The 133,156-nt window shown below is 42.5% G+C and overlaps 1 protein-coding gene across 1 annotated transcript; it reads left to right on the plus strand.

The window, feature by feature from the left end:
- The first annotated feature begins 9,056 nt into the window (after nucleotides 1–9,056).
- LOC124803290 (hemicentin-1-like) lies at nucleotides 9,057–121,686 on the plus strand. Its single transcript, XM_047264473.1, has 6 exons — nucleotides 9,057–9,228; nucleotides 22,661–22,785; nucleotides 41,653–41,814; nucleotides 75,468–75,602; nucleotides 118,502–118,721; nucleotides 121,661–121,686. The coding sequence occupies exons 1-6, from the start codon at nucleotides 9,057–9,059 to the stop codon at nucleotides 121,684–121,686; spliced, it is 840 nt and encodes a 279-aa protein (XP_047120429.1).
- The last annotated feature ends 11,470 nt before the right edge of the window (nucleotides 121,687–133,156 follow it).

A 133,156-nucleotide genomic window follows, 5' to 3' on the forward strand; every position in this document is an offset into this window, starting at 1 on the left:
AAAAGAAGTGTACGAGTGAGGTCGGATAATAATGTAGAATGCAGCAGTCACGCTGAAATGAAAGCGCAACTAACAAGCGTCAGGGATGGAGAGCTACACAAACGAAACTTGGAACTGATGACCGAAATGACACCAAACGATTAAAAAATCACATCATTAGCCTGTTTGTTGATAGCAGAGCTTCAGGGAGACTTCTGATTTTCCCGCTGTTGATACAGTAGTTTTGTTCAGCAATAGTATCGTATAGCCATGATTCACCATCCCTCAACATCTGCCAAAAATTCCCTTTGAACGTCTTGACGTGCCTCAAGGGTCCCACATAGCGTTCTATTGCGTGTCGCTTCCCTAAAGTTCTGTTAAACAGAGTTGTCTATTTTCTCGTGAACCTAGTGTTTGCTCTAATATTATGATTTGTTGGAAAGTTCAGATTTATCGATTAAGTATGTCGCACGTGTTTACAAATGCTGAGTATGCCAGTATGGTACTTGTGTACACGTTTTGTAATGGAGGCTTTTCTGTTGTTTGTAGATAATATGGTAGAGGATTTGCTAAACGCCGAGTACCAGATTCGAGAGAGTTTACTACTATATTGACCAAACTGCGTGAGGATAGTGCAGAGCAAGCACTGGTATGTCACCTGAAGTGCAAATGAACGGAGTGTAGATGAAACGGAAGACATTATTCAGTTGATAAAAAGCACTCCCTCAACAACTAAACTCAGAATTTCTACACACATCGGTGTTTCACTTACAAGCAGTCGTCAGGTGATACTTCATGTAAACCTAACATTTGTCGGGAAATGTATCGGCATAAATGATGACATGTTTTGGCCACCAGTGTTCCTAGAAGTAAGCTTTTCATTTTTATGCTTGTGAGGATGACTGAGATCGGAAGTCCAAAATACAAGTACACACAAGATACTAACTGCTCGAGCTGCGAATAGTGCTGCTTCCATCAAAGGACGCCCAGACGATCTCAGAAGAGTTGCACGTGGCGTTCAGTTCGAAAGTCCATTGAGGTCTGAGCGGAATTGATAAAAATCAGCATTGAACTCAATCGTTTACCTCTGCTTATCTCCTTTTGTGAGATCTGTATGTGTTACGTGCTAACAGCTGTGTCTGAGTAAACAGTAAAAATTGTACGAGCATTATTTGAGATCTTTTATTCAAATTAATCTGTATAGCAGCCCCAAAAATATTTATAATTTGGCCTGGAACAATCTGTATATCATAACATGCACAAAAAATACTTTAATCGTCACAATACGAATAGATTGCAAACCCACTGAGCGAGAGCAAAGGGAAGAGAATAGCTTCAATTCAATAAGCTGAATATTTTTCACATTTTACCAGAGAATAATAAACTCAGTAACTCAGCGTAGCGCTACAATATATTTTATATGAATGGTTGTGAGTGCAATGAGAGTACACAAAGTGAAGCAAGCAAGACAGGTCACCTCAAACACATCTCGAACGAATAAAAGTGTCGAGGTGTACAGCAGACGATGTGGTGAATTTTCTTACGTACAGTACACATTTAATTTTTAACGTTTGTAGCAACCAAATTATGATACCCACAAATTAATAAAAGTATGTACTTCCCTGTGTGGCAATGGAAAAAGCCCTCGAAGACGTCAAAGACATAAAGTGTGGAACTTGATCATATATGCGGTAAATACGTAAATAAACGTCCCCATAAACCCTTGTCATCGGAAGACGATATTTCACAAATGTCTGGCCCTCTGTACCGTGGCGTCCCGTTTATTTAATTACTTAATTTTCGCAAATAAATTCGGGGCTCAGACGGACCGTGTTTGGTAACGCACATAAAGCAAAACATACGTCAGCAAAGCAGTTCAATAACCTATTTGTATATAGCCTGTCTGCTTTCATCCTGACTCGTTTCTCTTAACTGTTTTATAAATTGACTTTAAAACACTGCTACAGTTTGCTCTATTTAACCAACGAAAGACAGAACAGTCGGCAGGACAAAAGCATGACTGATGACAATGATTAACTTCTTCATCTTGGGTTGCCACCAACTAACTCGAATATACACTTCAGAATCGACGAAGAAATCTCCGAGGAGAGATTCAGCTGCCCCTACCGATGACGTTTTATGCAATCCGCAATACGTCTGTGTTAGGAACGGTATCCAGACAGGCGACAGTCACATAATGGATATAAGTTCCATCTCAGAGCTTTGGGGGACTGTCAGCAAACGCAGTCATTGGTAAAAACACAAGTGAGGACTGGCCATCACGGCCCCTCGCGCTGGAGGTTCGAGTCCTCCCTCGGGCATGGTTGTGTCTGCTGTTCTTAGCATAAGTTGGATTAAGTTAGTTTAAGAAGTGTGTAAGTCTAGGGAACGATGACCTCAGCAGTTTGGTCCCTTAGGAATTCACACACATTTGAACATTGAACTGACCATCAGCTACAAAATATTTTTGTACCAAGATATACCTTGCTTCTCCCATACTTATCCAAGTGTCTCCCATCTTTCTTTGTGTTATTATTGTCTAATTAGCGGCGTAGTCATACAAGCTTTGGATGTCTCTGTAGATTTATCCCGTTTATAGTATTTAGTCTATCATAAATAATTCATAAACGTTGCCTTATACAGTATGTTTCTCCATGGGAAACAACGAAATTAACACGGGATATCAAAATGAGAAGTGCAGAAGTAGCAGCTTTCCCGTATATAATCCAATGAAAATATTAATATACAGGGTGATTCACCTGCCCCTACCGACGTCATTTTATGCAACCCCTCCTGACAAAACAAAGTTGTTGGGCAGTTCACTCTGGAGATGTGAAACACATTGTCAAAATGTCGCAGAATAACTGGTAAAGTATACGAAGGCATCATAGAGTTGTTGTAAAAATTTCGCCTGTAGACCCACTTAAGCACATTAACGCAGCGAGTCGTGTATTAAGTCTTTACACTGTTATATACCAGAAAGTTTACGAAAAATTAAATACTATAAAATATGTAAACAGAGACATCCAAAGTATACGAGAGCGCAGTCGGAACTCGACTGCCGGTTTGTGTGTGTGTGTGTGTGTGTGTGTGTGTGTGTGTGTGTGTGTGTGTGTGTGTGGTAGGCTGCTGTGGTATAGCACTGGTGGATAGCAGTCTTACTGAGCTTACTGAGCAAGCCCCGGGTCCCTCTGCTGCGGCAGCAGCGTTCGCGAATTTTAGGAGCACCGCCTAGCGGCTGTCGCCTAGGTCAGTGCGTTCTGGCGAGCTTTCAAGCTCATCAAGCTGGTATACTAGAATGACCAATCCTCACTTCTATTTTTTATAGTATGATTTCGGTTGTTAACAGTTGCTCAAATCTCTAGGAGTGAACCTATATCGATTACATGGTTGATGGCTATCTGGATACCATTCCTGATACAAAGATATCGCCGAGTTGCACAGAACAACATCGGTAGGGGCAGCTGAGTCAACCTGTATATATAAAAGTAAATGACCAGACTGATGCACTGACTCATCATAGCCGACTCCAAACCACTAAGACAAAAAACTCGAGGAGGTTGATGAGCTTATACTGTAGGCATCATTCAGAACAAATCTTTTAGAAATTCTACGTCTAAGGGAGTGAAATAGAGGATGGATTTCTTTTTTTTTTAATATGTCGCTATTAAGGCAGATTTTCCCTTGGAACTGCAAAATCTGGTATTTAGTTTCTCAATCAGATATTAAAGAAATACTTGTTCAGCATTTTTGTAAATTCAACGTCTAAGTGGGTGAAATAGAGGACGAAAATTTTTATGAAATATTTCGTTACGTTAAAACGTTTTTAAAGCTAAATGTATGAAAATTGGTATTTGGCTTCTCGGTTATAAATAAAGAAACATCTGTCCAGAATGAAATTTTCACTCTGCAGCGGAGTGTTCGCTGATATGAAACTTCCTGGCTGAATAAAAGTGTGTGCCGGACCGAGACTCGAATTCGGGAATATTGCCTTTCGGGGACAAGTGCTCTACCATCTGAGCTACCTTAGGGCGAGTCAGGCCGCGTCCTCCCAGCTTTACTTCTGCAGTACCTCGTCTCCTACCTTCCAAACTTCACAGAAGCTCTCCTAGCTAACCTTGCAAAGCTGGCTCTACTGGAAGAAAGGATATTGCGGAGACATTGGTAGAGCACTTGCCCGCGAAAGGTCCCGAGTTCAAGTCTCCGTCCGGCACACAGTTTTAATCTGCCAGACAGTTTCAAAGAAATATGTGTTTGGGGTTGAAATTTTCTTCGGAAATATCACCACAAAAACTCTACGCGGGTTTAACAAATTCCTCCCACTCCAGCTACCAAAATCGGTTTTCTGTGAGAAGTACATTCAGAAAATATCGTGCTTCTAAGCCCCTAATTAGCGTGAAAAGTTTCGAAGGTGTTGCATTTCGCCGGCAGTTGTGGCCGAGCGGCTCTAGGCGCTTCAGTCCGCGACTGCTACGGTCGCAGGTTCGAATCCTACCTCGCGCATGGATGTGTGTGATGTCCTGAGGTTAGTTAGGTTTAAGTAGTTCTAAGTTCTAGGGGACTGATGACCTCAGATGTTAAGTCCCATAGTGCTCAGAGCCATTTGAACTGTTTGTTGCATTTTGTACTAGATCGAAGAAAGTTATTTAACGGTCACCACAACAAATCATCTTTGTCACAATTGCAAAGAAAAATAAACTGATCGTAAATACATTAATTGTTTTGTAGTCCTAAGATATATTTATTTTTTGTTGTAATTAATTGTTGTCATTACTAATGACAAATAGATACCACGGTTACATGCGATTCCAAGTAAGGAATATCCGTTTGAGGTGAAGGAATACATTACCGGGTGTAAGACTGGCGCAAATAGCTATAGAACCACTTAATCGATTTATCTCTTTGTTTTTTAAACTAGCTGTAGTGAAATTAAACCAAACCAATTGAAACACTTTAATTATGCAATGACTAGCATCCATGTAAAAGGTCACTCACTCTTTTATTAAATTTTAGTTTTCTGTCTGGCAGCTTAGTTTGCGCAGACTAGAAACATTGCTATTTGCACTGTATTTACATTTACACATGAGTAATGGGCGAACAACATACAAATTCAGGTAAAGAAAAACAAAAAATCCGTGCTGACTACACAGTCTACACAACCGAAGTGGCGGGCGCTATGCTAGTTGTGTATAAAACTTCAAAAACAACAGTAATTAAAGTTCTTTCCTCGAGTGAAACATATTCAAATTGGTCAAAAAAAAATCACTTTCTGTTTAAAATAATTTGTAGAGACTTCCTTTTCGCAGGTCGTAAAACTATAAATAAATACATCGGAATACTAGTAAAGCTGAGATAATATTTAGCTACATGTAAATGAAATATGCAATTTCCGTCCAACGTTAATTTTTAATGACACCGACGTAAATCCGATTGTAATTCAACGTAACAGTAATAACAGAATAGCTGTCATACATCAAAGAACAATGATAACATAATTATGTATTCGCTGTTAGAAATAATAGATCTCAAGTAGTGCAACGAACAATACACGAGTGCTACTCCGAGGAGAGAGGGCTATTGACGCATCTGCAACTGATTGCCAGGCGCTCGGTACAGCTCGGTCTTCGGAGGCGTCACGTATTCTCCCGTTAATCTCCAATTGTACTAAAAAGAAACAGAAGAAAGTTATTTGTAGTTACAGAAGAAACAGATATCTACTTTAAAGCGCAATAAATCTTATTAAAATGCGTAGTAAATGTATTTGGTCGGGAGCTGCGGAAGAAGTATCACCAATGAGTTTGTGACACTGCAGTGGTCTACCAAATGTAAGAACACATGTATGGCTCGTGTGTCTTCCTATACGCTTGAAGACAATCAGCCTGTACTCTGCTGTTGCAGCCATCAGACAACTGGCCCGCAAAGCTACCCAGACTTTCACTATTAGTATGAGATCCAAAAAGTGGATGACGGGTCCGTATACGGGTAATGTTGCCAAACTGTTAGAACAGTGGTTCGGTTGGATGCTGAAACTGTTTTGGAAACTTGTGGTAAGATCTTATGGGACCAAACTGCTCGGGTCATCAGTCCGTAAGCTTACACACTACTTAATCTAACTTAAACTTACGCTAAGGACAACACACACACCCATGCCCGAGGGAGGACTCGAACCTCCGACGGGGGGAGCCGCGTGGACCGTGACAAGGCGCCTCAGATCGCGCGCCTACACCGCTTGTGATAAGATCTCTGAGACTACGGTTGAACTTTAAGGTTACTCTTGTGATGCAACAAGGGGCGTTCAATAGGTAATGCAACTCATTTTTTTCTCGGCTAGTTTCAGTTAAAAAATGCATAATTTGATGTGGGACGTCGTGTATGGTAATACTTCTGCTTCAGCCCCTACAGTTTCATGAAGTTTCGATAGATGGCGGCGACATACACAGCCTTCAAAATGGCGTCTCTAACGGATATGCTTTCCAACTACAGAACTGTCATCCAGTTTCTCTTAGCGTGAAAGCAGAGCATCGCAGAAATTCATAGACGCTTGCAGAATGTCTACGGAGACCTGGCTGTGAACAAAAGCACGGTAAGTCGTTGCGCGAGAGTCTTTTCATCATTGCAACAAGGTCGTGCAAACCTTTTAACACTATTCGCTAATAACTGAACCTTTAGTTCTGTCACGGGAAAAGCTACGTATAACACTAACGTGACGTAACATGCTAATGTTGCCCTCTGAGAGGATTTCAAAGTTCGACCTGCGTGTGTCTAATGGAAAAGGGTATCGGACTACAATTTCGAATTTTATGAAGTTTACTGTAAAACCAAACGGGCCTTAATCTTGGGAGTTAACAGAAGTGGCAAAATTATAAGTGAATGAAAAAATAAGAATGAATGGTCGCCAGCCTAATTAGGGGCATTGATTTGGAAATATATATTTGATAAAATTGGATATTAGTTATTGAAGTTACTTTTGATGAGATTTCCCTTTTAATAGCAAATAGGAAACAAACTGACACAGTGTACTCTGTGCTGTGTGTAGCAGCAGTCAATAACGCACACACCAGTCAATTATGGGGAGCAAAATTGCACCGAGCTCGTACTAATGACGACCATAATCATTAGCGTTACTTAATCAAAATACTGAAACATCGCTGCATGAAGTGCATAACTAATTTTGGACATGAGGGGCTTCTCTTTTGACTGACATGAAGAATACAGATAAAGATTAATAACATCTTCAATACACTTTTTAAGCTCCTCTGCATATGGCAGTTTTCCTTAGCAACAGTAATAGTTCATTTTTTTCTTAATAGGAGAACAATATGACGGGGACCCATAAACTGGTATAGTTTCACTAGCCAAGGTTCTTTGATTATTGCAAAAGTGAAAACTATGTCTAAAAGTGCTATCTCTAAAGTAAAAACTATCTCTAAAATTACTTTGCAAGGTAATAAAATGCGACACTGGGTTTAATTAACTTCAAAAGGAACCATTCATGATGGGTACCAAAACTACACTATCTTTGAAAATGTGCATAACTTTTCATCTAATAGTATTACCGCAAATCGGTTCATTAAAGATTTATATGTGCTTGTACTTTAACCACCTGTGAAGCAGGTATTCTTGGCAATAATACTGTATTTACATAATCTTGCACTGTAATCCTACAAAACTATATTTTATAATAAACTAAGGATACTTTAGCAATAGCCTACCCAACTTTACTTTATGGTTTTAGCTTTTAAATAATTAAGGTTTTCACTCTCCTGTTGATTGATCTTTAAATTTTTGTACTTAAACTTCCTACTTTAACCATCTCACTTGGAGTAGTCCATAAACAAAGCAATCAAATTTTACTCTTACTTTTACTTTTGCTACTCCTTTTACTTCAAACATGAAATCACTTTCAAACACGTGAATGCCAGAATTGTTCATTTAAATCAGGATACTCGGGTTTAGTAGCACTTAGGTGAGGAACCTGCGTAGGTTCGTGGTTAGGTTTGAAGTTACAGTTTCGAACACGAATTGACGTTTTATGTGATTATTATTGAAACAACACACAAAAAACTGGTGCATGCCAATACACATTACGTAACTGAATGTATGAAGTCTATGAAGCAGTGGCGAAGATTAGTGGAAGGCGAAATGGCGTCTAACTGTACCCACGGCTCTTGATGTGCGAACGCTCTATAAATTCTCTTCTTGGCGTCGGATTTTCAACGTATTAGAGCCATTCCATTATTCCGTGAATACCCAATAATAGTCAGATCCACTGCCGCGGTAAATCCCTTCTAATACAGCTTCCAATGCCTGTCTTAGCACCGTCGAGGTGTACCGTGCTAGGGCTAGTCACACACTACGTGCCGTTCACACAAAGGAGCCGCTCAGTTCGACCGCCAACCCAACCTTTTACATCGCGCCACGCCACTTCCGTTGCGGAAGGACTTCCCTAAAGCGTTTACATGTTACAAATACACGTGTCCTAAGCATGAACCAGCTTTAAACAAACATACTTCTTTCATAAATGTCTTCATATTATAACAACTTAAAATTACAACATATTCTTTTGCTTTTTTTGTGTATACGTTACAAAACTCCAATTTTCTTGCCATAGAGTAAGTAGTTCAAACAACACAGAATACACACTTCATAAATTGCAGATGCACAATTACTCAAAATAATCTTACTCTTGATCGATATAAGTGTTACAAGCTAGCCAAGTCTGCCAGGTCGCGGAGTCACTGTTTGCACAGGCAGTTGCATCACAAGCCACTGGCCGACCAACGCTCTGCTCTGCCAGCATTGTAGGGCGACAATATACCGGAGGCAGTGGATGCCTCAGCCTCGCTGCCGCTTCCCGTGTTGAGCCACAGCATGGAGCCCTAATAAAGCAATTTGGAATTTCTGGCTGTTTCATTGGTGCTGCACGGCATCGCCCTGTACCTCAAATCCACCAGCTATTACTGTGTGTAGCTCTGATGTTCTGTCATTGCTGCTGTATTTCTTGAAATCAAAAATTGTAGATACTACGGTTTTTGGTGACAAGGTTGCTTCATTTCTGCTTGTAGCCTGTCAGCACAATGGAGTTGTGGTTGGTTCAGTTGTTACAACAGCAACAGCAGCTAGACTTGCTTTGTCAGTTGGTTACAGTTTCACAGGATGCCATGGTTCTTCTGCAACTACCCTTGACTCATCCATCTGCACCCCTAGCTTTTCCACCGTTCGAAGAGGCGGAGGAGGACTGGAACACATGTGAGCAGCATTTGCAGTAGTAGTTCGCATCGTTTCAGATAGAGGACCCGACTTTCCAAAAATCGTTCATCCTGTTGGTCAAAACCAAAACGTTTCATTTGCTTTGGAAACTTGCATGATGAGCGGACGCAGCAGTGTTGTGAGATGCTCAATCGTTATTATCTTAAGTAAACCCTCGTAGTGGCTTCCAGTATGGAGTTTCATCAGCAGCGAAAGAAATCAGGTCAGTCCTATCAAATGTGACAGCTGACCTTCGATGTCTAGTCAGAAGTTCAGATTTATTTGTGCTCATTGCTGACTTTCTGATAAGCATCGTTGTTATCCATTCTGCTTCAGACCGTTGCATTTAGAAGACCCAACAGTCGGGGACGTCCTGGCTACTGCTCAGGCATTCGAAGTGTTGCACACTGCAACTGAACAGTTTGACAATATAATGGACATAAATCTGCAATGCGTTTTGTTCCACAACAAAGGCATCGTTCACTCATACTCTCATCGTTCTCTTCTTGTTTGCACCGTTTCCCGTCGAACTGTAGCTCTTGCCGACGTAGTTTCCCCTCATGTCGTGATAGCTTCTGAGGAAACAACCATAGTTGCTGTCCACACCAGTGACAGCTGTTTGTCGTAGCTACCAGCACTGCCGATCCTCAGACGCAGATGTGGACTTTCTAGAGATCCATAGCGTCAAGCTGGTGCACGGCCAGGAACTCAATGTTCCCAGCAAGACCTACATCATGCTGCAAATTCAGTGATAATCGTATTGTTTCCTGGTCGATACTGGCTCCTGCGTGTCCCATGTGAATCTTGAAACATAGCATCACTTAGGTCGCTCATCTCTTTCCTGCACCAGTCGGCATTTGGTAGGTTAAGATTCCAAAATAACGCCGAAACCGCCGCCGCTACAAAATACCGTGAATGACCTGATTAGTAAACAATGCAGTATTTACAAAAGAAATTTACTAAAAGCAAGCGGTTTAGTAGAATCACCTGAATCATTTCTAGCAATATATGTAATTTTGAAATTAATAAAAAGTTTGCCACAGCTTCCAGGAGAGGGCAAGTCCCCCCAATCGCCTCTCCTGACGGACGCTTATGAAAGGAAGTAAGATTACGCAGGATAGTCGTAGCAAGCAAAGTATCAGTACACTGGCACATCTTCCTTCAACAAAAGAACTCTACTGGTATCAAGTGTTGGTTCATGTGGTGGTGAGTCAGAAAGTGTATGGCTGGTGCACAGAAGTGCGTGGAAAGGAAACGTGATTCATCACTAATCCGGAAAGCAGGATGGAAGCATTTTAAATTCGGTTTTATCGAAAAATCATAAGTTTTGTGGACATATGGACTACCAAATGAAGAAGTGCCCATTGTAAACAGAATAGGCGATAAAGTAAAACCAGGAAAGAACCCTATCCATGACGGCACTGGTTAGAGTGATATGTGTTATAGCATCATGGAGTGGCTGACTTGGCACTATATGGTACAGCAGAGATGAAAAACAGTAGGTTCAGACGCAGACTAGAAAATACAGAACAGACTACGCAGGTTATTGGCAGTAGTAGTTAGCTACAGATAAGAATATTGGCACAGTATATCGAGCACACTGTACAAGCGGTGGAGTGACTAATAGTTAAAAAAAATGGAAGTTTCGAAACCTGCTCCAGAATGGTGCCATTTGCTTTCTGAAGGAGGAGAAAATGAAAACGGCTCTCTTGCTGCGGAGAAACGCGTTATCCGATACTCAACGAGCGGAAGTGTCTGTTTCAGTGACACCGAGTCTCCACGGGCCCAATTAAGTCACCCATTAATATTCACCGTTAATTCTCAGTATCCTTTTTCCGCACTTATCACACAGTGAAACTGTTTTGGGAATCAAGTATTCCCTAAACTGAAAGAAGAATGTGGTTCATAGAACTTGCGTGTAACATGTTAACGTTTATCTCGCGACCCCTGTCTCTCTATCCCAATTAGATACTACTAGCTACCACGTTGGCTATGTGGTTTATGTATAAGTGCACGTATCTGGAAGGCACATCGGAAATGAGTCTGTGTAGAGTACAAAGCGTGAGTCTGTGACTCCGAAACAACTTACTACACTAATGTGTTTCCACCATGCGCTTCTGTGCTCGGATCTCCCTCACGATTTTGTGGTACCCACTGTTGATTGAACACTGTCACGTTCTCTTATGAAGGGGAGTTTTCCCGCGCTTGTGCTGGAAAAGTTGTAGGAAGAACCAAGAAACAACAGCGCAAGACATAAAAACTACTTGCTGAGTATCCAGCATTGCTTGGGTATTTATTTATTCCCATCTTCTATTAGCTCATCTGCTCCTTTCCCTTTCTCTGTCCATCTGCTCCTTCCCACTTTGTCAATCCCTCCCCCAAGTAAATTTACCCCTCCCCCTTTTCTCTGTCCATCCCCCACACCCACATCTATGTCCATCACCTCCTCCCATCTCCCTCCCACCTCTACCTGTCATCTCCTCCTCTTCTCTTCTTCACTCTTCACGTTGACACCCTCACACGAATAGAGAATTTGTAGTCCTTTCCCCCACAATATTTCTTTCCAGGTTGTAAGTAGAACGTGTAACAAATTTGGTTGAAATCGATCCAAGGGTTTAGGTGGAGTTATTTGCCTGTGGCATTGCTCGCTTATGCACATCTCACACTTATTTCAAATATATGTAACATGAAATTAAAATCTTCTGGATTCTTAGGCCACTTCACATTTCTTCTAAACGATCGACGTTTCGACCCTTCTGTTCGGATCTCCTTCAGGATCTTGTAGTATCCACTGTTGACTGAACACTGTCAAAGAAGTGTCCAGCTTGTGCTGGAAAAGTGAGATTATTGGGAAACATTTTTGTGGCTACTATTGGTATGCCATCGTCATTGAATAATAAGTGAGGTATTCCCACGCCATTTCCGTAGAAGGGGTTATTGACCAAATCTCTTGTGGTTGCTATTGGGGAACCATGATGAGCCGTTAGAAACGCAGTAGTGCTAGAGAAGAGTTATTGATTAAAATTGCTCCTGCTGATATTGGTGAGTCATCATTGGTTAGAAGCGAAATTCGCAGAGAAAGATAAGGGGAATATTTCTCCAAAATATTATTGTCCGTAGAGGTGGCTTCCAGGGCGTTGTTCGTATTGCTCACACGCCGCGGCCGCGTATTCAGTTCTTTGATAGCTAGAAGCCACGATGCAGGAAACATAGCAGTCTTCTCTACCGAAGTTACCCGCATTCTTCAAAATTTCAATCACTTCTCGGACTTTTCTTCTTTAAATCTTGGCTTCCTTAGCCAGCACATGTACGTTATTGAAATCAATCTCAACACCACAATTCTCCTGATTTTTCACTACCCGATTTCACACTTTTTTTTAGCCGCCGGTACCGGATACCAAGGACCAGTTACAACGGTTATGCACCAGCGTTCCCCAGAAAAGATACAATGGACTTCATGTCACCCTTCCCATCCGAATCAGTGCAGGCCACAGGTGGAACAACGTTATACTAATAAGTGGACTCATACTCGATTTTATAATCACTGAAATAACATCACGTGTCCTCTCAACCCCTTGTAACACAACAGCCTATTGTAAAAGGAAGAGACACTTTATTCAATCACAAACACGCGACCAGGGACGCACAGACGGCGGCAAAGAGCTGATCATATTCATGTTGACAACTGAAATCAGCTTCACAGAAGCACGTGGAGGGTCAGTTTCACACTATGCTCCACAGATGGGGTTGTCTCTGGACTTCCACAAGCCGTTACGGTGACCGGGGAAACCCTTCCGTTGGGCACCACAAAGGCGGTTCGTTTCTCATGGCCGCTTTTCGGGTCCAGTGCAGAATTAAAGCTCAGTTCAAAATTAATAAACATTGGACCATGTGTCTAGCAGAAGAACCAGTGGGCTGATTTTAAGAGGAGAAGATGGACGTTTTCGAATGTGAAGACGCGCCTTCAATATCCGCATTAGTTTATAAGTTATTGTAAGCTAAAGTTTATAAGCAATTCTTGAACCATGAAAGAGAAAATCTCGGCAACGCATTATGCGATTGCAACAAAAGAGGTATCTACGGATATATTTCGTAGAACTGTATCGGTCTGTGATAGCATCTTTATGATAGCATCTTTACTGAAATTATTCACATATTTAAATGAGAGGCCGAAAAGTGGATTTCGCACAATTAAAAGAGCTTTTCTCACTAAATAAACAGAAATATAAAAGTAGCGGCAGTACTGTAACTTTAGCTATAAAGGAAATTCTTTAACGTATAATTTAAATTGTCTGTTAATATTTAGACTTGTGAATCCGAAAACGGAGGAAAACCAAAGAAACTATTGTTTACAAATAAACTATGGCGATAAAAGAAAGCCGATAACAGCCCAATATTTCTCGGAAAATTGCCGTGTAATTTAATACATCATAAGTGTATTAAAGGTTAAAGTTAAAAATTTCAGCAATTTTAGTGATACCTGATCGAGGTTTCCTGGGTGAACAGCGGCAATCTGGAGGGGAGCCTAGGCTCGGGCTCCATTGGAGGCGGTCAGGCTGTGTAAGGAGAAAGTTTTATCGGATGAGCGGTGAAATAGCCACTAGTTCGCGTGTGTGAATTATTCAGAGTTACTACTTCCAGAAACAGATATTTTTCGGCATCTCACGAACTTGTTACTTTTCGGGTGGCGTGTGTTACAAGCCGCACTTATAAGGCTTCAGTGTGTAGCCGTTGTGGAATTTATAGTTCGATATACTATGGAACTTAAACGGCTTACTAAATATTATTCGCGCAATTAATAGTAATTTATTCAACGGCTTCCAAGATCTTAAGAAACTCGGTCATGCTCTGAAATTAATTTATTGTCAACTGTGATTTTCGATGTTTCTGTATTCTTATTGGAAATGAACTCGAATTTGTGAAACTTTGAAAAATACGTGAGTGTGTACGTGATTTTTGCATAGTAAATCCTCCATAAATTTGCGAGTATATTAAATACTTCCGTGAAAGCCACGCGCGGTACCCGGGCGGTCGAGGGCACCTTGTCACGGTTCGCGCGGCTCCCCCCGTTAGAGGTTCGGTCCTCCCTCGGGCATTGGTCCACAAATTTCCAAATTTACTTCTGTGGAACATTGGGTACATTGTGAGTTGGAGCCCCATAGACGAAACGTAGCCAAATTTGTAAGTCAAACTATATTTATGTGAGCCGAGTGAACTGTTTGTGTTGTGTAATGTGAGGGTAAATCTTTTCGTCCAGTAACACGTTGGGGCTCAGAGCTGATAAAGAACTCGTTAACAGTTTAGAACATTGATTTTCGGCGAGCTGAGAGAGGGATTGTATTTTGTTTCGTAATCCACAACACATGCTCATTCCCATACAACCCATAATGTCGCACACTGAAGTATCCTTTCGTTTTCGCCTCGTCTTTGGGTGCTTTGCTTTTTTGTCATGCGGTGTATATAGACACACAGGGTGTTTTAAAGGAAGCGTCATGTTCCTACAGGAAGGGTGCTGATCAAAACTAGAAGCGTAGTATCTATAATAATATGTGGGAAACCAATACCTGTTAAGATACGGGCAAATTTTCCTCCCTTCCGTCTTGTTACGTAGAAGTAGACACTGTAAGCAGTGCTGTATGTTGTTACCATGTATCCTAACATATCCTTCAGCCATTCTACGCAGTGAATCGCTCACTCTTTCAAATGCACCTGGCTCTATTGTGATTGCGCCCCATTCGTTGGTTACACGCTCCTGTACCGTCTGCACGTTGTCGGTAGGCTGGGCGTTCCCTTTAAATGTCCTCATAGCTACAAACCCAACGGCTTCAGATCCAGTGAACGGTGACGCCGTACTACCAGACCTCCTCGACCAATCCATGGCACATGGACCCGTAAAAAATGGAGTGGTACTCAGTTGTGCATAAACTACAATCGTTGTTTACAAATCTTTAACATCATGCAGCGCGTCAGCAACAATCGTTGTCTTTCTGTAAAAGTGACTCAACAGTAGCGTTGATAATTCGTTGCGGAGAAATCAGTGATACACAGCACCTCGTTAATATCAATTTCGTTCATTGCATTAGATGCTTTGGGGAAGCCTGCAACTGTGTCACTCGTGGTTTAAATAATGAAAACTGCACCAGTTACTTATTATTTGCTGCTTAGCACAACGCGTTTCGAGAATTTATTCTCATTTTAAAGTGCATTTGTGCATTTCTTTACATGAATATGTTTGGTGAAGTTTGCAAGTGAGCTTTTCTTCCCCTCTTGCGTCTTTACGTAGTTAGACTGCAAATGGAAAATTATACAAAATGAATTTTTGAGTTTTTTTTTTTTATTCAGAATATAACACACACGTAAATCGTCAACTGTTTGTTTACAAAATATGCTGCAGAGGTATTATGACACTGTGGTTCAAAAAATGGTTCAAATGGCTCTGAGCACTATGGGACTTAACTTCTGAGGTCATCAGTCCCCGAGAACTTAGAACTACTTAAACCTAACTAACCTAAGGACATCACACACAGCCATGCCCGAGGCAGGATTCGAACCTGCGACCGTAGCGGTCGCACGGTTCCAGACTGTAGCGCCTAGAACCGCTCGGCCAGCGCGGCCGGCAACACTGTGGCTTCACCAAGAGTTTGTACACAGAGTTGTTGCAATGTTTTGGATGATATATGTTGTAAATAATAATATGTATTTTTTCACCTTGATTACTAAATTATCGATTACATTTTTTTCTTTTCCCTTTTTCTCTAATGAGGAAATGTATATCTTTATGAAAATTGTCGCATTATGTATATTTATGAGGCACGTACATTTTATCATTAGAACAAAAAATGCAATCAACAAGTTAGTAGTCAGTAGTGGTAAAAAATATATTTTATTATTTACATCCTCATACATATAATGTAATCCAAAATCCTGTAACAACTCTTACTGTGTACAAACTCTTTGTGAAGCCATAGTGTCGTAATATCTTTGCCGCGTGTTTTGGAAACAGTGTAAGTGATGATTTGCGTGTGTGTGATATTCTGCATAATGGAGGAGGCACAATACCTGTAGGTAAACAAACATAAATACCATTTCTAACATTAGCATTTTAAAAAAAAATCAAAAATTCATTTTGTCCGATTTTCCGATAGCAATCTAACTTAGAAAATGCAAGATGGGCAGAAAATCACACTTCCATCCAAACATCACCAAACATTCTCTTGTAAACAAGTGCACAAATTCACTTTAAAGTGAGAGTAAATTCTCGAAACGCGTCGTGCTAAGCAGCAAAAGATAAGTAGCTGGTGCAGTTTTCATTGTTGAAACCATGTTAATTGTTTGGTAAAGTGTATGGCCCTATGAATCTGTCACAATTCCTAGCCCATACATTGATCCTTAAGCCTCACCTCCACGATTTCTCGAGGATGTGCATCTGCTCACTTATGTATGTTGTGGTAACTTACTATGCCGTCTCTCGTGAATCATGCGTATAGCATAAAATACTACACATTACTCGTCACTAGTAAAACTATCATATCTCAACCGGTATTGGTTTCCGATCACATAATAGTAGTAATAGGAATAGCAGTATTGGTAGTAACAGCAGCAATAGTTTTATCCATACATAGGTCTTTTTTCACTAAGATATTGAACATGTCTTGGTATTACATTTTAAGAACAACAACAAAACCTTCTGGGTTGTTAGGCCGCATTATGTTTATTCTATACGATCGACATTTCGACCCGTCTACTTCTTCGTGGATGTCCACGGTCGACTGAACACTGTCGAAGATCAGTGTCACGTTATCTTATAAAAAGTCTGCAGAATTACATAAACACTAATTCATATATACATGCATTTACATACAGGTCTATTTCGACAAGGATGGGAGAGTCGGCCGTGGTCTTATAGTAGGATTCCATCCAGACATTTTCTTGAAGTTACTATCTGCATTTAATCTGACAAGGTCATTTTTTCTCTGCAAACTGAAATTCGCTGCATTTGTTCTCTTAGTGCCCAATGCCACTTAATTACATATTGACCGATTGTTAACTTCTCTGAGGGTTTATTCCTAATGAGTTCTCTTGTTTTCGCAGTGAAAATAATATTACTGTTATCAGCAAAAAGAGCTTTTCTCCCGTCATTAACACTGTTGTAAAAGTCATTGATGTGTATAAGGAAAGGTATTGGTGAAAACTGGTTTCTCAGGATGGGGCAGGATAAGGTTACGGTTGTGGACAGGGCCATAATCAGTTACTCTCGCCGGCCTCCGTGGCCGAGCGGTTCTAGGCGCTTCAGTCTGTAACCGCGCGACCGCTACGGTTGCAGGTTTGAATCCTGCCTCAGGCATGGATGTGTTTGATGTCATTAGGTTAGTTAGGTTTAAGTAGTTCTAAGCTCTAGGGGACTGATGACCTCAGATGTTAAGTCCCATAGTGCTCGGAGCGATAAAAAAAATATAGTTACTCTCGGTTGCACAACAAATACGTAAACTTTATTTAAGGAAATTAAAATTTGAAAATAATCTCTTAAAAAAAAAGCACAGTTGACTGTATGACGGCTGAAGGCCTTATCGCAGGAAAAAAAATTCCACATGTTTAGAGCCGAAGGCCACCAACAATAACCTCAAATAACCAACGGCTGAAGGCCTGAATTAGAAGTGAGAAGAACAATTCCAAATAGCACCTTTAAAATAAATACCTTGCTTTCGAAACAAGTTTGCTTTAAAAAAGACTTATTGTAACACGGCTGAAGGCCTTATTATGAAAGAAGTGAAATTATTGCTCTGCTGAAGGCCACACACAACTTCAAATAACACATGGCTAATGGCCTGAATTAGAAGTCAGAAGAAAAATTCCAAATAGCACTCATTAAGATAAATACTTCGTTTTAAAACAAACTGTAACACGGCTGAAGGCCTTATCACGAAAGACGTGAAATTATTGATTGGCTGAAGGCCACAGCAACAATAATTAGAAAATTACAAATATCTTTGAAACGAACATCACAATCTAAGGAATCAGGACAAGCTGTTCTCAGCAAGTGGTCCAACGGTCGGCCTGGGAAGGTAACTCAAACATAAGGTAAGGTGAGACAGGCAGCCAAGATTTGTACTCACATAACAGGATGGCAACTCAAACTAGGGGCAGCTTAAGCGCCGACCTACCGACTAACCAATCGGCCTAACATCCGATCACCGGTACAACGATGGAATATACTCGGGCAAGGGCGGACAGACAGACAGCACTACATCTTCAGAAAACACCCAAGGCCGAATGAAACACTAGAACCAAGGTAGCCCTCCCAAAAAATATGCAAAGTACAATACAAGAGGCTATCGAACTACACGCCATGTCGGACAGCGTCAATACGACGAGGAAAGGTACACTGCTGGAAAAGTACGCTAACCTCTGTGGCAGGTAACTGGCGTGTTAGCGGCCACAAGGCAGAAAATACCGCTGGTTGCACTTCACTAATAAGAATAATACTAAATTCAATGATGAATAACAAATAAAGACGGCTGCAATATTTCACCGCCTCGATACACTTCACTCGTTGCCACCAGGCTCAGCGGCCCTGGGAGCAACAACCTGCCGACCAAAGGCGAGATCTCAGAATAGGCGGGGTTGCATTAGCAGTTAACTCTTCACTCAACTTAATCGTCCAGGGTTCGGTGTGCAACGAAGTCGTCGCTCCCGCAGCTACCCCTCCTCGATCCGGCAGCGGCAGCGCGCCGCCAGCGGCCCCCGCTTGCTCTCGCGCTGCACGGACCTGCTCGCTGCTTCGCCCCGACTGAACTGATGTCCGTTCGCAACTCCTCACCAAATCCAGTACGCAGGCAGCATTAAAATAACTGCTCATTCAAAGCCACAAGATACACACGGATCCGGGAAAACAATTCTACCGACAACTCACAATACTGAAACCAGTCACTGTGAAACAACACGGACGAATTATAAGTCGGCACAACCACAGAGAAACCAGAAGCCGTCGGAAGACCAAATGCACGTCGTCGCTACGACGACCGACCAAACGGCCAACCAACGGTCATCCCCACTCAAGTCAGGCAGGAGAAAGATCACAGTATAAATCGTCGACTGACAACTTATTGCCATGAGGGCACTTCGACGGACACACACACACACACACACACACACACACACACACAAGTGAAAGTTGCGAATATCACGGTCCATTCAGCTAAAACTCGCTGAATCCGGTCCTTGTAGTGGTCGTACACTCTCGTGACCACATTCTTCCGTCGGACAGTGCATGTGTGTCGCCAGCGGTCGAGCGAGTACTGGCTGCCCGGTCCTCACTGCTGCTCCGTCCCAACTCAGCTCACTCGACACACGACGACTCGGAAATACTAGAGGTCGCTCCAAAGATGGTACCACAGTACGCGCTATCGAAAAGCGCTGCTGCTGCCACTCACGGACAGACAAGGCGACCAAACGTAGTGGCGCCAGTGAACGCACTAAGAAAACGAGACGCCACTATCGCTATAACAAGATGCCAAGCTATGAACGGCATCAACGCGAGCCGCACACGGCTCAATTGGTCCAAATATACTATCCTGAGAAACTCCTACATTAATGTATTTTGCCTCTGATAAGTGCTTTACCAAAAGTTTAGATTTATTTGAGATACATGTCATCTCTGCTGTTTGTATCTTGTCTGCTAAGTATGAGCGGTATCAGCCATTAGCTGTGCCTTCTATGCCAAGAACATCTTGCTTATTTAGAATAATCTTATACCCAGCAGTACCGAAGGCTTCAAAAGGTCTAAAAATATGTCTGCGACACAATCTTTGTCAAGAGCATCAAGTGCCACTGTTGAGAATTCTAATATGGCAGATGCTTTACCTCAGCCGCTTTAGAAACCAAAATGCTACTCATTTAAAAGGTTCTATTTATTCAAGTAAATCGTTAATTTGTCTATTATAATTGAGTCTATTATTTCTAAAAATGGTGAAAACAAGGAAATAGGCCAGTAGTTTTCTCTGTCGTTTGCTTTACCTTCCTTTAGCAGAAGTACGGAACTTCCCTGATGTGAATGATTTATTTATAATGTTTGTTAAGGAAGATTGTATACTCTGTGTGCATTGTTTCAGCACACATGGGTACTTCATCTAAGCATAATGACTTCTTGTTTTTTAGGTATTGGACAGCTTTGCTGGCTTCACCGTCTGTGGTTGGTAGTAACGTCATTGTGCTCAGTGCATAACAGAAATTTTGACCGATACTACCTCCTATAGGAATATATATTCAAATAGTGTCCGTCTTATATCTAGCGCTAGCGCTAGTGATGCATATCTACTGTTGGTCACAATCACACAAGAAAGCTAAAGCCTCTACAACTCGCTTGCTGAAAACCGCCTGAAGAATTACATGCCTGCTTTGAGGGGCATGGCTGAGTTTTTGAAGGTGTTATATGTACTATATCTGGAGTGAATCATCCTCCGTGATCAATAAATTTTCTCTTCTGTTATGGAAAACTGAAAGAGTTGGTAAATGCGTTTCCCTTGCACGGGCGTGATGGGCTCAGTGGTTTTGGCTTTTGTGAGCAAGTGCGTGACTTAGAAAGCGTGCAACATATCCTCGTGTGGAACGCCGACTGATACCTGGTTTTGTGAGCTCTAAAACAGCCCCACGAAATAATATTAAAATTAGGCCAGTCAGGCTCCAGAGCAGATTGTAAGCACATCAAACGGTTAATTCTTGTCCACATCCATAGTCGGCCCAGACCAAAACTCATGTAGCCTGATTAAGGGAAGAGTGGCCCATTGTATCCAGGCTGTGGAGTAGTCCTATCCCCTGCAAACCCGACGCCGGTGGTAGCGCCCAGAATAGTGACCAGCACTAGATGTGAGGTGCGCCCAGGAAGTGGTATATCACTAACAAGAGAAACTCCCGATCGCACCTACCTCAGATTTACTTGTAAGGTGGCCCAGTAGATAGCCCGTGAAAAACTGAGCACAGTTCAAGCATACAGACAGGAAAAAAGTGGACTGAACTGTCAAAACAAAGCAAAATAGAAACAGAAAAGCTAACAAGTGTAACAATGGGTGCGTCTGCATAGCGGTAGCGCTGTGGTGAGGTAGTTATGGCGATAGACCGTCAAGCAGACGACCTGTGTTCGAATCCCCCTTCTGCCATTAATTTAATATAATTTTTTTCACCGCATTATGAACTGTCCATCCAGTCACTGAAATGTTTGTACTTTTTCTGTAGTCTTGACAGTTGTCATACTATACATTGTTCATAGAACATGCGTTATGTGGAAAGAATACGTTACCGTTGCAAGTAAACGTGATGAATAGTGCGAGCAGGCGAGATACAGCAAACAAATCAAGAAAATGGTTCAAATGGCTCTGAGCTCTGTGGGGCTTAACATCTGAGGCCATCAGTCCCCTAGACTTAGAACTACTTGAACCTAACTAACCTAAGGACATCACGCACATCCATGCCCGAGGCAGGATTCGAATCTGCGACCGTAGCAGCAGCGCGGTTCCGGACTGAAGCGCCTAGAACCGCTCGATCACAGCGGTCGGCAACAAATTCAAACATTAAAAACATATGTTTTGATAGAGCACAGAAAAACTTTGTGACTTTTGAATTGTTGTGTTCGTATGTTGCAGCTTATGTGACAGACTACTACGTTTTCGTCATTTCCTTGGGATTGATCGTATTGACATTCATTCGAACACCTCAATCGGGGATGGAGGCATATCTCACTCACTTACCAGGAGCACAAATTAGATGTTTCGGTAAAAGATTGCTTTCATACGACATACGCTTTGTCACTAATGCCATGTATGACACACCAGACATGTTTTCCAGTGGAGGATTCGGCTGGACGTATCGCCTTGTCATGAAACATTTGGGTCCCCATTCGAAAGACATCCTTTCGGCTACTAATAGAGTAGCTGTGCAGAATCAACTTTAATTGCAATCAGCTTTCTTACACCCCTCTGTTGCAAACGGACGTTACACCATGACACACAGAAATTTGAATACAGTGAACAGCGAAAACAAGAAGAAGAACAACAACAATTTGGCACAAGTGGGGTTTGAACACGACTTGTCTGCAAGGTACTCCAACACCGTGACCACTCACTTAATCACCACGCCCTTGCTATTTCGAGCTGTCCTATACTGCACTTCTTGTCCTTTGACCGTTGACTGTTTCTATTTTGCTTTGTTTATAGTCCAGTACACCTTCTTTCTGTTTTCCTACTCTAACTGTGTCAGTTTTTGACGGGCTGCCCACTGGGTGCTCTTACCACTAAATCTGATGGGAGTGTGATGGGTGGGGTGTTTCCCTGGTAGGACTGGCACTTTAGTTTTCATTTTTCTTATTTTTATGTAATAGTATTATTGCCATAAATTCGAGAGCATGAGCTGAACTCGCTGTTGGACGTCACTGTTCGCACAGACAGCGTGGAGAGCGGCTGGGGCCTGGAGCCATCGTTCGACGTGAGCGCCATGACGGAGGTCCGCGTCCCGCTGGGGGGCACGGCGCTGCTGCCCTGCAGGGTGCGACACCTGGCTGGCCGCCCGGTGAGTACTCGAGAGCGCCCGCCGAGCTAACGACCACCTCGCCAGAGGGCTAGCTATGTGTGTGTGTACCAAACTTGGTACATGTAAGTTTCACTAGCTAGGAAACAATATCGTTGATATAAGACATTCCAGAGCTGGATTTCAGTAAAGCATTTGGGACTATGCCCATTGCAGACTGTTCACTAATGGACAAGAATACGAAATAGGTTCCCAGACGTGTGACTGGCTCGAGGACTTCTTAAGTAACAGCACCCAGTAGGTTGTCATAGACGGCGAGTGTTCATCAGGGACAAGGCTATCGTCAGGAATGCCCCAGAGAAGTGTGATAGGACTGTTTTTATTTTCTATGTGCATCAGTTATTTGGCGGACAGGATGAGCAGCAGTCTGCTGCTGTTTGCTGATGACATTGTGGTTTGCTGGAAGTTGTCGTCGTTGAGTGACTGTAGGAGGATACAAGATGACTTAGACAAAATGTCTAGTTGGTGTGGTGAATGGCAGCTAGCTCTAAATACAGAAAAATCTAATTTAATGCAGATGAGTAGGAAAAACAAACCCGTAATATTCTAATAGAGCTTTAGTAGCGTACTGTTTGACAGACTAACGTCCATTAAATATCTAGCCTTACCGTTGCGAAGCGACATGAAATTTAAAGAGCTTGTAAGAATTGTAGTAGGGAAGACGAATGGTCGACTCCAGTTCACTAGAAAATTTTAGGAAAGTGTGGTTCATCTGTAAAGGAGAAGCCGGCCGGTGTGGCCGTGCGGTTTTAGGCGCTTCAGTATGGAACCGCGTGACCGCTACAGTCGCAGGTTCGAATGATGCCTCGGGCATGGATGTGTGTGATGTCCTTATGTTAGTTAGGTTTAAGTAGTTCTAAGTTCTAGTGGACTGATGTTAAGTCCCATAGTGCTCAGAGCCAATTGAACCATTTTTGTAAAGGAGACAGCAGTTAGGGCACTAGTGTGACCCATTCTTGAGTACTGCTCGAGTGTTTAGGTCCGCACGAGGTCGGATTAAAGAAAGACTTTGAAGCAATTCAGAGGCGGGCTGCTAGATTTATTACCAGTGGGTACAAACAACACACAAATATTACCGAGATGGTTCGGGAACTGAAATGGGAACCCCTGGAGGGAAGCTGACGTTCTTCTCGAGAAACAATATTGAGAAAATTTAAAGAACCATCATATGAATCTGGCTGCAGAACAATTCTACTGCCGCAAACGTACATTTCGCATAGGCGCTACGAAGACAAGGGAAATTAGGAGTCGTACAGAAGCATATAGATAGTCTTTTTTCCCTCACTCTAATTGCGAGTAGAACAGGAAAGGAAATGACTAGTAATGGTACAATGTACCCTCCACCACGCACGGTAAGGTGGTGTGTGGAATGTTCATCTAGATATAGCTGTAGACGGCAACATTTGTATCTGTGAGAATGGGGTTAAGATAGTGGCAACATTTAATTATAACTCCGAAACTATAATTGTGCGGCGCATGGTGCAATTTAACGGGATTTCGTACACATAGGTTGGGAAAAATTATGGGAACACGAGGCGTCTTCAGAAAAAAATGGAATATTTGTTTCTGGAAAAAAAAAAATTTTATTCGTCTATATCAATGTTTTCCCCTGTAAAAGACCCGTGTAGATATTACCCTTTTGCCAGCGCTTTTCCCAGTCCCTGAAACACTTGTGCAACCTGATATTTGGGACAGTATTTAGCTCATCTCTGCTTGTAATACAGATATCCGTGCATACATACATTAATCCTTGTTCCATAGATCATGAATACGACATTTCGTAATGATGTGGAACGTGTCACTTTAACATAAGTCTTCTTTACACAAATTAATTATTTAATTAATTAATTTTTTTACAGTTACTACTCCATATCTGAGAATTCATCTATTGAGTAGAAGGAGTTGTCATTCAGAAATTCTTTTAATTTGCTTTTAAATGTTGGTTGGCTATCTGTCAGACTTTTAATACGATTTGGCAAATGACCAAAGATTTCTGTGGCGGCATAATTCACCCCTTTCTGTGCCAAAGTGAGATTTAATCCAGAATAGTGAATATCATCCTTTCTTCTAGTGTTTTAGCTATGCACTTCGCTGTTATTTTTGAACTGGAATGTGTTATTAATGACAAATTTCATAAGTGAATATAATATATATATTGCGAAGGTACTGTGAGTACCCGAGTTCCTTAAATAAATGTCTGCAAGGTGCTCTTGGTTGGGTTCCAGCTATTATTCTGATTACACGCTTTTGTGCAATGAATACTTTCTCTCTTAATGACGAATTGCCCCAAAATATGATGCCATATGAAAGCAGTGAATGAAAATAGGCATAGTAGACTAATTTACTGATATGTTTATCACCAAAATTTGCAATAACACTAATAGCATAAGTAGCTGAACCTAAACGTTTCAGCAGATCATCGATGTGTTTCTTCCAGTTCAATTTCTCATCAGTGCACACACCCAGAAATTTTGAGTATTCTACCTTAGCAACAAACTTCCGTTCATAGTCTATATTTATCACTGGTGTTATGCCATTTACTGTACAGAATTGTATAAACTGCGTTTTCTCAAAATTTAGTGAGAGTCCATTTGCAGAGAACCACTTAATAATTTTCTGAAAGATATTATTTGCAATTTCCTCAGCTGATTCTTGCTTCTTGGGTGTGGTTACCATACTTCTATCATCAGCAAAAAGAACTAACTTTGCATCTTCATGAATATAGAGCAGCAAGCCGCAAGTTGTTAACATATATTAAGAACAATAAGGGACCCAAGACTGAACCCTGTGGAACACCATTCTTGATACCTCCCCAGTTAGAGGACTCTGCTGGTTTTTGTAGACTATCTGTACTGTTAATTTCAACCTACTGCATTCTTCCATTTAAGAATGAATTAAACCTCTTGTGCACTGTCCCACTCATACCACAATACTTAAGCTTATCTGGAAGAATTTCATGATTCACACAATCAAAAGCCTTTGAGAGATCACAAAATATCCCAATGGGTGATGTTCGGTTATTCATTCCATTGAATATTTGATGAGTAAAAGCATATATAGCACTTTCTGCTGAAAAGCCTTTCTGAAAACCAAATTGACATTTTGTTACTACTTCATTTTTACAAATATGTGATGCTACTCTTGAATACATTACTTTTTCAAGAATTTTGGATAAAGCTGTCAGAAGTGAGATTGGCTGGTAATTGTTAGCATCAGATCTGTCCCCTTTTTTATGCAATGGTTTAACAATAGCATATTTCTGTCTATCTGGAAAAATTCCCTGTTTCAGTGAGCTACTACATATGTGACTGAGAATCCTACTTATTTGTTGGGAGCAAGCTTCTGGTACTGTGTTGGAAATGCCATCAATTCCATGTGAGCTTTTACTTTTGAGTGAATTTTCCTAATTTCACTAGGAGAAGTGGGTTGAATTTCAATTTTATCAAATTGCGTAGGTACTGCCTCTTCCGTATACTGCCTTGCATTTTCTAAGGAATAGCTACAACCTATTTTCTCTACAGCACTAAAAAATTATTATTAAAAATGTTTTCTACTTCTGACTTCTTGTTAACAAAGTTTTCATTGTGTTTGATAGAAATATAGTTTTCCTGTGCTCTCAGTTGCCCTGTTTCCCTTTTCACAATATTCCAAATTGTTTTAATTTTATTATCAGATGTGCTTATCTCAGACATAATGCACATACTTCTGGACTTTTTAATAACTTTTCTTAATAGAGTGAAGTAGCTTTTATAATATATCATTGTTTCAGGATCATTGCTTCTCCTAGCTATTAGATACATTTCTCTTTTCTGTTTACAAGATATTTTTATCCCTTTAGTAAGCCATGGCTTTTTTACATGGTTTCTTACAATTATATTTCACTGTTTTCTTAGGGAAACTTTTCAGATATACTCACAAAGATATCATGAAATAGGTTAAAATTTAAATTAGTATCATGTTCCCTGTACACCTCATCCCAGTCTAACTATTGCAAGCTTTCCCTAAAATATTGAAGTGTTAAATCGTTAATGGAACGCACTATTTCGGAGGACTGTTTTGCATTACTGTATCCAGCTATATCATATACTGTAACTAGCTGTACATGATGATCAGACAGACCATTCTTAACAGGAATAGTTTTTATTTGATTAAATTTGTCTTGGTCTATGAAAACGTTATCTATCAGTGTGCTGCTTTCCTGTACCACTCGAGTAGGAAAATCAATAACTGATGTCAAATTGAAAGAACCAGGTGATACTTCAAGGTCAAGCTTTCTATCTGACTCTTTCAGAAAATCTATGTTGAAATCCCCACAAACAATAATTTGCTTTCCTTTGTCTGACAGATAGCACAACAAAGTATCCAAGTTTTTCAAAAATAGTTGAAAGTTTCCCAGTGGGGACCTACACATGGCTACAGTTATAAGCATTTATTTAGTTTAAGCCCACATGCACATACTTCTGTGTGTTGCTCTGCACAAATTTTTTTAGTTTCCAAATTTTTCACACTATGACTGATTTTAACATATATGGCAACTCCTCCTCTCTCCATAGTGTCTCTACTTACATGTGCTGGAAGCTTATATCCACCTACATTTACCATTTCCATACCTGTGACTATATGATGTTCAGACAGGCATAGTACATCTACTCCATCCTCAGTTTCTAAATCTTCTATACGAACAAGAAGCTCATCTACTTTGTTTTTTAATCTGCTGATATTCTGGGGCAATATGTTAACATTGTTTTTTACTGTGCTTTTATGTGAATCTTGTGACATACTAACATTATTTTTCACTGCACTGCTATGAGAATCTTGTGGTATTTTCACATCTCTAGTACCTGGCTGTCTGAACATTTCATTAAGCTCAATTTCAATCAATGTAGGATGGTTGGATACTTATCTTAGCCTAAAAAAGTACTCCCATGGTACCCCCCACCTTAAAGATTTTGCTATCATCCCAGCCAGTTTACCCTTCCCTTTCCTATTGAGACGCAGGCCATTTGTTGTGAAGTCCCACCTACCAATACCATCAACAGGAACCAAACCTATGCTTGACAAAGTAGCTGCCCAAAGCAGCTGATCTAGCCCCATATCGACCCTCCTGACAGAGCTGTTCAATTGGGGCCGGTCATACTGCATGAAAGCAGGAACCAAGCCAACATTTGTATGGTTCGTTGCAGATGCTATTTTTACCAGGTCACACTCAATATTGTAGCCCTGTTAAAGTTCTTTAGTTTTGGGAACACAAAAACTCTGAAGAATTTGATGGCTGTGACATTATTACCGTATTACTGTGTGAGCAAATGAATTACCATGATGCAATGATTGTGTTGTCGCAACAAAGGACAATTTTCTTTTGATTGCTTCAGATAAACGGGGCTGAACTTGTAAATTAGGTACCTCAGCACTCGAAGAACGCAGAGAGCATAACCTTCAGATCTGACCACACTTTTCGACCATTTATCGGTCTTGGCGATCCAAAACGCGTCCACTGAGACACGTGAGCCTTAATTTCGGTGTTATACCCTTAAACCCATGTTTTATCACCTGTTATAGCAATTTTCACTAACTCCGCATTGTTGGTAACTTCATCTAGTGACTCCGAGCAAATTGTATTCAACAGTTTTGGAAAGAATTTTGCCGTCACATTTTTCATTCCCAAACATATGAAAAAATTTAATGACATGAACTAGCCGATACGCCAACGTCATCAGTGATTTCACTGACTGTTATTCAGCTATCGGTCATAACCAAATTCTTCAATTTTCTGCGATTTCATCAGTTGATGATGTGCTGGGATGTCCAGGGCTCTTCTCCTGTACGTCTACACAGCCTCCTTCGAAACAAGCATATCACTCGTAAACCTGTCTTTTACTCATAGCTGACTCATTAAAAGCAATATTTAACAATCATTCCGTTCTTACAGCAAAATACAATACAAGGCGCGATTAAAAAGTTTCCTTTCCAAAGCCGTACAGTCCAGAATCGGTATGCCAATCGGGCAGAGTAGTGACGACGGAGCCGGCCGCTGTGATCGAGCGGTTCTAGGCGCTTCAGTCTGGAACTGCGCGACCGCTATTGTCGCAGGTTCGGATCCTGCCTCGGGCATGGGTGTGTGTGATGTCTTTAGGTAAGTTAGGTTTAAGTAGTTCTAAGTTCTAGGGGACTGATGACCGCAGATGTTAGAGCCCATAGTGCTCACAAGGGAACCTCCCCATCGCACCCCCCTCAGATTTAGTTATAAGTTGGCAGAGTGGATAGGCCTTGAAAAACTGAACACAAATCAATCGAGAAAACAGGAAGAAGTTATATGGAACTATGAAAAAAATTAGCAAAATATACGAACTGAGTAGTCCACGTGCAACATATGTAACTTCAAGGGTATTGTGCCATCAGGAGCGCCGTGGTCCTGTGGTTAGCGTGAGCAGCTATGGAGTGAGAGGTCTTTGGTTCAAGTCTTCCCCCGACTGAAAATTTTAATTTTTTTGTTTTCAGGCAATTATTATCTGTCCGTCTGTCCGTCCGATGCGATCACTTTTTTTGGGAGTGATAATCACATCCACAAGAAAACCTAAATCGGGCAAGGTAGAAGAATCTTTTTACCCATTCGCCAAGTGTACAAGTTAGGTGGGTCGACAACATATTCCTGTCATGTGACGCACATGGCGTCACCAGTGTCGTATAGAATATATCAGACGTGTTTTCCTGTGGAGGAATCGGTTGACCTATGACCTTTCGATGAAATGTTTTCAGTTCCCATTGGAGAGGCACGTCCTTTCGCCTACTAATCGCACGGTTTTGCGGTGCGGTCGCAAAACACAGACACTAAACTTATCACAGTGAACAGAGACGTCAATGAACGAACGGGCAGATCATAACTTGGCGAAAATAAAGAATGTAAATTTTTCACTCGGTGGAGGACTTGAACCATGGACCTCTCATTCCGTAGCTGCTCACGCTAACCACAGGACCACGGCGCTCCTGACTGCACATTACCCTTGAAGTTGCGTATGTTGCACGTGGACTACTGAGTTCGTATATTTTGCTTATTTTTTCATAGTTCCATACAACTTCTTCCTGTTTTCTCGATTGATCTGTGTTCAGTTTTTCAAGGCCTATCCACTGTTCCAACTTATAGCTAAATCTGAGGGGGGTGCGATGGGGAGGTTCCCTTGTCAGAAACATTTGAGCCAGTCACGACGGACCAGGTTGAAGATAACCGTTTGATAAAACACTGTGTCCTGCTGCGCAAAGAAATTCGTAATTGCTTGCTGCATATCCTCTTCCGACAGGAATCGTCGACCCTTCAAGGCCCTTTTTAAGGGACCGAAGGGGTGGTAATCGCTTGAGGAGAAATCAGGACAAAGCAGAAACTCGAGCGTCTCCCACTTGAGTTGGCGTAACCTCTGCTTTACGACATTTGCGATATGGTGACATTTGTTGTTATGAAGCAGCAGCTCCTATTGTCACACCAGCTTTCGTTATCTGCAACATTACACTCAAGCAACGTATTGCCTTCAACACTGATACGCATCAGGTGCTTCAGGCAAATAGCCACGAATGAGGTTGGCCTCCCAGATTGACCGCCGTCTTGTGTCGACTCGCGACCAGCACGGAACTTGGCGCATCGTTCCACGATGATAGTTTTCGACAGGCATGCTGCCCCATAAGAAATGTTCATTCTCCGATGAATGTCTGCCAATGTTCGTCATTCGTCAGAGAAGAAAAGAATAACAGCACGTTGGTCCTACCTGCCGATACTTATTTACCAGGATGGGAGTCGTGCAACACTGCATATACGTCGCAGCAACGCCCTCAAACGGAAACTTTTTGATCGCTATTCTACGAATTCTCTGGTCCATTTTTATACAAAGTAAATAATCGTCTTTACTGTAAAAATATATGTAATATTTTTGAGATCTGATAGCAGATTAGATATCCGATATGGCTAATACTACACAGATACTTTTCGGTGCACGGGAGATAATGGTGACGAGATTAGGATAAAATGTGAACTGGCAAATGCTAGGTGACACTACTAAAACAGGGGTTGTGTAAATTTTCTTTCCATTAGTTTCCAGTATTTGAGCATTAATGAAAAATGAGAGTGTATATTATAATCTGGGTACCGGAAAGCTTACTGAACAAGATAAAACTTGATTATTTAGTGACTGCGTACAACGGTGTTCATAATAAGTAACTAGATAATGGCAGAAATAGAAGATAAATATTTAAGAAAAAGTAAAAAAATCTCTTCCGCACACTGCGAATGATTTAATAGGAGACATGATTAGCCCTAGACGTCCTACCTGTTTAGCAGCGACGTGGAGCGCTCTCTTTGAGGTTGCTCAAAAACTACAGGCCGCCGATCACATTCCGAAGAAGAAACTTCTGTGAGAAAGTGATTAGACATCCATAGGTAATCAATTGCCTATATTCGCTGAAATATCGTTTATTGGGTCGTCCGTGATGAGACAGCGAAAGCTAGAAGAACTGTCTGTAGCGAAAACTGACACGTGTTATTAACAAACAAATAGTAGTAAGGAGAGTTTAGCCGGCCGGTGTGGCCGAGCGGTTCTAGGCGCTTAAGTCTGGAACCGCGCGACCGCTACGGTCGCAGGTTCGAATCCTGCCTCGGGCATGGTTGTGCGTGAAGTCCTTAGGTTAATTAGTAGTTCTGTTCTAGGGGACTGGACCTCGGATGCTAAGTCCCATAGTGCTCAGAGCCATTTGAACCATTTTTGAAGGTGAGTTTATATATCACCATATGACGATCAGCAAGACAGTTGCTGGAATAAACTAGATTAATTTAGCATACGAACTCACTACGAATACCTAAAATTAGAAGACTCATTCGATCAATGCGAAATTAAAACGTTACCTGACTGAAATTCTCCCTGAAGCAGCGGAAAGGTTAGAATTCTTGGAACGAGGGATTCTTAGGAGGATACTTTGACCTGGAAGAACAGGAGATCGTCAATAAAGAACAGGAACGAACCAAGAATCGTATGCAGCGATAGAGTATTTCGGGCATAATCACGAAACGGGCTATGCTACACTGGTTTGAAAAGCTTGATAGTGAACTCACGTTGATGTCTTGACCACCAAATTCGTCTGATATGAATGTGATGGAACACATCTGGGCCGTTTATAAGGCACCGCCTTCACACCGCATCCTCAAACCACCGGCCCGTAATTTATGTAAATTGCGAGACCTGTATGTAGACAATACGAAAGGCCACGGTGGTATGGTAATGCAGGAATTACCTGTGATTAATTTCTGCACCGAAATGACTCCTGACGCAGAAACAGCCTTACGATACACCACTGTAATCTGTTCACAAGACACTATCTAAACCGGTATTAATAACGTCTGTCCCTAGTAGTGTACTCTAATAAAGTCCGCAACCGGGGCAAATATAAAGGATGGGGCCCCTCCACGTCCACACAGACGTGGTGACCAAACCAAAAGTTCTACTGCCACCTCCGTACAAGCCGGCCGATGTGGCCGAGCGGTTCTAGGCGCTTCAGTCTGGAACTGCGCGACCGCTACCGTCGCAGGTTCGAATCCTGCCTCGTGCTCAGAGCCATTTGAACCTCCGTATAACATGTTAGGTTTTGAGTCAGGAGTCACAGGATGCGGGCTGTGATATTATCCATGCGTCTGGGTAAGATTACTCATTTACTTGGTCCATCAGGAGATAGAAAGTGGACGAAAGCGATCGAAGGGTAGCGGTTGTAAGAGCAGATAAAAAAAAATGCCAAGGCAAGCGTCAAGGGAAAACAACCTCTGTGACAGTAGAACGGGTAGTAAGGGCAGTAGCGGCTTGCTAGCTGCGACAGTGCATGAAAGGTGTGGTTATGTTAGTGCGAAGTATCGTGCATCGTTACCTCTGTCGTTACGGAAGCTCGCTGTAGGGCTTGCTGCAGTTGCTGCGTCCCTGTAACAGTTCAAGTTCGTCATGCATTAGAGGGCAATCGGTCATAGATCAGCTCACAGTGCAGGGTGTGTGTGTGGCTGGTTTGCGTGCTGTGTACAATACGGTTGCCCTGCGGTTGCCTGTTTTTCGGCGGGTCGAACATATGGGGTTACCAGTAGTAGCTGTGTTGCAGGGGCTCGCCAATACTGTCGTGTTAGCATGCTATGGACCATAGATGTAGTGTACTCCGGAACCCAACCAAAGACTTGTCGAATCCATGCCGTGCAGGCTCGTTCCAGTATTGTGTTCCAAAAGGGGACCAACATGCTGTTGAGTAGGTCTACATGTTTTGGGTCATCTGTGTACATACTCCCCAAGCCACTACGCATTCCATCATTGAGCCTAATTCGTACATCACTATCAATTTTCTTTTCTATTCCATTCTCTTATTGAGCGAAGGAAATATGACTGTCTAAATGCCTCTGTAAGCGCCCTAGTCTCTCATCTATGTCTCATGATGCCTACGCAAGATTTACATTGGTGACAGCATGGTGGTCGCAAGGTCACCTTACACCACAGGTTCTGTAAGGTTTCGTGCCAACCATGTCGTCTTTCAAGGATTCCCACTTACGTTCCCATAGTATTTGTGTTACAGTCCGAATTTTCACCTTGCACCGTCGTGTGAACTGATTAGAAACATCCTGGAACCTTAAAACTGTGTGCAGGAACAGGACTAGAACTTCGGACCTTTGCCTTTCGGAGGCAAGCGCTCTACCGACTGAGACCGAGACTCGAAGCTGAGACTTTTTTTCGTGTTAGTGCTGTACCGACTGAGCTTATTTGGTAGAGTACTTGATCGCTAAAGTCAGATGACCCAGGTTCGAACCCCAGTCCGGTACACAGTTTTAATCTGTCAGGAAGTTACAGTTTTGTTACATTTTCGTGTGGGCTATATGGACGTGTTACGATCCTACAAGCACGTCTTTCATCATGTCTCTGTATCTTGCATTCGGCTCCCCTAATACTGATTCTAGGGGATCGTTCTATTTCAAATGGCTTCTTTGTTCTGTATTGCCCCGATGTGATGTACTAAAGATGGTCACCACCCACCAGTAGTGTGATCAGACTCTCGCCATATACAGAACCTCACCGATGGAACAAGCGGTCTTAGGCCTAAAAGAAATTTCTTTGATTTAGTCCTGGTCTTCATAACTTTCAACGAGGAGTGCTGTCAGGATAAGAAGGAACGGGAGTTGTCGTGGTGGATCTAAAATCAGCATACTATATGAGATGCAGGAATGACCTACTGTACACACAAATAGAAAAAAACTCATACAACCAGATTTATAAACAGATGACAAACATTTTACCTCTAAGAAAAATTAGATTAACGCTTAACAGCATGACTAGCAGATGCATAGCGCTCAACAATGGACTCCCGCAGTGTTCTGTAGTGGCCCTCTTATTATTTAACTTGTACACTGTGGATGTTCCAGATAGGACGTCCCGTAATTTTATATAGACAGGAGATATGGCAGTAACTTATCAATCTAAATCTTTCGAAAATATGGGTGGAAATATGCACATGTACAGAAGGCGCGTACAAGGTATAAAGGGGCATCGCATTGGCAGAGCTGGCTTTTGTACACGGATGATTCACGTGAAAACGTTTCCGACGTGATTATGGCCGCTCGATGGGAATTATCAGACTTTGAACGCGGATTGATAGTTGGTGCTGGACGCATGGGACATGCTATTTTGGAAATCGTTAGGCAGTTCAGTATTCCAAGATCCATAGTGTGAAGAGTTTGCGTAGAACACCAAATTTGAGGCATTACCTGGCACCATGGACAACGCAGCGGCGTTTTCGTAGAGTTGTCATTGCTAACAGACAAGCAACACTGCGTGTAATGAACGCAGAAATCAATGTAGGACGTACGACGAAGGTATCCATTAGTACAGTTCAGCAATATTTCGTGTTAATGGACCTATGGCAGCAGGCGACCGACGCGAGTGGATTTGCTAATAACACGACATCGCCTGTAGAGCAACTCGGGATGGTTAGTTGATTAGTTTGGAGAGAAAGGGACTCAACTACAGGGTCATCAGTACCTCTTTCCCCATTAAACAGGTCGCGCAGTAAAACCAGTCCCCAAAAGAGTCTGGTAAGTAAAAACGGCGGAAAACGAACTGGAAAACACACTGAAAGAGAATATGAAAGTGGCATGGCAATAGGAGTGAACGTGCACAAAAAGGGGAAAAAAGCGGCAGATGGACGGAGCTCGCTAGTCGCAAGAAGAAAAAAGTATGAGCCAGCCGCTCTGCAACACATTAAAATCACACACCAAAACACAAGGCTAGAGGAATACTAAGGCGAGCAAACAACAAAGAAAGGGTGAGGAAGAGCTAAAATAGAGGGAGGGTGATGGCCTGGGAGAGAAGGCCAGAGGCCAACTCTTAGATTGTCTGATAAAAACTACCCTCACGAATAAAACGTAAAACTGTATCAGCTGTTGAGGCATTCTCTCCCAGCAGCGTTGGCAGTGCGCCGAGAAGGTTAAAAGTCCGACATAGAGCGGCAAAAATTGGGCAGTCCAACAAGATGTGGACGACAGTCAAGTGGGAACCACAACGACACTTAGGTGGGTCCTCACGACGGAGGAGGTGACCATGAGTTAGCCAAGTATTGCCAATGCAGAGCCAACAAAGGACAACGAAGTCCCTGCGAGTTGTTTGCGTGGCTGACTGCCAAACTTTCATTGTGTCTTTGATAACACGTAGTTTATTTTGTGTACTAAGGGTGTGCCATTCAGTGTCTCAGATCCTGAAGACTAACCGGCGTAAGAACAATCAGAGATCAGTCTCTAGCGGGCCGATCTCCAGAGGTGGTTTACCGGTAGCCTGATCGGCCAACCTGTCACCAAGTTCATTTCCTGGGATCCCAACATGTCCTGGCGTCCAAATGAAGGACACTGAATGTCCACTGTTTCTGAGGGCATAGAGAGACTATTAGATAGTCATTACCAAACGATGGCGAGGGAAGCACCGATCGAGAGCTTGTAGGTAGCTTAAGGAGTCACTACAGATGATGGACTCACCTGCACAGGAGCGGATATGCTCAAGAGAGCAGGAGATGGCTACCAATTCTGCAGTGAAACCACTGGTGACATCCAGCAAGGAGCACTGTACAGTTCATCCAGCATAAGGGTAAGCAAAGCCAATGTGGCCATTGACCATCAAACCATCAGTGTAGATTATTTCTTGGAAACACTGCAGCCATCCAACAAGGAACACTGTTCAGTGCGTCCAGCGTAATCGTAAGTGAAGCCAACGTGACCATCGACCATCAAGCCATCGGTGTAGACTATTTCTGAGATTGGGATCTTGCCGAGAATAGAGAAAAATTTCCAGCAGAGGGCCTCAGGTGGAACTAACTATTTTGGGCCATGTTATAGGTCCAGACAAAGCTGTGGCCGAAGCATGGACCATGAAGGTGTATGTGAGTGGACCTGCAGGAAAGATAGTAGAGGGAAAGTGCCTAGTGCAATAAGAAGTGACCGGACATGGTCTCAAATTGGAATACCCAATCTGGGCTGCCATTGTGAGAGATGGATCGCTGTGTTAGGGAAAAGGAGATGGTAACTGGGATGGTGAGGTGAACTAAGAACGTGGGCAGTATAATTTGCAAGCAGCTGTTGTCGCCTGATTCTCAATGGAGGAATGCCACTGTTCACTGGGCTCATTTGGAAAGCTCCTGTCACAAGCCAGCTACAACACTGGGGACGATACTGAACCATACACCAGGCTCCCATAATCAATGTGGGACTGCACAAGGGCTTTTTACAGCTGTAACAATGTAGGGGGATCAACAACTATGTCAGTGTGGCTCAGGCATTGAATAATATTAAGATGCCACCAGCACTTTTCCTTAAGTTGACGAAGATGGGGAAGTCAAGTGGGCATTGAAGATAAGTTCCAAAAAGCAGTAAATCTCTACTACAGTAAGTAGTTAGTCATTGAGGTAAAGTTTCAGATGTGTGTGGACAGTGTGACAACGACAGAAGTGCATGACAAGTCTTGGCAGCTGAGAATTGAAAGCCATGAGTGAGGGCCCAGGACTGCACCTGTGGTATGGCTCCTTGCGGTCGATGTTCAGCCACATCAATAGAAGAGGAGCAGAAGGAAATAAAAAAATCCTCACCATGTAAGAAGGATGAGACTAAGGACACCACTGCTGCTGTGAGACCATTAATAGCAATTAAAAATAGTGGTACATTCAGTACAGAGCCCTGCAGAACCCCATTCTTCTGGCTGTGGGATGAAATGTGTGAAGCACCAACTCAAACTCTGAAAGTGCAGAGTGACAAAAAGTTGCATATAAAAATCGGGAGCAGGCCACAGAGACCCCACTCATGCAGAGTAGCGGGAATCTGGTGTCAACAAATGGTATCGTAGGCTTTTGTCAGGTCCAAGATGATGCAATTAGATGTTGCCGGGAAAAGGCTGTTTGGATGGCAGACTCCAGATATACCAGGTTGTCAGTACTGGAGCGCCCTTGGCGAAAACCGCCCTGGGATGAAGCCAGAAGACTCTGATACTCAAGGAGCCAACATAGCCGCCGATTCGCCATATGTTCGAGCAGCTTGCACAGAACGTTGGTGAGACAGATAATACGATAGCTATCCACATTTAGCGGATTCTTACCAGGCTTTAGCACTGGAGCGATGATACTTTACCGCCATTTCGACAGGAATTAGCCATCTCTACACATGCAGTTGAGTTCAGCAAGGAGGAGGCGCTAGTAATCCGCTGACATATGCATAATCATCAGGGAATGGAGGCAGTCTGGTCCAGGGACGTGTCAGGAAATCGACAAGGACACTGAGAAATTCCCACTCACTGAAGGGAGCATTATACGGCACAGGGTGGCCCATCCACTGTTTTAGAAGACAAAAGGCAGCGTAGTAATTCTCAGATGCAGAGGTACAAGCATAATGCTCAGCAAGACACTCTGCATTACGTCGGGATCGACAGACATAGCTGCAGGTATACTGTACCTGCAGGGTCCTGATACCTGTAAAGGCATCTGAACTTGGTCCAAACCTTGGAAGGAGAGGTTTGCGTTCCAGTGATCGAGACATATCATTCCTAACATTCATACTTCAATTGTTTAATGAAATGGCGGACCTGGGCTCAAAGCTGTTTCAAGGCAATGATGTGCTCCAGGGACAGGTGGCACTTATGACATTGGAAGGCCCGTCTATGGTCTCTAGTGGTCGCAGCGATTTCCAGCGACCACCAGGGCACTGACTTTCGCTGGGGACAACCTGAGGAACAAGTGATTGCTGATTCACCTGCGGCAACAATGGTAGTAGTGATGGTGTGGGTCACCTCATCGATGTTGCCAAGCAACAGAGATTCAGCAGTGGTGGCGGAGGTGAAAGCATCCTGTCAGTCTTCGTAAGAGGCCATCTGGCCAAGCATCCAGAGGAGTGATGCTGGGTAAGGAACAGGAAAAGCGGAAAGTGGTCACTACCATACAAGTCGTCATGAGCTCTATAGTGGATAGATGGGAAAAGACCAGGACTGCAAACCGAGAGATCAGTGGCCGAGTATGTGACCTGTGCTACACTGAAATGGATGGGGGCACATGTATTTAGGAGGCAAAGGTCTAGTTGAGTTAGTGTATCCTCAACACCTTCACCACAGCAAGTGACCTAGGTTCTTCCCCGCAAAGGGCTATAGGCGTTAAAATCACCTAAGAGCAGAAAAGGTGGGGGAATTTGGGAAATTAGTGCAGCCAAGACATGGTGCAGCAGTTCGCCATCTGAAGGAAGGTAGATGTTGCAGGTGGTAATTTCCTGCATTGTCCTCATCCTGACAGCCACAGCTTTGAAAAGTGTTTGAAGGGATACAGTTTCGGTACAGACAGGGGTAAGGACATAGATACAGACTACAACTAACAGTCACTACAGTTTTTGTAGCACCCCCAATATCATGAAGGGTGAGGTTTCCTGAAGGGCAACGCAAAAGCCCAGTGTAACACTTAAAAGTCGTTGTAACTCAGCCAGGTGGGAGAAAAAACCACCACAGTTCCACTGAAGGATAATGATGTCAGTTGTCTGGGAAGGCATGAAGGGACCAATGATGCAGGATGTGCCTCAGGGTCACCTGCCATCATTGGTTGAGTGCTGGTATCCTGGACCATAGCGTCTGAGGCATTGGCAAGGTCTAGATCCTCTGGGGAAACTACAACCTCTACCTCGTCCTCCGATGCACAACTATTAGGGTGTGGTGGTGTGGGGGCCATCAGAGGCTCATGGTTCTTAACCGATTTCTTCTTCATCAGTTTGCCTTCTCGTTGCTCTTCAGGGGCTTGCTGGTAGTGCTTCCCTGAAGTAGCATCAGGGACAGAGAAAAAGTGTGAAGCCCTTTGACCAGCAGCAAGTGGCTCCTTCAGCCACTGGCTAGTGCCCACTTTGCAGAGATCTGGGAAGGGAGAGTCCAATAGACCCCATCGATGTGAGAGGAGCCTGACGAGGTATTTGCTTCTCCAGCTTGGTCGTGGGAACCTATGTCACCAGCGTTTGATAGGGTATTTTCCCAAAGTAGGTGCTTTGGGACTAATGGAAGAAGAGGTGCCCCAACCACCATAGGTGCAGAAGTATTCGGGTGGCCCTGAGGGCCTACTATATGATGGAGGGACTTGGGGTCTACCATAGCCAGTGAAGGTGATGGCGATGCAGCTGCAGCATATGAAGACGTCAAGTGAATTAGGTGCAGCTGTTCATACTTCTGTTTTGCCTCTTGGTAAGTCAGCCGGTCCAGGGTATTCTTCTCCATAATTTTCCACTCCTTTTGGAGTACCGTGTAGCTTGGCAAGCAGAGGGAATGGTGATCTCTGCTGTTGACAGAGGTGGGAGGAGGGGCACATGGAGTACTTGGATGCAGTTGGCGTCTGCAATCTCTAAATGTGGCACTGGAAGTGCACCGGGAAGACATGTGCCTGAACTTCCAGCACTTACAGCATCGCATAGGGGAAGGGACGTATGGTTTGACACACAATGGTATACCATCACCTTGACCTTTTCAGGTAACGAATCACCCTCAGAGGCCAAGATGAAGGCACCAGTGATAACCCTATTGTCTTTAGGGCCCCTCTAGATACACTGGATGAAGTGAATTCCCCATCATTCTAAATTGGCACGTAGCTCTTCGTCGAAGTTCGGCAGAAGATCGCGATGGGAAACAATTCCCTGGACCATGGTTCAAATGGCTCTGAGCACTATGGGACTTAACTGCTGAGGTCATCAATCCCCTAGAACTTAGAATTACTTAAACCTAACGAACCTAAGGACATCACACAAATCAGTTTGACCCAAGACGACTGTAAAATCGTGGCCTGGTCAGATGAGTGCCGATTTCAGTTGGTAAGAGCTGATGGTACAGTTCGAGCGTGATGCTGACCCCACGAAATCATGACCCAAGGTGTCAGCAAGGCATTGGCGAGCTGGTGGTGGCCCTGTAATGGTGTAGGCTGTGCTTACGTGGATCATTAACAGGAAATTGTTATGTTAGGCTACTCGGAGACCATTTGCAGCCGTTCATGGACTTCATGGTGCCAAACAACGATGGAGTTTTTACGGAAGACACTGTTCCATGTCATCGGACCTCAAAACACACCATTGGTTTGAAGACCACTCTGGACAATTCGAGCGAATTTTACCACCCAGATCGTCCGACATGAATCCCATCGAACATTTAAGGGACATAATCAGGAGGTCAGTTGGTGCACAAAATCCTACACTGGCAATGTTTTCTCAATTATGGGCGGCTATAGAGGCAGCAGGGCTCAGGATTTCTACAGGGACTTCCATCGAATTGCTGAGGCCATGCCACATCGAGTTGTTACACTACACCGTCAAAATGGGATCCGACACGATAGTAGGAGATGTCCCATGATGTTTTGAAAGTTTCCTTTAATAATTTATTTTCGTTTGATTTGTTACTTCACACTGGCTTGGTTGGTTGGTTGGTTGTAACTTTGCTATTGTTTAACTTTGAGTGACTTTGTCCATTTCCAACTGCGGGAATACAACATGAATTTGGCCCTGTTTTATAATCTTTCTAATAAAATGTTCAAACTGATTAAATCCTGAACTTTACTATTAATCCCTTTAATTAAACAAAGTGGTCCCTATGCTTTAATGATCTGTGTAATAATGCTGTTCATGAAATGGATCCTGTGCGTTGACAATTTTCGTAGCAAACTGATCCTAAAAGTAAAATATCTTACCTCACAATGTAATTGCTTGGAAACGCGGTGCTTGCTGCTCTCTCTGCGCCAGTTGCAAGTTTCTAACTGCAGTTGCTGAGTGCTGAGTTGCTGAGGCTGCCCTTTGGCTACACTGACTAAAGGATCCTTCTAAGAAATACCAAATTAAGATTACCTGAAGATGCCTAAATAAGGCGAAACGCATAGTTGAAAAATAAAAACTAAAATTTCAACCAAGACTGTTTTTAACCAATATGTGCTCATCTTCCAGTGACACAGCTACTCTGACCAAAGGCTCTGCGCGAATAATAAGCGATTCAAAATTGTCGCTTAGCGTCTGAGACATCCATAATCCGTACAAATTCCAGAAATGCAAATAACAAACTCCCAATAGACCTGTTTTAGTTTCTCATCGCAGTGTAAGTTTTGCACATCAGCATATTTTTCATAAACGCTTCAAGTTAAATAAACAAAAAATTTGCAATATAGTAGTTTTATGAAGAGGGAGGGGGGGGTGGAGGGTCAGGCGCACCTTCGATAGTTCTCCAGGGGCTCAAGGTCACCTCAGTACGATTCTGTTCTGGAGTAGTGCTCATTGTGTACGCGGTGGTGCGTCCTCCTGAGACATGCTGTGTGTATTTCACGTTGCAGGTGGCGTGGGTGCGGCGACGCGACTGGCACATCCTGACGTGGGGCGCCGCCAGCTTCACCAGCGACGGCCGCTTCCGCGTGCTCAGCTCGCATTCCGGCCGCGACTGGAGCCTGCGCATCCGGCACGTCCAGCGGCACGACAACGGTACCTACGAGTGTCAGGTGAGCCGAGGACCCTCCCCCACCCACACAGCTCGAGGTGCTCACAAGCAGAGCTGCTGCATGTAGTACGTATTTGTTACTGAGAAGCGAGTATTCCACGAGACTGTAGTTACTGTTTCGTTACTGCCTGAAATGTTTCATTCTCATGTGTTTTCTCCCCCACTCGATCCGTTTCGGCAATCGTTCTCTCCCATTTGTTAATCACAGCCGACTGAGCAACGGAAGCGTTTCAGTACTCGCCTGTCCTCTTTCCCGCAGTTCGTGCCTCTGCGATAGTTCTCGTGTTCCTTCACTTTCTTATTCTCTCAAGCGAGGTGCGTGAGTAGTGGATCACTGCCAGTTCTATGGCGAGAAGTGCTCCCTTGAGCTGTTCCGACTCGCTCCTGACGTCAACTACGGGCTTTCTACGCCGAAATTCATAAATGGATAAGAACTTTTTATTCCTTATACAGTTGTGAGCATAGTCGCCACACCTTAGGTACACGAACATAGTCTAACCAGGAACAAAACAAACCCACATTAATCTTCATGCATTTAGTTCTTCTTCTTTTATGTCCAGTTTTTCAATATCAAAACCTTTTTTGCTAGAAAGAACTACAACCAGGAATATTTTGGACAGTATGCTGAATTCTGTGAGAGAAAACAATTTGCAATTTCGTGAAACAAGTAAAGTCTCAGTAAATCGATGTTCAAATAGTCCGTTAATCTGTGGTTGGCATTTATTTTTCCATGTTGTTGTTGTTGTGGTCTTCAGTCCTGAGACTGGTTTGATGCAGCTCTCCATGCTACTCTATCCTGTGCAAGCTTTTTCATCTCCCAGTACCTACTGCAACCTACATCCTTCTGAATCTGCTTAGTGTATTCATCTCTTGGTCTCCCTCTACGATTTTTACCCTCCACGCTGCCCTCCAATACTAAATTGGTGATCCCTTGATGCCTCAGAACATGTCCTACCAACCGATCCCTTCTTCTGGTCAAGTTGTGCCACAAACTTCTCTTCTCCTCAATTCTATTCAATACTTCCTCATTAGTTATGTGATCTACCCATCTAATCTTCAGCATTCTTCTGTAGCACCACATTTCAAAAGCTTCTATTCTCTTCTTGTCCAAACTATTTATCGTCCATGTTTCACTTCCATACATGGCTACACTCCATACGAATACTTTCAGAAATGACTTCCTGACACTTAAATCTATACTCGATGTTAACAAATTTCTCTTCTTCAGAAACGCTTTCCTTGCCATTGCCAGCCTACATTTTATATCCTCTCTACTTCGACCATCATCAGTTATTTTGCTCCCCAAATAGCAAAACTCCTTTACTACTTTAAGTGCCTCATTTCCTAATCTAATTCCCTCAGCATCACCCGACTTAATTAGACTACATTCCATTATCCTTGTTTTGCTTTTGTTGATGTTCATCTTATATCCTCCTTCCAAGACACTGTCCATTCCATTCAACTGCTCTTCCAAGTCCTTTGCTGTCTCTGACAGAATTACAATGTCATCGGCGGACCTCAAAGTTTTTATTTCTTCTCCATGAATTCTAATACCTACTCCGAATTTTTCTTTTGTTTCCTTTACTGCTTGCTCAATATACAGATTGAACAACATCGGGGAGAGGCTACAACCCTGTCTTACTCCCTTCCCAACCACTGCTTCCCTTTCATGTCCCTCGACTCTTATAACTGCCATCTGGTTTCTGTACAAATTGTAAATAGTCTTTCGCTCCCTGTATTTTACCCCTGCCACCTTTAGAATTTGAAAGAGAGTATTCCAGTCAACATTGTCAAAAGCTTTCTCTAAGTCTACAAATGCTAGAAACGTAGGTTTGCCTTTCCTTAATCTTTCTTCTAAGATAAGTCGTAAGGTCAGTATTGCCTCACGTGTTCCAGTGTTTCTACGGAATCCAAACTGATCTTCCCCGAGGTTGGCTTCTACTAGTTTTTCCATTCGTCTGTAAAGAATTCGTGTTAGTATTTTGCAGCTGTGACTTATTAAGCTGATAGTTCGGTAATTTTCACATCTGTCAACACCTGCTTTCTTTGGGATTGGAATTATTATATTCTTCTTGAAGTCTGAGGGTATTTCGCCTGTTTCATACGTCTTGCTCACCAGATGGTAGAGTTTTGTCAGGACTGGCTCTCCCACGGCCGTCAGTAGTTCCAATGGAATATTGTCTACTCCGGGGGCCTTGTTTCGACTCAGGTCTTTCAGTGCTCTGTCAAACTCTTCACGCAGTATCATATCTCCCATTTCATCTTCATCTACATCCTCTTCCATTTCCATAATATTGTCCTCAAGTACATCGCCCTTGTATAGACCCTCTATATACTCCTTCCACCTTTCTGCTTTCCCTTCTTTGCTTAGAACTGGGTTTCCATCTGAGCTCTTGATATTCATACAAGTCGTTCTCTTATCTCCAAAGGCCTCTTTAATTTTCCTGTAGGCGGTATCTATCTTACCCCTAGTGAGATAGGCCTCTACATCCTTACATTTGTCCTCTAGCCATCCCTGCTTAGCCATTTTGCACTTCCTGTCGATCTCATTTTTGAGACGTTTGTATTCCTTTTTGCCTGCTTCATTTACTGCATTTTTATATTTTCTCCTTTCATCAATTAAATTCAGTATTTCTTCTGTTACCCAAGGATTTCTACTAGCCCTCGTCTTTTTACCTACTTGATCCTCTGCTGCCTTCACTACTTCATCCCTCAAAGCTACCCATTCTTCTTCTACTGTATTTATTTCCCCCATTCCTGTCAATTGCTCCCTTATGCTCTCCCTGAATCTCTGTACAACCTCTGGTTCTTTTAGTTTATCCAGGTCCCATCTCCTTAAATTCCCACCTTTTTGCAGTTTCTTCAGTTTTAATCTACAGGTCATAACCAATAGATTGTGGTCAGAGTCCACATCTGCCCCTGGAAATGTCTTACAATTTAAAACCTGGTTCCTAAATCTCTGTCTTACCATTATATAATCTATCTGATACCTTTTAGTATCTCCAGGGTTCTTCCATGTATACAACCTTCTTTCATGATTCTTAAACCAAGTGTTAGTTATGATTATGTTGTGCTCTGTGCAAAATTCTACAAGGCGGCTTCCTCTTTCATTTCTGTCCCCCAATCCATATTCACCTACTATGTTTCCTTCTCTCCCTTTTCCTACACTCGAATTCCAGTCACCCATGACTATTAAATTTTCGTCTCCCTTCACAATCTGAATAATTTCTTTTATTTCATCATACATTTCTTCAATTTCTTCGTCATCTGCAGAGCTAGTTGGCATATAAACTTGTACTACTGTAGTAGGTGTGGGCTTCGTATCTATCTTGGCCACAATAATGCGTTCACTATGCTGTTTGTAGTAGCTTACCCGCATTCCTATTTTCCTATTCATTATTAAACCTACTCCTGCATTACCCCTATTTGATTTTGTGTTTATAACCCTGTAGTCACCTGACCAGAAGTCTTGTTCCTCCTGCCACCGAACTTCACTAATTCCCACTATATCTAACTTCAACCTATCCATTTCCCTTTTTAAATTTTCTAACCTACCTGCCCGATTAAGGGATCTGACATTCCACGCTCCGATCCGTAGAACGCCAGTTTTCTTTCTCCTGATAACGACATCCTCTTGAGTAGTCCCCGCCCGGAGATCCGAATGGGGGACTATTTTACCTCCGGAATATTTTACCCAAGAGGACGCCATCATCATGTAATCATACAGTAAAGCTGCATGCCCTCGGGAAAAATTACGGCTGTAGTTTCCCCTTGCTTTCAGCCGTTCGCAGTACCAGCACAGCAAGGCCGTTTTGGTTATTGTTACAAGGCCAGATCAGTCAATCATCCAGACTGTTGCCCTTGCAACTACTGAAAAGGCTGCTGCCCCTCTTCAGGAACCACACGTTTGTCTGGCCTCTCAACAGATACCCCTCCGTTGTGGTTGCACCTACGGTACGGCTATCTGTATCGCTGAGGCACGCAAGCCTCCCCACCAACGGCAAGGTCCATGGTTCATGGGGGGGTATTTTTCCATGTACATTTATAATGATAATTTCTTCTGATAAGCCTTTTCAGAGTACAGAAGAATTTAAATAACATTCTTTTTAGAGCACAGAGACACTTACAGAACTGCCTTCTTTAACTTTCAGGCTACAAGCTCCGTTAATATAGGTTAATAACCAATGTTTAAACCAAATATAAAGTGCAGTCAGAGATAATGTGCCCACCAAGAATTGTAAGCATTGGTACACAAATTCCATTTCAGTATTTGCCACAGAGATTAAACTGACTCAATAAACCTATAGCATTCAAAGTTAGTTTCGGTAACCCTTATCCAAGTTAAATGTTAACAGTTCAAGTTCTCTCCGCCCATAATTCTCGCAAACTGAATTGTAAACTTTTCGTCGTTGTTCTGCATATAGCAAATGACTATTAATTGAGTCAGACAGTACCTAACATTCCATTAGAAGTCAAACATGCGATGTAACAGTGATGTACCAATTAATCATCCAAGTTCATTCCATATTCACTCTCAGGGGTATTGCTGCCACTTCATAAAACATCTTATCATTCATTTACAACTTTCCCACACTTCGTCTGAGCTCTAATAAATTCCATTACAGTTGGATAATAAATCGTCCTTTGGCTGTATGTTCTGATACATTATGTAGCTCCAAACTAAATTATCATTTACGTTTGAGGTATTTCCATACTCCTTCGTACTGTATCTTGAATAACAAGAATCACCATTACACACGTATCTGACAGAATACAAATGTAGATGTTCATAGCTTGATATCAAATACAACAGTGAGTACAAATTCATCATCACATTTATTAGCAAACCATTTAAATAATCACTGTCTTCCACGTCAGCTGCCACCCACTGGCTATTGGTTGAACTCCTGCAGAATCCAATATACCCACTGCTCCATCGCCAGCACAACATTACAACACCATGTATGGACTCAATCGTAGAATGTGAAACAAATAATAACAAAAGTTGGATTTTAAATAAAACAGTTTATTTAATATTTACAATGTAAAATTATGAGATATATTTATACTTGCCTGGCATCACTCATCGGATTATATCAATTGTGTTAACAATTATCATAAACACTATGTCAGCATCACCACTTTCTTATCAGAATCAGACTTTCTTATGGTCAAGGCCATGACATCATCATGTCATTGCCCTGCTACGCCCACCCCGCACGCTCCACCCCCATGCTGTGACATCCCTGCTTATGGAATCTTCATGCTGTCAACCAATCGCATGCTAGATCAGCTTCCCAGCAGCTTTCACATCTTTGTATTGTAGAGAAGCTGTGAACTGGTGAAGCATGTGATTGTGAGTCACGAGAATAATTTAATATGCACGATATTTGTAAAATTAATGACGCTGATGGGACTGCCATCATTTATTCGCTCTCCATACATACGTTTAGGTCTCATGCGTTCAAATGATGCGACGCTAACATTGAACAAAGAAGAATTTAGTAAGTCTGTTTCTTGTAACATCTATAAAAGGTTTTCTGCATCATGCCTGTACGAAAAGGGAGTTGCAATGCTTTCATGCTTTCAGTTACCTACATAACTTTGGCTACTTTTCAAGGTCCCAACTATCTATCTAAAAAGATGCATGTCCATCAATGTGAATAAGGGGCTTTGTAGGACTTTTGATAAGACAGTTAACGTGTGATTATATATATATATATATATATATATATATATATATATATATATATATATATATATATATGGTGTCTCATTTATCTTGACCACCCTAAATAACTGTTTGTCCAGATGCAAATTACAAAATGCTTCAAGCAAATGTTCTTTAGCCGTCAGGGGGACATCAATCAGCATGATTGCCTTCGTTGTAGCTTTGTTTTTTACAAATATATGAATAGCGGTATGGCTTTTTTAAATGGCATCCTGTATTTTTCATTCGGTAATTCATTTCCTCTCCTAAAGACCTATTCAAGAAAGTATCACAGTGTACCATTCACTGAAGCACAACGTTATTAATTACATAACACAACACTGACTGAGTTCAGGATCATAAACTCTTCCACTTGCTGCAGTTGTCAGAAAACAAATGAAAAATAAGTAAAAACATAACACAAAATGGACTTTGATTCTCTTATACCATTGCCCAGGAGTAGAGTATTCAAATGTGCTCGAAGTGGTAATCCTGGACACCGAGACATTGGTGCACTCGTTAAATGAAATAATTACTTACTGCTTCTAGTGTTGCCTGCTGAAGAGAATTACAAGCAAGCACGATGCCTTCGTGCATGTCCTCTGGAGTAGTTGGAGTTTCGCAATAGACAACGTCTTTAATACATCATCAACGAAAAAAATCCAGAGGATTTAAATCAGGAGACCTGGCAGGCCAAGTAACTGTTCCTCCTCGACCAATCCATCTGGCAGGATACCTTCGGTTCGGAAAACGACGTGCACGCAAGGCATTATGTGCTGGACAACCATCGTGTTGATAGCACATAAGCATTCTGGTTCTTAGTGGCACTTCATCTAGAAGAGGGGGAAGAATTCTTCTGAGGAAGTTGGCATACGCTGTGCCGTTTAGACTACCATTGATGAAATAAGGGCCAATATTTGTATTTGTAGTACTAAGCATCCCACACCAGACGTTAATTCTCCATTGACGCTGATATTCCACCTGTCTAAGCCATCGTGGGTTGTCGCTGGATCAGTAATGCTTGTTCCTTGTATTTACCTATCCTTTGTTTAAGAAGGAACATTCATCGGTAAATAGAACATTGGACAAGAAGTTCGCGTCGGAGGGATTTGCTCCTGTGCCCACTGACAGAACTGTACACGATTCTGGAAAACATTCCCATGCAATTCGTGATGTAGGTGTACATTGGAAGGATGGAACCACTGACGTGTAAGAATACGATGTGCACTGATTTTAGGAATACCAATCTCGTGTTCAAGCTGTCGTGTGCTCACATGTGGATTCATAGCAACGAAAGTGAGAACAGTAACTTCGGCAGTATCGTCTGTGCAAGTCCTTCGACGATTACGTTGGCGTAATCGTCGCAGCAAGATGAGAAAACATTCGTCGGGAAATTGGGTTCTTGTCAGGATATCGCTCTCTGTACAGTTTCGCTGCCCGAGTAGCATTTCGCCTACCTTCAACAACAAAAACAACAACAACAACAACAATACAAGAAACGTTATGTCGATGCAGTGTGACGGAAGGACAGCCTTTACTGTACGCGTACACTACACAACAGGATTTACAAGCACTAAACTACTGTACTAAATGTACCCGTACGTAAGAAAACAGTATTGCAATTATTTTCTGCTAACTTACATTCCCCATAAATGAGCAGCATTTCTACCTTCTCTTCGTTGGTGTACATTCTACTCACAGAACTCTTCAACTGACGAGGGTTGACGGAATGACGGGTGTGCATTCTACTTATGTTTACATTTGTCCTCTGTCAATGTCAGTACGTGGATGTGTTCCATTACTCCGAGTACCTGCACCATGCTCTAGGAGCCTCAACGTCAATGTTGTCTCATGTAATTAATAACGTTGTGTTACAGTGAATGGTACACTGTAATACGTTTTTGAATAGGTCTTTAGGAGAGGAAATGAATTACCGAATGAAAAATACAGGATGCCATTTAAAAAAGTCATATCGCTATTCATATCTTTGTAAAAAAAACAAAGCTACAACGAAGGCAATCATGCTGATTGGTGTCCCCCTGACGGCTAAAGAACATTTGCTTGAAGCATTTTGTAATTTGCATCTGGACAAGCAGTTATTTAGGGTGGTCAAGACAAATGGGACACCTTGTATATATAGCCACAACATCTCGGTAGATGATATTACATTGTCTGTATGGTTATGAGCTACATTTTTCATATGGCTTAGCAAGCCAATGGCAGCACAGCTTCTCTTGCCACATTTGTCACAAGTATATCTAGCTGCTGAGGCAGGAGCAGTGGTAGCAATGCGGAGCCTTTAGTGCCATAATCTGTCTAACAAGCCTTCATCATGCTTAGACATTTCAGATGATATATCATGACACCGCACTGGTCTCATGCTAGCCCTTGGCTCCCACCTGTTCGTATTGATGCCAAAGCTGTCAATATCTCGTTTACAGACGTCCTTCAACCTAAAAAATGGTTCAAATGTCTCTAAGCTCTATGGGACTTAACAGCCGAGGTCATCAGTCCCCTAGACGTAGAACTAACCTAAAGACATCACACAAATCCATCCCCGAGGCAGGATTCGAACCTGCGACAGCAGCAGCAGCGCGGTTCCGGACTAAAGCGGCTAGAACCGCTCTTCCACAGCGGCCGGCCCTCCTTGAACCTCGATACAGGGCGTTCTACAGGTATTTTCGCTGTAGAAATCCCTCTAAGGGCCACCTCACGTGGCAATCTCTCAGAATCCATACAGTAGACGTGTCCCAGCCAGTGGAGTCATCTCTGTTTCGCTGTAGCTGAAATGCTGTTGCAGTTAATTTTAGATAGTACTGCTTTGTTGTCACTCAGTCCTTCCATCATGTCACTCTGAGGATGGATCTCAGGCATCACTTGTAGAAAGCATTAAGGTGATGTTCTTGTTTGGCATAATTAGTCGACGCTTCCGATGTCTACAAAAGGATGCTGAGGACACAAGTTTGATGTACAAGAATTTTATTGGTCAAAGAGAGTTTTTGTTTTTCCAAACGCATGTAGAGAGCTTGACAAAAGTTTTAGCAGCTCTTCCAATGCGAACATCAATCTCTTTGTCACCAAACATGTTTGATTCTGTACTGGATCCAAGATAGCAGAAGTTACCCACGACTTGCAGAGTAGTTCCATTTAATGTCATATTCGGCTGAGTATTAGCACCCTGAACTATAATTACGGTCTTTCTGCTATTTACACTCATCGGAAGTAGGTGGCATACATGACTAAATCTTGATACTAGCTCTTACAGCTCTCCTGCAGAGTTCGCAACAACTGCAGCGTCATCAGCGTATAGGAGTTCACTAGCGATTATCTCATAGCGCTTTGTCTTACTCTTCAAAAGACTGACGTTGAAAAGCCTTCCATCTTTCCTAGTATGCAGGTGTACACCAACATTTCAATTCTCAAAAGCCACATGGAGTAGAGCGAGAAGAAAATGCCGAAATGTGTAGGTGTCAACACATAGCCTTCTCTTACGCCAAAGTTCACACTGAACGTTGGAGACGTACTGCCATAGAAGATTACAGATCCATGCACAGTCCCATGAAAAGGTCGTATTAAGGACAACAAAGTTGGTGGGCATCCTATTTTTTCCAGTATGCTGTAGAGTCCCTCCCTACTGACGCTGTCGGAGGCACTGTTGAGATCGATAAAAGCCACATATAATGGCACTCTTTGTTCGCGGCACTTTTCTTATAGTTGCCACAAAGTGAATACAATGTCATTGTAGATCGACAGCTCGAAATCTGTCTGTGACTCACCGTAGATCCGAGCACTCAAAAGTTTCCAGTCTTTTCAGGATTATCCTCGTATACACCTTTCCAGCAATGCTCAGGAGAGGTACTCCTCTATACTTCTTACAATCACCTCTGTCACCTTTTCCCTTATAGACTGTTACTGTATTTGCATCTCGCAGCCGGCCGGTGCGGTCGAGCGGTTCTGGGCGCTTCAATCTGGAACCGCGCGACCGCTACGGTCGCAGGTTCGAATCCTGCCTCGGGCATGGATTTGTGTGACGTCCTTAGGTTAGTTAGGTTTAAGTAGTTCTAAGTTCTAGGGGACTGATGACCTCAGATGTTCAGTCCCACAGTGCTAAGAGCCATTTGAACCATTTGCATCTCGCGTATCTTGAGGTATCAGGCCTTCATTGGGAAGAAGGGTAGGACTCAAAGCGACTGGTCTGCTGAATGTGAAAGTGAGTTGCGCCCAAGTATCGACAAGGAACGTAATGTTCAAATACAGTTTATGAATAATCCTAAAGAACAACGAACAATATCCGATAACCAGGCCTCAAATCAGATCTGCAACGATTTTCGCGCTATTTGAATGAATTTTGTTATTTCATGGACAGGAACTCAAAAAAAAAATTTTTTTGTCATGCCTTTTCATAGATGCTCAATATGCCCCCCTTGAGATGCACGGCTTATGTTAATGCGGTATTCAAATTGTTCCCACACTGCAGCGAGTATGTCTTGAGTTACAGCTGCTTTATGCGATGTCTCAGTTCACACATTGTTGTTGGTAACGGAGGCACATAAACAGAGTCTTTTATAAACCTCCACAAGAAATAATCACACACAGTAAGGTACGGTGGCCTTGGAGGCCAGTAATGTAAGGCTGAATCATTTGGTCCAGTGCGACCAATCCATCGTTGAGTAATCATTTTATTTCAAAATTCCCGCACTTCCAAATGCCAGTGTGGCGGCGTCCCATCCTTTTGGTAAATGAAGTCGTTCGAGTCAGTCTCCAACTGTGAAAAAAGAAAATTCTCAAGCATATCGAGATATGTGGCTCCTGTAACAGCGTTCTCGGCAAAGAAAAATGGACCATACACCTTTTCCCACGAAACTGCACAAAACATTCAATTTCGGAAAGTCCCTCTCGTGTTGTACAACTTCATGTGGTTGATCCGTATCCCGTATTCTCTCTTATGAGGGTTCACCCTCCCATTCAAATAGAATGTTGCCTCGTCACCAAACACTAAGCCTGGAAGAAAATTGTCATCCTCCATCTTACCAAGAACGAAATTACAGAACTCCACGCATTGTTGTTTGTCACTTCAGAGAAGAGGTTGCAGTAGCTGAATTTTGTATGGTTTCATGTGCACACGTCACGCAACACGCGTCAGACGGACATCAGGGGCATGTTGAGATGTCGTGCTACACGGCGCGCGGATTTCTGCGTTCTTCTCGTGAAACTATGGCTGATGCGTTCGACGTCTGTCTCTAACACTCAACACTCAGGAACGGCTCGGCGATTTGCCTTTACACAAACAACCAGTTTCTCGGACTTGCTGATGCCACCGCCCAATGCTCTGTGCTGTAAGAGAATCCACACCATGTCTAGTACGAAAGTCACGCTGAACGGTTATTACTGTCCCGCACAACGCAAAACGTAGAACACAAAACGCTTTCTGTCGTCCCGAATTTTACTAGAACCGAAGTGGGCGTCCACTGCTGTTATCTAGCGGGAACCATGCAACAGTCAAGAGTTTGCTCTATCCAACAGTACGTTGTTCACGCAACTATATCAGACAACATTATAGTTATGATTTTTTTTTAAATCAGATGTTTATTTTTGATACACCCTATGTTTTATAAGGAAACAAAGTTGTTATTTTTAAAAAAATGTAGCTTTTCCTACTTCACTATGGAGTGCGTCAATGCACCTTTCCAAGAGGACACTGTCTTCGTGTCAGCCGCGTGTAAATATTCCACACGTATAATAAGACAGTTCTTTTTTACTTTCTTAAAATATTGTTTGAGTCCTCCACGAAAGGGCAGCCTGGGAGGGAATAAAACCGCTCATCAGCCGTAGGTGTTATATATTTAATACTAATCTCAAAATACACAAAAACAGATCAAAGCAAATTACGTTTTTTAAATACTGTTTGGTGAGAAATTTTTATGATTTTTTAAAACAGTTTAAACGATTTTTATATCACATTTAAAATATAATCACTGGTGATAATAAATCTGCTATACTATCATGATGATGCTGTGGGAATTCCATTGTTAAACGCAGCGAATAGAACAGATCTGCGGAAAGACTCTACGAAGGGAAGGGATGACGTACAAGAAGAAGCAATGGGAGGCGACGTGGAACACACAGCGGATCTTGTATTAGAGCGTAATAGTGCTTTGGGTCACTTCTGATCAAATAAGGCCATACTGATGGATCATACGGACGACTCTATTCAAGTTGGAATGTGGAATCTTTGGTACTAGAAACATACCACCATAATTTCGGAAAAATATCGTACACGTAATCCCGAACTGAGCAACGGCAGGTAAGTGCTAGAACTAACGCAGAATCAGCTTAGCCTCCCATGCTTCCAAGTGACTGACAAAAATAATATAAAGAAGAATGGAAAACAGAATTTAGGATGTGTTAGATGACTATCATTTTGGCTTTCGAAAAGGTAACGGCACAAGGAAGACAGTTCTGACGTTGCGATTGCTAGTGGAAACAAGACTTAAGAAAAATAAAGACATATTCTTTGGATCTGTCGACCTGGAAAAAGCGTTCGGCAATTTAAATAGTGCAAGGTGTTCGGAATTCTGAGAAAAATTGCGCGTGTGCACTGATGCAAACTCCAAGGGTGTGGTACTTCGCCGAGTCACCATGCATATATGCTTTCTCAGGCAAGACGAGACACGTGCAATCTCCAGACATGTTTTGCTGAGTCGATAAAAATGCATGTGAGCTTTCTCAAGTGGTGACTAGACTATCGTTTCGTAACTGCCACTAAGCGACCCATGTGTGTTTTGTACAGTTAAAGAACTAATACTTACATACAAGGTGTTTCAAAAAGAATGACCTGATAATTACGAAACATGGGATGTGCCAGCAAGGAATGTGTGTTGTTTAAATGGCGCTGGCCTAGAGTTTCAGAAAATCCACGGAAGTCTACTCGCCGTATAACCACGCAAGTGGCAGTGCCTCATACGACTGTCTGTCGACTGTTAAGGCGTCGTTTCGTCTATAAACCATACAGACTACAATTAGTGCAACTTTACAGGTTAATAACAAAAGCAAACAGGTTGATTTCAGCAATGTTCTGCTAGAGCACATGGAAGAGATACATTTTTACCACTGTTAATTTTCAATGATGATCAACCGACATAGCGCGCGCATAATGGATTCCAGGACCTTCATGACAGTATTGAACACGAAAGAGACACCTGAACTGAACGTTTATAGTGCCCTTCCTTGCGAAAAAGTGGACGACCCCTTCTTTTTTTCAGGAAAGCAGAGTGACGTTGCAGACTTAGCTTTGTCCACAATTTCAGGAGGACCCCCACGGCTTCATTTTCCCACAAGATGGAGCCCCACCACACTGGCACAATAACGTACGTCAGATTCTTAATGACACTCTAACTCAACGCTGGGTAGAGTGCACGGGACCCTGAGAGACTGCCCAGTATTCTTGGCCTCCAAGATTGCCAGACATGCCTTCTGGGATTTTTTCCTGTGGGGATACGTGAGGGAAATGTGTTATCTCCCCTTTACCTCGTGACATAGAAGAAGTGAAGAACAGAATAACAGCCGCCATAACTTCCATAAAAGCAGATACATTGTGTAAAGTTAATGAATAACTTATCCGTCGTCTACATGTTGTTCGTGCTGTTGCTGATCGACACGTAAAGCATTTGTAATAGAACAGCTAAAACTTTAAAGTTTTGTATTTTGCAATTCATCTCAAGTTTATACTATGTTTTTATCAATAAATTTGGAGTTTTGAGATCAGGTAATTTTTTGAAACGCTTCGTATTTCAGTGAATAATCCAGAGAATTTTACATGTTATTTTGTTTTAGTACAAAGATCTAATGTTAGCTCGTTATCAAAAGTTTAACTTTCGGTTGTCTTTGACAGAAGCAAAACCAAACAGCCACAATGTTTAGGATTTTCGAAGTTATACTCGAGTGAAACGAAAATATGTGGTATAAGTGATATGCCACAATGTTTAGGATTTTCGAAGTTATACTCGAGTGAAACGAAAATATGTGGTATAAGTGATATGCCACGTTAAAGACCTCTCCAAAACACCTTAATTTTAGTGGTCTTTGTTGTGCTAAAGTGTCAGCAGATGTGACGCTGGTAGATAACCGTGCTATACATCTTGATATTATTTAGAAAGAGTCTGTAAACTTTTTTAGGGAGCCTTGGCACCATACTTCCAATAAGTAAGTGGTGCAGCCTTCCTAGAAAGTTCGTTTCAGTACCACCAGTGGAAGCGTCAAGTTCATCGTAGCCTGTAAGTTACACCAGTAGTGTCAATATCTCTACATGTTGTTAATACATAATACAGAGATGTATAGAAGTGATAATACTATGACACGTAATTTGAGAGTCTACAGAATTCTGACTATCTGCCGCTGCCAGGTATGACCGCAGCTTTCGTATTGTTTGGTACGTTATGCTGTACCATTTAGTTTTAATTTTGTCCGAAGAAGGTGTCCCTTGACACCAAAACCTACGTTACAAACTAATTGTGTTCGCGACTGAGGGCTGTGTTTTTCAAAATCTTGTATCATCACCTTCCCTGCTTAACGTATTATATTAGCCACATATATTATCAGAAGAAAGAAAACTGGCGTTTTACGGGTCGGAGTATGGAATGTATAGATTAAAGTTAGATATAGTGGGAATTAGTGAAGTTCGGTGGCAGGAGAAAAAAGCCTTTGGTCAGGCGAATACAGGATTATAAATACAAAATCAAATAGGGGTAATGCAGGAGTAGGTTTAATAATGAATAAAAAAATTGAAGGGCGGGTAAGCTACTACAAACAGCATAGTGAACGCATTATTGTGGCCAAGAGAGACACGAATCCCACGCGTGCTACAGTAGTACAAGTTTATATGCCAACTAGCTCTGTAGATGACGAAGAAATTGATGAAAAGTATGGTGAGATAAAAGAAGTTATTCAGGAAGTGAAGGGAGACGAAAATTTAATAGTCATTGGTGACTGGAATTCGATAGTAGGAAAAGGGAGAGAAGGAAACGTAGTTGGTGAATTAAAGAGGAAGCCGCCAGGTAGAATTTTGCACAGAACATAACTTAATCATAGCTGACACTTGGTTCAAGAATCATAACAGAAGGTTATATACATGGAAGAGACCTAGAGATACTCGAAGATTTCCGATAGATTATATAACAGTAAGACAGAGATTTAGGAACCAGGTTTTAAATTGTAAGACATTTCCAGAGGCAGATGTGGACTCTAACCACAATCTATTGGTTATGAACTGTAGATTAAAACTGAAGAAAATGCAAAAATGCTGGAATTTAGGAGATGGGGCCTGGATAAATTGAAAGAACCAGAGGTTGCAGAGAGTTTCAGGGAGAGCATTGGGGAACGATTGACAAGAATGGGGGGAAAGAAATACAGTAGAAGACGAATGGGTAGCTTTGAGGGATGAAGTAGTGAAGGCAGCCGAGGATCAAGTAGGTAAAAAGACCAGGGCTAGTAGAAATCCTTAGGTAACAGAAGAGATATTGAATTTAATTCATGCAAGGAGAAAATATAAAAATGCAGAAAATGAAGCAGGAAAAAAGGAATACAAACGTCTCAAAAATGAGATCGGCGGAAAGTGCAAAATTGCTAAGCAGGGATGGCTAGAGGACAAATGTGAGGATGTAGAGGCGTATATCACTAGGGATAAGATAGATACTGCCAACAGGAAAATTGAAGAGACCTTTGGAGAAAAGAGAACCACTTGCATGAATATCAAGAGCTCAGATGGAAACCCAGTTCTAAGCAAGGAAGGGCAAGCAGAAAGGTGGAAGGAGCATATAGAGGGTCTATACAAGGGTGATGTTCTTGAAGACAATATTATGCAAATGGAAGAGGAGATAGATGAAGATGAAATTGGAGATATGATACTGCGTGAAGAGTTTGACTGGGCACTGAAAGACCTAAGTCGATACAAGCCCCCGGGAGTAGACAACATTCCATTAGAACTACTGATAGCCTTGGGAGAGCCAGCCCTGACAAAACTCTAACATCTGGTGAGCAAGAAGTATGAGACAGGCGAAATACCCTCAGACTTCAAGAAGAATATAATAATTCCAATCCCAAAGAAAGCAGGTCATGACAGATGTGAAAATTGCCGAACAATCAATTTAATAAGCCACAGCTGCAAAATACTAACACGAATTCTTTACAGACGAATGGAAAAACTAGTAGAAGCCGACCTTGGGGAACATCAGTTGTGATTCCGTAGAAATATTGGAGCACGTGAGGCAATACTGACCCTACGACTTATCTTAGAAGCTAGATTAAGGAAAGGCAAACTACGTTTCTAGCATTTGTAGACTTAGAGAAAGCTTTTGACAATGTTGACTGGAGTACTCTCTTTCAAATTCTGAAGGTGGCAGGGGTAAAATACAGGGAGCGAAAGGCTATTTACAATTTGTACAGAAACCATATAGCAGTTATAAGAGTCGAGGGACATGAAAGGGAAGCAGTGGTTGGGAAGGGAGTAAGACAGGGTTGTAGCCTCTCCCCGATGTTGTTCAATCTGTATATTGAGCAAACAGTAAAGGAAACAAAAGAAAAATTCGGAGTAGGTGTTAAAATTCATGGAGAAGAAATAAAAACTTTGAGGTTCGCCGATGACATTGTAATTCTGTCAGAGACAGCAAAGGACTTGGAAGAGCAGTTGAATGGAATGGACAGTGTCTTGAAAGGAGGATATAAGATGAACATCAACAAAAGCAAAACAAGGATAGTGGAATGTAGTCTAATTAAGTCGGGTGATGCTGAGGGAATTAGATTAGGAAATGAGGCACTTAAAGTAGTAAAGGAGTTTTGCTATTTGGGGAGCAAAATAACTGATGATGGTCAAAGTAGAGAGGATATAAAATGCAGACTGGCAATGGCAAGGAAAGCGTTTCTGAAGAAGGGAAATTTGTAAACATCGAGTATAGATTTAGGTGTCAGGAAGTTGTTTCTGAAAGTATTTGTATGGAGTGTAGCCATGTATGGAAGTAAAACGTGGACGATAAATAGTTTAGACAAGAAGAGAATAGAAGCTTTCGAAATGTGGTGCTACAGAAGAATGCTGAAGATTAGATGGGTAGAGCACATAACTAATGAGGAGGTACTGAATAGAATTGGGGAGAAGAGAAATTTGTATCACAACTTAACTAGAAGAAGGGATCGGTTGGTAGGACATATTCTGAGGCATCAAGGGATCGCCAATTTAGTATTGGAGGACAGCGTGGAGAGTAAAAATCGTAGAGGAGACCAAGAGATGAATACACTAAACACATTCAGAAGGATTTAGGTTGCAGTTGGCTCTGGGAGATGAAGAAGCTTGCACAGGATAGAGTAGCATGGAGAGCTGCATCAAACCAGTCTCTGGACTGAAGTCCACAACAACAACATGTTCTGTTCTGTTGTAAAACAATAATTCAGACAATTTAGACACGGAAATATTTTATGTGGAGGTCCATTGTGCCTTGCACCAAACTGGGTATAAAGACTGATGCTAGGCACATTTCTTTACCCAACTTGTGTTTTGTACAGTTGTAGAACAATAATACAGAAAATTAAGATGTGGAAATTTAATTTGAAGGTCCATTGTTCCTTGCACTTTTCTCATTGCCAAGTGCAGTTTAAGCTGCAAGTTAGATCAGTAGTGCCAATAGCTTTACGTATCTGGCAAATAATACAGGCAATTTAGATGTGAAAATATGTAAGTTAAGGGCCCATTATGCTTTGCACCACGCGGGATACAAATATCGATCTTTACTCGTTGCAAAGGGGGAGGGATTGGCTGTGTCACATTAATGGTTGTTAAAATTGTAGGCTGCAATTAGCTGTTTCACTTTAATGGCTGGTAAAATGCTGGCAATTGCAGCGGAAGATTCCCAGCATAAGAAGTCAGCCGACGGGATTGTCAAATGTGGTGGAGGAGTGAAGAGTTTTCAGGGCAACCTCTTGCTTTTGGGATGCAGCGGGAATGGAAAACACTGTATTAAGGACACACAGCGTGTATCCAGAGGACATGTGGCCTGTAACTGAAAAAATACCGTGGTTATACCTCCACTGGCAAAAGCTTCTGTGTTAGTGCCCTAATGGGGTCTCTAGGAGGGGACTACAAGGAGGTGGTAACCGTGAGAAAGAGACTGAATAACCAACGAAAGGTTAGCATTCTGTGAGTTTGAGTGTGCAATGTCAGAACTTTTAACTTAGTAGGGAAGCCAGAAAATCTGAAAAGTGAAACGCAAAGACTCAGTCTAAATATAGTGGGGGTCAGTGAAGGTTAATGGAATAAAGATAAGGTTTTATGATCAGACGCACATATAGTAATATCAACAACGGCAGAAAACAGTGTGAAGGGAGTAGTTTCCGTTATAAATACGAAGGCACGTCAGTGAGTTACTGCAACTCGTAGGGTTTCTAGCATCAGAACCAAGAGCAAACCAGTATCAACATCGATAATTCAGGTACACATGTCGATGTCTCGAACACAAGATGAGAAGGTAGAGAAAATGTATGACCATACTGAACGGGTAATTCAGTGTGTAAAAGGAGTTGATAATCTAATAATCATGGAGGACTGGAATGTAATAGTAGGGGAAGAAGCGGTATGGGAGAATATGGCCTCGGTAGTAGGAATGAAAAAGGATAAAGATTGAGTTCTGCAATAAATTTCAGCTATAAATAGCGAATACACTGTTCAAAAGTCACAAGAGGAGAAGATATACTTGTACAAAGCCTGGGGATACGACAAGAGTCCTGCTGGGTACATCATGGTCGGACAGAGATTCTGAAATCAGATATTATATGGTAAGTCGTATCCCGGAGCAGATACTGACTTGGATGACAATTTAGTAATGATGAAGAGTAGGCTGAAGTTTCAGACTAGTACGGAAGAACCAATGTGGAAAGAAGTGGAACACTGACGTACTGAGGCATGAAGAGATGCGTTTGTAGTTCTCTGAGGCAATAGCTACAACGATAATGAGTACCGAAGTAGGCACTTCAGTTGAGCAAGAATGGGTGTCTCTAAAAACGATAAACATAGAAGTTGAACAGACAAACAAAGGCACCAGGAAGGTAACTACAAAGAGACATTGTGTAACAGAAGAAATACTTTTAATGATCGAGGATTGGTGGGAGTACAAAACTGCTCAGGAAAACCCAAGATCATAAAAATACATAACTTCGTAATGAAATAAGTAGGAAGTGCAAGGAAGCCAAGGAAAAATGGGAACAGGAAAAATGTGAAGAAATAGAAAAAGGAACAGTCGTTGCAAGGACTGATTCAGCGTTTAGAAAAGTCAAAACAGCTTTCGGTGGAAGTGACATTAAGAGTGCAATGGGAATTCCAAACAAGGAAGAAGGGATGGATAAAATTCCCTCGGATTTTCTGAAATCGCTTGAGGAACCGGCAAGCAAGCGACTATTCAAGTTGGTCTTTAGCGTCTATGAGTCTGGAGACATAACATCAGATTTTCGGAAAAATATAATCCATACAATTCAGAAGATAGCAATGGTAGATAAGTGCGACAACTATCGCAAATCAGTTTAAAGTCTCATGCATCCAAGTTGCTGACAAGAATAATATACAGAAGAAGGGAAAAGAAAAGGAGGATCTATTATATGACGATCAGTTTGGTTTATGAAAGGGTAAGAGCACCAGAGAGGCACCTCTGACGTTGTGATTGATAATAGAAGGAAGACCTAAGAAAAATCAAGACACTTTCATAGGGTTTGTGGACCTGGAAAAAGTTTTCGGTAGTGTAGAATGGTGCAAGATGCACTAAAATTTGAAACGAATAGGAACAAGCTATAGGGAAAAACGTATAATCTATAGTATGTATAAGAATCGAGAGGGAACGATAAGAAAGGGAAACAGAGAATGACGTGTAAATAATAGAGTATTCAATGAACTGTGGATGAAGCCCGACCAACAGGCATTACTTGCATTGATCAAAAATGAGAGTGCATTGAGAATGGCTAGTTTCTAGCTGAAATCTAGATCTGCCAATAAAATTTAAAAAGGGCGACTGATAGCTGAAATCTATTATTTACAAGTCAATATAACAGTCACTAAGTGCAACAGCTTTCTGAATGGAAGGTAACCTGATAAAGAATGAAGTACTTGGATTAAAAAGTGTGTAAAACAGGGATGCACGCTTTCGTCTCTAATATTCGATCTATGCGGGTACTCAGAAAGAGTCTGAGAAGCTTGTAAAGGTGCCACAGAGGAAGCTGTGCTGAGAAATAATTCTTAAGAAAAAAGTTCGATGCGTTGGCCGTTTCGAGTTATTTAGCATTTAAATTAGCCAATCAGATCGTCGTGCATGCAAATTCAAGCAGTCTGCCAGAGACTGTGCCGCCAAACTTGCTCTTCGTTTGTTTTCGTCAAACCGAACAAACGTAACTTTTTCTCACATAGCTCAAATTTATCACTTCCGAAAAAATCACATTTTAGCTCGTAATGAGCATTTGAACAAATGGTAACTCATAGACCCACAGATGTCTATGTATTGCCGCATTTCAGCGCGTGCAAGTGCTTGAATCAACACGTGCAATGACCTGATTGGCTCAGTTCAGTGATAAATAGTTCGGAAACAGTGCAACATATCGAATTATTTCTCAGCACTACCATCCCTGCAACATCCTCACGAGCTTTTCGTACTGTCTCTGACCACCCTTTATATTTAAATAGTAATGACGGAAATAAAAGAAAGGTTGAAGAGTGAGATTGAAACTCAGGGCGAAAGTATATCAATGGTAAAATTCGGTGGTGGTGAAGATGAAGATGAATTGAGCACAGAATGTGGACTGAGAGTAAACCGAAAAATGACGAAAGTAATGAGGAGTAGCAGAAATGAGATTTAGCCATAATCTTAATATCACAATTGAAAACAAAATAACACAAGGCAGTCGAAGCAAGGGCATAAAAAGGAGACTATCACAGGCAAAGAAAGCATTTATGGCCAATAGAAGTCTGTTGGTATCAAACATCGGCCTTAATCTGAGGAAGGAATTTCTGGAAACATTTTTTTATTGCACAGTATTGAATAGCAATTAATCACAAACTGTGGGAAAACCGTAAGAGACAGGAACCGAAGCGTCTGAGATATGGCACTACAGAACGACATTGAAAATTAAGTGGTCTCAAAAGATAAGGAATGAGGAGGTTGTCCGCAGAATCGGCATAGAAAAGAACTTGTGCAAAATGCTGACAAGAAGAAAGGAAGGATGATAGGATACATTTCGTATCAACAAGAAGTAAATAACATTTGTTGACTCCTAAGATGATGCTAAGACAATTTGAACCAACAACAACCGAAATATTGTATTGAAATTTACGTAAACGATATGAATGAACCATGTGAAACGTAAAATTGATATCTGACACTATCGCATACTAATTCAAGAACTTTTTTCCAATAATGTTATACGACTTTAGCTCCGCATTCGCGTGACAGAACCGATATATTGCAGCAGCCTCGCCTGCTTCTGTATATCGCTTATCGATGGGAACGACCCTTGGGAAGTAATATTCTCCAAGTTCGTAACATCTATGTCAATTTAGCTACGCCACTCGACGAGAGTAATCGAAGACACGCTGTTATTGAATTCCTGACAAAAGCCCTAGCGCTTTGAAGAAGCTATAGAACTCTTACGGCTGTATATGACGGTAGTATTACAGTGTAAGAAATAAGCTGTCAAGTCGGGCATATGTGGAGTTAGGTCAAGGTCAGGTCTGGAAACTTCACCGTGCATGCAATTCCTAAACAATTTACCGGCTGTTTCAACACAGCAGTTACAAACTCTCAGGAGAGAAAGAGTACAGGTAGACGATGGAAACGTCACAAACGCTTCCCTTGCGTGGTAGTGACACAGGACACAAAACACACGAAAGGAAGCACACTATCAGGTTGAAACAACATGTTTATAGTGGTTAGCACACCTAAAATGCTGGGACGGCTTTGGCTGGAGTACCCTGTGTATGTGTGAGTGTTGGCTGCTCTGTCGGACATGTCTTACAGAACAGACACCAAAATTCAAATAGCTCTGAGCACTATGGGACTTAACATTTATGGTCATCAGTCCCCTAGAACATAGAACTATTTAAACCTAACTAACCTAAAGACAGCACACAACACCCAGGAACAGACACCAGTCGTGATGAGACGGTTGGTGAACACAGGAGGTACCTAGAGAACAGGGAGAGAAAGGAAGGGATGGGCGAAAATTCGTGACTTCCATCAAAGCATTGTGGCAATGCAATGGCGTAAGTTGACAGTTCGACAAAGTGAACACCATATGTACGTGGGGCGTTTGAAAAGTCCGTGCAAAAATAAAAGCTACTTACGTGTTTTGGGTAAACCTTTTTTGTTTTTCGACACAGTCTCCTTTTAGACTTATCAGCTATTAATTGCTGCAATCACCTCCTCGTTTGAATAAAATCTTTGTCCCGGCAGCCATTTCTTCAAATTGGGAAACAAATAGTAGTCCGAGGGAGCAAAGTCTGGAGAATAGGGGGGATGTGAAACGAGTTGGAACCCTATTTCCAATAACTGTGCGACCACAACTGCTGAGGTGTGTGCTTGCAGCTCGGTTTTCAGACGGGCTAATAACGATGCATAATATGCACCTGTAATAATTTTACCCTTTTCCAGATAGTCGATGAGGATTGCCTCTTGCGAATTCCAAACGACAGTCGCCATGACCTTTCGGACCGAAGGAATGGTCTTCGCTTTTTTTGGTGCAGATTCTTCCTTGGTAACACATTGTTTAGACTGTTGTTTGGTCTCAGGAGTATAGTTATGCATCCATGTTTCATCCACAGAGACGAAACGACGCTTAAAGTCCTGCGGATTCTTCCTGAATAGCTGCAAACCATCCTTGGAACACTTCACACGATTCCATTTTTGGTCAAGCGCGAGCAATCGCGGAACCTATCTTGCGGGTAGCTTTCTCATGTCAAAATGTTTATGAAAAATATTTTGTACCCGGTTATTCGAGATGCCCACAGCACTAGCAATCTCATGCACCTTAATTCTTCTGTCATCCATTACCATTTCATCGATTTCATCAATGATTCCTCGAGTCGTAACATCCACAGGGCGTCCAGAACGTTCACCATCACTTGTGTCCATACGGCCACACCGAAAATTTTGAAACCACTTATAAATTGTTCTAATCGAAGGTGCAGAATCACCGTAATGTTTATCAAGCTCCTCTTTAGTCTCCTGAGGCGTTTTGTCTTTCATAAAGTAATATTTGATCACCACACGAAATTCTTTTTCGTCCATTTTTTGACAATCACTCGACTTCCTTGATTCACATGAATGTCAAACACAAATAAATAGACCAATATGGCTGAAACTTGGTGTGCGTTCTTTCGAAAGATGTTACTAACTAAACATGGCCTCGATACGCACGGGTGATGCCATCTCTCGGACTTTGCACGGACTTTTCAAACGCCCCTCATGTGTGTGTGTGTGTGTGTGTGTGTGTGTGTGTGTGTGTACTCTGTATGAGCACAACAGCTCCTTGACGTCTGTTTCAGTACAGGTGCATTAATTTCGTCAGAACTCCTACGGGAAACAATAATTTGCGGGTTAATGGATAGGAACGCTGCAATTCAGCGTGCGGTAAGTTGGAAATCTGAGTCGGTCAGGGATTGTGACCAGATGGCCGTCGCGGCTAAGGTGAGTCCTGGTCCGGCACAAATTTTCAACTTTCGCATTGCATTACCCTGTGTGAATGGAAGTCAAGAATTCCTCCCTTGCCAGCCGGGGTGGCCGAGCGGTTCTAGGCGCTACAGTCTGGAACCGCGCGACGGCTACGGTCGCAGGTTCGAATCCTGCGTCGGGCATGGATGTGTGTGATGTTCTTAGGTTAGTTAGGTTTAAGTAGTTCGAAGTCCTAGGGGACTGATGACCTCAGAAGTTAAGTCCCATAGTGCTCAGAACCATTTGAACCATTTAAATTTATCCCTTCCCTTTCTTTCGATTTGAACCATTTGAATTCATCCCTTCCCTTTCTTTCGACATTCTCTATTTCATATAAAAACTACGCACATCGCAACGTCAGGTCATGCAGCATGTGCTCTGTCTTTGCGGTCGCCCTCCGCGCTCGCTATGAAGCTTTATTTCGCCTGCCGCCAGACGACAGAGTAGGTGGGATATGCCGACAGAGTAGGAGTGGGATTGCACGTACCTTCTTTGCACGCTTGCACAAGACGTTCTCCGAAAGCGTATCCTTCTGCGAGAATACACAACAAAGTGAGCGAACAGTAGCAACGGTAGCCAATGAGGAAAGAGACTGTGGAGGGGCTGGTACAGGACAGTGGGTGCCAGCACGCGAGCTATCGCTAGTCATGTCGGGAATTTCCACGGCAGCCTCTGGCCAGCACATGGAGTTACTCGACGAAGATGATTTCCTCCACGAGTGGCCTTCGCACGGTGTTGTTCACAGATGCGCACAACAGATCCCCGTTTCCCAGCCACTATTTTGTTCACCAGTGAGGCGACCTTCACATAACACCCCTGTGTGGTCGGAGGAGAACCCACACACAACAAGAACCCGTGCAACCCAGAGACGGTTTTCAGTTATGGGCCGGCATCATCGGGCACCAACTCGAGCCATACTTGTTGCCTCTACGTTTGACAGGTGGAAGCTATCTATCTTTCTTCAGCAAGTATTGCTAGAGCTACTGGACAAGGCACACCTACCCACTACAATGAGTTCTGACATATGGTTTCACCATGAAGGGCCCCCTCACATTACAGCAGTGATGTGCGTCGCCAACTGGATGCATCGTATCGTTAACACTGGATCGGCTGTGGTGGTCCGGTGGATTGGTCAATAAGATCGCCAGACCACACTTGGCGCAGGATTAGCCGAGCGGTCTTAGGCGCTGCAGTCATGGACTGTGCAGATGGTCCCACCGGAGGTTCGAGTCCTCCCTTGGGCATGGGTGTGTGTGTTTGTACTTAAGATAATTTAGGTTAAGTAGTGTGTAAGCTTAGGGACTGATGACCTTAGCAGTTAAGTCCCATAAGATTTCACACACATTTGAACATTTTGAACCACACTTGCCTTGCCTACTTCCTCTGTGGATAAGTCAAGACACTGGGGTACGAAACACACGTTAAGAGTGCTGAGGAACTCGTTGTACCCATCATGGCAGATGCTGGAGAAGTCTGGGACGTGCCAAGTATCTTCCAGAATATCAGAACTCCCATGCGCAGTCCAGGGTCGTAACCTCAAACACCTTCCTTTACGATGTTTGTTGTCTGTTTTTGTTCTTATTTCTTGTTTTCTGCTGTACTAGGTGCAACAAACAGGTGTTCTCAGTCTGTTCGTGTTCTTGCTTTCTCGTACTTTGCCTCGTCACTGCCGCGCCAGGAAAGCGTTCCGACTATGCATTGCCATGTGATTTTCCATCATCTAGATGTGCTCTCTCCTGAAAGTTTGTAACCGCCGTACTGAAGCAACCTGTATTTTTACTAACTCACCACGACAGCCGTTTAAACATACAGAATCTGCATACAGAACGCAACATACAGTTAATGCAAACTTTATCAGTATTGTCGTGCTTAGAACTGTGATGTTATACAAACCGTTCTGCCAGTTTTGTAATTTTGCCTAACCTCTTTCCTTTATTTTTAAACTCTGAACTAGACCATGGTATATTTCAGTCAGATAAACGTGTCTCTTTCAAAGTCACTTAATACATTTTTCTGCCTTAGCTACGCACCTTGCCTCAGTCAATTTATTATTTTACTCATGTCTTAAAATTAGCTTGTTATCTACAATTTTTTTATACTCATCACACTTAGACTGAGCCTATAGACACTGTATACTATTGTCTCTATATTGACAGTAATGACGTATGTTCCCAAAATAAATTTTTGAACCATTGCAAAAATGAGAGTCCTTGAGAAACAGCTGAAGCGACTAAAACTAGAAGACATCACGGCTGATTTAATCTGTCAGAAAGCATACAGAATCTTCAGCTGAGCTAACCTCTCTCTTAACAATAGTAAACTGTAGATCTGTTGTTGTTGTGGTCTTCAGTCCTGAGACTGGTTTGATGCAGCTCTCCATGCTACTCTATCCTGTGCAAGCTTCTTCATCTCCCAGTACTTAGTGCTACCTACATCCTTCTGAATCTGCTTAGTGTATTCATCTCTTGGTCTTCCTCTTCGATTTTTACCCTCCACGCTTTCCTCCAGTACTAAATTGGTGATCCCTTGATGCCTTAGAACATGTCCTACCAACCGATCCCTCCTTCTAGTCGTGCCACAAACTCCTCTTCTCCCCAATTCTATTCAATAGCTCCTCATTAGTTATGTGATCTACCCATCTAATCTTCAGCATTCTTCTGTAGCACCACATTTCGAAAGCTTCTATTCTCTTCTTGTCCAAACTGGTTATCGTCCACGTTTTACTTCCATACATGGCTACACTCCATACAAATACTTTCAGAAACGACTTCCTGACGCTTAAATCTATACTCGATGTTAACAAATTTCTCTTCTTCAGAAACGCTTTCCTTGCCATTCCCAGTCTACATTTTATATCCTCTCTACTTCGACCATCATCAGTTATTTTCCTCCCCAAATAGAAAACCTCCTTTACTATTTTAAGTGCCTCATTTCTTAATCTAATTCCCTCAGCATCGCCCGACTAAGAACAATGTTAGCAAGAAGAAAGCACAGGTCACAAACAACCAAAAGAAGAGTAACGGAAGTGAACCACAAAACTACTGTCAATACCATTTATGTCTGTCTGTTGTAGAATGTTGATACATATTCTCAACTCACACGTAATGAGATATCTGGAGCAGACCATGCTCCCCGATGTAGTATTTCTTGATTTCCCAAAAGCATTTGACTCAGTATCACGGCAACTCTTACTAACGAATGTACGGTAATATGAATTACATAACGAAACATAACTAGTTTGAGGATTTCTTGGCAGGATGGACGCACTGTTGTCTTGGATGGAGAGTCAAGGTCAGATGAAGTAACTTCAGAAATGCTTTAAGAAAGTATTTTTGGGACCACAGATGTTCACGCTGTATATGAATGACCTGGTAGACGCTGTTAATAATAGCTTCAGACTTCTTGCGGATGATATTGGTGCTCTAAAGAGAGGTATTATTTTGAAAGAAACTGTTCGTATGTTCAGTGAGAACATAATAAGATATCTGAGTAGTGCAATGTTGGCAACTCGCTATGAGTGTTGAGAGATGTAGAACTGTGCTCACAACGCAACTGCATATTGTCATATGACGACAATATCGGTGAGTCGCAGCTAGTTTCATCAACTCGTACAAATTCCTGGGTACAACAATATGTAGAGATACTGCAGCGACTCTCGCAAGCATTATTAAATACTTCTAGCTGCCCTACTCTCCTCACGCTCAAGACTAACACGGTTGTTAGTTTTAATGCGTTAATCTCTGTATCCTGTGATGCTGGCGCCCCCAGTAATAATCGGCGCGCAAAGAAGTGGGATAAAAAAAATTAATAAAGTGGCTCTGAGCACTATGGGACTTAACTTCTGAGGTCATTAGTCCCCTAGAACTTAGAACTACTTAAACCTAACTAACCTAAGAACATCACACACATCCATACTCGAGGCAGGATTCGAACCTGCGACCGTAGCGGTCGCACGGTTCCCGACTGCAGCGCCTAGAACCGCTTGGCCACTCCGGCCGGCCGGGATACAAAAGTACTAAGGAATGAAGAGGTACGCTTGATGTTCTCCGAGACTATGGATAATACAGCATGGAACAGCTCAGTAGGTAGTTCAGTTGAAGCGATATGTACATCTCTAAAAAGGGCACTCACAGAAGTTGGAAAGAAAAACTTGGGTATCAAGAAGTAAAAAACCATGTACAACACAAGAAATACTTCAGGGAAATTGAGGAATACAGTAATACAAGTCACTTATGAATAAAACATATAGGAAGTGCAGGGAAGCTAAGACGAAATGGCTGCATGAAAAATGTGAAAAAACTGAAAAAGAAATGACTGTCGGAAGGACTGACTCAGCATACAGGGAAGTCAAAACAATCTTCGATGACATAAAAAAAAGGGTTACAGGAGTTACACTGTTAAATCCAGAGGAGAGAGCGGATAGGTGGAACGAGTACATTAAAGGCCTCTATGAGAGTGACACTTGTCTGATCACGTGATAGAAGAAAAAACACGATGGAGCAGAGATAGGAGAGGTCGAATAAGGCAGAAGGGGCAGATCACATTCCATCAGAATTCTTGGGAGAAGGGAAAACAAAACAACTAATCACGTTGGTGTATAGAATGTATGAGACTGGTGATATACCACCTGACTTTCGGAAAAACATCCTCCAGACAATTTCGAAGATTGCAAGAGCCGACAAGTGCTAGAATCACCGCACAATCAGCTTAACACTTCATGCATCCAAGTTGCTGACGAGAGTAATATACAGAAGAACGGAAAAGGAAACTAAGGACGTGTTAGATGACCATCAGTTTGGCTTTAGGAAAGGTAAAGGCATCAGAGAGGCAGTTCTGACGTTGCAATTGATAATGGAAACAAGACTAAAGAAAAATCAGGACACTTTCATACAATTTGTCGGCCTGTAAAAAGCGTTCGACAGTGTCAAATGGTGCAAGACGTTATAAAGTCGGAGAAAAACGGGAGAAAGCTACAGGGAAAGATGGGTAATATACAATATGTACAAGAGCCAAGAGGGAACAATAAGAATCAAGGCCAAGAAGGAAGTGGTTGGATTAAAAAGGGTCTAAGATAGTGATGTAGTCTTTCGCTCCTTCAATCTATGCATCGAAGAAGCAATGGTGGAATTAAAAGAAAGGTTCAAAAGTGGAGTTAAAATTCGAGGTGAAAGGATATCAACGATAAGATTCACTGATGAAATTGCTATCCTCAAAGAAAATGAAGAAGAATTACAGGATCTGCTGAATGGAATGAACAGTCTAATGAGTACAGAATATGGTTTGATAGTACGTCGAAAAAAGACGGAAGTAATAAGAAGTAGAAGAAATGAGAACAGCGAGAAATTTAACATCAGGAATGGTGATCGCGAAGTAGATGAATTTAGGAAATTGTGCTACCTAGGAGCAAAAAACCCATGACAGACTGAGCAAAGAGGACATAAAAGGCAGTCTAGCACTGGCAAGAAGGGTATTCCTGACCAAGACAGGTCTACTTGTATTAAACATAGGCGTTAATTCCAGGAAGAAATTTCTGATAATGTGCGTTTGGAGCACAGCAATGTATGGTAGTGAAACACGGACTGTGAGAAAAAGGTGGACTGGTATGGTAAGGAATGAGAAGGCTCTCCGGAAAATCGACGATGATAAGCAATATATACGGGAAATATTGATGTGTAGAAGGGACAGGATGACAGGACATCTATTAAGCCACCACGGAATAATTTCCGTGGTGTTACTGGAAGCTGTAGTTGGTAAAAAAATTAAGAGGAAAACTGAGACTGGAATACATCCAGCAAATAATTGAGGATTTAGGTTGCAAGTGCTACTGTGAGATAAAGAGGTTGGCAGTGGAGAGGATTTCGTGGCGCACCACATGAAAATAGTTCAAATGGCTCTGAGCACTATGGGACTTAGCTTCTAAGGTCATCAGTCCCCTAGAACTTAGAACTACTTAAACCTAACTAACCTAAGGACATCACACACATCCATGCCCGAGGTAGGATTCGAACCTGCGACCGTAGCAGCGGCGCGGTTCCAGACTGTAGCGCCTAGAACCGCTCGGCCACCCCGGCCGGCTGGACCACATCAAACTAATCGGAAGACTGATGACTAACAAAAAAAACTATGCACAACGAAGTAGAGTTTCGAACTGACTATATTTATTTTGGTCTTTATCTTGTATATATGTATATCATAGTAAAGTTATGTTTGATTCTTAAGACTTCCTACTTCATTCACTACGTTTGAGTGCAAAACTCTTTTGAGCAGTTTAAAAAAATACCATTCTGTTCTTCAGTCACAAATGTCCGTCTTGATCATATATTCTAAACAATAGACAATGACTGGTTTCGGCTTACTGTTATCATAGATCCGCTACAAAATGGAAAAAAAACTCTTAAGTAAAGAGAGCAGACGACCCGATGTGGTCGGGAGAGTTCCGATTTTTGGAGTCCAGTCCGCACGTCACTACAACTTCTTAAACAGAAGCAAACATCTGCTGAATCAGATTTACTCATCACAGAAGTATGGGGCCATGAACTGCCATTTGTTGTTACGTGAGCAAGTGTTGTGTCCTGTTTGCTAACTCTTACGGTTTAAGGTATGATGATTATACAGTTATGATGAATGTGCCTATGTTTTAAATTATGTTTGTTGCATTATCATTTGATGCCTACTTTTCATTTCGTTGTAAACTTTAACAAATGTGCAATGATTACAGAGCATTGTTGCACTCCGGGCAGTGAGCAGTTACAAAATTGTCCCAGTTTCGACTCACAAAATTATGGGCACCTAGTGTGATGAAAGTGAGTTAAATTACCTGAGGGCTTAATACAGAGAAAATTTATGAATATATAAAAAAGATAACATGACTGACAGCCGTATGTACCATTAAAATATTCTGATGTAGGTATCAACATCAAACAATTTGTACTCTTAGGCAATAGTAAGTGCTGGTGTCGACATGGGAACGCGCTATACTCACACAAACATAGCTGAAGCGAGTAGAAGGCACTAGTGCTGAGGAACACGTGTGGATAGCATCGTAAATTTAGTAGCTTAAAATAAAATACGCACAATCATTAATTAAGATAATTTCACAAGGGAACATGTCTGTCAAACGACAGCGCGCGACCGTGTACACTCGCTACAGGCAGGCGCAGCGGCATCAAGTGTGCACCTCGCTGCTTCCGCAAACACCACCACAGAACAAACACAGTCCGCAGAGGGCCGCGAGGAGCGCCAACTGGGCTGTTCTCTGAGTGCGTTATCGAAATCGAGGTTACTAATTTAATCACATTGTCTTATTAACCATCTTTCATATATTCTCCTGTTCTATTTACTCTGTCATGCTAACAGGTTTTTCCTCTTAAGAGACTCTTATTTACATTTTACACGTTGTATTCGGACTTTAAGTGTGTGTTTTATATCTACATGTTGTGTTTCATTTTAGGCCCTGATGTTAGACACACGTATTGCTGCTTCACGTCGTTTTACATAATGACTATGCATATTCCATTTTGGCCTGTTGATTTTATAACGCTAATCACTCACATACCTCATTAACAGTGCCTTCAGCTGGCTATAGCTATGTTTTTTTATATGTATATTTAATTGTAAGGCACCCCCAGCCCAGCACTTGTTATGCATTTAGTTGGCTCTGGCTCTGAGCACTATGGGACTTAACTTCTGAGGTCATCAGTCCCCTAGAACGTAGAACAACTTAAACCTACCTAACCTAAGGACATCACACACATCCATGCCCGAGGCAGGATTCGAACCTGCGACCGTAGCGGTCGCGCAGTTCCAGACTGTAGCGCCTAGAACCGCTCGCCCACCCCGGCCGGCCTATGCATTTAGTGTGTACAGACTGTTTCACGTTGATATTTGTATTAGAATATTTTTAATGCTGTAAGTGGGATTATCTTCTCTATGTATTCAGGGATTTTCAGTATATTTATCCCTCAGCTAGTTGAACTTATTTTTCTCACATTAGTGATTTTTTCTACTTTGTAACAGATCTGATGATAGTAGTAAGGCGAAATCGAGTGTTTTGAATTGTATTGTTCAAATGGCTCTGAGCACTATGGGACTTAACATCTGAGGTCATCAGTCCCCTAGACTTAGAACTACTTAAACATACCTAACCTAAGGACATCACACACATCCGTGCCCAAGGCAGAATACGAACCTGCGACCGTTGCAGCAGCGCGATTCCATACTGAAGCGTCCAGAAGCTCTCGGCCACAGCGGCCGGCAATTATATAGTAGGAGAGACTTGAACCTGGAGGATAGATTCCTAGGAACACACAAAACGAAAAAACTTAGTAACCTACGACTATAAAACATCAATACCCCAACCAGCAAACTTATACGAATACCTAGGTGTAATACGTTGTACGAATATTAAATGGCCGGAGTGGCCGAGCAGTTCTAGGCGCTTCAGTCAGGACTCGCGCGACCGCTACGGTCGCAGGTTCGAATCCTGCCTCGGGCATGGATGTGTGTGGTGTCCTTAAGTAGTTCTAAGTTCTAGGGGACTGATGACCTCATAAGTTAAGTCCCATAGTGCTCAGATCCATCTGAACCATTTGAATATTAAATGGAATAATCACATAGGCTCAGTCGTCGGTAGAGCAGGTGGTAGGCTTCGGTTTACTGGTAAAACTAGGGAAATGCAATCAATCTACAAAGGAAACTGCCTTACAAATATCGACCTATTCTAGAATATTGTTCAAGTATGAGGGACCAGCACCAAATACAATGATAATGAACGTACACAGAGAAGGTCAGCACGAGTGCTCACAGGTCTGTGTCACCATTGGGAGTGTGTCACAGAGGTGAGGAAGACACTGAACTGGCACTCTCGAAGATAGACTTGAACTATCCCGAGAAAGCCTACCTACAAAGTTTCAAGATCAGGCTTTAAATGATAATTCTGGGAATATGCAACCCTCCAACCCCGTCCCCCGCCCCTCTCACGTATCGCTCACACAAGGGTCCAGTGATCTTGAGCAGGTTAAATTAATTACAGCATGCACAGAGGAATTTAAACAATCATTCTTCCCGCGCTCCATACGTGAATGGAACGGGAAAAACCCCTAATAACGAGGACAATGGGACGTACCCTCTGCTATGCACCTCACAGCGGTTTGCAGATTATAGATGTAGTTGTAGATGTTCCCTAATCGGTGTTTCAATCTAGTGACTGATCTTAGAATCACTTGAAGGATTGCGCACTAGACACCACCACTAGCAGTTTTCCGGTATTTTCTACTGTTTTTGTTGTTGCCTGACATGAGGTTGTGTTTTGTGCAGCGTTTGGAACCATTACGAGTTAAGTGCTGAATAATATATTAAAGCTATTAGCAGGATATTATTAATTCTTCAGTTCCAGAGTTTTATGGTGAGTAAAATTCTGTATTCTCCTGTTTTTAAAACTTGTCATGTAACATGTCGGCGATTAAGCCAAACTTGGTCGGTTGTGCATCATTTTGTACCTACAGATGCAACACGTAATATTTGCAGATGAACTGATTTTTTTAATGATTTAGCAGTTTTCTCTGTCTTGAAAACGACAATTTGTGCTAATTGCCAGTAGCTCGTAAGTCAAAATGTTTTTAATTTTTAACCGAGTTTCGACACTACTTCTTCGTAATTTAATTTCACTTGGTGGCTATTGGTATGTAGCAGAGTAATAACGTAAGATATAGATTATTAAATGCACTACTGACAAGATCTTCTCGGCGGCAACTCTTTTAAATTTGAGTAGTATATTTGTTCCTAGGTACACGACCATGTTGTACCTTGAAATAATTTTTCAAATTTCGAAAAAACTTAATTTCCTGGAGTAATTTTTGTAATTTTAGAAAAAGACTGCAGGATGCACAAAATGACTGCTATAATTTAAATATGGAATAAGAAAGCATTTTACATTTCTGTTACAAGGTTGCCTAGAGGTGTAACTATTAGAAATATTGCAAGGAACAACACTCTCCCCAATATGTGATCATGATTAAAGTGTCAAACATATGTCTTCAGTTGACTTATTGTTCTGTATGGATCGTTTTGTCGCTACGTGAAGAACATAAGTGACACAACAGCTGATTATTCGATAAACGTAAACAATTGTCCCACACAATAATCACAGGTAAATAAACTGTTCAGCTCCCCTTTTTGCGAATAGACAATATTTGGAATCTAACTATGACCTCTTTACAGGTGCCGACAGGCAGCGGCACAAAGTCTCACTTGTTCAACCTCCACGTGGTGGTACCGAGAGCTGTCATCCTTGGCCGACGCGAGTACCATGTTGGCGAGGGCAGCACCGTCTCGCTGGTCTGCATCATCGATAACGTGAGTACCACTCATATACTTTCCGCACCAAGTCGGAACGTACACTCTTTGACATAAAACTCGACCGGCGGCCGGCCGCTTCAGAGGCTAAGTCCGCGCCGATCGCGACATGGGACAATAAAACTGGCCAACTCGCTAATTCTGTAAGTCCGGTTATCTGCACAATCTGGCAACACTGCAGACTGCGGCACTTCCTGGAGGAAAACTTGTCCCATAATAGAGGAACACTAGGCTGATTACGCCTGTGGTCTAGCGGTAGCGTGCGTTGTTTCTGTTCGTAATGTCAATGGATCGAGAGCAGCTGGCATAAAATATTTTTATAGCCTCTTCTGTCTGAATGCTGAAGACGTGAATGTAATGGTAGCGCAGATGCAATCTATTTCGCTATCTGACACACCGATATCAAAATTTTATCCAGTAACGATTTTGCGGCAGATTTCCTGCAGACTGTCCTCCTCTGGATGCCGTATGCGGCAGAGCTCCGGGATCCATTTGCTGGCTACCGGCAGCGGCCGTGGCGACAACACAGCGACGCTGCACTCCCCCGTTCTTTATCGAAAGCGCCTGCTCCCGCTCATCGCTTTTGATGATTTAAAACGCTTTATTATTAAATGTTGCTCCACACAAAATTTCTACGATTTCCATTCACGCTCAAAAGCAACGGAGACAGACGCCCTGATTAGTAGGCGGGTATTATATTACATTAATCGGCAAGAGCTGAGTATGGCCTGAAATTAATTTTATGGACTGGGACGAAATTAAACCACGTCGCTACATTCGATGAATTTATAAATGCTTCATACCTCGTTTCTTTTCCTTTCAAACTCAATTATTTGTGCAACTTTTGATCAATGTTCGGATGTTTTAGTCAAGCCGAGGTGAGCGTCTGTGGTGTAAAGTGTATTACGGTTCTTGTTTCATTCCTTATGGTAACTCTATGCGATAAACTGTGTGAATACCTTGCAATGCATGCTCTGTAGCAGTGCAGGAACACTGCACATTTGGAGTTCCATGTATGGGTTCATGAAGTATTTAATGTTGATCGGAAGTGATAGTTAAGGTCATCAGATTTAGACCAGAAAAATTTGTCGTTTTGGAGGTTTCAGAGAACGGAAAGGAATTGCTAACACCGGTGTTAGAAAACGTCTACAGTTAAATGCTATTGCAAAAATTTAGAAGAGGGGAACTATATTAATCAACATGTGCACTTCATAAACAACCTTCTGACATGTTAGACCTATATGATGAACAAAACTCAAATTTATATCGTTGACATTCGCTTTGAATCTTTTCAGGATCTATTCTACAGTGAAGCACCTTGGCATTTGCAAAGCAGACATCCATGATATTAACTTAATTTACTAAGTCGAATCGGACGAAGATTGATGTTTAAAGGCATTCTTCAGATTTCGTATAAACAATTTTTACTAGCCGTTTGCAACTCCATTAATTAAAATGGAGAATAAAAGGTTGTAGTCAGCGGCTTCCACCGAGATTGGAACTGCTATGTCATACAGTACAACCACCGCAACGCACAAGGGAACCTCTTTTTTAATTTTGCTTTTTTTCTTTTACTTTTTTTGACGATTACCCCTTTTTTTCTCTCTCATTTTAAAGCCCCTTAGGAAAATGGCAATAAAAAAAGAAACTAAATGCCACCGCCACTTTTCATCCTATAACAAAAAAAAAAAAAAATATCTGGTCCACTTCACTTCAGGCGTTGGCTCCTGACTAAACCTACCCCAAGAGCTGCCTATATACCAGGGGAAATATGGGAATTCAAGGTTAGGGCTATCATTACAAACAAAACAAAATCTTCCTTTTTCTGAATTTTATTTTTATTTTGATTTTTGTTTTGTTTATTTTTGTTGTGTAATTGATCAGACTCCTTCTGCGCCCCGCTGGTAATATGTTGAGTCACGTCTTCTCGAAATTGATGTGTTCCGTTCAGTAGTTCAGAAATGTTCATTGGTTCAAACTGGAAACCTTCTTCACTCTTGGCTTAACACATTCCAGCTGCGAGGCGGGTCGTGGAAAGAACTCCCAAGGAAGTTCCAGAAAAATTGTCTGTATTTTGGGTGGCGGACAACGACATAATGACGGTCGTTGAGGTATGTCCAAAAATCGAGTACAGAGTCTACAGTTTGTCCAACTAGGTAGTGAATGGCATGTCCGCGAATCCAATTCACAGCATTGGTCTTTGTCCGAGGAAAATAGTCACGTCCCGGAACTAATAATGAAAGGGGAGTATTCCGATTCAGAATGTCCCGCGTTAGAAAAGCCACAATATGACGAATAACCTCTGAGCTAACGACACACTGGCGACCACAGACGGACTATAGTCACTGCGATGTTGCCTGAGCCTCAAAACGCAACCTTAAAACACACAAACAGGTGTTACTTATGTGAAGAACGCCGTTCTTGGAGTCCAGAAATTAATTATACTTTCTAAGTGTCTCATCTTACAGTGGATTCTATCGTACGAGTCTTCGATGTGGAAAACGAATGTCAAGTGAATTTAGCGAGGTAACGCCGGCCTACACCCGGAAGTAAATGCACTATCAGAGTGTTGACAAATACTTGCTACGACGCTGCCATTTCTCGGTTCTCTTACGAGGCAGCTCTTCAGCGAAATGCTTGCCGTGATTCTCCGATACGGTCCTTCAGAGTGGAGACGCGCGCGCACGTTTGGTTTTTATGCGGCGTTCTCCCCTGATGGTTTCTGACGTCGCCTTGTGGGATATGTCTACATTTGCGACATTCAATTATCATTAATCCAGAATGATACAAGTTTCAGCTTCCGGCGTGGAAAAAGGCTGTTGACGCCGACATTATATCATTTCAACGTAGGGAAAGCAAAACGGGTCATTCAATGTTTCTCATTCAACATAAAGCATGTGAGATAATTTTCCGTAACGTTCATAATCATCTACAAATACAAACGAAGTAAAAATACATCTGAAGCTTATTCGAATTGAATATAATGTAAGATTTCAAACGCTTTGCACCTCGATGTCGAATTTGTCCACGTGCAATCTTTTGCAGCATACAAAAAGAATGTCATGATTACCACGAGAATGAAGAAATATGTTGGTACGGATGGAAGGAAGGAGAGACGCAGTCAACAAATATTCGATTCCTCATGGCATTCATTTCATTTGAGACGTAAGAAGAGTTAAAGCGGGATATTACTTTCGTTAACACGAAAGATATGCCGCACATATTGATAACGAGGAAGTCTGCGTCTTCATACGTTTCCTCCTTGAAATCTGTATGCTCTCTTATATACTAAGTAGCCTGATCATTGTTTCAGTAATGTTACCCTCTTGTTTGACCCCGTAACGATCAACAGATTCCAAATGCATGTCTCTGCATGAAAGTAGCTGTTCGAACCCTTCCTGGGTTGCTTTTTGTGTTTTATTGCTTGGAAATCCTGAAGCAGACCACTGTGCCTTCTCCCCTTGTGGGTTATGTCTCAAAACTAAACCGCTTTTTATCCAATGGCATAATTTATTCAGACAGCATCAGCACAAGACTGTCAAACAAAGCCTTCCATTTACAGGTGCAACACTCTAACCAGCACTGACCGAAGTGTAATCCACGGTCATGGTCCGAAATTAGCAGCTGTCTGCTACTGTGGCAAAGTCCGTACTACACTTTCGATTCCGCAGCACCATTTTATCTGGTAACACTGTGTAGTTGCAGAGTTGTGCTAGCATGTCTGTCCTCACACTGTCAACTTTATGTATCTCACTTCTCCTGTAGCGTTGATCACAAGGAGCAGAAGTAAATGAGTGTATTCTGCATGACGTAACAATCAGTATTCCCTTCTTTCAAAGCCACTCTTCATGTGCATCGATACCAAATAGGAATGTGAAAACTCTTGCGAGTGAGAGAATGACAATAACAATCGTAACAAGAACAATCAAATAATGAATAATGTTTATTCCAACGTAGAACGAGAATGGCTTTAAATATAAAAATCTATATCTATATCCATATCTATTGATCTTTGAGTTGGCACAATGCAAATATATTCTTAGCATTTAGTTACTGAATTTTGTTCGGGATGTTTGCAGAGAAAAGGAAAAGTCGGTACTTCTCGCTAGTGTAATGTAATGTGAACCAGCAACTACCCTTTCCTTAGAACACGACTCAAGCAGGTCCCCAAGTAGATACCAAGGCACTGCTGCATTCTGTTCCCTGACATTGCTCTGATGATGGTTAATGCAGATAGTTCCGATTATGAAATACAAAACGTATTGCAGGTTAGTTCCTAGGATAGTAACATTAAATTTGCGTTGTAGACGGCACATGAACGTGACGACTAGCCATATTACTCATCAATATAAAAAGACAATATTATGGGAATTTAGCAGGATTACTCAACATGAATTCTGGAATTGGTTGACTGACCGCACAGGTGCTAAACGTCGTCAAGAGCATACGATGTCCTAATCGCATTAGGAATATGAAGATCGTCTTCGACAGCTCGCAACTTTCACATTGCTATCTCCACCCTACTCCAGACAGACTACATATTGAAAAATACATGCGAGTTCTCTTGCAGCGTAAGCTTATTGTAACTAATCTAAAAATTATTGGACAGGAACATTGTCCTATTAAAAAAAAGCTGTCCAGCAGGTCCTCTAAACGCTCCTTGGTACAGTCGTTTGACTATTGAAAATGGTTCCAACAAGTCACCACTAGAAAACACTGCTCTGTACCGCAATAACTCAAGATGTAAAGTAATACCACGATACTACAAATATCAGGGAACACCTTATCACAGATAAGACTGTCCTTAAGGCTTGTAAGCTCACATTTATTACAATAAATTACATACCTGAAATGTTACCACTCTCATTATTACGTCAGATTGGTAATGCACGTAGTAAGTTCGTCGTATTCATGATTTCCTCTTCAAAGTAACATACCGTACTTATTATTTAACACAAAATGACATTAAAAATTTAAGTTATTCACGAGCAGCTAGTTGAGAATATGTATGAACTTCAAATGACACGACGAACCGTCTTGTTCCGCATATGGATTCAAACCCAGCTCATGCAGACTAAGCAAAGATTTCGTTACTGACGGAAACTAACAGTCATTCCTGATTAAGCATACAGAGAGTGATATACCTCGATTTTAGACAGTATCAGTTAGCAAATATCAACTTTAAATTCCATAACGCAAACATGTTTAACAGACGCGAATTCATACCCATCATCTATTGTCCCTGTTAACGAACTACGAGAGATGTTAAATATTGCTTCTTCACAAGTAATTTACTTGAAATGCCGTGAGGTAAAGCTTTGTGTTGGACACGGATTCGAACCCAGAACCTAATCGGATTGCTATCGAAGCACAGTCAAATGTGACATATCGGATTTTCGCGGCAGTAGCTAGATGTTTTAACTGAAATTACGAGACGAAACATTAATTTTTTCCTTCCCAGGACTCCTACCCGGCACCTATCGCTGTTATATTCTAGAGAAAACGAACGTTAAATATGGGTTTGTTGCGCCAGCAGTAATATGTGAGCATGTTTGAACTAGAAATAATATGACGAAGAGTTTAGCGCTCACTGGGAATAGAGCCCCACACATATCGTTGTTGACTACACACAAAGAGACGTCAGCTACCGAATTTTTCTCCACCAGCTGCTCAGAATAACATCTTGAACTTACAGTCATCTCGCAAATAGTTCTGTGTCTCACTGGGGGTTAAAAACGTCAGATATCGTTAGTGTTGACAACGAATGAAAATACGTTAAAAATCAAAATTCTTATCCACCAGCATATAGGTGTTCTCATGCTAGAGCTTGATAATACATAATTAAATCTTTAGTGCCGGGCCAGGATTCGATCCCATTCACGCGCAATATGTGGAGATGTTGGGGAATCTGCAGTTTTGAACAAACAACAAATTGTAGCCGAGCTGTAGTGTCACGAAGGGATCAAATTCCGCGTTAAGGGCGGTCTGAGTTGCATTCCCAGTTCAGAACCAATCTTATCGACATACAGAAGCTCAGATAAAAGATGGAATAAGTGTCCTGTGACCATACATAGCGTTTGTTTCGTCACTTGAAATAAATAACTAGTATAAGAAAGGTTACTGGTGATAGAGTTTCTACATGTCACCACTCCAGACTTTATTGTGGTTCAACCTACCGTCTACTTGGTAGAGAAGGAAAATCATCTTTAATGTGAATTTTCAGACCACACTGCCATTACATCGTCTTCACTTGGTGTAGCCAGGAGAGAATGGACTCTGTCTCTCCCTATCTAAAATTATTGACAGAAGTGGGAATCCAACCCAGACCATAGGTATAACAACCTACCATCCGTCCAACAGACCACGAAATCCTCTTCTCTCATTTTTCTATCGTAACGCCGTTGCGCCACACTGGATGAGAATTCTGACACACAGGCGTCCTGTAGTAATTTGCACCATGTTCAGTAAATTCATTTACTTGGTTGACCGAATCACCATGAACTAGATGCCTCGGCTACCCAGTGCATACATTCCACTCTATATTTTGTAATCACCGAAATAAAATCACGTAACTGCCGCATACACAGAACTGCCAACAGTGTAGGATGCAGAAGTTTAAATAGGAAGTGTTCCTTTCCACTTGAGCTATTCTATTGCGCTATCTGTTTGTAGAAAACGTCGTTCAGTAAAAAAAAAAGGAAAAGCTGTAACTGTTTGTCTCTCAGAAGTCAAGACCTGGCCATATGCATAATCTCACAGTGCTGTGGAATCAAAAAGTTCTGGAGGAATAGTTGTCGAGCTCTGGAGCTGTGTCAGCTAGTAGCGTAGATAAGATGTCGCGAGTTCGAATACATTCAGTGCTACATTTTTTAAAACGCAATTCTGCTGTCTGCTGAAGTTGTCAATCTAATGGAACATACTTCCCTTCACTTCTCAACCCAAAGTAGTCGCATGTGGAAAAAGGGCTAACTACTGTGACATTTTGTTCTGTTCAGGTTTAATAGACAGCAGGCAGCAGATGCATCTCGAAGATGTATAGGGAGAGCGCATCGTGCCATAATATGTCAGAAAAGTATTTTCTACATTAGCTGTCGTGTGGTAGTGAGATTTTATTCTTCTTCAAACTTTGTTCGACAGCTTTAACTCAGAACAAGTTTTCTACATGCATGTAATCAATAAACTGCACGTGCATTGTCATACTGTCATAGATAACATCAGAGAATTCGCATATATCGTTGATGATTAATTTCTCTCTCATGTTTACTATTGTTTTAACAACACTAAAGGGAACCTTACGAAAATTGTGCACTGTATTACAAGAAATGAAATAAAACTAACCACGATAACCTTACGACGAAAGTATGTTTTAATAAAACCGAGTACCTGTACACAAATGTGCCTCATCGACACGAATTAGTAAAATACTACTCACTTAGATTTTGATTGGGTCTGTGTTTCATTGGTATGCTGTGTCGTACTCAAGAGGTATGCAAATGTGGCATTTCATAAATATAGTTACATATTCCTAGAAACCCAAAATTCGCTTGTCAGCAGCGGAAAGAGGCGTTGCCTGTTGTGCAGCATTGTAAGTTTTTCAACATTGCACTATGAGCCGAAAGTATTTTCTTGCGATTTCCTTATTGATGTTTGATCAGACTCCTTGTAGCTCTTTCACAGAAGGGATAAAAACGTTGCAGTCAGTGAGACTGGAACTGCAAACCATAACAGACGCTTCTCCACAGGTCAGCACGTTACCACAGAGCTGGCGAAGAGGTATGGGTCTGAGCGTCCTCTTACGACGGCAATAGTGCCTAGAACTCGTAAACCGCTATTTAAAGGTCGAGATTAGTTGCGATTTCCACCTGCAACGACTTTCCTGGACTGAAAACCGTAAATTTACAATCTTTTGTTACCCTTCAAGTGGTGATAACTCAGATTATTCAATGGAAATGACAGGTAAAATCAAGTGAACTTTGAGGCTTAATTCCGTGCACACCAGGAAGTAACTCTTCGATCACAGAGTTGCCAAACATACGTTCCCTTGTTGCCAAATCTCAGTTACAGTACCAGCAGGAAGAAGACGAACCGATGTGATCCTACAGCGGGCTGGGAAGTGACCATAGCTGGTGTCTCCAAGTCGCGGCTGCTACGGCCTGGAATACGTAATGCGTCTGACTCGCTTACTGTAACTAGGTTTAGGGACTGGAGCGTAGTTACTAATAATACTCAGAACTGACTGCAAACCAAGCATCATAAATCAATAACTCTCATTGTTGTTTTTATACTTCTTTAGTAATTGTACTCAAAACTAAGGAACTCATTCACAGGCGTTTTCGTGCCCTGCCGATAGTCGAGCACAACAAACAAATAAAAATAAAAAAGAATGTATATATATATATATATATATATATATATATATATATATATATATGTGTGTGTGTGTGTGTGTGTGTGTGTGTGTGTGTGTGTGAGAGAGAGAGAGAGAGAGAGAGAGAGAGAGAGAGAGAGAGAGAGAAAGAGAGAGAGATAAAAAAGAATGAGAGTGTAAAAAATTGTTGTAAAGAAATTTAATCATGGTATTTAAAGAAATCTTTCATTGTAATGACACGTTCCACATCATTACGAAATGTCGTATTCATGGTCTATGGAACAAGAAGTAATCTAATGTAATGTAATCTAATCTAATCACATCATTTTGATGACTAGCCATAAAGAGTCGTGAATTACCGAAATTTTTGCCAATACCAGTAACCAAATCTAAACTTGAAAATAAAAGACGACAAGTTTTGTAATAAACCGTGACTCCTATCAAGACCCTTTCGTCCCTGTTATCTAACCACGAAAGATGTCTGATATACCTCCATTCTGAAGTAACAAAGTGTGCATGCATTTAAAGATGAAGTGCATGATGTGAAGTTCTGTGACGGAGATACAAACCCAACACGTAATCGGATTGTTAACTAAGAAAAGCCCGCATCTCGTGGTCGTGCGGTAGCGTTCTCGCTTCCCACGCCCGGGTTCCCGGGTTCGATTCCCGGCGGGGTCAGGGATTTTCTCTGCCTCGTGATGGCTGGGTGTTGTGTGATGTCCTTAGGTTAGTTAGGTTTAAGTAGTTCTAAGTTCTAGGGGACTGATGACCATAGATGTTAAGTCCCATAGTGCTCAGAGCCATTTGAACCATTTTTTGAACTAAGAAAAATCAAATGTTACGTATCGGTTTTTCTTACGAGCCTCTAGGTGTCTGAATCTAAAATAAGGATACAAACTTTTGTGCCTGAGAGACAATCGAACTACACACCTACCGTGCATCCACGAACGTAGCTTAAGTATCAGTTTCTTATTCACGAACAGTAAGATGTGTGCGTGTTTGACCAGAAATAACGACACCTGTTGCGATTGTTGGCAACACATGAACAGACATTAAAAATGCGCGTTAATTTTCACTAGCAGGTGAGTGTGCACTTGATAGAGCTGGAAATCAAATTTTGAATATTTTTGTACTGGATCAGGATTCGGACCCACATATTTACCTTTGGAGGAGACCTAGAGAAGACTGCAGTCTTGGGAAAGGGAACGAAATGATTGAACTATACTGTTCCGAGACATTCAGATCCTCGAAAGAGGAGATACGAATGCGAATCACAGTCCAGCACCAAATTTTTCAACGTCTCTAGTTCAATCAAGTACAAGTAAACCAAGAGCCCTGTCCCTTTAAATGACTATCGGTTCATCAAATAAAATAAAATTTGCTAATGTAAGTAAGCTTACCGGCGACTGTATTTCTGTTTACAATGACTTCCGCTATGTCATTTCCCAACGTAAACTGGCTCTGCCCAGTTGGTAATGAAGGAACGTGATGCTTAATGCGGATTCTGGATTATAACGTCTTTCTCTTGAGGTTACCAGAGGTAAAATAAATCTGTTTGTGCCTCTTAAAGCAAATGCCTGAACCCACGCATTGCACCTATGATAGTTCGTTCCACCAGACCATTGTGGCCACATTTCCCAGCCCCTGGAGTGTGCTGTAACGGATGATGTGCTTAGCTTACAAAATTAATCACGGTGGAAAAAATGCGAGTCTATTAAATGGTTAAGTAGAAGCAAGCTTCTGACGCAGAGATTATGCTATTCTCATGTCAGCAGGATGTAAAGACTCTTCTAGGCATCATAGGCTGGATGTGAAGCCATTTTGATTTTTCACAAATTCAGCAAATTTCTTAGTTCGAGAAAATCCACTGTGAAGTGTGAAGTTGTCGGATAATTCGATTATTATTGTTATTATTACTATCATTTAATTCATACCGCTGCTGGAACACGACTGTAGTCTTGAGGTAAAACGCGAGACCAACTAATATGACGTCTGGCGACCGAAAGCACATATCGACAAAATTTTTATCGCCCCTTTCCTCTCGGTGCTGAAGCTATGAGTGTAATTCAAGCGAATCTACTATATAATATTATCTGGTCTCGCGTTTTACCTCGAGACTACGCTCGTAGTGAAGAGTAATGTACTAAGACTGGAGTCAAGACTTCCTCTGGGAATTGCCGCAGTCTACATGTTGCCAGATCGAGCATGTTGCCAGACATAGAATTCTGAGAGGAGCACGACTGTATTGTCCACCTTACGTGAACGACTCGGCGGTCAATTTTTTGGTCTAAGACTGTATCTACAACACATATTGCACGCTGAAGACCCAGAAGAATTAAAAAAAAACAAAAGTAGTTTATGAGAGCAACGTTAACCATAGCGTTCGAAGTATTCATAGTACTGTATACGTGTATGTAAACGCCTTCATATGACCACTCAAGGAAGACAAGGATACACAGTCTAGCTTCAATATTATAAATACGCCTCAGTTTGTGGATGAACTCAGACTTAGGTTGATAATAATTTTGAATATTTAGCAGCACTGTACCAATTGGTGTTAAACTCGTTTTCAACCAATGATTCCCATAGCTACAGGAACACTACTTGTGATACCTCTTAGACAAAATACTTAAGCAGTGTTATCAGACGAAAAGATCAACCTGACACAAACTGTGGGAAGTTTGATTCACAACCTTCGTACCTGGATAATGAGCTTTTTCCTATTTGAGAAATCTGTGAACGTTGCTGCTTAAGATGACTTAAGCAGAAACTAAATTCCCTCAGCTTCGATAATGTTTAAAGAAATCGTCTTATCAGCACTAACTTGTGATTTGTGAATTGTTTACCGGTCGCACTCTGCCGTATTTCGCCGGTTGGAAGGCAAAAGCTTACTGACTAATTTCAGACAGAAATTAATATTACAGTGTACTTATGGAGCCAAATGAGTGGATTGCGTATTTTCCGGTGAGAAAGATCACTGGCAAACAGTCTTCGCTACATGAGGTTATTTAAACTGGTGTCACTCTGAGCTAGAATTTATGGTCAGGTCAATGTTTCGGATGCGAGTTTTGCAACTGTGAAATACTTTCCTACATTATAGAAGCGAATATTAAATTTGAACTAATATTGCGAAACTTTTGTACTTGGACAGCTTAGATTGAAAATACTTCTGTTTTTTTCAAAGGGAAACAATAGATTTTCTAAAACATTTTCTGTCATACGCAACTTGAAACAGGTCATGTCAACCAAATCATGTGGAAGAACTGACAGCGACGTATATCGGAAGGCAGTAAGATCTCTTGCCTTTTGGTTTGTCAGTACTCGATAACCATTTCTAGGTGCAAGTAAATGACGAAAGGCAGCGCGTTTTTGTCATCTAGTAACGTCTTCGTCAATTACTTTAGTTTTAATGTAATCTAACAGTAATTGCTGATGTTTGATATTAACATGAAAAGGATTCCGTAGACAGGGAAAGAACCTGTTCTTGGGAAACTACTTCTATAGTAACCAAAAGCATTAAATGATCTTCAGGCACTTGTGTTCCAGCAGCAGTATGAATAAAATGATAGTAATAATAACAGTAATAATCGAATTATCCGACAACTTCACACTTCACAGTGGATTTTCTCGAACTAAGAAATTTGCTGAATTTGTGAAAAATCAAAAAGGGCTTCACATCCAGCCTATGATGCCTAGAAGAGTCTTTACATCCTGCTGACATGAGAATAGCATAATCTCTGCGTCAGAAGCTTGCTTCTACTTAACCATTTAATAGACTCGCATTTTTTCCACCGTGATTAATTTTGTAAGCTAAGCACATCATCCGTTACAGCACACTCCAGGGGCTGGGAAATGTGGCCACAATGGTCTGGTGGAACGAACTATCATAGGTGCAATGCGTGGGTTCAGGCATTTGCTTTTAAGAGGCACAAACAGATTTATTTTACCTCTGGTAACCTCAAGAGAAAGACGTTACAATCCAGAATCCGCATTAAGCATCACGTTCCTTCATTACCAACTGGGCAGAGCCAGTTTACGTTGGGAAATGACATAGCGGAAGTCATTGTAAACAGAAATACAGTCGCCAGTAAGCTTACTTTCATTAGCAAATTTTATTTTATTTGATGAACCGATAGCCATTTAAAGGGACAGGGCTCTTGGTTTACTTGTACTTGATTGAACTAGAGACGTTGAAAAATTTGGTGCTGGACTGTGATTCGCATTCGTATCTCCTCTTTCGAGGATCTGAATGTCTCGGAACAGTATAGTTCAATCATTTCGTTCCTTTTCCCAAGACTGCAGTCTTCTCTAGGTCTCCTCCAAAGGTAAATGTGTGGGTCCGAATCCTGATCCAGTACAAAAATATTCAAAATTTCATTACCAGCTCTATCAAGTGCACACTCACCTGCTAGTGAAAATTAACGCGCTTTTTTAATGTCTGTTCATGTGTTGCCAACAATCGCAACAGGTGTCGTTATTTCTGGTCAAACACGCACACATCTTACTGTTCGTGAATAAGAAACTGATACTTAAGTTACGTTCCTGGATGCACGGTAGGTGTGCAGTTCGATTGTCTCTTAGGCACAAAAGTTTGTATCCTTATTTTAGATTCAGACACCTAGAGTCTCGTAAGAAAAACCGATACGTAACATTTGATTTTTCTTAGTTAACAATCCGATTACGTGTTGGGTTTGTATCTCCGTCACAGAACTTCACATCATGCACTTCATCTTTAAATGCATGCACACTTTGTTACTTCAGAATGGAGGTATATCAGACATCTTTCGTGGTTAGATAACAGGGACGAAAGGGTCTTGATAGGAGTCACGGTTTATTACAAAACTTGTCGTCTTTTATTTTCAAGTTTAGATTTGGTTACTGGTATTGGCAAAAATTTCGGTAATTCACGACTCTTTATGGCTGGTCATCAATATGATGTGATTAGATTAGATTACATTACATTAGATTACTTCTTGTTCCATAGATCATGAATACGACATTTCGTAATGATGTGGAACGTGTCATTACAATGAAAGATTTCTTTAAATACCATGATTAAATTTCTTTACAACAATTTTTTACACTCTCACTCTCTCTCTCTCTCTCTCTCTCTCTCTCTCACACACACACACACACACACACACACACACACACACACACACACACACACATATATATATATATATGTATATATATATATAAACATTCTTTTTTATTTTTATTTGTTTGTTGTGCTCGACTATCGGCAGGGCACGAAAACGCCTGTGAATGAGTTCCTTAGTTTTGAGTACAATTACTAAAGAAGTATAAAAACAACAATGAGAGTTATTGATTTATGATGCTTGGTTTGCAGTCAGTTCTGAGTATTATTAGTAACTACGCTCCAGTCCCTAAACCTAGTTACAGTAAGCGAGTCAGACGCATTACGTATTCCAGGCCGTAGCAGCCGCGACTTGGAGACACCAGCTATGGTCACTTCCCAGCCCGCTGTAGGATCACATCGGTTCGTCTTCTTCCTGCTGGTACTGTAACTGAGATTTGGCAACAAGGGAACGTATGTTTGGCAACTCTGTGATCGAAGAGTTACTTCCTGGTGTGCACGGAATTAAGCCTCAAAGTTCACTTGATTTTACCTGTCATTTCCATTGAATAATCTGAGTTATCACCACTTGAAGGGTAACAAAAGATTGTAAATTTACGGTTTTCAGTCCAGGAAAGTCGTTGCAGGTGGAAATCGCAACTAATCTCGACCTTTAAATAGCGGTTTACGAGTTCTAGGCACTATTGCCGTCGTAAGAGGACGCTCAGACCCATACCTCTTCGCCAGCTCTGTGGTAACGTGCTGACCTGTGGAGAAGCGTCTGTTATGGTTTGCAGTTCCAGTCTCACTGACTGCAACGTTTTTATCCCTTCTGTGAAAGAGCTACAAGGAGTCTGATCAAACATCAATAAGGAAATCGCAAGAAAATACTTTCGGCTCATAGTGCAATGTTGAAAAACTTACAATGCTGCACAACAGGCAACGCCTCTTTCCGCTGCTGACAAGCGAATTTTGGGTTTCTAGGAATATGTAACTATATTTATGAAATGCCACATTTGCATACCTCTTGAGTACGACACAGCATACCAATGAAACACAGACCCAATCAAAATCTAAGTGAGTAGTATTTTACTAATTCGTGTCGATGAGGCACATTTGTGTACAGGTACTCGGTTTTATTAAAACATACTTTCGTCGTAAGGTTATCGTGGTTAGTTTTATTTCATTTCTTGTAATACAGTGCACAATTTTCGTAAGGTTCCCTTTAGTGTTGTTAAAACAATAGTAAACATGAGAGAGAAATTAATCATCAACGATATATGCGAATTCTCTGATGTTATCTATGACAGTATGACAATGCACGTGCAGTTTATTGATTACATGCATGTAGAAAACTTGTTCTGAGTTAAAGCTGTCGAACAAAGTTTGAAGAAGAATAAAATCTCACTACCACACGACAGCTAATGTAGAAAATACTTTTCTGACATATTATGGCACGATGCGCTCTCCCTATACATCTTCGAGATGCATCTGCTGCCTGCTGTCTATTAAACCTGAACAGAACAAAATGTCACAGTAGTTAGCCCTTTTTCCACATGCGACTACTTTGGGTTGAGAAGTGAAGGGAAGTATGTTCCATTAGATTGACAACTTCAGCAGACAGCAGAATTGCGTTTTAAAAAATGTAGCACTGAATGTATTCGAACTCGCGACATCTTATCTACGCTACTAGCTGACACAGCTCCAGAGCTCGACAACTATTCCTCCAGAACTTTTTGATTCCACAGCACTGTGAGATTATGCATATGGCCAGGTCTTGACTTCTGAGAGACAAACAGTTACAGCTTTTCCTTTTTTTTTTACTGAACGACGTTTTCTACAAACAGATAGCGCAATAGAATAGCTCAAGTGGAAAGGAACACTTCCTATTTAAACTTCTGCATCCTACACTGTTGGCAGTTCTGTGTATGCGGCAGTTACGTGATTTTATTTCGGTGATTACAAAATATAGAGTGGAATGTATGCACTGGGTAGCCGAGGCATCTAGTTCATGGTGATTCGGTCAACCAAGTAAATGAATTTACTGAACATGGTGCAAATTACTACAGGACGCCTGTGTGTCAGAATTCTCATCCAGTGTGGCGCAACGGCGTTACGATAGAAAAATGAGAGAAGAGGATTTCGTGGTCTGTTGGACGGATGGTAGGTTGTTATACCTATGGTCTGGGTTGGATTCCCACTTCTGTCAATAATTTTAGATAGGGAGAGACAGAGTCCATTCTCTCCTGGCTACACCAAGTGAAGACGATGTAATGGCAGTGTGGTCTGAAAATTCACATTAAAGATGATTTTCCTTCTCTACCAAGTAGACGGTAGGTTGAACCACAATAAAGTCTGGAGTGGTGACATGTAGAAACTCTATCACCAGTAACCTTTCTTATACTAGTTATTTATTTCAAGTGACGAAACAAACGCTATGTATGGTCACAGGACACTTATTCCATCTTTTATCTGAGCTTCTGTATGTCGATAAGATTGGTTCTGAACTGGGAATGCAACTCAGACCGCCCTTAACGCGGAATTTGATCCCTTCGTGACACTACAGCTCGGCTACAATTTGTTGTTTGTTCAAAACTGCAGATTCCCCAACATCTCCACATATTGCGCGTGAATGGGATCGAATCCTGGCCCGGCACTAAAGATTTAATTATGTATTATCAAGCTCTAGCATGAGAACACCTATATGCTGGTGGATAAGAATTTTGATTTTTAACGTATTTTCATTCGTTGTCAACACTAACGATATCTGACGTTTTTAACCCCCAGTGAGACACAGAACTATTTGCGAGATGACTGTAAGTTCAAGATGTTATTCTGAGCAGCTGGTGGAGAAAAATTCGGTAGCTGACGTCTCTTTGTGTGTAATCAACAACGATATGTGTGGGGCTCTATTCCCAGTGAGCGCTGAACTCTTCGTCATATTATTTCTAGTTCAAACATGCTCACATATTACTGCTGGCGCAACAAACCCATATTTAACGTTCGTTTTCTCTAGAATATAACAGCGATAGGTGCCGGGTAGGAGTCCTGGGAAGGAAAAAATTAATGTTTCGTCTCGTAATTTCAGTTAAAACATCTAGCTACTGCCGCGAAAATCCGATATGTCACATTTGACTGTGCTTCGATAGCAATCCGATTAGGTTCTGGGTTCGAATCCGTGTCCAACACAAAGCTTTACCTCACGGCATTTCAAGTAAGTTACTTGTGAAGAAGCAATATTTAACATCTCTCGTAGTTCGTTAACAGGGACAATAGATGATGGGTATGAATTCGCGTCTGTTAAACATGTTTGCGTTATGGAATTTAAAGTTGATATTTGCTAACTGATACTGTCTAAAATCGAGGTATATCACTCTCTGTATGCTTAATCAGGAATGACTGTTAGTTTCCGTCAGTAACGAAATCTTTGCTTAGTCTGCATGAGCTGGGTTTGAATCCATATGCGGAACAAGACGGTTCGTCGTGTCATTTGAAGTTCATACATATTCTCAACTAGCTGCTCGTGAATAACTTAAATTTTTAATGTCATTTTGTGTTAAATAATAAGTACGGTATGTTACTTTGAAGAGGAAATCATGAATACGACGAACTTACTACGTGCATTACCAATCTGACGTAATAATGAGAGTGGTAACATTTCAGGTATGTAATTTATTGTAATAAATGTGAGCTTACAAGCCTTAAGGACAGTCTTATCTGTGATAAGGTGTTCCCTGATATTTGTAGTATCGTGGTATTACTTTACATCTTGAGTTATTGCGGTACAGAGCAGTGTTTTCTAGTGGTGACTTGTTGGAACCATTTTCAATAGTCAAACGACTGTACCAAGGAGCGTTTAGAGGACCTGCTGGACAGCTTTTTTTTAATAGGACAATGTTCCTGTCCAATAATTTTTAGATTAGTTACAATAAGCTTACGCTGCAAGAGAACTCGCATGTATTTTTCAATATGTAGTCTGTCTGGAGTAGGGTGGAGATAGCAATGTGAAAGTTGCGAGCTGTCGAAGACGATCTTCATATTCCTAATGCGATTAGGACATCGTATGCTCTTGACGACGTTTAGCACCTGTGCGGTCAGTCAACCAATTTCAGAATTCATGTTGAGTAATCCTGCTAAATTCCCATAATATTGTCTTTTTATATTGATGAGTAATATGGCTAGTCGTCACGTTCATGTGCCGTCTACAACGCAAATTTAATGTTACTATCCTAGGAACTAACCTGCAATACGTTTTGTATTTCATAATCGGAACTATCTGCATTAACCGTCATCAGAGCAATGTCAGGGAACAGAATGCAGCAGTGCCTTGGTATCTACTTGGGGACCTGCTTGAGTCGTGTTCTAAGGAAAGGGTAGTTGCTGGTTCACATTACATTACACTAGCGAGAAGTACCGACTTTTCCTCTTCTCTGCAAACATCCCGAACAAAATTCAGTAACTAAATGCTAAGAATATATTTGCATTGTGCCAACTCAAAGATCAATAGATATGGATATAGATATAGATTTTTATATTTAAAGCCATTCTCGTTCTACGTTGGAATAAACATTATTCATTATTTGATTGTTCTTGTTACGATTGTTATTGTCATTCTCTCACTCGCAAGAGTTTTCACATTCCTATTTGGTATCGATGCACATGAAGAGTGGCTTTGAAAGAAGGGAATACTGATTGTTACGTCATGCAGAATACACTCATTTACTTCTGCTCCTTGTGATCAACTACACAGTGTTACCAGATAAAATGGTGCTGCGGAATCGAAAGTGTAGTACGGACTTTGCCACAGTAGCAGACAGCTGCTAATTTCGGACCATGACCGTGGATTACACTTCGGTCAGTGCTGGTTAGAGTGTTGCACCTGTAAATGGAAGGCTTTGTTTGACAGTCTTGTGCTGATGCTGTCTGAATAAATTATGCCATTGGATAAAAAGCGGTTTAGTTTTGAGACATAACCCACAAGGGGAGAAGGCACAGTGGTCTGCTTCAGGATTTCCAAGCAATAAAACACAAAAAGCAACCCAGGAAGGGTTCGAACAGCTACTTTCATGCAGAGACATGCATTTGGAATCTGTTGATCGTTACGGGGTCAAACAAGAGGGTAACATTACTGAAACAATGATCAGGCTACTTAGTATATAAGAGAGCATACAGATTTCAAGGAGGAAACGTATGAAGACGCAGACTTCCTCGTTATCAATATGTGCGGCATATCTTTCGTGTTAACGAAAGTAATATCCCGCTTTAACTCTTCTTACGTCTCAAATGAAATGAATGCCATGAGGAATCGAATATTTGTTGACTGCGTCTCTCCTTCCTTCCATCCGTACCAACATATTTCTTCATTCTCGTGGTAATCATGACATTCTTTTTGTATGCTGCAAAAGATTGCACGTGGACAAATTCGACATCGAGGTGCAAAGCGTTTGAAATCTTACATTATATTCAATTCGAATAAGCTTCAGATGTATTTTTACTTCGTTTGTATTTGTAGATGATTATGAACGTTACGGAAAATTATCTCACATGCTTTATGTTGAATGAGAAACATTGAATGACCCGTTTTGCTTTCCCTACGTTGAAATGATATAATGTCGGCGTCAACAGCCTTTTTCCACGCCGGAAGCTGAAACTTGTATCATTCTGGATTAATGATAATTGAATGTCGCAAATGTAGACATATCCCACAAGGCGACGTCAGAAACCATCAGGGGAGAACGCCGCATAAAAACCAAACGTGCGCGCGCGTCTCCACTCTGAAGGACCGTATCGGAGAATCACGGCAAGCATTTCGCTGAAGAGCTGCCTCGTAAGAGAACCGAGAAATGGCAGCGTCGTAGCAAGTATTTGTCAACACTCTGATAGTGCATTTACTTCCGGGTGTAGGCCGGCGTTACCTCGCTAAATTCACTTGACATTCGTTTTCCACATCGAAGACTCGTACGATAGAATCCACTGTAAGATGAGACACTTAGAAAGTATAATTAATTTCTGGACTCCAAGAACGGCGTTCTTCACATAAGTAACACCTGTTTGTGTGTTTTAAGGTTGCGTTTTGAGGCTCAGGCAACATCGCAGTGACTATAGTCCGTCTGTGGTCGCCAGTGTGTCGTTAGCTCAGAGGTTATTCGTCATATTGTGGCTTTTCTAACGCGGGACATTCTGAATCGGAATACTCCCCTTTCATTATTAGTTCCGGGACGTGACTATTTTCCTCGGACAAAGACCAATGCTGTGAATTGGATTCGCGGACATGCCATTCACTACCTAGTTGGACAAACTGTAGACTCTGTACTCGATTTTTGGACATACCTCAACGACCGTCATTATGTCGTTGTCCGCCACCCAAAATACAGACAATTTTTCTGGAACTTCCTTGGGAGTTCTTTCCACGACCCGCCTCGCAGCTGGAATGTGTTAAGCCAAGAGTGAAGAAGGTTTCCAGTTTGAACCAATGAACATTTCTGAACTACTGAACGGAACACATCAATTTCGAGAAGACGTGACTCAACATATTACCAGCGGGGCGCAGAAGGAGTCTGATCAATTACACAACAAAAATAAACAAAACAAAAATCAAAATAAAAATAAAATTCAGAAAAAGGAAGATTTTGTTTTGTTTGTAATGATAGCCCTAACCTTGAATTCCCATATTTCCCCTGGTATATAGGCAGCTCTTGGGGTAGGTTTAGTCAGGAGCCAACGCCTGAAGTGAAGTGGACCAGATATTTTTTTTTTTTTTTGTTATAGGATGAAAAGTGGCGGTGGCATTTAGTTTCTTTTTTTATTGCCATTTTCCTAAGGGGCTTTAAAATGAGAGAGAAAAAAAGGGGTAATCGTCAAAAAAAGTAAAAGAAAAAAAGCAAAATTAAAAAAGAGGTTCCCTTGTGCGTTGCGGTGGTTGTACTGTATGACATAGCAGTTCCAATCTCGGTGGAAGCCGCTGACTACAACCTTTTATTCTCCATTTTAATTAATGGAGTTGCAAACGGCTAGTAAAAATTGTTTATACGAAATCTGAAGAATGCCTTTAAACATCAATCTTCGTCCGATTCGACTTAGTAAATTAAGTTAATATCATGGATGTCTGCTTTGCAAATGCCAAGGTGCTTCACTGTAGAATAGATCCTGAAAAGATTCAAAGCGAATGTCAACGATATAAATTTGAGTTTTGTTCATCATATAGGTCTAACATGTCAGAAGGTTGTTTATGAAGTGCACATGTTGATTAATATAGTTCCCCTCTTCTAAATTTTTGCAATAGCATTTAACTGTAGACGTTTTCTAACACCGGTGTTAGCAATTCCTTTCCGTTCTCTGAAACCTCCAAAACGACAAATTTTTCTGGTCTAAATCTGATGACCTTAACTATCACTTCCGATCAACATTAAATACTTCATGAACCCATACATGGAACTCCAAATGTGCAGTGTTCCTGCACTGCTACAGAGCATGCATTGCAAGGTATTCACACAGTTTATCGCATAGAGTTACCATAAGGAATGAAACAAGAACCGTAATACACTTTACACCACAGACGCTCACCTCGGCTTGACCAAAACATCCGAACATTGATCAAAAGTTGCACAAATAATTGAGTTTGAAAGGAAAAGAAACGAGGTATGAAGCATTTATAAATTCATCGAATGTAGCGACGTGGTTTAATTTGGTCCCAGTCCATAAAATTAATTTCAGGCCATACTCAGCTCTTGCCGATTAATGTAATATAATACCCGCCTACTAATCAGGGCGTCTGTCTCCGTTGCTTCTGAGCGTGAATGGAAATCGTAGAAATTTTCTGTGGAGCAACATTTAATAATAAAGCGTTTTAAATCATCAAAAGCGATGAGCGGGAGCAGGCGCTTTCGATAAAGAACGGGGGAGTGCAGCGCCGCTGCTGTTGCCACGGCCGCTGCCGGTAGCCAGTAAATGGATACCGGAGCTTTGCCGCATACGGCGTCCAGAGGAGGACAGTCTGCAGGAAATCTGCCGCAAAATCGTTACTGGATAAAATTTTGATATCGGTGTGTCAGATAGCGAAATAGATTGAATCTGCGCTACCATTACATTCACGTCTTCAGCATTCAGACAGAAGAGGCTATAAAAATATTTTATGCCAGCTGCTCTCGATCCATTGACATTACGAACAGAAACAACGCACGCTACCGCTAGACCACAGGCGTAATCAGCCCAGTGTTCCTCTATTATGGGACAAGTTTTCCTCCAGGAAGTGCCGCAGTCTGCAGTGTTGCCAGATTGTGCAGATAACCGGACTTACAGAATTAGCGAGTTGGCCAGTTTTATTGTCCCATGTCGCGATCGGCGCGGACTTAGCCTCTGAAGCCGCCGGCCACCGGTCGAGTTTTATGTCAAGAGTGTACATAATGAAAATTTTTTGTCAAATTAAAACGTATCAGGTCACATGCTGCCTTGGAGAAAAGTTTAAAAAACGACACCGCTGACTTAAAACAGTATCTTCGAGGAATAATGCACACTAGCTGAATAAAGTTAAAGTTCACAGTGACGAGTAAAAGCAGACTCTTGCTGCATTATGTATTAGCCACGCAGAAAATAACAACAGTTCATTGTTCCCTTATGTAGCGGAGAGCGTTGAATCTGGAGGATAGTGTGCCTAGGAACATAAGACTTTTTTTCGCACTTCGGTCTAGTGACTGACTCGAGAATCATATGGAAGGATGTCCACTAGAGGCCGCATAAGCAGATGCTACCATATTCTTAAGTTTTTGTTGGTAGGCACGAGGTTGCTTTTTGTGCAGCATTTGTAACTATTTCAAATTTTACGCATTTAAGTGTTGTCAATGCATTAAAGACATTTGGAATATATAGTTAATACTTTAGATACAGAATTTTATGGTGGGTAAAATGCTATATATTTTTCGAACTATTTATATAACGTGTGGTCAGTCAAGGCATACTTCGGCGGCCGTGTGCCACCCTGTACCTTGAAACAGGAGAAAGTCTTTAACCATGAAACATGTCATACTTGCAAATGAACTGGATCTCTTTAACGTCATGACAGTTTTATCTGTCTTGAAAATGGAATTGTTAGTTTCCAATAGCTTCTATTTCAAACGTGTTTAACTTATAATTGCTGTTTGATCTGATTACAGTTACTGATTGCTGGCGTGTACCAGAGTAATAATGTAACAGACAGTTCGTTAAATACAGTATTGACAAAGCTTTTCTCGGCTGCAGCAAAATAAATCTCAATCAAATATTTGTTCATAGGTACGTGACCATGTTGTATCTTGGAACACTTTTTCACATTTGAAGGAACTTTCTTTTTCTGGAGTAATTTTTGTGGTTTCGAAAAGACCGTAGCACATAAAATGTGAACGCCATAATTTAAAAATAGAATAAGAAAATAAACTTCTATTACAGGTCTGGCTAGAGGCGATAGTCGCGTACCAAGGTACAATATTCGGCCCTGCTTTAGTTGTTGTGAAAACTGCAAACAGATTAGGCAAATGACAATACACAAATGTTGAGAATTTGTTTTAAGTCTTCCGACGCATTTTTCGTCCTTTCATGAAAGGCACTTTAGTGAATTTTTTGTGAATGATTATTGTTATTATTATTATCATTAGTTTTTACTTCTAGGTTCGAAGAAAATTTTTTTATATGAAAAAACTTTTCTTACACTTACTACTCTGTCACATCAAAATCTGAGTTTCGTCTCAGCTGTACATACGTTAGAGGGTGCACTTCCACCACTCCTAGAAAAATCGGCACTTAAGCATCGCGGAAATGCACCTTGTAACCCATGATGGAGTGAGAGGAAGTGGAGATTTAGGCGGGATGGATGAGTAAGTGTGAGCCACACTTTATTCATGCAAAAAAATGTTTTCGAGTCTGTGAATAAAATTTAGAACTTTGTTCTACGAGAAAAAAAAAAACCACTGAAGATGCCTTTGATAAGATGGGTGAAATGCGTCTGTAAAGTAAATAAATATTACATTGCAGCGAGAAAAGGTGTTTACAATAATAAAACGAATATTTATGTGCTTGCTGCGGAAAGTGGCCAGACCAACAACAAAAATCGTGACAAATGATTATCATAACAGAACTGTGCATGATCTTTGACTTCAGCCATTCGATATGGTGCGAAGTCTACTTGAAATCACAGCCCCAAAGCTTCGATACATCAAAGATGGCCCGGACGAACAAAGTGTCCCAGTGGTAAGACAATGGACTCGTATTCTGGGGAGGGGATTCAAATCCCTGTCAGACCCTCTAGATATAAATCGCTCAAGGCAAGTTCCAACATAGTTCGTCCGAAAAGGACAGGGCCAATTTCCTTCCCTATCCTTCCACTCATCCGAGCTTGTACTCGTCTCTAATGATTTTAATCCCTAATCTTCCCTGCTTCTTTCTTTCAGATACAGCTTGGGTATACTGCTAGAGAGTCTTCCTCGTGATAAGTACTAGCCCAAAATTTGGAACGTATACCAGTTGAACGACACACTACGTCAGATCTTCTGGGAAATTTCATGTAGTTAACAAGTTGTATTTTGTTCCGCATCTGTTTCCACCAGAGAAAATGAATATGCCATTGTCCATGTACCCAGAAGACTACACCAAAGTCAACCAGTTCACTTCCTGCATGAGAGATACTTTCACCATCCCGTATGAACCCAACTTCGATAACATCGTAGATCCCTATGGCTATGGAAGTAAAAATATCGATACCCCTCCTCTCGCACCAAACTTCCAATACTTACACAGTACTCCATTAACAGAACTAAGCGCACCAATAACAGCTGAAGACGTAACACAAACACTCGCTATACGAAACACTGTTCCCAATCACAATACAATTACCTCAAGTAATGTCCATCACTGAACTCTTGCCTTTCGTTACAGCACCATCTCCTACACGGATTATTATCCAGAGCAGCAGAATATATTCAGAATCTTTCTTCTCTTTTTTCTTTGGCAGCACGATCCTTGATGAGCCTTGACCTCCTCAACAATGTCCCACCTTGCTTTCCTGTTCTCCGCTTTTCTCTTTCATCCTCGGATTTCCATCTTGGCTCTTGGTCGGCCCTTCCTTCTGGCGGAATACGGTCTGCCTTTCACTATACGTTTGGGCATACTGTCATGTCATCCTCACCATATGTCCTTGCCAGTGTATTCTTAGAGATTTAATAAATTTCACTATCTTTTCCTTGTATAAGCTCTTGTATTTCATGATTGTACTTCAGTAGCCAACCCTCTGTCTCGGACCCATAAATTGTTTGCACGATTTTTCTTATCAGATGCCCTTAGGTTGTTCATATCTGCTTCCGTCATCGTCCACATTTCTGACTCATACGTAACAACTGATCCCACAAGGGAACAGTATACTTATAACCATGTATTTGGTCTTGTTTTCGTTTACTGTAACTCCAATTCTTGCTTCCTCTGCTTCCATTATTTCTTGCATTTCTTTAAGGGTGTTTACATCTCTTGCTATAATGGTAATATCATCTGCATATGCACATATCTTACTGCATATCGTCATTATTGTTTCTCTCTTGTCTATTATTTTTGTATCAGATTATTTATTGCTAAGTTGATCCCGACTGCAGAGAGACCATCATCCCGTTTTACTCCATTTGTAAAGTTAAAGCTCTTGGTCATTTTGTTGTTCGTTTTCCTTTTGTCTTTGTGTCCTTAATTATTAGCTACCCTCCTTAGCTTGTCACAGATGCCCAATTCCTTTAGTGCTTTATACAATGCTGGCCTGTTAGCACTATCAAAAGTTTGTTTAAAATCAACAAACGCTAATAAGAAACAACCGGTCATAAGTGCCTCTATTTGGCCAGAAACCACACTGGTATTCTCCAAGGATATTTTCAGTTCACTTTATTCTTTCGCTCAGCACCCTAGAAAGTATATTGTACGACGTTTCCAATAAAGTTAGTCTCTATAGTTTTCACGAGCTAACTTTGCTCCTTTCTTATACATAAGGAATATAATTCCAGTGTCCAGAATCCTATTCTTCCTAAAGCCTGATAAACCACCCTCACAGACTTCTTCCTACCGACCTAACACCGTCACAGCAGTTTTCAACGAAATTCCTTAAACCATTCCCACCATTCGTCTGCACCTTGCAACACATATACCTGTCCTGAACAATCAGTGTGGCTGTCATCCCAACTATTCCACCTACGACTAAGCTTGATTCTTGTCCGTGTCCATATCACAACTATATACAATGACTAACATTCTCTGCCGGCTGGAGTGGCCAAGCGGTTCTAGGTGCTACAGTCTGGAACCACGCGACCACTGCGGTAGCGGGTTCGAATCCAGCCTCGGGCATGGATGTGTGTGATGTCCTTAGGTTAGTTAGGTTTAAGTAGTTCTAAGTTCTAGAGGTCTGATGACCTCAGCAGTTGAGTCCTATAGTGCTCAGAGCCATTTTGAACTAACATTCTCTCACACCTGGGTAAGGTGCAAGGCGACAACTATCCCTGCGGAAGGCTGGAGCACAGTGCAACATATTGAGGTGCAATGCGGACTGAATCCCGATGCGACGTACTGAGGTACTGAGACTGAGATACTGAGCGACTGAGACAGCTCGATCGGCGGCGGCAGCCTATATGCACGCTGACCAGGGGGTGTTATCGGTGCGTAGCTTGGGGGTGTGTCTTGGTCTTCTCTTTTCATAGGCGCGCCTAGTTCAGCGCCTGCTATACAATGTTTCCAATGCCAACTGGTGTGCTGACAAAGGCACACGCCAGCACATCCCCCCCCCCCCTTCCCTGTAGTGTAATGGAGATGCGAACAACAACAGGGGGAGGGGGGCGGGACGTGGGGGGGGGGGGGGGGGGGGGAAGATGCAGGAAGCTGGACATCGAGATGAGCCGGGGAGCCTTACTTGTGGAGTACGGCGTACTCCCAGCCGTACCCCGCCATCTGGCTTGCGAGAGCAGAGTAATCTCCTCGTGAAAACACTGCTCAGTATACACGTCCAGTCCTGAGGGCGTCTCCTGGGGCGATGACGGCGATGGCGATGGCGGGTCCAGGTCCATCAGGTCGGAGAGCGGCGATGGTGGAGGCGAGGGCCCGACGTCCATTGGTTCATCCCAGTGTGCCGTGGCGGCACCAGCGGGCAGCTCTTCATGGGATCTGTGAGGATCCATTCCACATCTGGAATGACTCCACCCAGTATGCACTCTGGGTGCACATTGGTTTTCTTTCCCTTCTTGGGAGCCATGTCCCTAAGGGGCTCCACAACGTGCCTAACGCTGGAGCTCTCAACTATCGATACTCCCACCTTCTGTGATTGTCAGGATCTTGCAGGCTGAGAGGTTCGAAGTCTGGCAAGCTGCCGTCTGGCATGCGAAGCAGTGGCGTGAGATTTTGCCCCTACATTGCGTTAGAATGTCCTCGATCTCGCTCCGGAAGAATAAGATGTCCCGTGGCCACCCATCGAGACGTATCGATCTATCGGAAAATGTGTAGTCGGCTGACCATGGCCCTACCAGACAGGCAGGCCGTTGGTATCCGGAAGTGCCTGCAGTGAAGATCAGGAACAGAGGCACCGGATGGCCCTCTCACCCAGCAGTGACGATGTTGTTAATGCGACAAGCACCGCGAGATGTACTGGTGTTGGAATACCCTTAGTCTCCCCATCAGCGACGTGACTGGCGCCCAATGCAAGTCCCACGAGTGACAGGGATGATGTCAATGCGGAAACATCAAGCAATGTGTTCACGAGACGTGCTGAAAATATCTAACTCAAGAATGTCAAGTGCTTCGGTACGAACACCGTTTATCCTAATGACCGACTGAATTCAGAGATGGAGAACTGCGGTATTCATGGAGACGACCGGCAGGTAATGACGTGACGTTCTGTTCGTTATGATGGAATATTGCCTGCTTCTTTACAAGTTACAGCAGAGTTACAGAGGATTAAGGCAATGAGTTTCAGTATCTTAAATTGGGCATATTTTTGTGTCACATATCTGATGTTTTTAGTCCAACTCTGTAAACATCGATTTAAATGAGATTTCTATCCATTTTAGTTATGAACCTAGAAACACAAAGTTTTAGCGATGAATGTAGCATGCCGTACATAATTGGTTGTGTTCAGATAGATGTTCTGGTGGCGGAATGTTCATTTAACCTGTTCTTCTCTTCCACTTTACTACACAAAAGTACAGTTCGGATCAGTATAACCCGAAATTAAAACACCGCAAACTTCTTCTAACACACATTTTTCGTACAGTTATCGATTTGCTTATATACCAATATGTTGTTGAAACTTTTGTAATAATAATAATAATACTTAGAACTTTATTTACGAAAATTTCTCATTTTAATGCTGGGTAAATTTGAAACAGACAATTTTCTGTGAGTCATCCTTCTTAGAAAGTGCTACGTTATTTTTCTTTTCATACTTTCTTGTTGCTTTACTGACTGCAGTTCGAACACAAGTATTCACATAAATATCGGTAAAATCAGAAATATAAAACAACCGTTTTCAAAAGAGGCAATCATTTGTCAAAGAACTAACACTTATTTTCTAATTTTTATTATGCAATTTGGACACACGTAGGTGACATGTGTTTTGCAAACATGTTTATTACATTTTCCACACAACATATTGGTTTCATTGCCGTTGTTTTCTGGATCCAGCTTACACCATGCACCTTCACCAGGTTACCTTGTTGTCACCGAATGTATATCACCTGTCCGAAATTCAGGGTCTTGGATGCAGCTGATCACTCTCAGACAATCTTCTGTTCTTCAAAATGCTTCCTTGATGCAATGTGTTCTACTGTCACTGACTGCCCAAGTTCCTCCAAGAACATTCTGCAGCCGGCCGTTGTGGCCGAGCGGTTCTAGGCGCTACAGTCTGTAACCACTTTGTTGCTAAGGTCGCAGGTTCAAATACTGCCTCGGGCATGGATGTATGTGCTGTCCTTAGATTTGTTAGGTTTAAGTAGTTCTAAGTGTAGGGGACTGATGACCTCAGATGTTAAGGCCCATAGCGCTCAGAGCCATTTGAACCATTTGAACATTCTTCCCCTCAGTATTTGACATCTCTACAATTTCATTTTGAAGTACTACAGAAAATACTACTTCAGACGAACTTTTTATGTCACTTATTCTGCTGGTTGTGTACCTGGCATTTTATGGGATAATCTTCTGATATTCAAAGCTAATAAGCTTCCATGTTGTGCTGATAGGTATAACTGGAGTTCTGTACTTCCATTTTTATAAGGCGCAGTCAAATGAAACGAGACAGATGGAAAAAAATAAGTAAAGAATTTATTATTTCAAAAGCAATATCCATAACTCTTAATAAATTCAACCAGCTATGAGACAAGACAAGTCATCACTTTCACGGAAAAATGTTTGCCGTTGTCTACAGAACCATGAGTGTACTGAGCAGTGCACCTCTTCGTCTGAAGCAAATCGATGACCAAGAACGTCTTTCTTCAGGACTCCAAAAATGTGGAAACCACATCTACATCTGCATCTACACACATACACTGCAAGCCACGGAGGATATCCTGTACCACTACTTGTCATTACCACTCGCAAATAAAGAAAGGGAAAAACGACTGTCTGTATTCCTCCGTATGAGCCCTAATTTCTCCTATTTTATATTTGTGATGCTTAGGTGAAATATGTGTTGGTGGCAGCAGAATTATTCTGCAGGCAGCTTCAAATGCCAGGTCTCTAAATTTCCTCAATAGTGTGCCTCAAAAAGAACTTAGCCTTCCCTCCGAGGATTCTCACTTGAGTATCCAAAGCATCTCTGCAACACTTGCGTGTTGTTCGAATGTACTGGTAACAAATCTAGCAGTTCGCCTCTCAACTGCTTCGATATCTTCCAAACCGTCGAGCCGTACTCCACCACTATCTTCACATGCTCGTTCTATTTCATATTGCTTTGCAAAGTTACGCCTAGATATTTAAACGAGGTGACTGCGACAAACAAGACACTGCTAATGCCGTATCCGAACATTATGGGTTTGTTTTTCCCACTCATCGGCATCAACTTACATTTTTCTACTTTTACTGTCGGCTGCCATTCATCAAACCAACTATAATTTATGTCTAAGTCATCTTGTACAATCCTACAGTCACCCATCTTCCCGTACACCGCAGCTTCATCAGCAAACAACTGCAGGCTGCTGTCCGCCAGTTCATTTATGTGTAAAGAAAGTAATAGCGGTCCTATCACACTTCCTGGGGCACTCCTGACGATACCCTTGTCAATGAACACACCCCGTCGAGAATAACATACAGTGTTCTAATACTTAAGAAGTTTTGCCCGCCGGGCTAGTCGTGCGGTCTAACGCGCTGCTTCCCGAGCGGGAAGGCGTGCCGGTCCCCGGCACGAATCCGCCCGGCGGATTAGTGTCGAGGTCTGGTGTGCCGGCCAGTCTGTGGATGGTTTTTAAGGCGATTTCCTATCTGCCTTGGCGAATGTGGGCTGATTCCCCTTATTCCACCTCACTTGCATTATGTCGGCAATTGCTGCGCAAACACTGGCTCCAAGTACACCTACACCATAATTACTCTACCATGCAGACATTTGGGGTTACACTCGTCTGCTGTGAGACGCTCCGGGGAGAGTGGACAGCTGTAGCCTGTTGTGGGCTTGTGAACCAGTGAGGGTTATGGCGGGGACGAAGCCCCTCCATGGTTTCTAGATCCCCGGTTCCATACAATACAATAAGAAGTCTTCAAGCCATTCACGTGTTTGAGAACAAATTCCATATTCTCGTACCTTTATTAACAATCTACAATGAAGCACTCTGTCAAATGCTTTCAGAAAATCTGGCAATATGAAATCAACCTGTTGCTCCTCATCTTTACTCGCAGTATATCTACATCAACATCCATACTCTGCAAATCGCCGTGAGCTGCATGACAGAGAGTACGTCCCACTGATCCAGTTATTAGGGTTTCTTCCCGTTCCATACACGTACAGAGCACGGGAAAAATGATTGTCTGAATGCCTCTGTGCATGCAGTAATTTTTCTTATCTTATCCTCACGATCCCTCTGTGGGTAATAAGTAGGGGTTCGTAATACACACATAAAAAAAAGTTTTGTATCACATCGGTTCCGAGAGTTCCGGAACCTGTACAGAAAATTGGAACAGATATCAACATAAACATATTTTACGCCATTTTTATTGCTCATGAAAACCATACATTGTACCACCATACAGAGGTGGTGGTCCAGATTGCTGTACACACTGGTACCTCTAATACCCAGTAACACGTGCTCTTGCACTGATGCATTACTATATTCATCGTGGCATACTATGCACAACTTCATCAATGTACTGTTGGACCAGATCGTCCCACTCCTCAACAGGGATTGGGCGCAGATCCCTCAGAGTGTTTGGTGGGTCACATGTCCATATACAACCCTTTTCAATCTGTCCCAGGCGTGTTCGGTGGGGTTCTTGTCTGGAGAACACGCTGGTCACTCTAGTCGAGCGATGACATTATCCTGAAGGAAGTCATTCACAAGATGAGCACGATGGGGGCGCGAATTGTCGTCCATGAAGGCGAATGCCTCGCCAATATGCTCCCGATAGGGTTGTAATATCGGTCAGAGGATAGCATTCACGTATCGTACAGCCGTTACGGTGCCTGCCTTGACCACAAGCGGCGTGCGTTGGCCCCACATAATGCCACCCCAAAACAGCAGGGAACCTTCACCTTGCTGCGCTCGCCAGACAGTGTGTCTAAGGGGTTCATTCTTACCGAGTTACCTACAAACACGTCTCCGACGATTGCTTGGTTGAAGGCATATGCGACACTCATTGGTGAAGAGAACGTGATGCCAGACCTCAGCGGTCCATTCGGTATGTTCTTGGGCCCATCTGTACCGCGCTGCATGGTGTCGTGGTTGCAAAGATGGACCTCACCATGAGCGTCGGGAGTGAAGCTGCGCCTATTGCGCACAGTTTGAGTAGTGACACGACGTCCTGTGGCTTCACAAAAAGCATTATTCGACATGGTGGTGTTGCTGTCAGGGTTCCTCCGAGCCACAGTCCGTCGATAGCAGGCATCCACTGCAGTAGTAGCCCTTGGGGGGCCTGAGTGAGGCATGTGATCGACAGTTCCTGTCTCTCTGTATCTCCTCCATGTCCGAACAACATCGCTTTGGTTCTCTCCGAGACGCCTGGACATTTCCTTTGTTGAGAGCCCTTCGTGGCAGAAAATAACAATGCGGACGCGATCGAACCGCGGTATTGACCGTCTAGGCATGGTTGAACTATAGACAACATGAGCCGTGTACCTCCTTCCTGGTGGAATGACTGGAACTGATCGGCTGTCGGACCTCCTCCGTCTAATAGGGGGTGCTCATGCATGGTTGTTTACATCTTTGGGCGGTTTTAGTGACATCTCTGAACAGTGAAAGGGACTGTGTCTGTGATAAAATATCCAGTCATCGTCTATCTTCAGGAATTCTGGGAACCAAGGTGATGCAAATCTTTTTTTGATGTGCGTATGTTCCTAGAGTCTATACTCGGTAGGCTCAAGTCGCTTCCAACTAGTATTGCATGATCTGGGTATTTACATGCTACTAACCGCACACTTTTTTGAATGAATCTAGAACTGTCATAGAGGAATCGGGCGGGCAGTAAAAACATTTTCATCAATTAAGACAGCATTAAAAGAAAGGTCACCTAAAATAATTTCAGATGTTTTCAGTAGTCCGATCAGTGAAATTTACTTCATGTTTCTATAGTCAAACTTTGCTGTTTGAAAAAAATATAAAAAGCGTGGAGAAGAGTAAAGGTTCAACAATTTAAATAAGAAATATATTAATCGACACTCAATGACGCATGAGTAAAATGAGATTGCCCCTTTTATTGGCAGGCAAATCAAGATTAATTTGAACAAATTAAAAAATGAGAACCCTAACCATGAAATAATTAGTTTGATTTTGTAATTTGAGGATGTGACAATGGCTTTCAGAACCATAGCACTTGATTATGTAGAGAAACGGGCTATTTCTTTTAATAAATATCAGGTACCTGATTGAATGACGCTATAGCGTCTAATCTGTCTTTCCAATGTCCATTTTATGACTCGCTAAATATCTCAGAGATCTCCACTTCAGTTTTTAGCTAGCTCTCTTTTCTGAGGATAATGTAGGCGCGAGTACTTTCCTAGGGGACAGTAAATTCGGGAACTCGGTTACAAATAAGTCGGTAATTCACTCACCAAATTTGGCCAGTCTCCGACTTCCCTTTCTGCATACCGACTGCGAGTGTTGTAAGAATATCTCAAACGACCGCCTTAGGTTGCGAGAAGAGGTCGCAATTTTCACCATTGTTCGCAGAGCTGATCAGGGTTCTTTGGTTTGGAGCTGAGAGGAGGGTCTCAACCAAGAGTTTTGTCGACTCTGCGACGCTATTGGCTGCAGATTTCTAGACTTTCTTTATTTTGCGGAATTTGTAGGACTCCCTTAATTCCGAACCCGATAGTGCAGGTCTAGAAATCTGCAGCCAAGACTGCCGCAGAGTCGACGAAGTCTTTGGTTGAGACCCTTCACTCAGCTCCAAACCAAACGATCCTGATCAACTCTGCGAACAATGCTGCGCATTGCGACCTCTACTTGCACCCTGTGTGGAAGGCCAGCGGCATTCACCCACTACCTCCGCCAGCCACCGGTATGGTTCAAATGGCTCTGAGCACTATGGGACTTAATATTTGAGGTCATCAGCCCCCTAGGACTTAGAATTACTTAAACCTAACTAACCTAAGGACATCACACAGATCCATGCCCGAGGCAGGATTCGAATCTACGACCGCAGCGGTCATGCGATTCCAGACTGTAGCGCCTAGAACCGCTCGGCCACCCCGTCCGACCCACCGGTATGAACTGATGAGGGTGGCAAACCCGTGTGACAGGCATTGCTGGTGCCGACGTAAGCCACAACTTGTAGAAGATTGCCCTGCATACTGGACAGTCGCAGGCAATACCGCCTCAACATCTCGGATGAGGCCCCACAGCAGACGTACTGAGTGCCCTGAACGCTGGAGCTCCATAATGCGCCTGACGTTGAAACTCCAGATAACTAGCAAACCCGTATATACGAGTGCTTCTTGGACCCTTCTGAAGGAACGGCCAACCGTTCACTCACAGGGTGAATAGGCGAGGCCAGACAGCCAGCCTCTACATTGGCCCTCCGCCTAGAGGGATGCGATTGCATTAGCACCCACCACTCACCTTGCTGTGAGGGCAAATCAGTCGCGTGAGGAACACTAGGAGATGTCTTGACAGCAGAGCCCGCGAGCGAAACAAGTGACACTTGGGCTATCCTATGCAATGCGCCAGATTCTCCGCCACCGCTACACACCAAGGAAGCAGCCTGAAGATGATTGACCGTAGTCAAAAGTACAGTCAGCTGTTTGCGAACTGCGGCCAGCTCCTCCTCCGTCTGCACACAGTACGCACACATCCTACCCATCCTAGCAAGAGTAAGTGAAGGAGTAAACTATAAAGGCAGATAGAAACCTAGGTATGTAACTTGCTGCCCTCCTGATGTGTCTGCAATGGACGCTGATACCTTAGTGAGCTACGTAGGTGGCGATTCAGAAGGAATGAAAACTGTGCTACGGACTGCCTGAATTTACACATACAAAACGCGAGATTAAACTTCTTAAACAGAAAAAAAACATGAAATTTAAGAAATATGCAACGAGGAAAACGCAGGGAAAGATAAACACGTAACTTGCCGCTCTGGGACTGTGTATCAGCCGAGAACTTGAGGCTGACTCAGGGGGAGATCGAGACTAGATGGGCATAATGGCTTCCCAGCGAAACTTTTGCAGCGTAGTTGAATCAACCTTGGCAGCGTGACGTGTGTGAACGTTATACTGCAACAGAAAGTGTGAGGTCGCCGCAAAAGATTCGCAGGGAATCCCTTAAACATCCTCCATACAGTCCCCCTCTCCCTATATGTTATTTCCATATTTTCGGATTTCTGAAGGAGGACATTCGTGACTAACGAATTGCTTTGGAAGAGGTGCACGCCTGGGCGTAGTTATTTATCTGTAGGCGACCGCAAACATTTTTTTCTTCAAGGCAATTACCATTTCGTCTCACAGTTGCATAAATTTATTAACAGTTATGGCAATTACTTTTGGTATAATAAACAGTTTACTTATTTTTTTCCGATTGCTTGGTTTCATTTGACTGCCCATTATAGAAACAAACCACTGTTCGCTATTTTGTACAGGCTGTGGACTGACGTCACTGTCATCAGAACACTTCCTTTCAGAGGCATTACTTCCGTCATCTTCAGGCTAGGAAACTGTTCCTTCATCTGTTGAGGAATTTACTATCCCTTCCAGCTCAACAGTAGTCAATGATCTGATTGGCACAGTGTCGCAGTTCACACTGAGCAGAAACACTACAGATTCAAATAATTGAGAAATGCTAGACAATTTCCTGGAAAAAAAACAAGAAACAAGTACATTGTTGTAAATATCGAGGTTTTGTTGATTGTTGAGATTAAGTTGCAACGATAAAAAACATTATTACCAAAAGCCATAAAGTATAACAAAAAAACTAAAATATATTTGACGTTAGAGTAATATTTGTGTCTGTTCATAATGACCCGAACGTTGCATATGTAACTCTTACGGTCTTTACCAAACTACTTAAAATACTTTTATAGACGTACTGATCATGCATTTTCAAATATTCACCAACTGTCACACAGTTACCTGGGTGTTTAATTAATTAGGAACGAAATTTATAACCATTTCAGGCCATATGGACCCGAACAGAACAGCAAGGTTAAGTGAGTTGTTCAAACGACTGCCCATTGCCTGAATGCGCAATTTAATGTGCCCTCAAAACGACATGTGGACGAGACGTTAATCAGCTCGTGTCTTCTCTATGCGCTGTTTGCAGTCGTGTTCGGTTAGATTGCTGAATGCACCGCTAACACTACCATACACAACGGAGATTGGAATGCACAGACTAACAAGGTTCGTCAGCCACGGATACTGACATGGAATAAACATGGTGTACACATCCAACGAGTACACTGGAATGTTGCTGGTGATTGGCGAATGTCGACAACATGTCAACGAAACAGCCACGTAGCTACAGACCCTTCGGTGGTTTAAAAGGGCTAGTAACACTGTTTTAAAATAATTAGTTGGTTTTAAACCGTTTAATAATCGGTTTAAATCGTACAATTGGACGGACTGAGAACGTGTAGCACCATAAGGAAAAATTATTTCTGGAGTTAATATTCGATATTTCAAGCTCAAAATTTAGATCTACTATTATTGTGTAATGTAATTATTTCAAATCCAGAAATGTTATTTAATAGGTTTTTTCCTTTATTCCAGGCAACATTTTTACACTTGTACTAAAAGACGTAATTGCTGCAAACAAAAGAAAATAGCACTTCCTCAGATCTTGAACAGAAAGATCGCTTGATATGTCAAATAAATTCACCAAGATATTGACTTAGTTTACAACGTACAGCTGGATGTTTCATCGAGTCCTCATCTGATGAAAGGAAGGTACTTTTTTTTAGTGGGTGGGGATCTTGTGTATCTGTTCGATACGAATTGTATCTGAGATTCCATTACACTGAGACCAGTTTTCTATTTGCATTGTAGTCAGTTTCTTTCGGAGTCTTGTGTGAATCCAACTAAGATCGCCGGCCGCTGTGGTTCAAATGGCTCTGAGCACTATGGGACTTAACATCTGAGGTCATCAGTCCTCTAGAACTTAGAACAACTTAAACCTAACTAACCTAAGGACATCACACACATCCATGCGCGGCCGGCCGCTGTGACCAAGAGGTACTAGGCGCTCCAGTCTGGAACCGCGCGACTGCTATGGCCGCAGGTTCGAATCCTGCCTCGGGCATGGATGTATGTGATGTCCTTAGGTTAGTTAGGTTTAAGTAGTTCTAAGTTGTAGGGGACTGATGACCTCAGACATTAAGAACCATAGTGGTCAGAGCCATTTGAACCAACTAAGATCAGGTCACTTGCATTCTGCCACAGCTGACGTTTCTGTTACAGTTGAAAATCTGGATGCTAAAGTACACAAAGGTTGCTTAGCGTGCAGTCCTCGCTCTCATCTCGATAGAGACAGGCGATCATCAGTAGCCCCGAGACAACCTTTCAAAAGGAAAGCAACACTAGCTCGAAATCCCACTAGATTTGCTGCAATAGTTTCCGAATCAAGCTGAAGAAAATTGCAGTGTGCTGGTACACAGTCAGTTGCTTGATTTTCCTTATTTGAAGTAAGAAGTCGTCCTCTTTACACTGGGGATCATGAGGGCTTGTTACTGCGTGTATCATTCTGCAGGTAAACTCTTTCCTACGTTTCACGGCAGGTTTTATAACTGATGAGTCTTTTGCAGAAAACACAACATCAAAAAGTAATTATGTAAGGTAATGACATTTCGGGAATACATTTGTTAGGGAACATATTTAAGTGATTAATATTGCAAGATCACAGATTAATGTAAGCGAGAGATAGGGAACTGATGACCATAGATGTTAAGTCCCATAGTGCTCAGAGCCATTTGAACCATTTTGTAAGCGAGAGATAAGCCACTGCAAATCGGAAATGTTGGTACATTAATAACCGGTGTAACAGCCAAAATGTTGAACGCAAGCATGCAACCGTGCATGCATTGTGTTGTACAGGTACCGGAAGTGGGTTCATCGAATGGAGTTTCATGACTGTTGCATTTGGTCGGTCAATACAGGGACGGTTAATGCTGATTGTGAATGACGCTAGAGTTGTCGTCAGATGATGTCCCCTGTCGTAGATAGGAGACGGTCTGGTGATCGAGCAGGCCAAAGCCACATATCGACTCTCTGTAGAGCATGTTGGGTTACACAGCGGCAAGTGGACAAGTGTTTTGCTTTCGGGAAACACACCCTGGAATGGTGTTCATGAATGGCAGCACAACAGGTCGAATCATCAGACTGACGTACAGATTTGCAGTCTGGGTGCATGGCATAACCGCGAGAGTGCTCCTGCTATCTTACAAATTCGCGCCCCAGATCACAACTCGAGGTGTAGGTCCAGTGTGCCTAACACGCACACAGGTTGGTTGCAGGCTCTCAAGTGGCCTCCTTCTAACCAACTCACGGCCATCACTGGCACCGAGGCAGAACCAGCTTTCATCAAACCTTACATCAGACCTCCATACGCTCTCCAGTGAGCTCCCACTTCAGACCACTGAAGTCGAAGATGGCGATAGTTTGGGGTCAGCGGAATGCATGCTGCAGGGCGCAGGGCTCGGAACAGTCCTTGCAGTAAACTATTTGAAACAGTACATTGTGTCACTGTGGTGCCAACTGCCGCTCAGATTGTTGCTGCAGATATAGTACGATGCGACAGAGCCGCACGCCAAACACGATGGTCTTTCCTCTCGCTTGCGCCTCGTGGCCGTCAGGTGTCAAGTCTTCTTGCAACCGTATATTCTCATGACCACCGCTGCCAGCAATCATGTACAGCGCCTACATTCCTGCCATGTCTTTCTGCAATATCGCAGAAGGAACATTCAGCTTCCTGTAGCTGTATTACACGACCCCGTTCAAAGAGGAACATCCAGCTTCCTGTAGCCGTATTACACGACCTCGTTCAAACTTAGTGAGGTGTTGATAATGGCGTCTTTATCGCCTAAAAGGCATTCTCGACTAGCATCAGCTCAACATGTCCAGTCTCGAAGGTAACCGTTACAGCTTATTTAAAGTAAACCCGATTTGCATTCACATAGTAGCTCTACTAGCGCCACTCTTATGCGATTGGCGTGAAATCGGAATAGACATCATCTTTCAAATGTAGAAAAACGCCTGCCTATTTTCGTTTCTGTGTCGCAGCTCCTCCTTGGTGTTGCGATTTTGTTTCTGTCAGTGTATTTTACCCTCCTTCAGCACTGCATATATGTTAGCTGAAGTTAACAATAAAAAGGTCATGTGGTCCGACAAAACATTATTGTCTGCTTCAGCATCGTGCGTAGGTTTTAGTAACCACAAAGCACCTTTCAGTTTCAGCCGTGCCTCCGTGCTCGTGTTGAACTGCACATTGCTAAGAAGTCCGCCTCCGTAGCGCAGCGGTAGCGTTATCGCATACCACGCAAGGGGGCCCGGGTTCGATTCCGGCTTGAGGACTGGGTGTTCTGTGTCCTTCATCATCATTGACACGCAAGTCGTCGAAGTGGCATCAACTTAAAAGACGTGCAATACGGCGGCAGAACTCCGAAAGGGATATTCCGACCAGTAAATGCCATACGATGATTTCATTTCATTGCGGCAAAAAAATGTTTTCTGTATTGTCTTCCAGTTCTTTACCAAGGTATCAAAACATATTGCAACAGCGTGCTAGATGAAACTTTGAGGTGACAGATGATGTAACGTATTTCTTTTCTCTTTGCCTCCAGTACTGCACTGGAAACACTGCTATACTTCCAAGATTTAAGGGTTTAGCCCAATCAAACGGTATGCATAACTATCTGCTACGTACAATAGTGCAGCTTAATTATTTTGACGTGCACTATTTCTCAGACATTTTTAAGACACTGCCTAACAAAAGAATGAAGCCCTCAGAAGAGGTGTAGAAACCTAAATGATATTTCACGGCTTGGAAGGGTATCTGATGTTATTTTAGTGATAAAAAATCGAGTCAAATTTGCAAAGAACTTGATAGGTATGAGCCCTCTTATCACTATGAAGTTCCAGCCCCTCCGGTGTAACCGCATGCACTGATTCGGATGGGAAGAGTGTCATAGGCCTTTGTATTCTCTCCTGATGGAAGCTGGACCACAGTTGTTGTAACTCCTCCTTTCTTATCCTGGATATTGGTACTGATCAGAGTTGAAGTGCGAGCTTGCTCCACATACATTTTATCGGGGGCAGTTATGGAGATATTGCTAGCCATTGGAGTACCTCAACATCACACAAACAGTTCATAGAGACATGTGCCATGTGTATGTCACCACATGAGAGGTAACACATGAGGACGCAAGATGTTTGTGTTGTGCCATTACAGATCCCTCAGTCACTACCAGCAATGACCTGAAGTCATACCCGATGGATTCCCGCACCGTGACGTCAGGAGTAATACCATTGTGACACTCCAAAACGTTGCAAAAATGCGACCTCTCCGCAGGTCGCTGCCATATTCACCAACGATGTTCATGCTAGGCAGCGTAGAACTGCAGTTCATCACTGAACAGAACACGACACTACTCATCAGCAGTTCATGCTTCCTGTCATGGCACCACTCCAAATGCAACAGTTCGTGTTGTGGTGTTAACTCCAGCCTACACATGGGATTGTAATTCCCTAGTCTGACTGCTACTAGTCTCTGCAATGACACAGAGTGTTGCAGGGAGTCTATTACTCATTCTCGGGTGGCATATGCAGATGGGAAGGGTCTACAATTGCTTGATGAATAATATGGCTGTCCTCCCTTGTGGTGGTCATGCATGGTTGACAGGAACCTTGACAACGAGTATCTCCGACCTCATATTCCCATGCAGGGCTTCTGTCACATCCAAATGCCACACAAATCAGGATGCTGCATAAAGTGATCTGCCAGTTCTAACAACCCTACCACAACAAAGGTCAAAAATTAATTATGATTGTAGTGTTGCTCACGCTGCTAAATATTGCATTTTCGGGCAACAACAAAGTTATATTAAGCGGCAGGTGTCATTAGAGCACAGTTAATTAAGTCATTTCTTGAAATAATGGATAAACTAGGCACTCATCTTTCCGTGTTTCCCACACTGGTCTCGTTGTGAAGTCATGGCTCAATCGTAGAAAATCTAGGTAGTGATGATTCCAAGCTCGGATGCAAAGAGGCCTAGGTGTTATTCTGCGATATTCAAAAGTTTTATAGATGTGTTCCATAAACCATTCTTGAAGATTAAACTTTTTGCACGTTAGGACAATGGTGATGTAAAAAAGTAATCAGCACTCCGAATTTAAGTTACTCTTCTTTTTTATTACTTTTGTTGCAATATCATGTAACTCGTTCCAAAACCGCACTTCACAATATACAACATACTTGAAAATATCTTCCTCGCTGTTAAAGTTCACGTTTCATAAACTGACTACAATTTGCGTCTTTTTAACATGACGACCAAAGCTTGACTCTCTAATAACCGCTTGCACGCCCAAAAATCAGAGTTAGAAGTATGTCAATGATCATAGTGACAAAAGAAAGAATACACATGAGAATAATATCATTGCAATACATACATATCGGTGTATCGAAGTACCTCTACGTTAATTAAACCAAATCTGAATGTTGTCATAGAAATATGTTAACTATTTTACAGAAAAACAGTAGAATATTGCTGGTATCCAGAGGTTGAGGTGAGGTGCCGTAATGGTTAAGTAATTAATGTACCATTACACATTCAAGTGGAGACTCCTTTCACACCGTTTTAGGTGCTGGTAACGCTCTCTCCCACAACAATGCGGTATCTCCATGGCCTTAACCATGATCACTCAGCATCTGACACTGTTCAGGCCCCTTATAACCCTACTAGGCGTGGTAACGAGAGTAAACATGAACAGCACTAAACGGTTCTGGTGTCTGTTCTACCTGCCACAGTCAACTCTAATCATTTACATATACATCAGTGGTATGTTTGTGTACAAAGTCAATTTGATATCCGATCATGCCTTCACATTTTTGTCAGACAGTATGTGTCTTACATCTACATCTGCATTTATTCTCCGCAAGCCACCCAACGGTGTGTGGCGGAGGGCACTTTACGTGCCACTGTCATTACCTCCCTTTCCTGTTCCAGTCGCGTATGGTTCGCGGGAAGAACGACTGCCGGAAAGCCTCTGTGCGCGCTCGAATCTCTCTATTTTTACGTTCGTGATCTCCTCGGGAGGTATAAGTAGGGGGAAGCAATATATTCGATACCTCATCCAGAAACGCACCCTCTCGAAACCTGGACAGCAAGCTACACCGCGATACAGAGCGCCTCTCTTGCAGAGTCTGCCACTAGAGTTTGCTAAACATCTCCGTAACGCTATCACGGTTACCAAATAACCCTGTGACGAAACGCGCCGCTCTTCTTTGGATCTTCTCTGTCTCCTCCGTCAAACCGATCTGGTACGGATCCCACACTGATGAGCAATACTCAAGTATAGGTCGAATGAGTGTTTTGTAAGCCACCTCCTTTGTTGACGGACTACATTTTCTAAGGACTCTCCCAATGAATCTCAACCTGGCACCCGCCTTACCAACAATTAATTTTATATGGTCATTCCACTTCAAATCGTTCTGTACACATACTCCCAGATACTTTACAGAGGTAACTGCTACCAGTGTTTGTTCCGCTATCATATAACCATACAATAAAGTATCCTTCTTCCTATGTATTCGCAATACATTACATTTGTCTATGTTAAGGGTCAGTTGCCAACCCCTGCAGTAAGTGCCTATCCGCTGCAGATCTTCACGCATTTCGCTGCAATTTTCTAATGCTGCAACTTCTCTGTATACTACAGCATCATCCGCGAAAAGCTGCATGGAACTTTGGACACTATCTACTAGGTCATTTATATATATTGTGAAAAGCAATGGGCCGCGTGGTATTAGCCAAGCGGTCTAAGGCACTGTAGTCATGGACTGTGCGGCTGGTCCCGGCAGAGGTTCGAGCCCTCCCTCGGGCATGGGTGTGTGTGTTTGTCTTTAGGATAATTTAGGTTAAGTAGTGTGTAAGCTTAGGGACTGATGACCTTAGCAGTTAAGTCCCATAAGATTTCACACACATATGAACATTTTTTTGAAAAGCAGTGGTTGCATAACACTCCCCTGTAGCACGCCAGAGATTACTTTAACGTCTGTAGACGTCTCTCCATTGAGAACAGCATGCTGTGTTCTGTTTGCTAAAAACTCTTCAATCCAGCCACACAGCTGGTCTGATATTCCGAAGGCTCTTGCTCTAGACTCTAGAATCTGAAGGACGTCGCTTGACCGATACCGGTTATCCATAAATAAATAATTACAGTCTTTTTTGTTGTTTCGAGTGGTTTTTTAAACTCATTGAATAAATGCCACACTGTTAGCAGAAAATTAAAAAGTGTCTTGTGTACATTTCACGCATAGTCAGTCACATTGGTTGATGCCCTTTGCATGCAGTAATACCTGTCTCTGCTCTGCTTCAAAAAATGGTTCAAATGGCTCTGAGCACTATGGGACTTAACTTCTGAGGTCATCAGTCCCCTACAACTTAGAACTACTTAAACCTAAATAACCTAAGGACATCACACAGATCTATGCCCGAGACAGGATTCGAACCTGCGACCGTAGCGGTCGCGCGGTTCCAGACTGTAGTGCCTAGAACCGCTCGGCCACTCCGGCCGGCTGCTCTGCTTCAATCTATTAAGTGAACAGCTGTCGTGCTGCTTGCTTTGCTCAGGGTCCTCTGGTAGCGCAGTTTACCTTCTGGAAGCATAACGATCGCACGGTGGTCGCAGACGACGCCGCATCCAAGGGAATGTCTGTGGCGACGGACGCCGACGGCGCCAGACCGCACTCGCGGCTGCTGATTTCCAGGGCGGACGTCACGCACGCCGGCAGCTACACCTGTGGTGCACCAGGCGCAGATCCAGATACCGTGCACCTCTTCATCTCGCAAGGTAACCGCCGGCGGTCGCGACCTTCACTGCTGTGACAGTAGAGCTGCGCCCTACCAAAACTACGGTTCACTGGTTTTGGTACGACGCATATACTACTGGCCATTAAAATTGCTACACCACGAAGATGACGTGCTACAGACGCGAAATTTAACCGACAGGAAGAAGATGCTGTGATATGCAAATGATAAGCTTCTCAGAGCATTCACACAAGGTTGGTGCTGGTGGCGACACCTACAACGTGCTGACATGAGGAAAGTTTCCAACCGATTTCTCATACACAAACAGCACTTGACCGGCGTTACCTGGTAAAACGTTGTTGTGATACCTCGTGTAAGGAGCAGAAATGCGTACCATCACGTTTCCGACTTTGATAAAGATCGGATTGTAGCCTATCGCGATTGCGGTTTGTCGTATCGCGACAGTGCTGCTCCCGTTGGTCGAGATCCAATGACTGTTATCAGAATATGGAATCGGTGGGTTCAGGAGGGTAATACGAAATGCCGTGCTGGATCCCAACGGCCTCGTATCACCAGCAGTCGAGATGACAGGCATCTTATCCGCATGGCTGTAACGGATCGTGCAATCACGTCTCCATCCCTGAGTCAACAGATGGGGACGTTTGCAAGACATCAACCAGTTCGACGACGTTTGCAGCAGCGTGGACTATCAGCTCGAAGACCATGGCTGCGGTTACCCTTGACGCTGCATCATAGACAGGAGCGCCTGTGATGGTGTACTCAACGACAAACCTGGGTGCACGAATGGCAAAACGTCATTTTTTCGGATTAATCTAGGTTCTGTTTACAGCATCATGATGGTCGCATCCGTGTTTGGCGACATCGCGGTGAACGCACATTGGAAGCGTGTATTCGTCATCGCCGTACTGGTGTATCACCCGGCGTAATGGTATGGGGTGCCATTGGTTACATGTCTCGGTCACCTCTTGTTCGCATTGACGGCTCTTTGAAAAGTGGACATTTCAGATGTGTTACGACCCGTGGCTCTACCTTCATTCGATCCCTGCGAAACCCTACATTTCAGCAGGGTAATGCACGACCGCATGTTGCAGGTCCTGTACGGGCCTTTTTGGATACAGAAAATGTTCGACTGCTGCCCTGGCCAGCACTTTCTCCAGATCTCTCACCAATTGAAAACGTCTGGTCAAAGGTGGCCGAGCAACTGGCTCGTCACAATACGCCAGTCACTACTCTTGATGAACTGTGGTATCGTGTTGAAGCTGCATGGACAGCTGTACCTGTACACGCCATCCAAGGTCTGTTTGACTCAATGCCCAGGCGTATTAAGGCCGTTATTACGGCCAGAGGTGGTTGTTCTGGGTACTGATTTCTCAGGAGCTATGCACCCAAATTGCGTGAAAATGTAATCACATGTCAGTTTTAGTATAATATATTTCTCCAATGAATACCCGTTTATCGTCTGCATTTCTTCTTGGTGTAGCAATTTTAATGGTCAGTAGTGAAATGACATAGCAAATGTTACGATTACTGGTAGTACTGGTAGCACTGATAGGGAAAGAAATATAAATGAATGTGTAAGACAGGAAATGAGAGCCGACGACTTCTCGTTTTTTTGTTTTTTTTGTGCTTGTTTTGCACATAATTAGAACCTTACATCACTCAGTGTTAGTCCATTGTGTATCTTATAACGTTACAGAATATAAATTGCATTTTATAAATAATAAAAATTAGTTGATCGCGTAACATCTGGGCCTTTATGTAACCAAAGCAGTTACTTTTCATGCAAATACATTTTACATACACAAACAAAAAAACCTATATAATTATTTTCATTATTTTGTACTCAGTAGAACGTTCTTCATCATGATCCATAGCAAGAGTTTCCTGTTATTATTGATAAATCCGATACCTGTTTATTAATGACAGAACCATGTTTTATATAAGCTCGACGAAGTATTGAAGCAATATTTGATACTTTTTTTTGAGGAATTTGCTTTTTCTAGCGCTGTATGGTAACCCTATATTATTTTTACTTTATTTTCGCTACACCATCCCTCTGTTTCACGTTACGAATCAACAATTTTTTGATAAAACCCGAACTAAACATTGACAGTTTCAAATTTGCTGTAAATACTGTTTATTTTCAAGCAGCAGACAAGAGGCTTCATAGATTACTCAGCCCTTTGTATATCCTCATTCAGTTTCTAGGCGGTTCACCAATTCTGGTTTCTAGAGGAATCTAGTAAGACACTGACTTCATGTGTAAACAAAGCGATCAATGCCAGCTAAAGCCCAGTAGGTATGCAACACACCTAGCGCACAGGTAACACGGGAACAATATTAAAAGGTCATGGCTCATAGGAAAGCTACTGTAGTTTACGCTTATTTGCGATAGTCTACAGTAGCCTACCGTAGTTTTACAACTGTGTGTGACAGCCGTTACAGCCTTACAGATGGGGTGACACTAATGCCCCAAGCAGTGAGAAAGACGATTCTCTCGAAGCTGTAACCGACACTGGATCATTTTCTTCGGTGTTCAGCTGAGGTGACAGTTTAAATGGTACAGTTTTGAAGTTTTACACAGGTATTTATAATTATTTGCGAGGTTATAACTAAGTGTGCAGAGATTCATATAGTACAGAAGCATCAAACAAAATTACTTCCTTAAATGGGTACACATTACAAGTCATATACTAGAGATATTATTTTGGTCTTTTGGAGTAGTAGCGCAATGCACATATCTCACAAGATACGAAGAACTGGAAAGATATAAAATAAAAAAAAAACGGTTTTGTGGAACTTCCAATTTTGAATGCTGGAAAGTAAGGCAAAGCTGTCATCATAAATGCCACTGATATCTACAAATAAATAATTATCATAATAAGTCTTTATAAAATAATGTGATGTGACTGTAGGCCCTATACATCAGCCCAGAATGTTTCAGCCTCTCATTCCTTTCAGTTCCTGAGAAGGAGCCTAAGTACTGAAAATTTGAAATATGACAAAATACTTGTCCTTTTCGTCATCTTCTTCCATTCTTCTGTAGGTCCTCTTCACCTGTTGGAAATTTTCTCCAGTTCAGATAATGAAACTTCTGCCTTCTTAACCATGTGATAGTCGATTTGCTAGAGGATATGAATTGTAAAATTTCCAGGGCAGGTACTTCAATCCTAACTTTGTTGCCTTCATTAAAGTTGTTGTTCCGCAAAATGATGGAGAAAAATTAGGATATCTCACTCACCACTGCAAGTAGCCAGAGACGAAGGTCAAGTCGGACAGCTCAGCACAGTTTCGCCAAAAACATCTGCAGTTACTGTTAGCGGGGTTCCAAGGTGGTTACCAAGCTCAGAAACTGATGACGAAGTAGTACTGACGTGGCAGAATGCAGGAGCTGCACCAAGCGAGTGATTGCTAATTCACATGGACTGATGTAGCTACTTGATCAAAACCGATGTGGTAGCAAAGTAAGGATGAACCAATACCTTTTTATTCAAAGGTATTACAGTCTGCCAGCCACCACTATTGAGGTGGGACTTACATAAGTCCACGAATTTGCTTATATACATTCTGCTATTACCTATGGCCTCATCTTCTGGGGTCATAGTAAGAAAAATCTCAAAACCATCTTCACTCTACAAAAACGAGCTGTTAGAATAATTACCAACAGTTCAAGGCTAACCCCTTCAAAGCAATTATTTAAACAGCTGAATATTCTACCCCTACCATGCCTCTATATACAGAAAAGCATAATTAATGTAAAACGAAATATTAACAATTTCCAATCCAACTCGGATCTACATACTTACAACACAAGAAAGTGCAATGACATTCATATAAAAAGAGTTAACAAGGCTTTGGCGCAGAAACAAACAAACATACAAGGAAGCAGATTGTATAACAAACTACCGGTAAAGATAAAAGAAATAAAAAAATTGTCTTCATTTAAAGAAGCAGTAATCATATTTTTAATGACCAACTGCTATTATAGTGTAAAAGAATACCTGGAATAGCTTCATACTAAACAATTATAGTGATGTACTCTGTGCCAATAGTAATTTTTATCTGACTGTTGCTATGATCTAAATAAATAATATGTACAAAAGTGCTAGAATTGTATGTGTTATATCTAAATGTCAACTGTGTATTCCATGTAAAAAGTCTTTCTCATACATCAATGTAAATAATCAAAGTTGTACATGCTATTTCAATGTGGTCTGATGTTATGTAGTCCACTATGCACATCTGTATTTTGTATAGTATTGTTCACCCTATATGTGTGTGTATATATATACTATGTATTTTTTGACGAAATCCATGCAATGTAAATTGTCTCTGGATGAATAAACTACTACTACTACTACTACTACTACTACTACTACTATATGGCTGAAGCAGTCATGGTCTTTGTACTCTCACACTACTAGCTGTGGGACTTCTCCATGCAGCAGGCCACATGGGGGACCTATTTCAACTGCTGCTGGCCTTCAGCATGGGGGTTTCAGGTTCCCACCCAGGGATTTGCAACCGCCTATCTGCCATTTTACGTGCAGGCAAACTTCTTGCAGCCTGCTTCTGCAAACTTCAGCAGACCCTGCTAGTTTGAACTGCCCTACTATGGGGTCACAGCATGATTTGGAACACCTCCGCATGCATTGTACAAGGATGTTTGGCTGCTGTGGGACAGAACAGCTAGAGGGGGTGTTTGTCTCACTGGGTCAGCTACCTTGTTGTGTCGCTGGCACTGACGCCATGACTCGCTCACCTGCTGCCTGCCATATCCATTTGTTGCATACTGCATCTCGAGGATGCCAAGGTGCTGGGTTTGCTGATTGGCTAATATCCATGGTGTCATAGTGCAACTCAATTCGACCACGAAATTCGATAGCAGCTGGACGCCATATTGGTTTCGTCCTATATGGTCCAGTAAGATTTATATGACCACAGTGCATGTTTGAAGTCAACATGCAATAACCACTCACCGACGGCAAGTGGCAGCACTACAGAAAGCGTGTTGGGGTCACGTGAAAAATAGTGCAGTTGTGATCGTAATAAGGAAACAGAGCGATCTATTGACATCCAAAAGAGCATAATCATTGGCCTTCAGGCCAAGGGTGTAATCGTTTTCCGAAACAGCTAACTCTGTAAGCTGTTCATGTGCCACAATGGTTAAAGTATACCGTCATGGCACAATGGAGCTATCCAAAATTGGTGCTGAGGCAAGAGTGTGTCTGAACGGTTCTAGGCGCTTCAGTCTGGAACCGCACGACCGCTACGGTCGCATGTTTGAATCCTGTCTCGGGCATGGATGTGTGTGATGTCCTTAGGTTATTTAGGTTTAAGTAGTTCTAAGTTCTAGGGGACTGATGGCCTCAGATGTTAAGTCCCATAGTGCTCAGAGCCAATTGAACCAATTGAGGCAAGAGTGGTGTACCATGGGCTACATATGGTTGTGGAGATGTGTACAGGAGAATGGAAGTACAACTGTTGAGCAACTGATTGCCCAGATTAGCCTCAATGACTGTCCAGCAAATGTAGCTGCATATGGGCATCGACAGCAGGAACCTGGTTCATGCACCTTTGCAGCCTGCTGTTCATTGGCGAAGAAGAGTGAAATTTGCACGCCTTACCACAACTGCATGTCCATTGATTACCGACTGGTGGCCTTTTCAGATGCATTAAGTTTCATGCTCCATCAGACAGATAGCCATTTGCATGTACAGCATGGGTTGTGGAATGTCTGAAAACAAAAACCCTGCAACAATTGTCAGAAGGATGCAGGCTGGAGGCAGGAGTGTTATTATCTGGGGAATGTTTTTGTGGTATTCCCTGGTAAACACAAGGCTGATCCACATTGGGAACCAAGTCCACCCTACATGTAGTTTATTTTTCCACAGCATGAAGGTATCTGCCAACAGGACAATGCAACATATTACACAGTGCAGTGTACATGCATTGTTCAAAGAGCACCAGATGAGTTTTCCCATATACCCCTGGCCACAAAACTCCCTGAATTCCTACCCAATTGAGAATCTGTGATACAATCTTTATATTGGGCTTTGCTCACCATGGATCCTCAACCAAGAAACCTAGCAAAGCTGGCCGTGGCACTTGGCTCCACATCCCTGTCAGTAGCTCCAAGATGCTTGTGGCAAAGCAAGCTGGGATATTTTTACTTCTCCTTAGAATTCATTTTTTCACTGTTAACTAGTTACCATTAACGTATGTGAGTACAATCTGCATTTTCATAAAAGAGAAAGGTTGACCCTTAGTTTTAAAGAATACAACACCAGATCTAATTTTGTGCTTACTTTTGTGGATGCAATTGATTTTCTAATTTATTTCGACTATTCCTAGTTAATACTATTGTTATAGGGTGAAATCAGGAATTGTTTCGTAACTTAAATTCTATTGTTGACTTACAAACGAATACAAATACTGTACTAATTATAAACATTTGGAAGACAAAATACTAGTAATCTCAAACTATCTATTTGGCTCTATTGGAAATCATGTTAGCAAAGCCAATCCATGATCAATTCCAAAGCAATTAACAGTATTGTCAAAAGTATTGTTTGCATAATGATATATGTTAATTTCATAATTTAAACAAATAATTGTTCTAACTCGTGTAGAAGGAGACGCTTTTAAAAAGAACAAATTTTTCGATGCATTCAGTTAATTTAACGAGTTAAGTTTTAATTGTAATTTCTTTAAATTAAACTTTGAAAAATGTGTAGTTTCAGCACCTATTATTGTGAGGATGTATAAGGACCTGATTTTTGGTCCTGAGGTAGTCAGTCGACAGCTGAGTTTCAGACAAGGAACCTGTGCTGGTTAGAACAACAACAATGCATCAACAAAACAGTGAAATAAGTGTAACACAATTAGGCCATGTGTTAAAACAATGACAGTGTCTGTTCCATAAGTGCCTGATTATTCCGAAGGAACTGTGGACTGTGTGGTTATGTTTTATACTGCTCGTAGATATTTAATAATAAACTATTGAAGCAATATGTGGAGGTTTGCCTGCAAACTACACTCCTGGAAATTGAAATAAGAACACCGTGAATTCATTGTCCCAGGAAGGGGAAACTTTATTGACACATTCCTGGGGTCAGATACATCACATGATCACACTGACAGAACCGCAGGCACATAGACACAGGCAACAGAGCATGCACAATGTCGGCACTAGTACAGTGTATATCCACCTTTCGCAGCAATGCAGGCTGCTATTCTCCCATGGAGACGATCGTAGAGATGCTGGATGTAGTCCTGTGGAACGGCTTACCATGCCATTTCCACCTGGCGCCTCAGTTGGACCAGCGTTCGTGCTGGACGTGCAGATCGCGTGAGACGACGCTTCATCCAGTCCCAAACATGCTCAATGGGGGACAGATCCGGAGATCTTGCTGGCCAGGGTAGTTGACTTACACCTTCTAGAGCACGTTGGGTGGCACGGGATACATGCGGACGTGCATTGTCCTGTTGGAACAGCAAGTTCCCTTGCCGGTCTAGGAATGGTAGAACGATGGGTTCGATGACGGTTTGGATGTACCGTGCACTATTCAGTGTCCCCTCGACGATCACCAGTGGTGTACGGCCAGTGTAGGAGATCGCTCCCCACACCATGATGCCGGGTGTTGGTCCTGTGTGCCTCGGTCGTATGCAGTCCTGATTGTGGCGCTCACCTGCACGGCGCCAAACACGCATACGACCATCATTGGCACCAAGGCAGAAGCGACTCTCATCGCTGAAGACGACACGTCTCCATTCGTCCCTCCATTCACGCCTGTCGCGACACCACTGGAGGCGGGCTGCACGATGTTGGGGCGTGAGCGGAAGACGGCCTAACGGTGTGCGGGACCGTAGCCCAGCTTCATGGAGACGGTTGCGAATGGTCCTCGCCGATACCCCAGGAGCAACAGTGTCCCTAATTTGCTGGGAAGTGGCGGTGCGGTCCCCTACGGCACTGCGTAGGATCCTACGGTCTTGGCGTGCATCCGTGCGTCGCTGTGGTCCGGTCCCAGGTCGACGGGCACGTGTACCTTCCGCCGACCACTGGCGACAACATCGATGTACTGTGGAGACCTCACGCCCCACGTGTTGAGCAATTCGGCGGTACGTCCACCCGGCCTCCCGCATGCCCACTATACGCCCTCGCTCAAAGTCCGTCAACTGCACATACGGTTCACGTCCACGCTGTCGCGGCTTGCTACGAGTGTTAAAGACTGCGATGGAGCTCCGTATGCCACGGCAAACTGGCTGACACTGACGGCGGCGGTGCACAAATGCTGCGCAGCTAGCGCCATTCGACGGCCAACACCGCGGTTCCTGGTGTGTCCGCTGTGCCGTGCGTGTGATCATTGCTTGTACAGCCCTCTCGCAGTGTCCGGAGCAAGTATGGTGGGTCTGACACACCGGTGTCAATGTGTTCTTTTTTCCATTTCCAGGAGTGTATTAATGAGGCTTATGGGAACATAAAACAATAGTGAACTGGCCATATAACTGTATGTTATTGGGGGCTTGTGAACAATGAAAGTCAAGTACCAGTACTATGAAACATAAATGTGCCCGTGTTGGCTACATAATTTGTAGTAGTCTGTGTTGTACTTCCACACCTCATTTTTCAGCCAGTGTAGCAATGCAGTAAGTCAACACCAAGGACTATCAATGAAGAAATAAAGAAGGCAAACCATCTCAAGCTCACTGATGCTCTTCCTGCATATCACATGTCGACCAGCACTGTAAAAGATGGTTATTCAGGCTTTTGACAGGAGGCCACATTAATGTGACTAGACAGTGTATTTCATTGTACATGATTAGATTATATGTACTTTCCATTCCATTGGGTCTACTGTGATGAGATCCTCCGGTATGTAGAACATGTCAGAAAACCAATAATACAACAAATATGTAGAATGAAAAATAAATATGCTAATGTACCTTTAGCAGGCCACAAGTGAAATGGTCCTCAAGGATGTGGAATATGTCAAAAAATCTTAAACACATATATATTTAAAAATAATGATATGAATATAATAGAGGGAAACATTCCACGTGGCAAAAATATATCTAAAAAGAAAGATGATGAAACTTACCAAACAAAAGCGCTGGCAGGTCGACAGACACACAAACAAACACAAACATACACACAAAATTCTAGCTTTCGCAACCAATGGTTGCCTCGTCAGGAAAGAGGGAAGGAGAAGGAAAGACAAAAGGATATGGGTTTTAAGGGAGAGGGTAAGGAGTCATTCCAATCCCGGGAGCGGAAAGACTTACCTTAGGGGGAAAAAAGGACAGGTATACACTCGCACACACACACATATCCATCCACACATACACAGACACAAGCAGACATTTGTAAAGGCAAAGAGTTTGGGCAGAGATGTCAGTCGGGGCGGATGTACAGAGGCAAAGATGAAGTTGAAAGACAGGTGAGGTATGAGCGGCGGCAAATTGAAATTAGAAATTAGCGGAGATTGAGGCCTGGCGGATAGCGAGAAGAAAGGATATGCTGAAGGGCAAGTTCCCATCTCCGGAGTTCTGACAGGTTGGTGTTAGTGGGAAGTATCCAGATAACCCGGACAGTGTAACACTGTGCCAAGATGTGCTGGCCGTGCACCAAGGCATGTTTAGCCACAGGGTGATCCTCATTACCAACAAACACTGTCTGCCTGTGTCCATTCATGCGAATGGACAGTTTGTTGCTGGTCATTCCCACATAGAACGCTTCACAGTGTAGGCAGGTCAGTTGGTAAATCACGTGGGTGCTTTCACACGTGGCTCTGCCTTTGATCGTGTACACCTTCCGGGTTACAGGACTGGAATAGGTGGTGGTGGGAGGGTGCATGGGACAGGTTTTACACCGGGGGCGGTTACAGGGGTAGGAGCCAGAGGGTAGGGAAGGTGGTTTGGGGATTTCATAGGGATGAACTAAGAGGTTGCGAAGGTTAGGTGGACGGCGGAAAGACACTCTTGGTGGAGTGGGGAGGATTTCATGAAGGATGGATCTCATTTCAGGGCAGGATTTGAGGAAGTCGTATCCCTGCTGGAGAGCCACATTCAGAATCTGATCCAGTCCCGGAAAGTATCCTGTCACAAGTGGGGCACTTTTGGGGTTCTTCTGTGGAAGGTTCCGGGTTTGAGGAGATGAGGATGTGGCTCTGGTTATTTGCTTCTGTACCAGGTCGGGAGGGTAGTTACGGGATGCAAAAGCTGTTTTCAGGTTGTTGGTGTAATGGTTCAAGGATTCCGGATTGGAGCAGATTCGTTTGCCACGAAGACCTAGGCTGTAGGGAAGGGACCGTTTGATGTGGAATGGGTGGCAGCTGTCATGATGGAGGTACTGTTGCTTGTTGGTGGGTTTAATGTGGACGGACGTGTGAAGCTGGCCATTGGACAGGTGGAGGTCAACGTCAAGGAAAGTGGCATGGGATTTGGAGTAGGACCAGGTGAATCTGATGGAACCAAAGGAGTTAAGGTTGGAGAGGAAATTCTGGAGTTCTTCTTCACTGTGAGTCCAGATCACGAAAATGTCATCAATAAATCTGTACCAAACTTCGGGTTGGCAGGCCTGGGTAACCAGGAAGGCTTCCTCTAAGCGACCCATGAATAGGTTGGCATACGAGGGGGCCATCCTGGTATCCATGGCTGTTCCCTTTAGTTGTTGGTATGTCTGGCCTTCAAAAGTGAAGAAGTTGTGGGTCAGGATGAAGCTGGCTAAGGTAATGAGGAAAGAGGTTTTAGGTAGGGCGGCAGGTGATCGGCGTGAAAGGAAGTGCTCCATCGCAGCGAGGCCCTGGACATGCGGAATATTTGTGTATAAGGAAGTGGCATCAATGGTTACAAGGATGGTTTCCGGGGGTAACAGACTGGGTAGGGATTCCAGGCGTTTGAGAAAGTGGTTGGTGTCTTTGATGAAGGATGGGAGACTGCATGTAATGGGTTGAAGGTGTTGATCTACGTAGGCAGAGATGCGTTCGGTGGGGGCTTGGTAACCAGCTACAATGGGACGGCCGGGATGATTGGGTTTGTGAATTTTTGGAAGAAGGTAGAAGGTAGGGGTGCGGGGTGTTGGTGGGGTCAGGAGGTTGATGGAGTCGGGTGAAAGGTTTTGTAGGGGGCCTAATGTTCTGAGGATTCCTTGAAGCTCCGCCTGGACATCAGGAATGGGATTGCCTTGGCAAACTTTGTAAGTAGTGTTGTCTGAAAGCTGACGCAGTCCCTCAGCCACATACTCCCGACGATCAAGTACCACAGTTGTGGAACCCTTGTCCGCCGGAAGAATGACGATGGATCGGTCAGCCTTCAGATCACGGATAGCCTGGGCTTCAGCAGTGGTGATGTTGGGAGTAGGATTAAGGTTTTTTAAGAAGGATTGAGAGGCAAGGCTGGAAGTCAGAAATTCCTGGAAGGTTAGGAGAGGGTGATTTTGAGGAAGAGGAGGTGGGTCCTGCTGTGACGGAGGACGGAACTGTTCCAGGCATGGTTCAATTTGGATAGTGTCTTGGAGAGTTGGATCATTAGGAGTAGGATTAGGATCATTTTTCTTAGTGGCAAAGTGATATTTCCAGCAGAGAGTACGGGTGTAGGACAGTAAATCTTTGACGAGGGCTGTTTGGTTAAATCTGGGAGTGGGGCTGAAGGTGAGGCCTTTGGATAGGACAGAGGTTTCGGATTGGGAGAGAGGTTTGGAGGAAAGGTTAACTACTGAATTGGGGTGTTGTGGTTCCAGATTGCGTTGATTGGAATTTTGAGGTTTTGGAGGGAGTGGAGCTGGAAGTGGGTGATTGAGTAGATGGGAGAGACTGGGTTTGTGTGCAATGAGAGGAGGTTGAGGTTTGCTGGAAACGTTGTGAAGGGTGAGTGAGTTGCCTTTCCGGAGGTGGGAAACCAGGAGATTGGATAGTTTTTTAAGGTGGTTTCCCACCTCCAGAAAGGCAACTCACTCACCCTTCACAACCTTTCCAGCAAACCTCAACCTCCTCTCATTGCACACAAACCCAATCTCTCCCATCTACTCAATCTCCCACTTCCAGCTCCACTCCCTCCAAAACCTCAAAATTCCAATCAACGCAATCTGGAACCACAACACCCCAATTCAGTAGTTAACCTTTCCTCCAAACCTCTCTCCCAATCCGAAACCTCTGTCCTATCCAAAGGCCTCACCTTCAGCCCCACTCCCAGATTTAACCAAACAGCCCTCGTCAAAGATTTACTGTCCTACACCCGTACTCTCTGCTGGAAATATCACTTTGCCATGAAGAAAAATGATCCTAATCCTACTCCTAATGATCCAGCTCCCCAAGACACTATCCAAATTGAACCATGCCTGGAACAGTTCCGTCCTCCGTCACAGCGGGACCCACCTCCTCTTCCTCAAAATCACCCTCTCCTAACCTTCCAGGAATTTCTGACTTCCAGCCTTGCCTCTCAATCCTTCTTAAAAAACCTTAATCCTACTCCCAACATCACCACTGCTGAAGCCCAGGCTATCCGTGATCTGAAGGCTGACCGATCCATCGTCATTCTTCCGGCGGACAAGGGTTCCACAACTGTGGTACTTGATCGTCGGGAGTATGTGGCTGAGGGACTGCGTCAGCTTTCAGACAACACTACTTACAAAGTTTGCCAAGGCAATCCCATTCCTGATGTCCAGGCGGAGCTTCAAGGAATCCTCAGAACCTTAGGCCCCCTACAAAACCTTTCACCCGACTCCATCAACCTCCTGACCCCACCAACACCCCGCACCCCTACCTTCTACCTTCTTCCCAAAATTCACAAACCCAATCATCCCGGCCGTCCCATTGTAGCTGGTTACCAAGCCCCCACCGAACGCATCTCTGCCTACGTAGATCAACACCTTCAACCCATTACATGCAGTCTCCCATCCTTCATCAAAGACACCAACCACTTTCTCAAACGCCTGGAATCCCTACCCAGTCTGTTACCCCCGGAAACCATCCTTGTAACCATTGATGCCACTTCCTTATACACAAATATTCCGCATGTCCAGGGCCTCGCTGCGATGGAGCACTTCCTTTCACGCCGATCACCTGCCGCCCTACCTAAAACCTCTTTCCTCATTACCTTAGCCAGCTTCATCCTGACCCACAACTTCTTCACTTTTGAAGGCCAGACATACCAACAATTAAAGGGAACAGCCATGGGTACCAGGATGGCCCCCTCGTATGCCAACCTATTCATGGGTCGCTTAGAGGAAGCCTTCCTGGTTACCCAGGCCTGCCAACCCGAAGTTTGGTACAGATTTATTGATGACATTTTCGTGATCTGGACTCACAGTGAAGAAGAACTCCAGAATTTCCTCTCCAACCTTAACTCCTTTGGTTCCATCAGATTCACCTGGTCCTACTCCAAATCCCATGCCACTTTCCTTGACGTTGACCTCCACCTGTCCAATGGCCAGCTTCACACGTCCGTCCACATTAAACCCACCAACAAGCAACAGTACCTCCATTATGACAGCTGCCACCCATTCCACATCAAACGGTCCCTTCCCTACAGCCTAGGTCTTCGTGGCAAACGAATCTGCTCCAGTCCGGAATCCTTGAACCATTACACCAACAACCTGAAAACAGCTTTTGCATCCCGTAACTACCCTCCCGACCTGGTACAGAAGCAAATAACCAGAGCCACATCCTCATCTCCTCAAACCCGGAACCTTCCACAGAAGAACCCCAAAAGTGCCCCACTTGTGACAGGATACTTTCCGGGACTGGATCAGATTCTGAATGTGGCTCTCCAGCAGGGATACGACTTCCTCAAATCCTGCCCTGAAATGAGATCCATCCTTCATGAAATCCTCCCCACTCCACCAAGAGTGTCTTTCCGCCGTCCACCTAACCTTCGCAACCTCTTAGTTCATCCCTATGAAATCCCCAAACCACCTTCCCTACCCTCTGGCTCCTACCCCTGTAACCGCCCCCGGTGTAAAACCTGTCCCATGCACCCTCCCACCACCACCTATTCCAGTCCTGTAACCCGGAAGGTGTACACGATCAAAGGCAGAGCCACGTGTGAAAGCACCCACGTGATTTACCAACTGACCTGCCTACACTGTGATGCGTTCTATGTGGGAATGACCAGCAACAAACTGTCCATTCGCATGAATGGACACAGGCAGACAGTGTTTGTTGGTAATGAGGATCACCCTGTGGCTAAACATGCCTTGGTGCACGGCCAGCACATCTTGGCACAGTGTTACACTGTCCGGGTTATCTGGATACTTCCCACTAACACCAACCTGTCAGAACTCCGGAGATGGGAACTTGCCCTTCAGCATATCCTTTCTTCTCGCTATCCGCCAGGCCTCAATCTCCACTAATTTCTAATTTCAATTTGCCGCCGCTCATACCTCACCTGTATTTCAACTTCATCTTTGCCTCTGTACATCCGCCCCGACTGACATCTCTGCCCAAACTCTTTGCCTTT

This window comes from Schistocerca piceifrons, chromosome 6, assembly GCF_021461385.2.
Source record: "Schistocerca piceifrons isolate TAMUIC-IGC-003096 chromosome 6, iqSchPice1.1, whole genome shotgun sequence".
NCBI lineage: Eukaryota > Metazoa > Arthropoda > Insecta > Orthoptera > Acrididae > Schistocerca > Schistocerca piceifrons.

Bases quoted from the DNA above. Each gene is read 5' to 3' on its own strand.
- LOC124803290 (XM_047264473.1), top strand. From the start codon at position 9,057: ATGGAGTTGTGGTTGGTTCAGTTGTTACAACAGCAACAGCAGCTAGAC. The intron at 41,815-75,467 runs GTGAGCCGAGGA...ACCTCTTTACAG, and splicing joins ACGGTACCTACGAGTGTCAG to GTGCCGACAGGCAGCGGCAC. The intron at 118,722-121,660 runs GTAACCGCCGGC...CATTCCTTTCAG, and splicing joins GCACCTCTTCATCTCGCAAG to TTCCTGAGAAGGAGCCTAAG.